Here is a 144,179-nt window from a genome sequence, read left to right as displayed (position 1 = left end):
ATAGAAAACCCTTAAGATGCCAGGAGTTCCGCTATCATCCAGAAGTGGTGAACCACTGACTTCCGTAAGCCTGCCTTGAGCAGTTGTCATGATACAGGAACACAGGTACCCCCAATCTTTAAAGATGGGCAGTGACCATGACTATTACTTTCATGTAGAGCCGAGGTAAAGCTGAAGGAGAACACAGCAAACTAAGTGCTTCAACCTCATTGTGAACTGTAGGTTGCACCTGTAGGACTGCAGAACAGGTATATGAAAATACGCATGCTGCAAGTCCAGGGACACCATCTGGACCCTTGGGTCCAGAGCACAGATAACCTGAGACAGGGGAAATATTTTGCATACCTTGAACTGCATCACAGTCGTAGGTGAATAAGGAAGCTTGCCTCTGATAGTATTGCTATCAATGCAGAGGCTGAGGATTTTAGTCTGGTTTTGCAATCTCGTAGCACATCCTTGCCCTGGAGTGGGCTACCAATGACTCGGAGTTAAAGTCTGGTCCAAGGCTGGCATCAGTGGATTTAGCATCAGCACTGCCAAGGAAAGGACTGGCATGTACCCAGGGGTTGGGGTGGAAGTCTGAATAGGCATTGTTACTTGTCACGGAGGGAGAGAAAGTGACACATACTGCACTCGAGGGAGTTGACAGCATCAGAAAATGCAGCATAATTTGCCTTCTTCAGGTGCACCCTAATTTTTGTCCTAATGTAAAATCTCTGGTGTGAAGTGAGCTTTCTGCCCCCGGGGGCAGATGGGGGCAAACTCCCTATCTGCCCCACAAGGTGGGCGGCAGAAGGCCTGTGTAGCCTATACTGGGCTGGATGTATGGCCCTATGCCATACATCTACATTTGTTTTTGCCCCCCACAACGATCCCTGGTCTCTAGTGGGCTTTCTGTCCCATGGGGAAAATTTGGGGGCAGAAAGAGTGCTTTGTCTCATTTGGGGTGGGAGAAGTGTTCAATGCCAGGATGGGCCTTCCCCAAACCCATGTTGTTTCCGTCATGCGGAAATTCATTGGCTCTAGTGAGTTTTCTTTCCTTCCCGGGGGCCAGAATTGGTGTATACTGGGCAGGCCGCCCCTACTGCTTCTTTGTTTACAGTCTATTTCCTTAGTATCTAGTGAGGCATCTGCACCCCAGGAAGGCAGTTTGGGGCTAAACACCCAAACTGCCACTGGGGGGGGGGGGGGGCCTCGCAAAAAAAGTTTGCGCAATTCAGGGATGGGGATTACGGCCCAGTGCCTCAATGACCTATCCCCACCCTTCTTTGGCCAGGAACATTCCCTGGTGTGTAGGAGGCTTTCTGCCTCCCTGTAGTGGGCAATTGGGGGGTAAACATCCCCAATCGCCTCCCAGGGGGAGAGAAAGACTGATTTATCATTTTTGTTTTTCTTCGGGACAACTTGCCAATGCTTGGAATGGCTTCTCCTCCCCACCCCAGCCATGGAGTCTAAAGGGTGGATCTCTGCTCGGGGATAGCCCTCCTGTTCCCTAGCAGCACGTCCTGAAATGCTAACTAGAGAATCTGTATGGCACCAGCACCAAAGGGACTCCCTGCCCTGGGTGTTTGGACGCGATGACAACCATCATTAGTAGCAGCCGGCTGAGGCTGTTGTTGACCTGGAGATCACATCAATAGCACCTAAGCAGTTAAATGGCAACAGGTTGCAAAATCTCTGTAAGATTTGCCTGAGTCTCCTTAAAGAGGGCGGGACAATTCTAGTGCTTCTGCCACTGTCCTAACCACAAAGCGGGACAATTCTAGCGCTTCTGCCACTGTCCTAACCACAAAAGCAAAATGTCTCCAAGGGGAGCAAAGGACAGACCCTGGAGAGGCATATATGCTACTGGCATTCTGTAAATCGAGATATGTGCTAGAATCAGTATAATAAAATAGTAACAAGTTATTTGCCCACCATTATCATACTGGGCAGGTAGAAGAGCTTGCATTGCATCACAGTTAACAACAAGCATTTACAATGCAACGGTTTCGCCTTTGCCAAAGTTAGAGCTATTGGCATTGTAAATGACAACATTTTTATTTATGTGTTGGTTTTGAAAACAGATAAATAAATGGCATTGTCATTTACATTGCCAACAGCTTAATCTCTTGCAAATGTAAGACCTATTGTACCCTACTGGATTTCACTGAAGAAATTCAGTCTGGTCTGCAGGTGTCACGTGACAGACGGCCAATTGACAGCTGAGGGGGTTAAACCGTGCTGGGGTGGCACATTAAGGCGACGCTTGCTGTCCGTGCTGTGAGGAGGTAGTGCACCTGTTGAGGGAGAGAGAGTGTGTTTGCATATGTGCGTGCATGCATGTGTGTGTGTGAATAAGCACTTCCAAGATTTAGTGGGACTAGAGTTTTTATCTACAAATCATTGTTTTCAGCTGTGTTCTAATGGAATCAAAACAACACTACACCCCCCATAATGCATAGTGTGATCACATAAAAGTACAGAACTGGAAAGAGTGTCCATAATGACCAGCTAGACGGTTGTCACCCTAAGAAGGATGTGCTTCAGTCTCCAGTGCCACGGGCGAGTGGAAACACACACTGTGCTGGTGGAGAAGTAGAAGAAGTACAAGTGTCCATAGAAGAGAAGTAGAGGGGATGCACTCTCCACTCTCTATCCACTCTGCACTCCCTATGCACTCTCCACTCTGCACTCCCTATCCACTCTGCACTCCCTATGCACTCTCCACTCTGCACTCCCTATGCACTCTCCACTCTGCACTCCCTATGCACTCTCCACTCTGCACTCCCTATGCACTCTCCACTCTGCACTCCCTATGCACTCTCCACTCTGCACTCCCTATGCACTCTCCACTCACTATGCACTCTCCACTCACTATGCACTCTCCACTCACTATGCACTCTGCACTCCCTATGCACTCTGCACTCCCTATGCACTCTGCACTCCCTATGCACTCTCCACTCCCTATGCACTCTCCACTCTGTACTCCCTATGCACTCTGCACTCCCTATGCACTCTGCACTCCCTATGCACTCTGCACTCCCTATGCACTCTGCACTCTCCACTCCCTATGCACTCTCCACTCTGCACTCCCTATGCACTCTGCACTCCCTATCCACTCTGCACTCCCTATCCACTCTGCACTCCCTATGCACTCTCCACTCTGCACTCCCTATGCACTCTCCACTCTGCACTCCCTATGCACTCTCCACTCTGCACTCCCTATGCACTCTCCACTCTGCACTCCCTATGCACTCTCCACTCCCTATGCACTCTCCACTCTGCACTCCCTATCCACTCTGCACTCCCTATCCACTCTGCACTCCCTATCCACTCTGCACTCCCTATGCACTCTCCACTCTGCACTCCCTATGCACTCTCCACTCTGCACTCCCTATGCACTCTCCACTCACTATGCACTCTCCACTCTCCACTCCCTATGCACTCTCCACTCCATATGCACTCTGCACTCCCTATGCACTCTGCACTCCCTATGCACTCTGCACTCCCTATGCACTCTGCACTCCCTATGCACTCTCCACTCTGCACTCCCTATGCACTCTGCACTCCCTATGCACTCTCCACTCTGCACTCCCTATGCACTCTGCACTCCCTATGCACTCTCCACTCCCTATGCACTCTCCACTCCCTATGCACTCTCCACTCTCCACTCCCTATGCACTCTCCACTCTGCACTCCCTATGCACTCTCCACTTTGCACTCCCTATGCACTCTCCACTCCCTATGCACTCTCCACTCCCTATGCACTCTCCACTCCCTATGCACTCTGCAGTCCCTATGCACTCTCCACTCTGCACTCCCTATGCACTCTCCACTCCCTATGCACTCTGCACTCCCTATGCACGCTCCACTCTGCACTCCCTATGCACGCTCCACTCTGCACTCCCTATGCACTCTCCACTCTGCACTCCCTATGCACTCTCCACTCTGCACTCCCTATGCACTCTGCACTCCCTATGCACTCTCCACTCTGCACTCCCTATGCACTCTGCACTCCCTATGCACTCTCCACTCTGCACTCCCTATGCACTCTGCACTCCCTATGCACTCTCCACTCTGCACTCCCTATGCACTCTCCACTCCCTATGCACTCTGCACTCTCCACTCCCTATGCACTCTGCACTCTCCACTCCCTATGCACTCTCCACTCTGCACTCCCTATGCACTCTGCACTCCCTATGCACTCTGCACTCCCTATGCACTCTGCACTCCCTATGCACTCTGCACTCCCTATGCACTCTGCACTCCCTATGCACTCTCCACTCCCTATGCACTCTCCACTCTCCACTCCCTATGCACTCTCCACTCTGCACTCCCTATGCACTCTCCACTCCCTATGCACTCTCCACTCTGCACTCCCTATGCACTCTCCACTCTGCACTCCCTATGCACTCTCCACTCCCTATGCACTCTCCACTCCCTATGCACTCTCCACTCCCTATGCACTCTCCACTCCCTATGCACTCTCCACTCCCTATGCACTCTGCAGTCCCTATGCACTCTCCACTCTGCACTCCCTATTCACTCTCCACTCCCTATGCACTCTGCACTCCCTATGCACTCTGCACTCTGCACTCCCTATGCACTCTCCACTCTGCACTCCCTATGCACTCTGCACTCCCTATGCACTCTCCACTCTGCACTCCCTATGCACTCTGCACTCCCTAAGCACTCTGCACTCCCTATGCACTCTGCACTCCCTATGCACTCTCCACTCCCTATGCACTCTCCACTCCCTATGCACTCTCCACTCCCTATGCACTCTCCACTCCCTATGCACTCCCTATGCACTCTCCACTCCCTATGCACTCTCCACTCCCTATGCACTCTGCACTCTGCACTCCCTATGCACTCTGCACTCCCTATGCACTCTCCACTCTGCACTCCCTATGCACTCTCCACTCCCTATGCACTCTGCACTCTCCACTCCCTATGCACTCTGCACTCTCCACTCCCTATGCACTCTCCACTCCCTATGCACTCTCCACTCTGCACTCCCTATGCACTCTGCACTCCCTATGCACTCTGCACTCCCTATGCACTCTGCACTCCCTATGCACTCTGCACTCCCTATGCACTCTGCACTCCCTATGCACTCTGCACTCCCTATGCACTCTCCACTCTGCACTCCCTATGCACTCTGCACTCCCTATGCACTCTCCACTCTGCACTCCCTATGCACTCTGCACTCCCTATGCACTCTGCACTCCCTATGCACTCTGCACTCCCTATGCACTCTCCACTCTCCACTCCCTATGCACTCTCCACTCTGCACTCCCTATGCACTCTCCACTCCCTATGCACTCTCCACTCCCTATGCACTCTCCACTCCCTATGCACTCTCCACTCCCCACTCCCTATGCACTCTGCAGTCCCTATGCACTCTCCACTCTGCAGTCCCTATGCACTCTCCACTCCCTATGCACTCTGCACTCCCTATGCACGCTCCACTCTGCACTCCCTATGCACGCTCCACTCTGCACTCCCTATGCACTCTCCACTCTGCACTCCCTATGCACTCTCCACTCTGCACTCCCTATGCACTCTCCACTCCCTATGCACTCTGCACTCTCCACTCCCTATGCACTCTGCACTCTCCACTCCCTATGCACTCTCCACTCCCTATGCACTCTCCACTCTGCACTCCCTATGCACTCTGCACTCCCTATGCACTCTGCACTCCCTATGCACTCTGCACTCCCTATGCACTCTGCACTCCATATGCACTCTGCACTCTCCACTCCCTATGCACTCTCCACTCTCCACTCCCTATGCACTCTCCACTCTGCACTCCCTATGCACTCTCCACTCCCTATGCACTCTGCACTCCCTATGCACTCTCCACTCTGCACTCCCTATGCACTCTCCACTCCCTATGCACTCTCCACTCCCTATGCACTCTCCACTCCCTATGCACTCTCCACTCCCTATGCACTCTCCACTCCCTATGCACTCTCTACACCCTATGCACTCTCCACTCCCTATGCACTCTGCAGTCCCTATGCACTCTCCACTCTGCACTCCCTATGCACTCTCCACTCCCTATGCACTCTGACTCCCTATGCACTCTCCACTCTGCACTCCCTATGCACTCTGCACTCCCTATGCACTCTCCACTCTGCACTCCCTATGCACTCTGCACTCCCTAAGCACTCTGCACTCCCTATGCACTCTGCACTCCCTATGCACTCTCCACTCCCTATGCACTCTCCACTCCCTATGCACTCCCTATGCACTCTCCACTCCCTATGCACTCTGCACTCTCCACTCCCTATGCACTCTCCACTCTGCACTCCCTATGCACTCTGCACTCCCTATGCACTCTCCACTCTGCACTCCCTATGCACTCTCCACTCCCTATGCACTCTGCACTCTCCACTCCCTATGCACTCTGCACTCTCCACTCCCTATGCACTCTCCACTCCCTATGCACTCTCCACTCCCTATGCACTCTCCACTCTACACTCCCTATGCACTCTGCACTCCCTATGCACTCTGCACTCCCTATGCACTCTGCACTCCCTATGCACTCTGCACTCCCTATGCACTCTCCACTCTGCACTCCCTATGCACTCTGCACTCCCTATGCACTCTCCACTCTGCACTCCCTATGCACTCTGCACTCCCTATGCACTCTGCACTCTCTATGCACTCTGCACTCTCCACTCCCTATGCACTCTCCACTCTGCACTCCCTATGCACTCTCCACTTTGCACTCCCTATGCACTCTCCACTCCCTATGCACTCTCCACTCCCCACTCCCTATGCACTCTGCAGTCCCTATGCACTCTCCACTCTGCACTCCCTATGCACTCTCCACTCCCTATGCACTCTCCACTCCCTATGCACGCTCCACTCTGCACTCCCTATGCACGCTCCACTCTGCACTCCCTATGCACTCTCCACTCTGCACTCCCTATGCACTCTCCACTCTGCACTCCCTATGCACTCTGCACTCCCTATGCACTCTCCACTCTGCACTCCCTTTGCACTCTCCACTCCCTATGCACTCTCCACTCCCTATGCACTCTCCACTCCCTATGCACTCTCCACTCCCTATGCACTCTCCACTCTGCACTCTCTATGCACTCTCCACTCTCTATGCACTCTCCACTCCCTATGCACTCTCCACTCTGCACTCCCTATGCACTCTCCACTCTCTATGCACTCTCCACTCCCTATGCACTCTCCATTCCCTATGCACTCTCCACTCCCTATGCACTCTCCACTCTCTATGCACTCTCCACTCCCTATGCACTCTCCACTCCCTATGCACTCTCCACTCTGCACTCCCTATGCACTCTCCACTCTGCACTCCCTATGCACTCTCCACTCCCTATGCACTCTCCACTCCCTGTGCACTCTCCACTCCCTGTGCACTCTCCACTCCCTGTGCACTCCCTATGCACTCTCCACTCTGCACTCTCTATGCACTCTCCACTCCCTATGCACTCTCCACTCCCTATGCACTCTCCACTCCCTATGCACTCTCCACTCCCTATGCACTCTCCGTGTACTCTCCACTCTCTATGATGCTCTTCAGCGCTTTGCAGTGCGGTTAGGATATGAAGCGCTATATAAATTCAACTGTAATGCATTACGAAAAATGCCAAACCATGAAAAAACTCCCTGTTGCAAATCTTATGAGCAGTTTTACAAGTGTCTCACGAGGGGCACGAGATGCTTAGCCCATACGAGGCCGTTTGGGTACTGAACACCCGCAATTTTAAGGACATTATTAAAACGGACTGTAAAGTCGAACTGAAAGAATGAAAAGTTATGCATGCTGCAACAAAGGGGATCAGCCGAGCAATTTCACATCAGACAAACCACTGCGTAGTCCTCACTACAAATAAAGGGGCAAAAATTAGTTTTAGCGCCCATGCACTTGATGAACAGCCAGATCGTGGCCTGTGTCTTCATCATGTATTTTTAACTAACGTACACTGAATTCACGTGCTCCACCACTAAAAAACAAGCACTCACCTGGGCTTCCTCGCATGGAATGACCAAAACAAACACAGAAGGAAAAAAAACGAAGCTCCGCCCACCGCCGCGATGACGACATCGCAGAGGCGGAGAGGGAAAAAATCGCGGGAACGCCCCCGAATCTGGTCCGGCCTTGACGGACAGATCCGGCTCCCAATGGCTAGCCTCCATTTATGGAGCTAGCCAATGGGAGGTGGGGGACGTTCCAATAGCCAATATGGTAAACAAAAGATTTCACCTGCGCGAACTGCTTGCGCAGATCGCCAGGTCGAAACCTAAAAAGGGAGGGCTTACTCTACATTTGGTTGTGCTTTGTTATGCTTTGGGGTGAGATGGGTGAGACTGCAGCCTAAGATTGGTCAGAATCCAGTGCTGAAACTGAGGAACTGGCGAGTTCTGTGGGACGGGGGTGGACTATCGGCTTTGTCAATGTCCATGTCTGTAAGCCCTGTTGTATAGCAGTGTCATAGCGCTTTTTTCCAAGACTCGCAGCCATGTTGCACAGCAGGCATGCTGCTATACAGCATGGCTAAAAGACATTAACTATAATAACTCTCACATTGCCGAGATCTATTTGCTTTGGCAAAGCTTATTTGTCTTATTGCAGGTGTGGGGCAGGGGCAATGCACACAACAGATGGGGAGGGGGATGGAAGGAAAGAAGAACATAGACAACAAGAGGGTGGGGGGCATAGGCCAAGTAAAAACACACTCACGTTAACATTGCACAATGGTGTGTAAAGTACTCAGGGGTAGATTTACAAACCTCTTGCGCCACTTTTGCGTCACTTTTCCCATTTTAAAAGTGACGCAAAAGTGGCGCAAGGGGCTTGTAAATCTGCCATCAATTTTTAAGGCATAAGTAAGTAGGATGCTCCCCTGACAGTTCATGTAGCTTGGTTTCCTGCTAATTTCATTGCTTATTTGCCCCATTTGACGCTCCTCTGCTTCTGGAACTGTTCTGTCAGATTAATAGAGGAAGGGCTGCAGCACAGATCTGCAAAGTTTCCCCTCTCTCTCTGTGGGGGTAGTTCATCCAGTGCAAGTTTTTTTTTTTTACTTTGAATTCTGGAACTTGTATTTCTTTCTTTATTCAGTTATAAAATGAGGACTACAAGCATCAGACTACAACGAAAAATAAAGCCGGCCTGTATTAACTACTCACGCATGGATCTGTTAAAGTTGAGAACTGTATGTGCAGACGGTGAGCCTGATCACGATTGATTACCAAACCTGAACCAGATGCTGAAGCAAATAAAGCCTGCGAAACAGAAGGAACACGAGTGAAAAAGAAAAAAAGCAATGACCTAGATAATGGGCTGTCAAATAAAAAAACAAATTTTTTTCCTGAGGTGTACCTGTTTAATCTGATTCGCCTCCTGTATTTACACTTTGCCCTTTCGTGTCTCAGGCCTTCAATGAAAGGCAGAAGTGCAAGGGGTCGCTGGTACCAAGTGTCGAAGCAGCTCCCCCTTAAATCCTCGGAGGATGCTGATTGTAGCACATCAACGCCCTATGAAGACTAGTAGGCTTGGCTACCTTAGTCTCAGCACAGCCCACACTCACATTAGTATGATCCCTTTCCATGCGTTGGACGGGTGGGAGCAGTCCGACGCCACGGCTCTCGGTCATCCGCGAACATGACACTCGAAATCTCTCTGGTGCGGGAACCACAGGGATCTAGGGCAGATTTACAAGCCCCTTGTGCCTCTTTTGTGCCTCTTTTGCGCCTCCGTTGCGTCACTTTTGTGACGCAGCTGCGGCGCAAAAGATGCACCATGCTGCGGGGTATTAACAACGTGACGCATCTGGGAGATGAGTCACGTTGTAAAGCCCTGCGCCATAAGGAGGCGTTCCGGCGCAGGGGGGGGGGGTGCGGGGGGGGGGCGTTCCTGTGCAGGAACGCCTCCTAAAAGTGGCTGAGGGAAATCTACAAGATTTCACTCAGTCACTTTTAGGCCAATGCTGCGTCAAAACCCTGCGCCTGCCTGAAGCAGGCGTAAGGCTTGATGCAGTATTGTCCAGATAGGGGCCCCCAAAGCATTGCTGGAGCTGCGTCGCACTTGCGACGCAACTCCAGCAATGCACCGCTTTTACGGCACAGATGCGTGACGCATCTGTGCCGTTTTTGCCCCATGGTGCGCCGCATTGTAAATGCGGTGCATCATGCGTGGCGGAGCTGGTGCGCACAATTACTGGCGCATCCCTGCTGATATGCAGGGCTGCGCCATTAATTGTAAATCGGCCCCTTAGTTTCTTCCAAAACAGCCTTAGGAGCTGGGTAGCTGCAGAGACTGTTCGGAGGTTTCAGGGAAATGAGTCAATCGGCTCATTTCACTTTCAATGCTTTTGGTGCTCGCGAGGCTATCTCAGCCACCTGATCACTGAGGCGAACGGGAGAGGCATCATTGGAAAGGATCCACTCACTAGATACCAGGGAGGGGGGATCGGCCCCATGGTCAAGGGCTTTTGCACCCCCCCCCCCCCCCAACGTTCTTGGATGAAGTCAGTCTCTCTGCTCCCTCTGGGGGGGCAGATGGGGGCAATAGCCACCAGTGCACCCTCTTGGGGGGGGGGGGGGGGCGGAGGCCCCAGTTGTTCTGTGTTTTTTGACTAGATAGGGTGGGGGCTGACCAAAATGGGCACGCTCATGCCCTCACTCCCCCAAAATACAAATGGGACAATCTTTCTGCCCACCTTGGGGGCCAGATGGGGGCTTTTACCCCTGATCTGCCCCACGGGGGCCCAGAAAGTCCATTAGACACCAGTGTTGCTTTTTTTTAATTATAACAGAGGAGTGGCAGAAATCACACTAGGCACAAGGTTTTTTTCATAAGTAGGGGTGGGGGCTGCCCTATGCCACCATTTCCCCCCTATAATAATGGGACAGCCTTTCTACCCTTCTTACGGGGTTATTATCCCCGATCTGCACTCCAGGGGAAGCCACTAGACACCAGGGATTTTCAGTAATAATTAAAAGTGGGGTGGGGCCGCCCACAATGGGCATGGCCATGCCTCTACCCCCACATACATAGGGACCAAGGTCTTTCTGCCTCCTTTGCGGGGCAAATGATGCTATATCCTCCGATCGACCCCATTGGGTGAGATGAAAGCCCACTTGGCACCAGGGACTATTATTTTCTTTGTGAAGGGTTGGGGGCTTTCCAGAATGGGTATGCCGCGCCCCCTCCCAAAAATGATACCTCACCTGTGTGGGTGCCCAAAGCAGCGTCAGCCTTAAAATATATAAAGAAACTGCCCTTTTGGACCCACTTTGGTTCCCCCTCAATCTCTACACATTTTTGGCCTTTCCCTGCCACAGGCACTTAGCCCACCCACACAAGTCAGGTATCATTTTCATCAGGAAACTGAGGGGAACGCTGAGTGGTAGGAAACTTAGACAAGCGCGGTGAACCTACAAACTTTCCCACACACAAATGTGAGGAAAATATGACTTTTTCTCAATTTGAGGTTTGCAGGGGATTCTGGGTAAGAAATCTTTGGGGGATCCATGCAAGCCACTCCCCCGGGTATAGAAATGGCTGAGTTTGGTAGGTTTCCCTAGATGTCTGCAAGCTTGGGACCTGCGTTTTTGGTCCCGGGCTTGGCGAGGTACTATTTTTATCGGGAGACTTGTGGGAATGATGGGTGAGTGGAAGTTTGAGGCTCCCCGCAGATTCCAGAACTTTCCAACACAGAAATGTGAGGAAAATGTGTTTTTTTGACATAGTTTGAGGTTTGCAAGAGATTCTGGGTAACAGAATCTGGTGAGAGCCACACAAGTCACCCCATCCTGGATTTCCTAGGGTGTCTAGTTTTAAAAAATGTACAGGTTTGCTAGGTTTCCATAGGTGCTGGCTGAGCGACGGTCACAAATCCACAGCTAGGCACATTGTAAAAAAAAAAAAAAGGGTTCGTTTTCTGTGGAAAAATACGAAGTCTCCACGGTATGTTTTGGGCCATTTCCTGGTGCGGGCACTAGGCCTACCCACACAAGTGAGATACCATTTATATTGGGAGACTTATGGGAACACAGAATAGTAGAACAAGTGTTACCATGAATGAACTTTCTATGCATCTCTGCCTTCCAAATGTGAAACAATGTGTAAAAAAGAAGTCATTTAAAAAATAGCCCTCTAATTTACATGCTAGTATGGCTACCCACAAATTCAGAGAAGTGCAAATAACGACGGCTTCTAAACTCCATATTTTGTTCCCATTTCGGAAATACATAAGTTTCCTTGATACCTATTTTTCACTCTTTATATTTTACCAAATTAATTGCTGTATACCCAGTATACAATGAAAAACCATTGCAAAGCGCTGCTCAGTTATTGGCTCTGGGTACTCCAAGACAGGATCTCCGCCCACACTCACAACAGCAAGGAACTCTTCGGCATCATCAAAGAGTTTGCCCACCCCAACAGCGAGACAACTGACATCCCCCTGCCAGGACCTTTGCGACAGACTCCGCGCCTTCTTCCATCACAAAATCAAGACCATCTATGATTATTTCGTCAACTACCTACATGCGGAACCTACACCCAACATTCCCTATGCCATGTAGCCTACTCTTGACAGCTGGACCGCTCTCACCATCGAAGACACCGTGGAGACTATGAAGTCAACCCACTCCGGGGCCCCCACGGACCCATGCCCCCACCACATCTGCCATAGAGCTGCTGACATCATCGCCTGAGCTTCGATAAATCCTCCGCCTCCTTTCCAGATGATTAGAAACATGCTGAGATCAACCAACTCCTGAAGAAACCCTCGGCGGACCTCACTGACCTCAAAAACTTCAGACCGATCTCCTTACTTCCGTACCCGGCGAAAGTCATCGAAAAAGCTTTCAACAGGCAGCTCGCGTCCTTCATAGAAGAAAACAACATCCTCGACTACTCCCAATCCGGTTTCAGGAAAAACCACAGCACCAAAACAGTTCTTCTTGCCACAACAGACGACATCTGCTCCCTCCTCGACAGAAGAGAAACTGTGGCCCTCAACCCCCATGGACCTCTCCGCAGCCTTCAACACAGTCTCTCACCGCACACTAGCAAGCAGACTTCACAACGCAGGAATCTGGAACAAGGCCCTCGACTGTATCCGCTCATTCCTATCAGGCAGAATGCAGCAGGTCAGACTCCCACCCTTCCTCTCGTATCCCACACCGACCACCGGCGGAGTCCCCAAAGGATCCTCCATCAGCCCCACCCTGTTTAACATCTGCATGGCCCCGCTTGCACCCATCGTCAGATCTCACAGACTCAAGATTGTATCCTACGCAGACCACATCCAACTCATCCTCTCCCTATCCAACAAACTCAACATCTCCAAAAACAACTAAACACGGACAAAACCAAAGTACTCATCATGGGCCCAGAGCCCGACGCCTGGAACAACACCTGGTGGCCCCCGCTCTTAGGAATCCACCCTCTCCCACGGACCACGCATGTAATCTTGGAATCATCCTGGACTCCGAACTCAAAATGGACCGCCAAATCAACGCTGTCTCTTCCACCTGTTTCAACATCCTGTCTCCTAAAAAAGAACTTCAACTGGATTCCCCTCAAACACAGGAAAACAGTCACCCATGCCCTCGTCAGCAGCAGACTGGATTTCAGCAACACACTCTACGTCGGAATCAACAACCTCACCCACAAACTCCAGAACGCCTCCGCCAAACTAGTCCTCAACCTACTGTGCCACTGCCACAGCACCTAACACCTACGGATACTACATTGGCTCCTTGTTGAGAAGAGAACCACCTTCAAGCTTCTCACCCAAGCCCACAAAGCCCTCCACATCACCGGATCTGCCTACCTGAACCACCGCCTCTCGTTCCAAGCACCCCAAAGATCCCTCCGCTCAGCACAGCTCTTCCTTGTCACGGTGCCGTGCATCAAGAAGACCAGAGTAGGAGGTAGTTCCTTCTCCTTCCTCACGGCCAACGCATGGAACTCCCTCCCTCTCCACCTCCAATAGATGCCAACACTCTTCAAGTTCATGAAGGGCCTCAAGACCCGGCTCTTCAACGAATCGCTGTGAACGTTCGGGAGCTGCAAGCAGCGCCTTGAGACCCTATCGGGTGAGTAGTTGCGCTTAACAAACCCATAAACCCCTGAACCTACTAGTCTCATATATCCCCGCACACACAAGGGTCCAGCAGATGTAACAATATATTGCATTAAAAAATCTGCCACACATAGACATTACAGGTGAAAACATTGGCTGTTTTTTTCAACTCAGTTCCAATATTGTTTTATTTCAAATGTCAATTCTATAGGAAAACCTTTAAGAATCTACACAAATTACCCCTTGCTGAATTCAGAAGTTGGTCTGCTTTTCAAGAAATGTAAAGCTGTCCGGGATCCATTATTGGCTTCACACCCTTTTGTACCACTAACTGGAAAGAGGTTGAAAGCACCAAAAATAGGAAAGTGCAGGGGAATGCTAAGTGAGGGGAGTAGGGTTAACATGAAACCCAAAAAAATAAAATAAAATAACGTGAGGGTGGGTGTGAGGGGGGAAATAATAAAGAAGAAACAGTCGGAGGCAGGGGGTGAGATTTAAAGAAATCAACAGGGATGAGGCTGGATGGGAGGAGAAAAGAAGCAACACGAATGGGGGCAGGTGGGAGTAGAAAGGAGCGACTTAAAACACAAGCACTCAAGGGAGGGCTTGAACACAAAAAACGTACTCTAAAAATGAGCGCAGTGGATAGACACCCCTACTTGGTCTATGCTCTAGGGGACGGCCAAACACAAGAAGATGCATGTCCCATGCACACCATGGCAAATTGCAACGAAGGATACAAGAGCAACATTGCAGCTAACAAATGGCAAGCCTGTGGGCTGTAGTCTACTAACTAAACACAGTGTTTCGAATAGACAGCTCATGTGCTGTTGAGCCAAGACCTAAACAAGCATTGGCAAAACCAATAGGTCTCGGCAATGCGAGGGCTATTGGCTTTATAAAGGTCCATGTCCTTTAGCCATGTGGTATAGCAGCATCATAGCACTTTTTTCTGACTCTCATCCATGTTGAACACCAGCCAAGCTGCTAAACAACATGGTTAAAAGATACTGACAAAGCCAATACCTCTCACATTGCAGAGACCTACTGGCTTTACCAATGCTTGCTATTCCTATTGTGGGTGGAGGGGCAGGAGCAATGCATACAAGAGGAGGGTGGGGGTATTGGCCAGGAAAACCAAACTCATAAAAGGCGGGTAAAGTGCAAAGTACTCAATGTTTAAAGTACACAAGAGTAGGACAATCCCCCGGCAGGTCATGTACCTTGGTTTCCTGCTAATTTCATTGTTTATTGGCCCCATTTGATGCTCCAGAGCTTCTGGAACTGTTCTGTCAGGTTAATAGAGGAAGGGGTGGAGCACAGCTCTCCCAAGGTTCCTCTGTCTCTGTGGGAGTAATTTATCCAGTTCAGGTTTTATTTTATTTTATTTGCATTCTTTCTTTATTTAGTTATAAAATGAGGACTACAAGCATCAAATGGCAAAGAAAGATAAAGCTGGCATCTCTTAACTACTCACGCATAGATCCGTGAAAGTTGAGAACTCTGTGTACAAATGATGAGCCTGGTCCCTATGGGTGAACCTGATCCAGATCCTCAAGCTAATAAATAGAGCCAGGGAAACAAAGTAAGAAAGAAGGAACATGAGTGGGTTAGGAAAAAGCAATGACCCGGAAAAGGGGACGTCAAAATAAAATATAGAATTTTTCCAGAGCTGTATATGCAACTCTTGTCGTCCCCATGCTCGGTGGCTCCTGTATTGACACTTTGCCCTTTGGTGTTTTGAGCCTTCCATGAAAGGCAGAAGTGCAAGTGGCTGCTGGGACCAAGTGTTGGAAGCAGCTCCCCCTTCAACCCTTGGCAGCTGGCTGGAGGAGGCTCCTGATTGTAGCATGATGTCACCGCCCTACTAAGTACGGGAGGCGAGGCTGCCTTAGGCTCAGCATAGCCCACACTCACATTAGATGCACACAAGTAGGACTTCGACTAAGAAGGCTGTGGTTTACTTGCAGATGCAAAGTGTAGGGGAGTAGGGACAACAAGAAACAACAATACGGACACAGGAGAGGTCGGATGAGGGGGATGGTAAAGACGAAACGGATGGAGGCAGGAGGTGAGCGGGAAAAGAAGCAACAGTGATGGGGTCTGGTGGAAGGCGAAAAGAAGCATCATGGATGAGGGGAGGGTAGGAGTGGGAACAACTAGAAACACAAGCCTTCATATGGAGTGGTTAAACAAATACAAACGTAGTTCCAAAAACGTGAGCAGTGGATGGACACAAGAACTTGGTCTATGCTTTAGGGGAGGACAAACAAAAAGAGGCATGATGCATGCACACCATGGCAAACTGCAATGAAGGATATAAGAGCAACATTGCAGCTAACAAATGGTAAACCTGTGCGCAGGCTGTAGTCCACTAACTGCAAACAAAATGTCTTGAATAGACAATGCATGCACTGTCTAGCAGAGACCAAAACAAGCACTGGAAAAGCAATAGGCCTCGTCAATGTGAGGGCCATTAGCTTTATAAATGTCCATGTCATTTAGCCATCTGGTATAACAGCATCGTAGCCCTCCCGCCCCCCCCCCCGACTCCCAGTCATGTTGAACAGCAGCCATGTTTCTATACAATTTGGCTAAAAGATATTGACAAAGTCAATAGTGCTCACAGTGCTAAGACCTACTGGCTTTGCCAATGCTTGTTTTTAGGTCTCACCTAGGCTGCGCGCATGCGCTGCTCTAGGAGGGCCTTTAGCCATCGGTCTTCACTTTTCAAGCACTGCACTCGTGCTTGGGGTGGCATCCACCTTGCGGGAGCGAGCAGCGGCACGGCCACGTTAATTACAAACATATGGCCGCTGCTCGCTCCCGCAAGGTGGATGCCACCACAAGCACGAGTGCAGTGCTTGAAAAGTGAAGACCACCGATCGCGATGCTGCTTGCGTGTGGCATCACTGAGTGTAAGGCTTTATAGTTAAATGCTACATATTGATCTGGCGTGTTTGTCCCAAAATCCCTTATTCCCCTCTTTCTATTTTCTCTAGTAATCTTCCAGCATGAACCCACTTGACCTTTTCCATTTACTGTTCCTCTCCCTCCATGTTGCGTAACTACCTGTTCTGCCGACGCTCCGTCACATAGTCCTTGCCGCTCTTTCTCTTCCCGCTGCGGAGCAGCACCAAACCCTGTCCTTTGGCCATGGCAAAAACAGTGATGCCTAAGGTACCTTACGAAATCCATCACAACACTCCCTGCGTCCGCTCATTGGCCGCACGATACTCACTAATTGGAAGCACGTCGGTTACACCACCTTCAGGCCGTCACCGGAGCACTTGCGATTGGTTCTCTAGCTGAGAGCTAAGCTTCCCCCACAGCATAGTACCCTCTGGCCAAGGGGTGTATGTAAATATAGGGCGCGGAAGCCGGCTTCCTAGGGCCGGTCGCTGTCGCTGCCATCTTGAAAGGGTGATGGTTTCAGAACCTTATTGAGAAGGTGTATATGAAGGTCAAATTCAAAAGTTCAGGAGATCATGTTTTTGAAATATTTCGATAAACATCAAGGACCAATTCAAAAGTGATTTTCTAAACGTTTTCTATTCTTAAACATTTAAGGGTATAATGTTTTTTTAAATGTTTCTAAAAATCTAGTAAATATTTGAGAATACTAAAAGATAAGCTTTTAAATTTGGCAGATCTAGATTTCTGAGTTTACAAACAATAGTACAATAAATTGTTAGCTACCACCAACCTGCAGAGGCGAAATTGCAGCTAAACAAACTTTGGCAAAACCAAGTGACCTCACTTTTTGGCTTTTTTTTGTTGCAGATTTATATAGCGCGATTTCGACCCGAAGGTATTTGAGGGCTTTACATGTGCACTGGTTATGTTACACAAGGGCACATTCAATCTGTAAGGCTAATATATATTGGTATCGTTCGTGCCGTCATTTTTTCTGCCTGTCAGAAGCATGGAATTATCGTCACCCGTCAATCAGCCGTTCCTGTTAATGGTCCTAGCCACTTAATTCCCCCACCACTAGTGCAACCCGGCCCACCAACCACTACCTGCCCTCTATCACTTGTAGGAAGACCTCAAGGAGGTTGTACAGAAGGATCCGTGGGAATACCGAGGTGTGCCATGAGCGCCTGTGTGCAACCACCATCCACTTCGCATCCTTCCCTGGTAGAGTGCTGCAACACAGCTAACAGTGGCAAGATGTATTTTACAAAAGTGAAATAGATTAAAACAGACTTTTTAGTTTGCCAGATTTCCAGTTAAAATGGACAATGCATTGCAACTGTGTATCCTTCAGTAAAAAAGAAACTACACGTCGTACACGTGTTGAGGGAAATCTTTTCTGCATTAGTAAACTTTTTAATAAAAAAAAAGCCAAAAAAAAAAGCCTATCATTTACGTCCAACGATACAAGCATTGGCACAGCCAATAGGTCTCGCCTTTGAAACCTTATAAGTATTTAGTTATGCAGTACAATATCCTTGGTGCAACAACATCACCTGTTGCATGTCTAAACACTTATAAGGTCCCAAAGGCGAAACCTTTTGTCTATGGCAATGCTTGTTCTTATTGTGGGGGGGGGGAATAGGGGCAACGCACACATCAGCAGGGTAGGAGATGGAAGAATCAACATAGACAACAGGTGGGTGGGGTATTGACCAAGAAAAACACTTGCATAACACCGCACAAAGGCTTGTAAGAAAAACACACTCACATAACACCGCACAAAGGCTTGTAAAGTGCAACGTACTCTATGTGTAAAAAACACAGGAGTAGGATGCTCCCCGGGCTGTTCATGTACCCTGGTTTTCTGCTAATTTCATTTCTTATTGGCCCCATTTGACGCTCCAGAGCTACTGGAACTGTTCTGTCAGGGTAATAAAGGAAGGGCTCGAGCACAGATCTCCCAAGTTTCCTCCGTCTCTCTGGAAGTAGTTCATCCAGTCCAGGTCTTTTTTTATTTACTTTGCATCCTGGGACTTTTATTTCTGTTTTTATCCATACTAATATTATAAAGAGAGAGCCCAAACCTTTGAGGCGGGTAATCTCAGTAACCACAGCACCAATCACAACACCCAATACAGCGTTGGAAAGGGCAGTTGCAGCAGAAGGACATAGGCTATGCAGATGGATAAAAAAATGTATTAAAAAAATTGCAAAAAACTGCATCATCCAGAAAGCAGAGAGCCAAAATAACATCACACAGGAAATTATGTAATAATGTGACTCACTATATTGAGACTGAGAGCCTGGAGCCAAATTGATCGTGAACAAGGGATATGCTATCCCGAAACGCATAGATTTGTGTCTGCCTGCTTGAGAAACTCCGTGCTGTGAGGATTAAATAAAAAAGCACATAAGTGGAGACAAACGCGAGTTCGTCCCGTTTTTCTCCCAGCTGGGGGAATTGTTTGTGGATTTAAATGCGGCGTGGTTCTGCCGCGGGGATTTACGAACCGGCGAGAGAGCGCTGCAAATTCTGGTGAAAAGGAACCTAGGGGTATCAATATATATATATATATATATATAGCCGAGAGTGAACAAAGAAGGGATAATAAACATACCCTAAATACTCTATGCTGCTTGGTGGTCCGTGATTTCTGTGGTGCCACACTGGAGAGACAGAAGTAGCTTGGATATATATACATACATATATATATATATATATGAGTAAACACATCCTGCTCCAACGAAGAAGAGGCACGCACTCAAGGTTTGTAGGGATAAGGCTCATTATTTTCTTTCTGGTCTCCCTCGACCCTGCATAAGTTAAGATACGCGTTTCGGCTGTGCAGCAGCCTATATATATATATATCTCCATACTAATATTATAAAGAGAGCGCCCAAACCTTTTAGGCGGCTAATCTCAGTAACCACAGCACCAATCACAACACCCAATACAGCGTTGAAAAAGTCGTAATTGCGCCGCATCAAGGGGCATGCTGGGGGCATGACACGCTGGGGCCGTGACAAACGCTGTGGGCGTGTGTCCGCGCTGTGGGCGTGTGTCTGCACTTCATGCCATGTGAAGTGCCAATTACGCAATTGCGCAGCATCAAGGGGCCCACTGGGGGCGTGACAAACGCTGGGGGCGTGTGCTACGTTCCGCACTTCATGCCATCTGGGTCATACATTAATCAGATCGTCTGCTGTGGTCGTGTGCTGGGGGCGTCACAAAGGCGTTCTCCTCGAAGCGTGGTAAGTAACCATTCGCAAGACTCCCTTGTGGAACTGCCCGTTGTCTCACACATCCTAGGGGTGCCGAATGCAGAGTGTGCCTTGGCCTGGGTGCGTCTGAAAGGGCCGAACGCAGTATGCGGCTTGGCCTGGGTGCGTCTAAAAAGCACTCGGGCCGAGGAGCGTCGGTGTGGGTCATAAAAAAATAAGAACAGCGGGAAACAATCATTCAAGACTCACACAATTCTAATTGTTAGACGGTCGCCGCTGGCCCTCAAGCGGGGGCACACGCAACTGAGCGTGTCTGCGGGGACAATTACTGCAACCTCTCATGCGCGCTGTTACTGAACTATCACATTAAACCAAATTACAAGCGCCTGCTAACATCAGCCAGGGCTGTAGCCGGGCTCAGGCGGCGGATCACTACACTAATTAAATGCGCCTGCTAACATGAACCAGGGCTGCAGCTGGGCCTCAAGCGGGGGGACACGCGCCTGCTAACATCAACCAGGGCTGCAGCTGGACCTCAAGCGGGGGAACACGCGAATGACCGTATCTGAATACACACATTACACACATTCTATTTCATACCTGGACAACGTCGGGACGGGCTGCTAGTTCAGTTATAAAATGAGGACTACAAGCAACAGACAGCAAAGAAAAATAAAGCTACCCTGTATGAACTACCCACACATGGATCCATGAAAGTTGAGTACCGTGTGCGCGAAATATCACTGATCACTATTGGTGAATCTGAACCAGGTGCTCATACAAATAAATAAAGCCAGAAATACTAAGTACGAAAAAAAGGAACACGAGTGGCAAAGAAAAAGCAAAATACTAGAAAAGGGGGCGTCAATATAAAACAAAGAATTTTTACAGAGCTGTATCTGTAACTCTTGTTCCCATGCTCGGTGGCTAATGTATTTACACTGCCATTTGGTGCCTCGGGCCTTCCATGAAAGGCAGAAGTGCTAGCGGCTGCAGGGACTTACCCCCAGATGCATCAAGCACCCACTGTGCGAGTTCTAAAGAGCGAAAAATACCGAATCGCTATCTAGAATTCGCAGAATGGGATGCATCATCAAAATCGCTAATCAACTGCAATTCGCAATTGCCCGCAATCGCCGTATGTGAATTACCCAAAATCGCTATTAAATCGCAGAATCGTCTGTTTCCCAACCCTAAATTGCGATTTCGCAAATATCAAAATCTCAAATAGCGATCTCGCAGCTTGTGAGATCGCAAAAACAGGAAGTCGCATTTTGAGCACAATGATGACATCACAACCAGGAAGTAGGCAGCTCCATGCCTCATTTGGAACACAGAGCTGGATAGAGGAGGAGGCACACCCTGCAGTCCCAAGACAGGACACACATTGATACCAGAATGTCCCAGGATGCAGCAGGATCCAGTGAAACAGGCAGGAAGCGGAAAATCAAGAACAAGAGCTAGAGTACTTGATAGAGGGAGTCAGCAGGGACCATGACAAGCTGTTTAGAAAGCTTTCCCGGAAGGTGCCTGAGGCTGACCAAAGGCGCATCTGGCTGCGCATCAGGGCAAAGGTCAGCACCGTTAGAGTGACACAGCGGTCAATCGATGACCTCAAGAAGAGGTGGTACGACCTCAGAGGCCGTGCCAAGGAGCGCATTCGGAGAGACTGGGGGAGAGACTGGCCACGGGAGGAGGAGACTCCACAGTTCCTGCAAACACACCACTGGAGGACTTGGTGGAGGACACCATCAACCCTGCAGCCTGCGTGTGGGTCACTCAGCTGGACACCTCCTGTGCCACACACCAATCACAAGGTAAGAGCCATGCAACTGCGACCCCCATCCCTAACAATGCCCATGCCCCTAGAGCAAGCCATATTGGTAACCCCAGTAATGCAGTCCCTGCCCATCCCAAACACCCAATTGCATTGTGGGAGCTGTAGTGTGACAATGTGCCCTGACTGATAGCCACACACAGCCAGAACAGTCAAGTGAAACATAACTCTAAAGCCAGTCAGGTAATGCAAGTGTGCATGCATGTTGCTACATCCCACGTGCCTGAATCATATCATTAATCATGCACTCATTCACATCACAGGTGTGTTGTGATATCTGAGACGTCTGATAGCGAGACACTCCATATCACGGAGACTCCAGATGAGACAGAGGGAGAGAGTCAAACAGCATCAGCACCTGGACTATCACATGCACCTGCACCTGCACCAGCACCTGGACAAGCACGTTCCTAAACGCACAGGGCCACCCCTGCAGCCATAGGAGGAGCTCAACCACCCCAGGCGTCACGCATGGCAGTGGAGCAGACCCCACCACCACCCAGGAGGCAGACACGCCGCACAGCCACTGTGCAGTCCCAGGCAAGCAGGTTGAGGCAGCAGCGCTCTGTGGCCACCCCACCACACATGGAGCAACAGGCACAAAATCTAGGGCTAGGAATTGAAACTCGGATGCTTGCTGTGCACCGCAAGCAGGCACAGCACATGGCAGCCATGCAGCTCCACAAAACTGCACACAATATAAACCAACTAACTGAAAGTGTGCAGGAGCTAACCGCTGCTGTGAAAGAGAGCAACCAACTGATGGTGGCGCAACAGGAAATAAAACGAAATGAAAAATTGCACTTGTATAGCGCGTAACTACCCGGAGGCCTCGCAGCGCTATGGACATCACACGCCGACGCCACCGCTAGCTGCTGACACGGCTATCTGCCTATACCCGGTCAAACCACCTCATTGGGAACGCCACTTCACAGTTGTCGCGCAGGTCACTGGCCATGCAGCTACAGATGGTACAATGCTGCCAAGATGTAGCAAGAGCCCTGGAGCAGGTCACCACCGCTGTGGAGAACCAACAGGTGTGCGGCCATGGCCATGCGAGGGGGTGATGATGATGCCAGTGAGGGTACATCGAGCCTGAGCAGCCTGTCTGTGCTGGTGCTACCTGAAAGGCGCCGCAGTTCCAGGCCCAATGCTGCCTCACGGCCGGACACTCCCAACGTGGTTGGAGAGGTGACAGGGTGCGTCCGGCAGGAGGCGCCAGTGACTGACTATACATTACCGGCAGTGCCATGGTGAGGTAACCACGCACGCCTGCTCTGGATACAAGAGCCTGTATGACTCAATACAGTTGCACACATTTTTGCTGATTTGATTTAAAGCACATCTAGAGCTTGTTGACCCAAAAAATAAGAATTTATTTTGAACACAAATCTTCCCCATGTCATTAATTCATGTGGCATGCATGAGTGCAGTGTTGTGTGAGGGGTATGGGTGCACTAGAAATAGTTCAGTGTGATGTTGTTGCGGCGCCTGTGTCCTTCAGCAGGATTCTCCCCGTGTGCATGATGCACATGTGCAGGTGGCAGGTTGTCCCTCTCCGACTCACTACCAGACACCTCCACAGGTATCCTCCGCTTGGTGACAATATTGTGGAGTATGGCACACACGGCCACGATGCGGCAGCAGACCTCAGGCTGGTATTTGAGGGCCCGCCAGTCTTGTAAAAGATGCGGAATCGACTCTTTAACATGCCAAATGTCCACTCAATAAAATTTCTGGTGTGTATGTTCGCAGCATTGTAACGCCGTTCCTGTGGTGTAGCAGGGTTGAGGTATGGGGTGAGGAGGTATTCACGGAGGCCGTAGGCACTGTCACCTGAAGGATAGGAGCAGAGGGTCAGTGCCTGTTATGCGCAGCAACATGGTCTTGACATACTGTATGTGGGCATGTGTACTTACCTAGGAGATGTCCTTCGCCAAATTCACCCCTTAACCAAGCGGGTGCGTATGCCGCTGTGCCGGAAGATGAACGAATTATGCGTGCTCCCCGGGTATTGGGCCACAATGTCTGTGATGATGGTCTTTGCATTGCAGACCATCTGGATGTTGAGTGAGTGGTATGACTTGCGGTTCCGGTACATGTATTCGGTCTCAGCGGGTGGACAGATGTGAATGTGGGTGCAGTCAATGCAGTCAATTACATGGGGGAAATGGGCGGTGTGATAGAAGTCCAGTTTAGTTTGCGTTAAGTCCTTTTGGGAAGGTGATGTAGTGGTGGATCCGGCTCAGCATGGCGTCCAGGAAACTCTGTAGGCAGCGTGACAGTGTACTCTGTGATATACCCCCTGCATATGCGACTATCCCCTGGAAGCTTCCGGAGGCCAGGAGGTGCAGGCAGCACAGGACCTGGACATGGGTGGGCACGGCATTGGTCCTCCGTGTTGGGTGCTGCATCAGGGGGTCAAGGTTTCTGATGAGCTTCTTTATCATTGCCCCATTGAGCCTGTATTTTGAGTAGATCTCCTCTTCAGTCTGTCCCAGGAGTGTAATCCGCAGCCGGACGATGCGCTCCTGGATCCTGCGTCGGTTCTGGGCTGCAGCCTGGAGCCTCAGCCGCCTTGCCACGATGTAGAGACCTGGCATTGTGACTTTCCTCATGCTCCTACTGAGTCTCCTTAAGTCTGTTTGATTTACCCTACACCTGTTTCTTGGTTGCATTTTATTTTTCCAATTGGACTTCATTGTTACCACCTGGTTTAGCTTCTCCTTAAATTGCGACTCGATTTTCGCAAATTGCGATTTATGATGAATTTAAAAAGCGATTTTTTTTTCTATATATTTGTGAATTCGCATTTTATTTCGCAGAAAATGTGGGGAATCGCTGTTAAGGAATCGCAATGGGGGTTACCAAATGGTTTTGAGATTCTTTGTTTTGCGAATTCGCTATTTGCTGCTTTTGTAGTTGATGAATTGCGGGAGCGGAAATTACAATCGCAATCGTTGTTTCGCAGCTATTGCGATCGCTATTTCGCTTGATGAGTCTTTGCCTAAGTGTCAGAAGCAGCTCCCCCTTCAATCTTCGGTAGCTGGCTGGAGGAGGCTGCTGATTGTAGCATGACGTCACCGCCCTACTAAGTACGGGAGGCGAGGGTGCCTTAGTCTCAGCATAGCCCACACGCACATTAGTGTTCAAGACATGCAAAACACTACTCTGAGTTTAAATCACACAAAAGAAGGACTCCGACTGAGACGTCTGTGGTTTCTTTACAGATGCGGTGTTATTTATTTTGCAGATTTATATAGAACGATCTATAGGATCAACAAGAAACAAAAACAAGCATTGGCATAGCCAAAAGGTCTCGCCTATGACCTTGGGCAAGTGCAAAATACAGGGCGTGAGGTTGAGAGGGCTCCGTAGGCAGCAAGCAGTTTCTGGGAGTGAGGGTCCTGCAGGCAGCAGGCTTTTAGCGTGAAGGCATCTTAGGCTCCGGGCTTGAGGGTTACGCAGGCAGCAGGCTATAGAAGAGGGGCAAATGCAGGAGGGTTGTTCAGGCGAGAAAAGTCACAATTCGAGCTAAGCAGGCGACAGTCACTGTGCGGTAGTCAGAGCCAGGATGCACTTGCACAGGGATCACGCTATGAGAGGGAAGAGGAGCACGCACAAGCAGGGAACAGGCACAGGCGTTCAGGGAACAATCAAAAGAAACAGCCACTGCCTGATAGGGAGCAGTCACTAACAGGGAGAACTTAGGGGCACAGGGAAGGGTCGCAGTCAGAGCAGTAACAGGGTAGGTGCGTTACAGACATACAGCTGCCACGGCTAGGGGGCAGCGTCTCGCAAGTAGGGAGCAGTCACAACTCGGGAGCAGTTACTAACAGGATGACACCGCGGGAGGGTATCAGGCACATTGAAGAATCACAGACAAGATTCAGTAGCATGTAGGGCCCAGGCACACACATGAAAGAATACCACACGGGGAGGGGGACCAGGCCCAGACAAGAAACAGTCTGATAGGAAGAATTCGCAGGCTCATGTGTGCAGCAGTTACAGAGCGCACACACAGCTGGAGACCAGTTACAGTCAACGTACAGTCGCAGCCAGGGGCAGTTATAGACTGGAAGCAGTTACAGGCAGAGAAACACAGAAGCGATGTCATCACTGACATGGAGCACTAACATGTATGGAACAGTCTGCCGGGAGCACCCTGGAGGATACGGGAGCCATGTCTGTGGCGCTCTCTCTGTCTATCTATCTCCTCCCCCTACAGTGTCTGCTCCCAAACTCCTCCTAGGCAAGGGGGAGAAGGGCTTCAGGAGACTGCAGCAGTGACCTAAAGAGGACATCTATAGTCATGCAATTGTTACTGCTGCCTGTCTGCACCATTAACACCACAGCCCCAGTGCTTAATTTGTAAAAAAAAAAAAAGAAGTGCAGGTGCTGAAAAGTTTGCAAAGGAGGCCACAGCTCACTTCTTCCACCGGTGAGCCCCACTTTCAACACTCTCACTGCCTCAGTCTCTATCTTCTAACCTTGATCTGTTGTCTGTCCCCTAAGTCTTTTCTCTAAGAGTCTATCCTCTCACCTTTCTAATTGTTTTCTATCATCTTTGTCACACCTGGTGTGTTACCTTATTTCCTGTATTTCTGATTTGACCTCCATTCATTCTAGCCCTGCCCTTTTTCCTCTTCACTTTTATCCATGCTCTGCTCTCTCCCCCCAATCTTGGCTCTTTACTATCACTCTTCTAGCACTGATTAGCTGTCTCCGTTTTATCGTTTGTCTGCTTTTTTCCCTCTGTCCTGTCCTCTACATCCTTTCATTCTATCTTCTCTCTTCTTAATGCTCTCTTCCTCACATAATGGCTGTTTTCTCTTTGTATCTGATTTGCTCTCCTTTTCTGCTACTTAGCTCCGTTTTATCTCTCTCCTCTCCTGTTTCTTTCTCCTCTTTACTCCTTCTCTCTCTCTCATCTAGTACACTGCTGCTGCTTGTGACCCCTGCCGTCAGACTGTACATGTCCCTGATATTTTGAACTCCGAGTTTTCCTGTTGTCATTCCTAAAGAAGTGAAAGATGGCGTGTTTTACTTCCTTACCTACACGGAGGGCAAAAACAAAATGTACACCAAATGAAAATGCTTATTTTTGCATATATTAATCAGTGCGGTATGACTGGGTTTATTGCGGAACAGACGGCTGCTCGAGCACAGCCGGTGATGTCACTGCTAGTGCTGCCTGTAATTAGTAGGTCCAGGGATGGCGATGGCATCGGCAGCCACTGCTCAGCTTGCTGTGATCCTGCCTGCTACAGCACAGGCATTGTCCCCAGCCATAATGTTGCCAATGCTGGTAAGTATGGCTGTGGTGCCTACTGGACTCACGCACACTCAGCAATTACCATGCTGTGGTGCAGCGCACAGATTCTACAGGTGACGCCATGGTGCACAAAAGTTGTGTTGGTCCACAGTCACATCAAGCACTGATGAGGATTAGCAACAATGCAGGGCTGCAGGATATGCTACTTTGGCTATGCAGCAAGTGGAAAGTCCACACTTACTTTTGTTTATTCTTCCTCAAGAGACCTCACTCCCAAGTTCCAAATGCGCTCTCACAGCTTCCTTGCCTCAACTCCCTCATGAGCCAGCCCCCAGCTACAATTATCCAATGGGAGGCTTAGGCTCAGGCAGTGGAAGGGTGCAGCAGACTTGGGGAATAGAATGTAAACCACAGTCTGTCAATGACTTCTTGGATTTGTGATCAGCTTGATGACATCATCACTAGCGTGGTGATACACAATCAAACCTGCCTGGACAGGAGTATGCTGGCCCGTCTATGTACATTTACCAGCCAGTCACCATGTAATGTATGTTATTCTTTTTATTATCAATTTGAACAATTAATATTGAGACCACCACCTGCAGGGTCAGAAATTGTAGCCCCGGCCCTGTGAAAGCAGTGCCGGTGCTGAGAACCTGAAAGCACCTGCTCAAATTAAGCACTGCACAGTCCTCCACCGCCAGTGACAACAGCCTGTTCGCATACTGTCTGTACCGATAACGGCATATCCGGTTTCCACGAGTGACAACATACCCTGCTGCAGTGCAGTCCATCTCGCTGCATTAGTGAAAGCGTAGCCAAAAGGTAACAGAGTCGGGGACTGCAGGTCCAGTCTGCACCAGTAACAACACACCTGCCGGCACTAGTTACATCACACTTTTTTTGTTGCAGTTTTTATATAGCGCGAAATCGACCCGAAGGTAAAGGAGCACTTTAAAAATAAAAATACCACAGCAGTACATCATCACGAGAAACACAAGAAGACCGCGAGCGGTGTGCGCGCACTGCACACCCTGCAAGGAATGCAGCTGCCACCCTGCGCGTCACTGCTCGCTCCCGCAAGCAAAACAATGTGGGAGTGAACATTTACTAAGGAGGTGGGACATGCGCCTGCCTTTAGCCATTTGCAGGCTACGAAAAATAAATGAAACTGGCAACAGCCAACCTAATGCATGGGGGAATTCTTAGATAGACGGAGAAGTTTGGAGTGCTCACATTTTGCCTCCTATAAAGCAGCGCGAATCGCTAGGCTCGACCTAAAGAAAGCCGGACACGAATGAGGGGAGATTGGCTGGGGAGGGGGTAGTGTAAGGAGAAAATAAGTAAAATGAATGAGGGCAGGGTAGGAGAGGAAAGGGGCGACTAGAAACACAGCACTCATATGGAGTGCTCAAACAGAAATATAAAAGTCGCTCCTAAAATAAGAGCAGTGGATGGACACACGTCCTTGGTCTATGCTCTAGGGGAGGACAAACACTTGGAGAGGCATAATGCATGCACGCTATGGCAAAAGGCAACGACTGATGTGAAAGCCACATTTTAGCTAACCAATGGTAGGTTTGTGGTCAGGCTGTAGCCCACTAACAGTAAACAAAATGTCTCGAAGACACAGTGCAGGCTTGGTCTAGCCGAGACCTAAAAAAGACCTAAAGAGAGGTCAATCTGCACAGAGTGCAATTAAGGGGAAGGCAAAGAGCAACCCTAGTGCTGTTTTCTCTTTACGGGAGAAAGCATGTCCGGGAAACATTTCCATTTCTTCTTTTAAGGATGACGTTTTAAGTTTATGAATAGCAATGCAGCATTATGGGTATTTAGACCTACTTCAAAATATACATAGGTTTTGAGATATTTTTCTCATATCAGTTTTTAAAGAATGTAAAATGTAAAGAAATTGCTGCTTTTGCATCAGTATTTTTGTTTTATTTGTAGAGTTGTTTCTCCCCGTTTCCAGATTGTTCTAACATGCTGCATGTGAAAGGAACTAAAAGGAATTTTAATTACAATTACCTTGAGAGACAAACGAGTGGTTTATTTTAAACTGTGAGAGCACTGTAGTGAGTAAAACCTATTCTCGTATTAAAAATAGTTTGGTAATATACCTGGAGTTATGGTCTCTTTAGAGATGTGCGTGCATCCCACCGGTGATATTTCTATGAGTAAGAGGCACATCATGCATGCCTTTTCGTCACGGACTGATTTCCAAAAAAAAAAAAAAAAAAATCCTATTAATTCTACTTGATCCAAATTAAAAACTTTTCACGTAGTCCGCATTCTTATATATATATAAAATCCTTAACACCTTCCCTTTTCCACAAGATAAATCTAGATCTACATTGTGCATTGCCCGTCATATCAAAGCAATGTGAAGACAGACAACTTTAAAACTTAGAAAAGACAACACAAGTAGATTTTTAAAATATATATTTATAATTATGTTCAGCCAAAAACTAAATCCTCCCAATCACTGTGTGTGCAAAAGTACGCTTAACAGTATCGATCGGAAATCATATTTTTATTACAGTTCGTACAATTTAAAGTTCAGTCAATAGACAGATTAGATAATAATAAGCTGAGAATAACAGAGAAATAGTATGGGATTCTGTAATTACTCATCACACAACTTCAAAAGCTGGCATCTGAAACCTGTATGATGTCACAGGTTTCCGCCTCAGGCATCATCTTCTGTGCACAGGCCAGATTGTGAAATAAACTTCTTATATGCGATTGCATATGGGCCGGCTTTGAAGTTAGAATGGGAGTTGCAAGAATTTGCTGAGGATTTAATTAATATACTGTTAAAAAGTATACCGGCAGAAAACAGAGTGCCACTCTTATCTGATGATATAGATGTAGACTTGAAGAACTTCAATTTTCTACAGTGGTGGATGAAGGGTTATAAAAACGCAGCATTTCCTTGTGTAAAACTACTAAAGAAAAGTGCATGCGTTTTCATCTTTTCTTAAGGGATATCACTGAAATATTTAAACATTTCCTGCACTCAGCAAAAGTTTGCTCCTAATAATATGCAAGGGTTATACAATTCTAAATGATGGCATTGTGGCCATAAGAATTCATTCTCATGACCTAGAGTCGACAATACAACTTTTGGAAAAAGTGAAATATGTTTCTTTTAATGATATAGTAGATCATTTAAAATTGTTGATACAGTTAACACTTGAGTTTAGAAACGTGCTTGGTATGTAGAACACCTTTGAAAGTCAGTCATGAACAGTGAGAACTCAAAGGTTACAGCTGTTTTGAAGATAAGAGTTCCCTGAGCTAGACAGTTACATTTATAGAGTGACCAACTGAATAATTCCCACTGCACCCTTTGATGGAGTCCTTGAGCAAACCGACCTTGGAGGATCATTTCAAAACTAGATTACATTCAAGACACGAGACCATGCTTAGGACAACTGACCAAAAACAACTGCACAAAGATATAAACATTACAACATAGAATATTTAAAAATATTTTCTAAAATAGATCATTTATTAATCTACCTGCTTGACTTTTGCAATCCTTTGGCTAGGTAATGCATTCATAATATTGGTTTAATTTACAAAGTACCACATGCCAAAAGGTATAGAAGGGCATTTATCGTGTCCTTTATATACAATAAATGTAACATAGTGAACATGATCAAGATGCAAAAACATGAAGAATACACATACTGGGAAAAATATTTCATTAAAAAAATACACAGCATCAAGATCAATGAACGCAAAAAATAACATTACATTATAATAACAGCTGGGACAAGTATTAGCTTGGCATAAGGAAACTGCCCTTCCAACACACTGTGATTGTCTAATCTTCTCAGTCAAAATTCCTTACAAAGTGACAAGTATTTACTGACTTACAGGAGTCACATCCTTGTGCAAGAACGTTGACCACACAAAAAGCCAAAGCTAAAAAGTAAAACCATACTAGGCCATCCTATACTGATTTAAAAAGGCCAATAAACCTAGGTTGATCACTTCAGAGGAGGCCTTAAATACTGCAGTAGTGATAACTTCTGCATTGTGGCAGAATTCTCATAGCAAACAATCATCTGGTTCCTATTTTATCTCTATAGTTTTAGTCATCCACTGCTTGTTCAGGTTGATCTGGTGATCAAGAAGTTTGGGTATATTAGTAAATTGTCAACCACCAACGCTCAGGATATATAAATGACAAAAAGTGATGTTTAATAGAAATAATGATTACAGTTGTGAGCAGAGCGTTTCAATAGACTCTGTGCTCTTTATGAACCACTGGACAATGGCAATTCAGCCAGTCCTAGAAATAAAGGGCAATGAGTAAACAAAACAGTTGTGTCTCAAAACACCTACTGTTAATGAAAGATGGTAGCCCGTGGGCAAAATCTAGTTAGTCAAGACCTGGCAATGTTTAATTATTCATTTTCGAATGTCATCTAAGACTCGGGCACTCAAATGTTCTGTACATATCACAAACACGGTTCAAACACTAATCAAGACTGTAACGAGAAGCAGAATCAAGATCAGCCACTTCAACCAACAAGTTACTAATATTAAAATTTCACAATTTTAATATCACATTTTGCACACATTAAGGATTATGTCCTACCACCAGTTTTGAAACTGGTCAGTGCAGTCATCTGCAACTAATCCCCACATTAGTATTGTGACTGGTCCTTGCAGAACACTAGCTGCAAAAGAACAAATAGGGACCTGTGCTTAGCTGTAGATATTCAGTTCACTACAAAGTAAGGTCCAATTACACAGGTGTAGTGTATCAAGAAGCACAGTTAACCAATAGTATCCATAGACCCTGAAATTCCACAAAATTCATATATCAATGGGTAAAAAACCAAAACAAATCAAGCACATTCCCTTGAATGCTAAGCTTATCCTGAGTGTTTCTAAAGTTGAGTTTGCAGATCAACTCTTTCATCCCTTTACAACTATATATAGGAGATTGCTTCAGGTGCATAACCACTTTACAAAGTTTTTTTTAAATCTCTTTCAGGGTTGTGCAAGCAATCTTTTTTTTATTTAACTATATATACATATATTTCATTGAAGTGAGATGCTCCTCTTAAAAATATGCTAACATTGGAGGAAATTAATGAACGTTTAGTGAAAATTGCTTGCTGTGACATAGCACAGTAGGAACATTATACTAATGTTTGACTAGTTGACATTTCACATGAGAATTATGCCAGTATGTAGGTTTACACATTTTGTGCTATAGTGACATCAATTTAAAATGTCATATTTTGCATTTACTCTTTTACAATAAAATACTATAAGAATCTCCATATAATTATTCATAAATATTTGCTTTTAAAATAAGTTTCTGAGACATATACAGCTAATGTAATTGGCCTATCTACTCTGCCCCAGTTAGATTAGTGGAAGTCCATGATGTCCCACTACTGTCTCCCTGAAAGCTAAGTGTGCTTGTAAATCAAGAAAATAAGTCAGCTGCGGCCCTATCGCTATCCGCAGCATGTGCATATAAAGCCATACATAATATAAATTTATAAAGCAATGAAAAGGCATCATGGATCTAGTTACATAGTAGAGCGTAAGCTAAACAGATCTAACACGTACACCTTTAATCAAGAAACATACTGTGCAGAAGGCTAAATGCAAGCCCTCTGAAAACAGGCATTTTGACACAAGATATTTGTTTACAAGACATGAAAAGGAACAGACAAAGAAACCTAAATGCTATGAAGAGTATTTTACTCCAGAAAACAAATGCACATGAGAAAAGCAGACTCTTTGAGCCTTTCTTCTATCCCCACAGCTCTTCCGTCCGTCCAAATTTGTAGATGAGAGTACTGTGTACAAATCAGATGGGGACACAAAATAAGAGGCATGTCAGTCAAATAAAGTACATACAAAAGTGCAAGTTATTTGAGTAAAATCACAATTGTGTGGTTTATCAGCTCTCATCCCTGGAAAAACAGATATAATACGAGAGTTTCCATCTAGGGTGAATGCAACCAGGACGGAGACTGTTCTGCAACCAAATTTAGAGGTGATAAACCACTCCCAGAATACCATTAAATTTGAGAATTGCAAGGATGTTTTCCTCAGCAGTACCCTTAAACATTGGACAATAGGTTGAGCAAGAGAAATAAAATATTTATAGGCTTCACTTGAGGATGTAGCATAAAGGCCAGAACAGCCGACTTTGGAACTGGGGAACCAGGTTCGAGGCTAGGGGACAGCTCAACAGATTGTGAATCTGGGCAAATCACTTAATCTCCCTGTGCCTAAGAAATGAGTGTGAGAAAGAGACTCTCTGATCCAGCCACTATGCTAGCAAACCCGGGCGTACCACCCAAGACTGGCCGAAGGCAAGGCGATCTTTTGAGTGAGAGTGCACAATTCTGTTCATCCGTCCAGTCACAAGATCAGTTAAAGAAAAAACTGAGGTACACCTTACCCTACTTTGTCACCTCCCCTTCCCAGTAATCCACAGGATGAGCTGCAGCACAAGGCCAACGGGCACCATCTGGTTTTCAGTGTATGAACAAAGGAGACGATATGGGTGTAGAGAAATCTAAAAGTAATGCATTTCTACCAAAGGGGACTCTTGCCGACACAAAGTACCACCAATACGGTAGAGGTATGTGCACATTTCTGAAACATTTCTGAATCAGTTCCGATTAATATTTCAAAGAGAAAATACACATTATCATTCTCCCCTTGCATAATGGTTCTGCAATGCCATTACCATGTTTTAAATGACAGCATGGTAAGCAGATGTCTAGTCAGGAGGTGAAGCTAGAATATGGTGTGAATCTATAAGTTTATAGGGTAGGTGCTGTTCGAGGCTTCATTCAGTATATTGTCCCTATTTATCTCATTCCTGTTGTTCTGCCTCTGAATCCCCAGGCAGGAGGGTTGCTAGTGAAGGTTGTAAATAGTCTGTCCACTGAGACAGTGTGGATTTCTGAGAATATAGACCACCTCAAAAGACAGTTTCCTACTATTCTTGCCCTGTTTTTGTAGTGTAGCCTTTGAAGCTGATTTAGACAAGAATGAGGCCTGCCTTGGGTTTTGAGTAAATTTCCACTTTGCAAGGTCAACTGATGTCTGACCCAGTATAGTGCTGTTCTCTTTCTGTGTGGGCACATGGTCTAAATTCAGTGGCGAGAAGAGCTCCATTTTGACCATTCACACTGTTCAGCTTATTCCACCTCTTGAAGCCATTCCTCTTTTCACTGTAGATTCTTAGTTGAAGGCGGGTGGTTCTTAAAAGTCTAATCTTGTTTTTATGGTGGCTCTTCTTTGCATAGTGCGATCCTGGGACCTTTGCTCTTGTATTAATTTTGTGGTGCCGACATGTGTTTGGCTCCAATCTCATGGCATTGATTAGGTCTACAATTTTCATTTCAAAGGCATGAGTACAGTGAGCTCAAGTCTGCACATTTTGCAGTCCTTTGGGTTCTGGACAAAAGTTGTTGAAGGTCCAGGTTTTTGGAGAAGGTTATCAGTAGATTGGGTTTAGTCTTCATCAGGTAGACTATAACCACAGAGGGCCAGCATACAACTCTTTTGCACCTTCCTTGTTATTTCCTTAACCTCTTCCTAGAAGGTTTCTCAGGGACACCCAGAATTCCTCCTGCATCAACATGGCATGATGAGCCCACCCTTTAACTCTTAAGCAGGCAAGTGGAGGGTATGCCACCATACGTCACCCCATACGATATCAATGTAATCACAAGAATGGGTAAGGTAGCGCAAGGAGAGGGGTTGGCCTAACGGCTAAGGCGCTCGACCTCGGAAACTTGGTTCGAGTCTCGGTAACAACGCCAAAAAACCCCTGTGATTCTGGGCAAATCACTTAATCTCCCCGTGCCTAAAAAAAAAAAAAAAAATGAAAGTGTGTCCTCATGTAACGTAACTGGTGCTATGTAAAGCGCTCTGATAACTGATTCAGTTCGGTTCAAGTTCGCGCTATATAAAACTCTCTAAAAAAATAAAAAAATAAAAAAACGTAAAGAGACTGATAGAAGACAGACTGCTTCGTAATCTTACAGAAACAATCCAAAAGTCCAGAGTTTGGATGTCACAGGACTTCTGCCAAGCTTACGAGGAAAGTCATCCTTTATGGAAGACAAAACCTCACACACAAAATAGTCTCATGCTTCATCATCGGCATCCTCTCCCCAGCCTGGTAGGAAAATGCCACCAAGGTGGACTAAACCTCGTCAAAGACTTTGGAGGCAGGACCCACCATCACATCCATCACTGGCAATCCATCATGTGTAGGACTGGTGGGTTCTGCAGCTAGAATGAGGCAGCATCACTCAATGTGGGTTGCCGTTTACCCCCACCCCCCATAGAGCCCTGGTATCCAAAGTCACGGATGTCACCTGGTATGTTAGAGAATCACATGAAAATCTGGACCCGCTCCTTAGGGAGTTTACCAAAATTTGGTGGCATTTCAGTCATAAATATCAACTGGGCTAAATCTATCATATTACCCCTAACAGCTGCAACCTGGTGTTTTGAGCCCGAGTTCCTCATTACATTGGTGCTGGACCCAGTCTGCTACCAGTGGATCCGGACCTCGACGAACCGGACGGCTGAATATATGGCTTGGGGATCACGTAGAGGGATGGATGAAGCTTCCGTTGGCCCTCACTGGGAGACTGGCCATTGCTAAAATGGTGGTCCATCCTAACTTCTTGTATGTGTTAATTAATTTGCTAAGCTCCTTCCATAGGCGGCTTAGGTCTCACCTCATAACACTGGTGTGGGCAGGTAGACTACCCTGAGTGGTGTGGGAAATATTGACACTCCCCTTTGAGCAGAGTTGGCTAGGAGTACCAGATATGGATCTGTATTTCTTTAGTGCGCAAGCGCAATTTGCCCACCGCTGGCTCTACCGTACACAATTTCCACTGCATACGGCGCCTGAACATGATCATGGCACCCCTGTTCACTGCAGCAGGCTGTATATCTCTCTCCTAGATGACCGCAGACTCAGATAGATACAGTGACATGCACGGTGTGGGCATAGAGCAAATTAAGAGTGAAGGCGCGACTGGATCATCTATTTGCCCCATCGGTGTGGATTACTAGCCACCCTTCAATATCATCTACTATGGACGCTGGCACTCACGGGTGGCTATAGCGGAAATCCTTTGGTGCAGCGTACTCAAAGGATACCTTTGCCACCCTCCCAACAGGTGCTCCAGGGGCCCGCAGTCTCGCTCCTAGACACTTTCCCCTACCAGCTGCATGTGGCCCCAAGAGCCATTCATGGCACCTTCACGGAGGCCCCTCCAATTCTTAAGGTGCTGGAAGCAGCCCTTATGAACCCGCTGGCTAGTCATTTATCTCTACGCATGAATCTGCACTAATCTGTATGCCCCACAGACTGTCACACATGGTCCACTGACCTTGCAATCCCCATTAGTGATGAGCAATAAAAGTATTGCTGCACTCAATCCAGAGCTCCCTCCCCATACTACAGGTTGCGCTTAGTCTTTTTAAATACCCGCATAGAATTTATTGCACATCTGTGAGAATGCACAAGATTGGTCTGGTAGCTGATGCAGGCTACGTGTGTTGTGCTGCACTTCGGTGCAGCAGTCTTTGACGTTGTTTCAAATATCACAGGGCATGCATCCGAGCGCTCACCGAGATTCGCGCTCCTCGGTTTGGCCAAAGAGGTCCTACCAGAGGTGCCCAAGCTGACCACGTTTCTGCTTCTACTGACCAAGTGCAGGGTGGAGATTCACTGGGGAGGAGCCCAGCACCCTGGAGGGATAGATGGCTTTGGGATGCTGTTTGCTGGCACGGAGTTAGGACCAAGGTTCCCCAAGGTCTAAATAGGCACTCGAATTGCACCACCAGCGGTACTGGGGCAGCCGGGTGCAGAGTGCAGGGGCCCAATGTTAGCCAATGGGGCTAAGGAGACCTTCCATTAGGGACTGCTGACAAGCAGGCTACTCGGTTGGAGGAGCAAAGCTCCTGGCGTTAAGGTCAGCACTGCAGGGGCCAACGACCAGCACAGGAGCTGCGGCACGTGGGCGGCTGGGTACAGGGGGCAAAACGGACATCGGGGACTCTATGCTTTCCAATAGAGATCTTTGGTTTCGAAAAGATGCTGCCTCCCTGCAGCCTGCAGGATACCTTCCTGCAGGCTGCAGGGAGGTATCCTGAAGGCGACCACCGGCTGGAAAGGGGATCTGAGGGGATGCCTGGACACCATCGGTTGTGCCACCCAAGGACGTGGGGCGTCTGGTGCAGGGGTGTCTTCTGCCGTTTGGGTTTTGTTACCAGCTCCGGTCATGGTCAGGGGAGCCCTTCAAGTTAAGGCTGCAGGAGTCGTCTGGAGACTTGAGGGAGGTCGGGGACCACCAGATCCATGGTTAACATCGCTGGGGAGACCTCCTTGGGGTGTTGGGCCACTTGAACTCGGGCAGTGGGTGTTGGGTGCAGAATCGTGGAGTTGCTGAAATCTGGGTTCTGGAGGAGAGTCTTTGTTTGAGCAAATCTAGTGCTCACAGGAGACAGTCTGTAGGTCCTCCAGGCTGTGGGGGTTGCTGGCTGCTGGACTCGCCAGGTTTCTTGCTGTAAGCAGGTCGTAGATGGAACAGGCAGGTAGGGCTGGGGCCAAGGCAGTTGGTGTCCTCTTCTCCTTCCTGGGTCAGCACAGCTCGTTGGTCCTTCTTTCTTCCTCGAATCTCAGGAGGCAAGGTTCAGGGTCGCCCCTAAATACTAAATTAAGGGGTGTGCAGGTCGGGAGCAATGGGTCCCTTCCTTGGGGTGGGTACACCCCCTGTTATGCCACCCTCCAGTGGAAGGGGGCATGAGCCTCTTCCTAATTGGATGGGTACCCTCATATTCAAGAGGAAGGGAACTGCGATGTGTGCTTCACCTTGCCTCCTCCACCCGAGGGGTGGGGTTGGCAAAAGTGGACACACCTTCCTTCCTAGTGTGGACAGCAAAAGGGAGGGACAGCGTCCAAAGGCAGCAGGCCTCTGAAGCTTCCCCTTTTGTGGACCCAGCCCATTCTGGGGGAGAAGGCATGACACCCCTGCCCAGGATGGGCTTTGTTTCTCGACCTAGAGAGAGGAGGCTTTATACCCATGGGTCCTCAAACCTGTCTGGTGGTGGCAAATGGCGGGTGGCAATTCAGGAACCACACCAGGGCAGGTCGATTTTCAGGGGGCCTTCTGAGTGCATTTTACATTAAATCCAACACTGGATTCAATGGGGGTCTAATATGCCCAGATGTTGGTTACCAAACTTCCCCAGTTTTAAGTAAAGTCCCTATGGAGCTGTGAAGTTCATTATGACCCACTCCCAGACTATATACTCAAAAGGCGCATTCCCTTCTGCTCCACCAGAGAGAGAATCCAAGAAGCTGGACCAGCTTGGGAAGAAAATGTTCTCTTCCTCCAGCTTGGCATTACAGTCGGTGAATACCGCATGCCTCTAGAGCCGCTACTCCCATACTATCTGGGATACAGATGTGCAGGTGCTGCCTCAGTGCCCGGAGGAGGTCTGAGGCAGACGCAGCCAAATTTACAATACGAAGTGGACTGAATACCACCGACTCACTGGGCAGAACGATTGCAGAGTCGGTAGCTGTTAGACGCTACGCCTGGTTGAGGACTTCTGGCTTCTCAGGGGATGTCCAGTCTTCTAGGATGGACATGCCCTTTGATGGCACTCGCCTTTTCGGCGACAAGGCAGACACAGTGCTTGAGCACTTCAAGGATTCCCGAGCTACGGCCAGGTCCTTGGGCCTCATGTCCATCTCAGTCTGCCTTTCGTGGCTATGGAAGTAAAGTAAAAGTAAAGGTCACATTTGTAAAGCGCACAATCACCCGTAAGGGTCTCTAGGCGCTGGGGGGGCCGTCGGGAAGATTAAGCGAGCTATTGCCCAGAGTTACATGGTGCTGGGCTAACCTGCCGCCGGAGCCGGGGATCGAACCGTGGTCCCCAGATTCCAGCGTCAGTCGCCCTGGCCGCGGCGCCACACCTCTCCCACAAGGAGTACCCAGCCACGTCCTGTCCAGCCACAGAGTCATGCACACTGTCCAGCTTCTGCGTGGCCATGGGACTCCGCGTCCTCGCGGGTCAGGGTGCCAGCAGTCGGGCCAGTCCACCCTTACCCCCCTGCTACAGCCTCTTAACCTTCCTAGTCCGATGTTTCAGGCCCATCAACAGCCAGCAGGAGGCAGGACCCGCCATCACCTCCTCCACTGGCAATCCATCATGTGTTGGACAGGTGGTTTCTGCAAATAGTCCAACAGGGCTACTCCCCCCCCCTTCAAGACTACCCCTTGCTACATGCCACCTTCTTACGATTGCATGACTGAGGATCATTTGGCACTTCTGTCAGGAAGTATTGGCTCTCTTGGCCAAGGGAGCTATAGAGAGGGCTCCTGTGCCAAAAGTAGGTTGTGGTTGTTATTCCTGCTACTTTCTTGTACGCAAGGAGGACAAAAGCCTGCATACTATTTAGACCTCCGGCCCCTCAACTTCTTCCTCTGGAAGAAGAAGTTCAAAATGCTCACCCTAGCCCAAGTTCTGTAAGCACTTGATCCAGGCGACTGGCTGGTGGCGTTGGACTTGCAGGACGCTTATCTTCATATACCCGTCCTACCAGCCCACAGACGTTACCTTTGTGGGCCACAAGCACTTTCAGTTCACTGGGCCTTACCAGTGCCCCTCGAGTGTTCCCAAAGTGATGGCAGTGGTCGCAGCACATCTGCACAGATCAGGGGTTCCAGTCTACCCATATCTCTACGACTGGTTGTTGAAGGTGGGCTCCCCCCAGGCTCTCTCGTCCACCCCCCTCCAGACTACGGCGGACCTCCTGCATTCGCTGGGGTTCACTTTCTACATACCGAAGTCACACCGGACTCCCTCTCAGACGCTTTGGGGCGGTTTTGGACACAGTGCAGTTTCGGGCCTATCCTCCAAAGCAACGAGTCCGAGATAGTCAGGCTATGATACCGCTGTTTCAGCCTCTATCCCGGATTTCGGTGAGAATCACTCTGAGGCTTCTGGGCCTCATGGCCTCCTGCATTCTGCTGGTAGATTATGCCAGATGGCATATGCGGGCTCTGCAGTAGTACCTGAAGTTCCTGTGGGCACAGCATCAGCAGAATCTTGCCGACTACCTCCAGCTATCGGTGGGAACTGCGCACCAACTGCAGTGGTGGCTCACAAACCAAGATTGGGTCCTAGGCAGACCCCTCTTCCTTCCCCAATCAGATTTATCAGTGGTGACGGATGCGTCACTTCTGGGATGGGGCAACCAACTGGGGGAGGCGTCTGGTCTCGCAGTGTTCATTGTCACTGTAGCTCTGAAGGGTTTCCACTGGCAGCAGGCTGCTCAGTGTGGGGTCCAGTTTGGAAGTAGGAGTGCAGTTGTACACAGGGTCAGGGACATCAGATTTTCAAGGACTTTTTTTTTTTTTGAAAGTATATTTTTATTGCAGAATTACGTACAAAACATTGAAAAAAAATCAACCATCAGCACCCCCTCCATACAAGGTACCACATGTTTCTCGGAGTGTACACAGCCCATATCCCGGAGGCCGGGCGGCGAAAGTTCAATGTTCAATAAGGTCTCCTAGTATATCACACTGGGGTGTCTGGTCAAAAATATAATCCTGTTTCCGCATTTTATGTCCCCTCAACAACAACTTCCCCCCCTTTAACGAACCCCTGGAGAGATCGTGCTTCCCGTAATAGTCCCACCTGAGCACACTGAGTCTACAGAGCATAGTCCCGCCGACACATCAGCGTGACGCCTCACCCGATCCATACTCTGTACTACCTACTTTCCAGCTCTAACGGGGCAGTCTACGAACTCCTCAATCCCCCCCCTCCCCCTAACTGCTGCTGATGTGGGTGGTGATGATGTGTGTTGGACAGAGTGGCGCGCCGTCAATAATGATTAAATGTTCGTGCTTCTAGTCTCCTGGAACTCAGTCTCCGGAGGTCTCTCCTCAGTATCGTCCGTCAAATAGTCACACAAGGCCTGCACAATCGTCTCCCAAGCCTTAGCTGCCTCTATGCCTCTTTCATTCCCCAATCTGGCGGCCTGCCGCATGCTCACTACACTCTCGCATCTCGCCCACTTCAGCAACTCATTCGTCCATCTCCCCACCACAGGGCCTTCCTTGGTTTTCCATCGCCACGTGATCTCCCTCTGTGCCAACATAAGCCCCAAATCAATGAACTTGCTCGTGACTTTCGTTTTCGCTGTGTGGGGAAACCATAGTAATAGGCACGCCGCCATGTCAAATTCCACTTCCCGATCCGTGACCGCGTTCAGAAGGGCGCCCACCTCGGACCAATGCGTATCCAGCTTCGGGCAACCCCACATCATGTGGTCCAGTTCAACCTCCGGTGCCAAGCACCTCGGGCATGCCGCGTCTTGCACGTGAAAATGCCGGCGGAGCTTCCCTGGGGTCAGATACGCTCTGTGTAGAAGAAAGAAATGTATTTGTTGGAACCTAGCGTTCCTGCTACCCTTCCATGTCCGTGTCAGAATGTGGCCCCACTCTGCATCCGGAATAGGCTTGCCTATACTGTCCTTCAGATTTTCAAGGACTTTATGTCAGGTTTTAGATCCCTCTTCTTGCACCTGCCACAAGAACAATCTCATTTAACTGTGACGTTGAGTGTGCTTGGAGTTATATCAATCCTAACTAAGATGGTCATCGTCCCAGTCTCTTTTGGCAGAGCTTCCCTGTCCAGATGGTATTCAACCACTTTTATGTGAATTAATTTCCTGTTTGACTCCTATATAAGGGAGCTTAGATGTGTGAAGTAGGTGTTGCAACACTTATGATTCTCTTTTCTTTTGTAATGTGTAGTGCCCTCCTTAGATTCTTGTGTTCCTTGATTTTACTCAATTTTTCTGCAGCTGTTTTCTTGCTTGGATTTGCAAGCCTCAAAGACCATGCTAAACTCATTCTCTATATGATATCTTGCTTCCTAACCAATGTAAAGCTCTTCATCTTCAATGAAAAACTATCCATATTGTCAAAGAGATTTGTTTCTGCCTTTTGTGACTTTTTCCACCTAAATGGGACCCTCTGAAGGAGATGTGTAACTTCTTTTAATATGTATGGTATGCACCCACGGCACCACAGCTACTGGGAGGAGTCACCCATTATTTGGGCAATCATGAAAGAAACCAAGCCATCAGTGTTCCGCCATTGACAATTGCTCTTCGCCTAATGGGCAAGCGCTCTAGTGTCTGCAAGGCCCTCATGTGTAATTTTGTATGTTAACTGAGATATTTTATTTCCACACTTCTAGCTGTCTTTCTTTCTTCAATGGTCTCTCAGTCGCAGGCTACATGTTTTCTTCCCAGCCTCTCTGCTACTTGCACATTTTGTGCTTACAACGTCTTAACCATTCTTTTATCCACTTTTATTTTAAACTGTAAAGACACTCTATAATTGCTTTTCATACCATGTTGTACCAAGCTTTGAAGTCTAAAACACCACTTTTTTAAACTTACAAAAAAAGAAATTGTCTGGTTACAGGCAGCTATGTTCGGTGCCCCAGTGCAATCAATCAGGGATTTGTGAAGCGCGCTACTCACCCCGAAGGGTCTCAATCACATATGGAATAGTGGTTATGGAAAATCTGAAATATGAGTCTGGTTTCTATAACAGAACGGGATTCATACATTCAATCTACTTTTATTTATATAAAAACAATTATCCCCTGATCTACTTAGGTAAATTCTACGTTTAAAATTGTGTTTATTCCTATTTTGAAAACACGAACTCCCAAGCTTTGCTTGAAACAAGTTCACATGAAGTGGGGGCGACTGAAGTGCATTAAGCAGATGTAGTAATTGACATTTTAGTTCCATACCGACCCAAAAAACATCACAGTTTAAACATTATAAAATTAGAATAATACAGCCAATTAAAAAAAAAAGTAGCAGAAACAAGTAGGAAGTTCGGTATCTCACAAAGTATGCATAACATCTTACAAACGTTTTATTTTTACTTTATGCTTGCTTGCATGGCCATTCTAGTCATTAGATTAAAGTGTTACTCACCTGAAAAATATTAAAGCATTTTGAAAGAATATGGCTAGACCAGGGTAAACTGGGACACCTAAAATGAATATTTAACAACTTGATTAAATTAATTTTTCTTTTGCATTTTCACTTTAAACAATTAAGCTGATGATGGTACTGAAACAGATGTACAAGCAAACCATGACAAAGAAATCATGAACACATACAAAGCTCAACATTTCCAAAATTACATGAAATCTTACAATGTAGGAATAAAAAATATGAGAAATGGCATAAATTCTTTACGAAACAAAATACTACGAGTTAAATTGCTCACTTTAACTGTGTTTCGTAATTTGGAAATACGCAAGATATTTGAGCTGCAAAACAGTAGTCATTATGTCAACCTATTATATTTACAATTAGTAGAAAACCTGTGCGATCATCGATGCACTCAATTTATAAATAATTCATCAAAATTCCACTGGCTAGTGTGCTCGTGGATATCAGCCTCCGCTCATTGGTGATGCAAATATATTTACCCATCAATGACATTACCATTTTTAAAGGCCCCAAACACAAGTAATCTGTTACTAGTGAACTGACAACAGTACATACATATTTACAAGATTGAAGCACTAAAAGCAAACTATTGAGATTAGTAAAAATCAAGAGATTCATATCACGCAGCACAAATATTACCAATATTTTTCCCTAATCAACAGCATTACTTTATTTGTTGAAACAGGACTCCACCACTTTGATGTAATAGCATTACCTTGTGATCATTAGGCTTTTTGAGACCAATCTCTTGTCACATATGATAGCTTCCAAATCGCCTTGAATTCCGAGGTAAGTAAACTTGGATTCTGGTTTATATGCCGACCCATCTCTCAAAAGTCTGAATTACAGCACAGACCTGCATAAATTGCAAAAAGTTCACAATCCTTTTCCCACATATTGGGCATTTCCATGCCATTTTCACATCTTAAGTGATCCCTTTAGTAACCGTAAACCTCATTAAAATAAGAAATTTGCCACTAATTAATACTTCATTGGAGCACATCCTGACCATTGGTCATGTCGTTCCTGGAAGAGTTTACATGTGAACTAGATGGATGAATCTGACAAAGAGGGTGCAGACACATCTTTAGCATAATCTGGGTGCAGGGAAATTTAACAGTCACATTAGTGCAACAAATGTAGCCTTTACTTCACCATAATGGACCAGGACAACTTTTGGCATTAAGACCCATTACTTTCTTCATCCTTGTCCATGCAAGATGATAACATCTCACTGTAGTTTCTTCCAGCATATCAATGTCCTGATTTCCCAGCAGGTGTGCCTGTGTCTGGAAAGGCAAAGCCAAAAGGGCCTTTGCTAGCACAGACTGTTTTACTTGAGGCCTATTCATTGGCCTCAATGACATTGTACAGGGGCATTGTCCAGGTCCTCATAATGGAACTGTGCGTACAGTGGGGTCTTCACATTCAAACAAGTGGAATCTCACACATTTAAATGGTCCTGCTGAGTTATCCAGTAAGGAGCTGGAAGGATGAATGCGGCTAACAATGGTGCCTGGAGCTGGGGAGGAACATGGTGTTAGCCTGGCACTTATAACACCATGGAACAGAACAGAACAGATGAGACATATCAGAACGTTGGAGATTCCGGAGCTTGGTTCCAAGGGAGCAGAATCAGATAACTCAAAATCCATCTGTTTCTGGGTCACAAGTGCCAGACAAGTGGAACTCTGAAACAATGAGGTCCTGAGGAGATACAAAGCCAGCACCTAATGTAGCCCTGAAACACATGATGCCAGGGACTGTATGAGAGACTGAGACAAGCTCCTGTCCTCACAAGATTTGGAACGGGAGCAAGGAAGGCGGTGTCTAACTACTCGGTTTTGGTGCTGCTCTAGTATCAGAGCAACCTCTTAGCAAGTCGTCACTTGAAGAAAGACTGGTGGAACACGGTGAGATAGTGGTTTTCTACTTGACCTTTGATGGTAGGGCCAGAGAAGTGGCAGCCAAAAATCACTATTGCAGCAAGGCATTTGACTCACCACATCAACAGCCTCTGCCTTCCCTGTATCCTGCATCAAGCATAAGCAATATTTAGCCACGGGGAGTTAATGTCAGAATTTAGATGGGTCATATCAAACTGAGTGTGCAAAGGAGCATACCTACTGGTACAGACTGAGAACGGTCCCCTAGCTTATACAGAGGGACTTAAACATTCATAACCTTTCAGTGCAGTAAGTCAGTGGCTCACACCCAAAAGGAAAGACAGGCCCAAATCCAGAGTACACTGGTAACTTGGGGTCTCAATGCCCAAGCAGGAGTGAATGGTCCCTTTCATGAAGAAGAGGGTTTAGTCACAATGGGCCAATGTAAACTGGCTGTTTTACCTGGATGTTCACAACCAGATCTGGCTAGAAAAGGTTTAAGAACCAGGAACAATGTCTGTTTAAAACCAGGCACTTTCACCCACCCTGGGTTACAAGCACCACTTGGTTCAGGCCATTGAGGGTGGCTGTCACACAGGAGGTGGCGTTGGTGGTCCTTTGTTGGAATTGCTCTCTATTTTACCGACAAAAACAGTTCTTTGAAGGGGGCTCTATGCCTCATACTCCCCACTGGTCTGCTATTCCGAATGAGGAAATACACTTCTAACTATATTTACATTTGCCCTTTCTCTGCTTGCATGCCATATTGTTCTGAGGGTCCTAGTATCAATAGTAGTTCACACCCCAAAGGTGCAAATAACTCAGATAACTCTTCCTCAAACAGACCCTGAAGAACTGCAAAGTGAAAAACATTCAGAAGCTATTTTACTCCACTTTTTTGGCCATTTAGGAAAAACGTTTTGAGCTGCAGACTATGCTCCTTCACAAGGCTGGAGTACAAAGATATGTTTGGCATACGTAATGGAATACACTGCAGTTTTTATCAAAAAATGTCTTTCCTTTCTGCTGAGTAGACCTGCTGTCTAGTGACCTCCCTACACTCCTGAACATTGTCTGTCAGCCTATGATTTTGTTCCGAGAAGTACATTATACCACATGTGTGAAACTGTTTACCATATGGGACGCTAGTTAGCACACACGCGCGGATTGTTAGTACAGCGGAAAGCAAAAGCCTGCAGAGTATCAACAATTTAAGACTTTTACAGCTGAACACTTACAAGCTTTCTCTCATGCATTAAGCAAAATCTCACAGACTTACTCAGAAAGCTGCATACATCCTTTAAAAATCTAAACAAGGTTTTTACGAAGTGTGGTGCCAGCTAGAGGATTGGTGGATGCAAAGAGAGATGGGTTGAATGCTTGAATTAATTTCAGCAACTAGTAATTACTAGAGCTGCATCGCAGTCCATTATTGTTTTGCCCAGTATGCACCTCAGATAAGAAGCAACCAGCACACACGTAACAGTAACACAAGAAACCTCAGACCAGTTTAGCCATATTCAGGCCTTGTCAGTATGGTGCAGCCTGAGTCCTAAGGTACAGTGAGCAGGGGGCCTATGTCTGGGCATGTCTGTTATCCTTTGGGCATCACATCGAGGAATATTAAAAGGTGATGGGTGGTATGCTTGAACTAATCTATGCCACTTGTACTTACTCAGGGCTGCATTCCAGTCCATAATTCTCTTTTTGCCCCCCATGCCACCATCATTTTTCTATTTTTCCCCGCTAAGGCAACTGTAGCAGCAGGACTCTTAGATCAAGTAAATGTAATCGCCCATCTGACAGGAACAGGTAAGAACTGCACCATTTAATTACAGGAGGTTATGGTTACTCTACTTTGACAAAGACCTCTGATCATTAGCCCTTCAAGTGAACTTGTACAAAATATAGTGGTCATCAGCCTCTATATTCCATAAGGTTGAAATGACAATTACATATAATTGCTAAGTTAAAAAAAATTGAAAGAAGAACATCTGGCACTCCTCATAAACAGGCAAGAGTATTATACCTTGCAACTGATAGCAACATATTTCTGTAATTAATACACATGCAAAGCAAATCTACAGGCCTCAAACTGAACAATACGTCCTTAAATTGGTCTTCTCAGACCACGTGTGGTTCAAACTGGGGATCCATGGCACGAACTAAGTCTAACAGCTAATGGACCAATTTGCCTTTTAAAGATCTTATTGGCAAAGTATCCTTATTTGTCCTGAGACTGAGCAACCTTTGATTCTTTGGACCGATGATTCTGCAGGGTGACACTCAAATTTCATAATACTGGAGAGTTTCTTAGTTTCAATGACATACTCACTCACCCGTGACTTGTAAGTCAACAAATACAGAGGCAGTCTGCTCGCTCTCTCTCTCATACTATGCATTTGCCAGCACTACTTTTGTTCACAAATGTTTCTCTTGAGTTGAGAACAATTGTGACGTTCCAAATGTTCTACCACATCTATCTCTTGAGCCAGAAACACCAAGAGACAACATTTTCCTGCATGATCAGAGAATTCACTCTTGCTACTCTTTTGAGGTACTGACTGAATATGGCTAGGTTTGAGCGGAACACATTTGTCCAAATGTCTAGTCATGCACTGAGCACACACATATAAAAGAGAATGCTTAGAGGGCAGAAAGTCTGTTTAACAAAAAAAAGAAAGAAAACAACCAATCTTTACATCATAGTGCAACCCCTTCCCCCGGACTCTCAAACTGTATACACTGGTCAGCCAGTGGCCACGCCATTTCACAATTGGGGTTAAAGCCTTGCTTCAAGCGTGCCTCAGACTATGCCCTTTATCAACCTTTCATGCCCCAAAACCCTGCCAACCCTCCTGAAGCACTTCGAAATGGACACCATCAGCATAACCACATACATAAGTAAAACCACTGCTCTTACTGGCGTGGTCAAACACCCATGCCATATGGTTAAACAAGCATCTTTCCCACTGATACACAGTTTACAATTTAGCAGGTGCGTGCAAGTAGGATGTGGCAGCAGCTCTCAATGTAACCTGTGTAAGTAAAAGGCCCTCACCAGCAGTAATCGCCATAGACAGTAGAAAAGCAGATAAAAGAACATACTGTCGCTCATACGTGTTAAGCTTGATAGTTTGTACTTAAAATCTTTGCAGGTGTAAGTGATTCACTGATGCGACCTATCATTTAATTCATCTCCACTCCAACACCCATTCCAATTTCCAAACTCATTTACTCGCCTTCACAAAGGGACACAGCATGAGTAGATTCTGATAAAACGCAATTTCATAAATTAGGGTAGCATTCGTTACAGCTGTATAGAAGAAATCTTGAATTGTTTCTTACCTTGCGTGACGTAGGCTCCAAACAAGATCCACATAGAAGCAATCAGTGATCCAAACATCATCATGAAGCCAATAAAAAGCCAGATCCGTGCACCTGTTGAATAGATGTCCAGAGATGGCTATCACAAACTATATAAGGCAATGACGAGAGCATGGTATTGTTTATCAAACTTCATTCAACTGATAAAGGGGCCCAGTGTACTCATCTCCACCTCTTTGAGCAGCCACTGCTCTATGGATTTCTGGTTTTGAAATACTTATTTCACCATGCCCACACTAGGAATGCACTTCCCTCATCATGGGCACGCTAGAAATGTACTAAGTCGAGCATGCTCTTTTACAGCACTGCTCAAACTGTAAAAAGGTATAATAATCCAAATCACGGCATACATTCTGTGGTGCATCAACACTGCTACGTGGAAAATGGTTTTACGCTTCAGTGACAAGGTGAACTTACTACACAATGTATACCGAGCCCTCACATTAGAATCAGAAGGTAGGTGGTGATTACATAGAAAAAATTTGCTTAAAATATTAAAAACTGAAGTGGCCATATTACTTGGAACAGCCAAAAGAATAGTTGGATTTGTGAGGAAGAATTCAGATTTCTTAGAAACAATAACCCTATTATACTAGCATTCTATGGGCCCCCAACTATCCATAACAATGATAGGGATCCCCCCGGTTAGACCTATTTTAAGCTATTTGGGGTTTTTGATGGAATCCTCTGGTTTCAAAACAAAAGTCTTATATTAAATGCTCTGCGCATATCTCTATAATCTCCTTCAACGTAAAGGAACCAGCATATCTGAACTACTGCCTCGCATTCCACGTACCCACCAGACAACTTTGCTCTGCCCAACTTGCCCTGGCCACAGTCCCATGGAGTCACAAGAGCAGAACCGGAGGAAGATCCTTCTCCTACCTCGCCGCCAAGATATGGACCACCCTACCCCTCCACCTCAGGCATTCCCCTACGCTGGCCCAATGCAGGAAGTATCTGAAAACCTGGCTCTTCAACACAACCTCCACTTCCAGACGAATCAGCAGCCCCCCTCCCCCACCCAATCGGCTTGAGACCCTCCCGAGTGAGTGAGTAGCCGCGCTTTACAAACCCCTGATTTACTGATTGACAATCATGGGGGCTACCTGTGTCCGAAGTCTGCCCCTGCCCCTGTCTTTACGTTGGGGATTTTGAAGAGAGACCTATTTTAAATGACATGGATCTGTTTTCAGAAAATATTTTCAAGTGGTATCGCTTTATTGATGATATCCTGTTCATCTGGAATGCTCCTTGTGAACAATTGGATGAGTTCCTGGACAGGCTGAATTTGGGGGACCACCAATCTTAAATTTATTGTGCACCAAAGTAACAGTATGGTCACCTTTCTGGACATTTTGATTAAAAATGTTCTGGGCCATTTAGAGGTAGAACTTTTTAACCAAACCTACCGATAAAAACGTCCTCTTACATTATACTAGTTACCATCCTAAGGCTCAAAAAGACAACACCCCTTTTGGGCAATTCCTCGTCCATAGAAAATTTCTTCAGACATTCTGACACCCTTAAAAGGAAGTTGAAGGATCACGTTTATCCTAAAGAATTGGTCAACCATGCCTTTAAGAGAGTTTTTATAACTGAGGCAGTATGTTTAATAAAAAAGATAACAAAAACATGATTGAGAGAATAGTATTTGTTAATACTGTTAATTCCAATTGCAAAATTCTGAATGCTGAGGACATACATTTGGAATAAACTCTCTTTGCTTTTAAGCACAATAACAGTCTATGTAATTCACTGGTGCCCACTTACAGGGAACTAAAGCCTTCACAACAACAAAGTACGCTTCAGATGACTAGACCAACTGGGAATCATAGGTTTTGGGAACTGCACCGTATGTGTACTGTATAGTGTGTAAAATGTCTGAATAGAACGGCTGCAAAGTGACAGAAAACAGTTTAAATAATTGTAGAAGCAGCAAAGTTGTATATTTGAAAGGTGTCCCTGAGGGTTGGGGTATGTGGGGGGGTAACCGGTGGAGAGTTGGGGTTAAAAATGTTGGAAAAAAATCAGCTTTGAAAACCAATAAGACTAATGCCCCTCTTGTTCAACACTACATAATGGTTAAACATAGCCATTCACTGGTTAACCTTGAAAAGATCACAGGTAATAGAAGAGACTGTAACCTCGAACTGAAGCAAATAAAATAGAGAACAGTAGTAAAGTTCCAGGTTTGACACTGTCAGATAGGGCTTGAATTCGAGAGAGGATTGGATGAAACTTTTGAATTAAATTGGAAATTCAATAACATAATGGATACATGTTGGCAGTTTGAGCATATAACATTATGCATTTATGCATAGTTTATGGGTGAGGAAGGCCATTTTTCCAAAACTTTTTTTTTCAAAATTAGGATTTTTTTTATTATTTGTATTATTTTAGTTGACCATGGTAAAATACCATTATTATATTCTGGGGATATGTTTGCATATATTATGAGACTACAATAGAGATTCGAAATGGAGTAATCATTTAATTTTTGACAGCAATAATAGGGGTAGTTTATAATAGATTACCCCTCTCATCAAATGTATTCCATCAATTAGTCTAACCACAGCACTTTGCCATTCCAATATGGTGCTGTGAGGACGTAGAAATGTTCCTCTGATATCGGAGACGCGGCATACGTGTAATGCGTGATTGCTTCATCAGATTGGGCCGGTTTAAACCGTGGGACGGCAGCGAGGCAAAATACGTACTTTGAACTAGAGACCGAGCACCCGTGTTGATTATTGCAGAAATCTGAGATCCTTCAGGGCTTCCAGGTAAGCGATTAGTGGATCCCCACCCGGAAGAATTCAGAGGTCACAGGAAAATTAAACTGACATAGATTTCTCTATGCCGTAAATAGGGTGATTCGGCAACAGACCGGGTTATAATGGGACCTTCTTTTCTGTGCTACAATAACAGCACGGGGGACCTAATTGGGCTAATATTTTGTTAAGACAAATCATGTCTCATTTTAGACAGAATTTGCCCCATCTCAAAATTTAGAAAGCATCCTCACAACCTTTTGGGTGGACATGCGGGAAGTTTTTTATAACTTGGGGGTATGTAGAGTGTGGGGCGGCCTCTTTATTGATGTCAAATTTCTGACAATCTGCTTTGATAAAACTTGTACATAAAATGTGTGAACAATTGCAAGTCAATGGCTTGATGTTTTATGATGATTTTTTTATGTGGTTATGTGGTTTTGTGCATTTATGCATATTATGTTTTTATTACATAGGACTTTTAGCTAGTGATATTCTTAGGAGGAGATTATCCTTGTTGTGTTGAAGAAGGTGGTTTCATATTTTATGAACAACCGAAACGCGTCGATGCATAGACTGTGCTAAATTTGAGGAACAGATGATCATATTAGAAAAGAAATTGGTTACTACTACGTGGTGTTTTTATTGATTCCTACAAATTAGCCTGAATCAATGATAGATGTGATTGTCTTGTATGTTACCTCTCCTTCACATCCATGTAGTCTATGTGTATATATCTTTTATGTTTCGTTTTTTTTACAGTAATAACATTTTAACCTATGAAATAATTGTGACAATTATTGATATATGATGAAAAAAGTTTTTTAAATTAAATTTGGAGCTATAAACGGCACCTTTGATTACTGTGCAGCTTTCGAGTCATTGAAGACTGGAGCTATGAATGTGTGGTGATTGGGTGTCTGTATGTTCAGTTGACAGAATACAAGTGGTTTCCATAGGGGGTTATTTACGATTGAAAAGCATTTAGAGAGCTGCCACGTAAGCAATAATAAGACTAGAGAGTTATGTGGAGAAGATTAACATGGCCGGAGCCTTGAAACGGAGGATCCTAGTGGTGATTCCTTTGCCCGAACCTGAGAACGTCAAACACCTAACTCCAGCAGTTCCTACCAACTGAGGTGCTGGGATTGGAGGCCCAAATATAATTATAGGTTCCCAAAGTGTTTCATCTATCAAAAAGAGGAGCAAATTAATAGATACCTGAAGCAGGGACTATTCCACATGGAAGGGGATCCCCTATACACCAAGAGGCTGTTACCACTACAACCTCTAAAATCAGAGAGTTAAAACTCTGAGGCAATAAGATACTGGTGTTCCCTGATCTCAGCAGAATCACCCCCCCCCCCCCCAAACCCCCCCCAAAAAAAGACACAGGCTTGAGCCTCAATCGATAAAAAAGAAGAGCTGACAGCGGGGCATTAGCCTGCTGTGTGGTAGCCAACCAAACTCTACATCAAGTATGGAGGGTAGGAATTCTCTTTCAGAGATCCACAAGCAACACAGGTCTTTGTGGCTGACAGGAATCTTGAGATCAATACATGTAATATTTAAGCAGAATTGGTTGCTCGATGAACTGACCAGTTACTTTTAGTATTCAAGGAGCAATGCAAGGCCAAAGTTGTTGAAGTAGTTCTGATTGACATACCTCTGTTTCCTCTCAACTCACCTCCAAGCTCCACGGTTCGCACAGAGTTGTACTTTGCTCTACTTACCATTAGAACCAAGTAAATCCTGCTTACTGTTAAAAACTAGCAACCGTGTGCTTTTTAATTCATGTTTTCTTAGTGATGTAAGAAAAGGTAAATAGACAATTATTTTGGGAGCTATGTTAAATTTTTGCTTATCTGTGATTATTGAAGCAATACACATGCTAAGGGGCAAAGGGACATCTTACAATTCTTGGTGATTTCCTGAATCCACTAAACTCTAAATAAACCTTGTTTTGTTCAAAGATAAAATACTAGCCCATATTTCCCCTACAATAAAATATCATTACATTCAAACCACATATCTTGAAGTTAAACTGTGAGAAAAGAGGACTCATCACTAATTATATTGAAGGATAACAGTTCAGTATTAAAGAATTGCTCTAGCCAAAAACAAACCTACCAGTCCTTCCTAAGCAACCATCACTGTAGCTATCTCCTCTCACTTGTGCATTTGATACAGCATTGATCCTGTAAAGCAAGACACAACATATTTAATAAGCCTTTTAGAAGGAAACAAAAAAACATCCAAATAAGATCTTGAGCCTAGCTAGGTCCTTGCTCGACACATAGTCACAGGGCATGAGGCGGTATACTGTTTATGACATTAAATAGCACCCTCGGGCATTGCTGATATCCTGTGGTGTAACAGCAAAATTCATGCTTTCTTTTTCATTGTAGTAAGAATTCTTCCATAATCCAGAAGTTTTTGGGCAACCACATTTTAAAATATAGTGCTTTAATAATTTGAATTTTAATACTTTGTCTTACAATGAGATGACCTCATACAGGGGCGTTCTGTCCTCAATGGATGTAATGAACACTTCAAACTAATATCGTTTTAGTACAAAACTTCGGCACTGTTTTAAGACAAATCACTAGATTTGGAGAATACTTGAGACTGATACACTACTAAAATTAAGTATGTAGACATTCACAGAATGAGGAAATTAATCCAGACGATACAAGATATATATAAATGAGTTATTGCAGTCATAAAAGATTCACCTGCTGAGTAACAGATTAAAGGAACCAAAAGACTGGCTAAAGTACATCTGGATGCGTATAAGATGTGCTGAGGACAATACAGGACAACAGGCACGGTCAAACAGAGCTGCTTTGCACCCCAGTGACTTCTGATAGGTAGGTGGCTTTGATTCCACGATGCCAAACTGCTGAAGGATGCAGAAAGAACAACAGAATGTTGAACAATGTCAAACATTCACCCCAGCACAGAGATCTGGGGCTAAATTCATAGTTTTCTTGCTCCCCATGCCATTCCAGTTTAAATCCACCCATATCCAAATCAGTCTTGACCCTGTTCCCCATGGGAACAGTCCAGCCCGAATTGCCAGGCCAGGTTCTCGCGGACTGGAAAACAAGCATACTAGGACCGGTTTCGGGGTTTCACCCCTCATCAGCCATGCTAGCTTGACTCCAGTGGCATGGAGAACACTGGACCCTCGTCTGGTGGAGGAGTCACCCAAACCAATTACTAATTTATTGATGTTGACTAGGCTCTCTATAGCACGCTCTTAGAAACAAGAGGCTATGCAAACCTTGACTTGTACTGAATAAATTAAGTCATGGCTCTAGATTCTTTAGTGACCAGGCTGCAGAAAGGTTTGTTATTAATAGTAGTTAAAATGCTTGTAAAAAATGAGAAGGGACAGATAACCTAATTACTACATAAACATATGTTGCTACTGCTGTTGATTCTTATCCTGGAGAACAGAGATTCACCAATAACAATTGGAAGAGAAGCATGAATGAAGCAAGTTAGTAATGAAATTGTGAAAGAGAAGCAGCTAAAAACTGCAGCTTTCTTTTAAGGCACAGATATAGGTCACTAACAATGACATCAGAAACAATGTCAACAACTTGCATGTAAAACACAGTAACAGGAACCGTAAAAACTACATTTTCCATTATGCGGGAGTGCCATCATTCCAAGACACCAACACCAATTGTCTGTTGAGCTTCCTATAACCCGCTTCGCTCCCCTGGTTCTTCCTCTTGTTCTCCTACTCCGCTGGAGAGGTAAGTACATGTGGGAAATTTGTGGAGAGACTGCATTCAAGGGTCTCAGTCATGAAATTTTTTTATGTGAAATGCATTACTTTACATTGTTTAAATAGCCGCAGCATGCCCAAGTTAACTCACCAGCAGCAGACAGTAATAATCAACATGAGGACCTGAAGCAGTTGCCCCTTCAACACGGACCACGGGTAGGGGCCACAGATGTTCTGCTCTTCCGAAGCACTAGTAGTGCCAGGGAGAGGGGCGAGGGGAATCGTGAATGCAGCTTCAGGGCTGAATTACTGCACAGGCTTCAGCCACCTTGCAGCTCTTTGGCAGCAACAGAGCGAGACAGTGTGAGCATAGTTACTAATTCTTCTTCCGCGCAGTCTACATTTTGGAATAAAAGACATATGCAAGCAGGGACACTTGACCAGTCCTCGCATCTCTGCCCAGCATCAAACCCCTCTAACTCCTTAGAACCGAGGTTGTCAAACCTTTTTTTCTGAGCCCCCCTAAACAAAATGTTTTGAAGTTGTGCCCCCCTCCAAATCGTTATGGCAAGGATTGGGGAAGTGGGACGGATAGGGTTGCCTGGAGAGGAAGGGATGTATGAGATCATTTCAGGGGTACCTTTTCGGTTGCTCATAATCCAGGCTAAATGCATTAAACAATACCAGCAATGGGCAAAAACATATTTCTCTCCATAATTGGGCAGCTGATTCCCTTCCACTCCTGGGTACAAATTCAACTGCTGGATTAATAATAACAGCTGTCGTGATTAGCAGGCTATCACCTCTACCGCTTTCAGCACTTCCCCATCATTCCTGAAAATCACACCAATTTTGAAACAGGGTTCCTGTTCCTTTCAAGAACACAACAAGCATTGGTAATGCATTAGTCCCACCTATGTGATAAATAAAGAGCCGTTTTCATCAATCATCGTCCGGAAAAAGGAAAGAGCTCCCTGACAAATAATATAGCAGTGGAGAGGATGTGGCGCAGTGACAGGAGCTGCTGCCTCGATTACTGGGGATATCGGTTCGAGTTTTGGCGGTGCAACATCCTGTGATTCTATGCAAAACACTTAGGGCCATATGTAGGTGGCTAAATACCGGTTGGTAACACCGAAAAAGTCCACTTTTCGGCGTTACCGACCGGTATTTAGCCATGTGAGATGTACGTAATACCGAATTGAATCGATAATAACGAATCGGTAAAAAATTACCGATTCCTTATTTACCGATTTAAATTTACCGAAACAAAGAATACCGAATCTGAAATAACGAATCGGAATAATCCCCAAAAAAGCGATGTAGCAAACCTCGTTAATACCGAATATGACCAGATTCGGTAATAACGATTCGGTATATACCACTTTTCAGGAGCATGTGGTAATCAGGTGCAGTGCATAAAAACAGGCCCAAAATGCATCTGTGTGAACACAATGGCGGGCCTCTACCTCATAGCAAGGCGGCTACGCTTGAGAGCAGCAGGAGTGAGGATCTGGAGACAGGAAGAGCAGGTGTACAGATTGCGCATCACATTGTTCCAATTGACAGAAGCAGAAATCCATGAAAGATACAGACTGCACCCTGATACCATCCTGGACCTAATACGGGACCTAAAACCCTATCTGGAGCATCAGACACCAAGGGCCCACGCTGTCCCCACCCATGTCCAGGTACTCTGCTGCCTGCACCTCCTTACATCAGGAAGTTTCCAGGGTGTGATAGCTGCAGTGGGTGGAGTGTCACAGAGCTGTCTATCCCGTTTCTTCAACACCTTCCTAGATGCCATGATGGACAGAATGGAACATTACATTTCCTTCCCCAGTACACAGGCGGAGCTGCAGAGGACCAAGCTGGAGTTTTACCAAATTGCACACTTCCCACACGTCATCGGCTGCATCGATGGGACCCATATACCCATCTGCAGCAAGTGAATACATATACAGGAACCGCAAATCCACCCACTCCATCAATGTACAGGTGACATGTAATGCCAAGTACATAATTACTGACATCGTGGCCAAATTCCCCGGGAGTAGCCACGACGCGTACATCTTCCGGAACAGTGGCATCCATACACGTCTGCTTGCAGGTGAATTTGGAGATGGATACATACTAGGTAAGTAAATGTGACACACCCTGATGTACACCCTGGCTAAAGCTGTTGGTCACACAAATTAATGCCACTTACATCTGTACATAGGTGACAGCGCATATGCCCTCCGGCCTTATCTACTCACACCATATCTCAACCCAGCAACCCCAAGGGAGAGGAGATACAATGTGGCACATAGGAGCACACGCAACGTGGTGGAGCGCACATTTGGATTGCTCAAAAGCAGATTCCGTTGCCTCCACAAAACTGGAGGTGCACGTCTGTACAGCCCCATCAAATGTTGCAAGATAATTGCTACATGTGCAATGCTACACAATCTGGCCACAAAAAAAGGAACAGCAGTGGAACTGACTGACTCAGAGGACGAGGACGAGGACAACCCTCAGCCAGAGCCCTGCGCAGCAGGTGTTGCTATTGAACATGATGGGAGACAGAGACGGGCAGAGATTACGGCAAACTATTTCTGAGTGAGTAACGACACAGAGCCAGTTACAGTTACATGTTAAGGTGTTTATTAGGCACACCCCCAGTATTGTGAGCAATGTCCAATTGGACATGGGTTACATCACCCATCTCATGCATGGTAATAGCCATAGGTCCTTACTTCCTGCGGCCACGCGCTGCCCGTGATCGTTCCCTATCAACACTGTCCGGTGTGTTGGACTGTTCCTGTGAAGGCACGTTACGTTCACTACGCCTTCTGCACTCGGTGGGTGAGGGCGTGATGCTACCAAGGCTGGTGGCCTCCTCACTGTCCCCCCCCTCCATTGTGGCCGCCTTAGCATTCTGCATTTGCTCTAGCACTGAGGTCATGGACACCATCCCCCTGGCCACATCCCTGCTGCAATGCGCCATCTCCTCCTGCATGGCGATGGACCTGCGACACATCAGTGATGTTGCAGTGGCCAGCCGGTTCACCGACTTGGTATATGCCTGGAGCCTCTGTCTCTCCCTGCGCCTCGCTAGACGGTCCTGCTCAAGCTGGCTGCAGAGGTTGTCGACCGAAGTAGCTACTCTCTCCATTCCTGCACACAAGTTCTCCCCCATAGCACTGATGCCCTTCTCCATCCTGTGCATATGCTTGTTTATGTGTGCCACCTCCCTGTGCATTGACTTCATCTCTCTCCATTGCAGGCGCTGGACCTTCAGCATGTTGCCTTCCAGTCCAGCAAACACACTGTCACCCTGCTCGGCTGCTTCTGGACTGTCCGGCCTTGCCCTGCGGCGTCTGGATGAGATGTGGGCACCCTCGGATACAGAACCAGACCTCTCCCTGTTGGATCTATCTCTTATGGGACTTTGTTCGCCCCCTCTGCCCTCCTTCTCTGACTCCTCCATCTGCTGGAGGGTGGCCACGGCATGCCTCCTGCCTGACTGTGGTGGTGCGGGGGTTGGTGATCTTCACAGTGGGGACTGTGTGAGAGGGGATTGCGGACTTCCCTGGAGCTGTGGTGATGGCTGTGGTGGAGGAATAGATGGCTGTGATGACGCAGAGCTTGTGGTTCCTGCAAGCATGCTGACGTCTTCATTTTGCCTCCCCTGTGGCCTGGCTGACTTAGCTCGGCTGCTCTCTGCTGCACTGCGAGATGACTCGCCTGTAATGACACAAATGTAGATATACTCACTGCTCTGTCTGCTATGGAATTACATTAAACAACATGCCTACAGAGCACAGTGGTTGTCCTGACGTAGCCTATTACTTTACCATGCTATTGTGTTTGCTAGCCTGACTGTCCTATTCATGAGTTCCCTCTGACTACATCATCCATAATGCATTGCAGGTAACCAGTAAGACATGGGGTGGGGTGGGAGCCCCTTTGCCGTTATGGGGATTGGGGTTGGGGAGGGGGTAGCACAGCATGCTGGGCATGCTTCTTACCTTGTTTTCTAGCTGCTCTGGCGGAGCTGTCTGCGTCTCCCACGCCACTCACACTCTCCGGCTGGATGGTGGACTCAAACATCAGTTCTAGTGGTGTTGGTGCTGGGGCTCGATTTTTCCCTCCACCAGTTTAGCCAGCCTGCCTCTGTCTCTCTTCCATTCTCAGTTTTGCTGTCTTCCTGAGGTCGTAACACCTCTTCCTAATGTCCTCTATGGTGCGCTGGGTCACACCCATGGCAGTGATTTTGTCCCGGATGCCACTCCAGATTTGCCTCTTCTGTGACTCTGGCACTTGGTGGGACTGGGCTCCAAATAGCTTGTGGTGCTCTTGGTGGACATCCTGGATCAGGACCTCCAGCTCCTTGTCACTGAACTTGAGTTTTCTCTTTCTGTCGCCTCCCTCCTTCTCCCTGTCCTGGCTTGCCATTTCAATGCTTGTTGTAGTATTTCAGTCCTGCTTGTGGCTGTGTGGCTGTGTTGCTGCTGGCTCCTCAGCTCACCTGCCTGCCTGCCTGCCTCACTGTGAGCTCCAAGTCCTGTGCACCTGGCTGGGTGCACAGGACTTGGACGCACCGCGCACACTCCCCGTGAGTGAGCCCAGGCTGCCCCGATCCCGCCGCTGCCCGCAGCTGTGCTCCTGACCACTGGTGTGGTATCCGCCTCTGTAGCGCAGCGCTGCTTTTCACCTGCTGACTGTTGTTCCCTCCCCTGTTGGCCGTATCGTGACCAGCCACTGTCTCCTGTGATTTCCAGTTTGTTTCCCCGCTGACTGTTGTTTTATCCTCTGTTGCCCGTATCGTGCCCAGCCACTGTCTCCTGTTATATTTAGTTTGTTCCCTTGTTGCCCTCACTGTGCCCAGCCATTGTCCTCTGGTTATTTGTTGTTCGCTGTTTTTCCCTCTTGCTGTGCCCCCGCCGCGTTTCCCGCCCCCTCCCCTCTCCCCGCCGCTGCTCCCCTGCGGCCCCGCCCCCTTCCACCTGGGAACCTTCCCATTCGCCGCCCCGCTCCCACCTCCCAGCTGCTCCTCCCTCGCTCCGCCCCCCCCACTCTCCACATATGGCAGAGTGGCAAACGCGCAGGGTTGACGCGCAGCGGGCGCGCCCTAAGCACACCGAAGGCGCGCCAAAGGTAAGCCCGTCTGCGCCCGTCCGCGCCTGGACCACGCCCAGTGCCAGGACCCCTGGACCCCGCAGACACCAGCCCACCCGCCGGATCTACGACGCCACCGAGCTCAACGCACTCAACACCGGCCGATCCCCGGGATGCTACCGAGCCACTCGGAGACGCACCCACGGACCCTTCAGCTGCCAGTTCACCTGCCACCGGACCTGCACTACAGAAGCACCCAACAAACCGAACTCCAGCAGCAACCACCTGAAGTGCATCCTACTCAACACCCGCTCCGTCCACAGACACACCATCGAACTCTGGAACATCCTCGACACCACATCGCCAGACGTTGCCTTCCTCACGGAAACCTGGATGAACGCCTCTTCAGGGCCCGACATCGCCATCGCCATCCCGGACGGATACAAGATCTCCCGGAGGGACCGCACCAACCAGGCGGGAGGAGGCATCGCCATCATCCACAGGAACACCATCCACATCACGACCAACACCGACGACACCCTCACAACCGCCGAACACCTGCACTTCCAGATCCACACCGACCCCAAGACCACCCTCAGGGCACCCTCATCTACATGTAAATGTTGTTGAGCTTATATAGCGCACAGCTACCCGCAGTGGGTTTCCCGGCGCTTGCTTAGGGAACCCTTCCTGGTATTCCCCTGTGAGATAGCAGGGTATCCACAAGGTGAAAGTCAGGCATCCCGCCGCGAGGGGCCGTTGTGGAGATTAAGCAAGCTATTGCCCAGAGTCGCAGAGTGTGAACCCGTGAGTCGAGGAGGCACCGGGGCAAGAATTATCGAGTCCGTGGAATTTTTAGCCCAAGACCCCGCCGAGGCGGGGAATTGAACCCTGGTCCAGGACCGATCTCAGCTTCCGGGTCTGCTGCCTCTAACCCCTGAGCCACACTTCTCCACCAGGGTTCTTCTACAGACCCCCGGGACCTCGCACACAATTCAGCGAAGACATCGCCGACTTCATCAGCCTGCACGCCCTCCCCTCCGCCGACTACATCCTCCTCAGGGACCTCAACTTACACCTGGAGAACAACAACGACCGCAACACCACCACCCTGCTGGACAACCTCGCCAACCTCGGCCTCAAGCAGCTGGTGACCACCCCCACCCACTACGCCGGACACACACTCGACGCCATCTTCTCATCCAGCAAGGACATCGTCTTCAGCCACGCCACCGGACTCCACTGGACGGACGACAGCTGCGTCCACATCAGCTTCAGAAGAACCACGATCCACCACCACCAGAAACAGGTTGCACGCAGAAGCTGGAACAAGATCACAGCCGACCAGCTCACCGCATCCCTGAGCCAGCACCCACCCACCGGCTCAGCTAACCCCAGCCAAGCCGCCAACAACCTCACGAAGTGGATCAGCAACTGAGCAGACGACCTCGCCCCACTGAGGACCCCTCCTAGCAGACCCGGCAGCAAGAAAGCACCCTGGTTCACCAACGAACTCAAGAGCTCCAAGAAGAACTGCCGAGCCCTCGAGAAAGCATGGCGCAAAGACCCGACACCAGACAACATGACCACCCTCAAGCTCGCCACCCGAAAACACCACCAACTGATCCACGCCACCAAGAAAACCGCATTCAAGGCACGACTGGACAACAACGCACACAACAGCAAGGAACTCTTCAACATCGTCAAAGATCTCTCCAACTCCAATGCCGGAAACAACGACATCACCCCATCTCAAGACCTCTGCAACTCCCTCGCCTCCTACTTCCACAACAAGATCGCAGACATACACAACAGCTTCAGCACACAACCGACGCACCCCACGACCGCACCAACGCCCTCCACCACCACCGTCTGCGCCTGGACCCTGATCAGCACCGAAGACACCATCCGTACGATGAACTCCATCCACTCCGGATTTCCAACCGACCCCTGCCCGCACCACGTCTTCAACAAAGCCGACGCCATCATCGCACCCCATCTGCGGGACATCATCAACACCTCCTTTGACACCGCCACCTTCCCAGAAAGCTGGAAGCACGCCGAACTCAGCGCTCTACTGAAGAAACCATCAGCGGATCCCACCGAACTCAAAAACTATCGCCCATCTCGCTCCTCCCGTTTCCGGCCAAAGTCATCGAGAAGACCGTCAACAAGCAGCTGGCCGCCTTTCTCGAGACGAACGGATCCCTCGACCTCTCGCAGTCTGGCTTCCGGGCCAACCACAGCACCGAAACCGCCCTCATCGCAGCCACGGACGACATCCGAGCCCTGCTGGACAACGGGGAAACAGCGGCCCTCATCCTCCTGGACCTCTCCGCGGCGTTCGACACTGTCTGCCACCGCACCCTAGTGCAGCGCCTCAGCAACGTCGGAATCCAAGAGAAAGCACTAGAATGGATCATCTCCTTCCTCGCCGGAAGGACACAGAGAGTCCGCCTACCCCCGTTCAGATCAGAAGCCACCGAAGTCATCTGCGGCGTTCCTCAAGGCTCCTCCTCAAGGCTCCTCGCTCAGCCCCACCCTCTTCAATGTCTACATGAGCCCCCTGGCGGCCATCGCACGCCAACGCAACCTCAACATCATCTCCTATGCCGACGACACCCAGCTGATCCTCTCCCTCACCAACGACCCCGCCACCGCCAGAACCAACCTACACGAAGGTATGAAAGACGTCGCCGAGTGGATGATGAACAGCCGCCTGAAACTGAACTCAGACAAGACGGAAGTTCTCATCCTGGGCTCCTCGCCCTCCGCCTGGGACGACTCCTGGTGTCCGCCCGCACTGGGCAGCGCACCCAAACCAACAGACCACGCACGCAACCTGGGCTTCATCCTGGACTCCTCCCTCTCCATGACCAGACAAGTCAACGCCGTCTCCTCGTCTTGGTTCAACATCCTACGCATGCTACGCAAGATCTTCCGGTGGATCCCCACCGAGACCAGGAAGACCCAGGCCCTCGTCACCAGCCGACTGGACTACGGCAACGCCCTCTACGCCGGAACCACCACCAAGCTCCAGAAGAGACTCCAGCGGATCCAGAACGCCTCAGCAAGACTCATCCTCGACATCCCCCGACACAGCCACATCTCCGGACACCTAAGAGACCTGCACTGGCTCCCGGTCAACAAGAGAATCACCTTCCGTCCCCTCGCCCACGCACACAAAGCCCTACACAACCAAGGCCCAGGATACCTCAACAGCCGCCTCAACTTCTACACTCCCACTCGCCAGCTTCGATCGACCAGCCACGCCCTCGCCGCCGTCCCCCGCATCCTAAGAGCCACCACAGGAGGAAGGTCCTTCTCCTTCCTGGCCGCCAAGACCTGGAACTCCCTCCCGACCCACCTCCGCCTGACCCAAGACCACCTCGCCTTCAGGAAGCAGCTCAAGACCTGGCTGTTCGAGCAGTAGCGGACCCCCCGCTCCCAAGCGCCTTGAGACCCTCCGGGTGAGTAGTGCGCTATATAAATGTTTTTGATTGATTGATTGATTGATTGGCCACTTCCTGTTTGGGAGGTAATTGGGTGATTCAGGATTGGCTGATTCAACAAATTACGATTTTTGGAATTATCGATTCGGTATTTCCGAATCGGTAATGGATTTTGTAACACCGATTCGGTATTTGCCTTTCTTTAAATTATATTTTTTACCGATTCGTTCTTATTCGGTATTTAATACCGAATTTTAACAAATCGGTAAACTTTAACAAAATTTTATGTACATCGCGTTTACCGATTCCTTAATACCGATTCGGTAAAATTCGGTATTAAGGATTCGGTATTCTCCATTTACCTACATATGGCCCTTAATCTCTCAGGCGGATAAATTGTTATATAACTATGCTGCAAGAGTAAGAAGCGGCAAAACTTTATAAATAAATTGTTCCACCAAAGTACATGTTAACAGTATTTCGGCTACGGTAAACTGATAAAGAGAAGCAGACGAGTAACAAGCATTGGTAAATGCAGGAAAAATATGCTGCAGCCAATAGAAATGAAGGAAAAGTATGTAGCACGCAAATGAACCAACGAGAAACTAGGAAAGGAGGAGACATGATGTAAGTCCCTTTTAAGTTTATATTATAAACCATAGATTTCTCAAGCATGGCGCAAGCGCTGCGCAGGCGAAACCTAAAAATGGGCTCCCACATGTGTTCCCGCTGTATCTGCAAGGATAGCCTCTGCCCGAATGCTAGACAGGAAAATAAGCCCCAATATATATATATTTTTTTATGAGACCGTCATAATTGTGATGCAGTTGGCCCCTCAGACCCAATGGCCCCAGTGCTGTTACACCTGCTTCACTAAGGATAGTTACTGCCTTACAAAGCGGGAGGCTCTTCAGCCTTTTGACAAAAACAGGGCTCCCATCTTGCCACATTCCCCTTCTTGCCATCTCTCAAAGTTCAAACTAAGGTGTCTCCACTGCTTAGATTTTCTCCTCCCTAAGCCACAGCTCCAAGGCCCAAAGCAACACTGGCCTGTGTGCCCAGGGCCCTAGTAAAACCGCCATGATTGGGGTTTAGTCATCTCTTCAGATCGCTGGGCTGTGGTGCCACTGTACCTGCAGCACCAAATTATATTTTCTGCCCTTTTGTGTTAAAACAAAAAAGCAGCAGGGGTGACCTAGGGCTCTAATGCTAGCAAGGGACAGTGGGCTCCCACTTTTTTTGTAGTCAGGCAGCCATAATTGGTGTGCAGTGGTCACTTACACCCTTGGGCCCTGTGCCGTGGGCAATAATGGTAGTGATAACCCTTTAAAAAAAGGCCCCATATATCGCCCCTTCCTTGGGGGTATCTCTCTAAGGAAGCTGTCTCTGTCCACCTGTTAACAAAATAATGAGCCACCACATAGTGCTCCCTCTTCTGGGCCATGTCTGGCTCCCTCTTCTGGGCCATGTCTGACACTATCCAAGGATCTAACACTTTCCACTTTTTCCTAGGCCAGTACTCTGAGGGTCCTGGGGACCACAGGATTAGGGATCTGCATCTGAATGCAACCCTATTGGCCTCAAGACTGCCACCTCAACTTTTACAAAAACAGCTGTCCCTGAATAGTTAATGCTGACCTCTGCCTGAAGGGAAAACAGGGAATGGGTGCAGAGTTAAAGAAGTAAAAGGCCTTCTCACAAGCCCTTAATTAACGGAGTTCCTTGATGGTGACAAAGATGTATTCTTTTTAAGAGGTAAAGTAAGGGTGTTATCAGATGAGTTCTGGAACAATGGATAAACTTGCAAACATTTTTGCACAAGGTACAGTCTGATTACTTTGAGCTAAAATATATATATTGAATGCACTTATGTTGTCTCAAACACTACATCATTTTGAGACAGCCTAGTGTATACTGTGTGTAATACGTTTAAAAAAAATGACTTACATATTCACCAAGTTTTCTGTTACAGGCTATAACTTTATAAATACACAAGTCACTATTCTACACTATGCAAACTAGGATTAAGCTCTGTGCCTCTCTGTCTCACACACATAGACATATGCAGGGACTGCATTTACCAACTGAGGTTTCAGAATTTAAAGAGTACATTTCTCACTGATTAGTTTATCTTAAAATTACTTTCATTTAAGCTTGTTAAGCGTGATATTTTATATGCAGTTATTTGAAGGCAAAAAAACAACAAATACTTACAGAATCTCAGTACTCTCTAACTCACCCTCTCTACCTCAATAATAGCCTTACCTTCTCTTTCTCATGTCTCTCTACCTTACCCTGGTCTCTCGACTTCACCTCTTTTCTCATCCCACCATATCTCTTTCTATCTTTCACCCTGTCTCTAAATGTTTCTCTGCCTGAGTAATCCGCATCTAGTTTTGTCCCTCTCCACCTCACAGCAATGTTTACCTCATTCGTATTATATGCGATTGTATGTATAACTTGTGATAATTATGTACTGTAAAGCGCTTTGATACCCCCGTGGGTCATGTCCGCGCTATATAAAACTTTATAAATAAATATTTAATTTGCTTCACTGCTACCTCTCATTCTCACTGCACCTCATGTTAAAACCTTCCCTATTTCTATCATTCTATCTATATTTTCCTCTTATTATCTCTCCATCAATCTTTCGCGCCACCACACCTTTATCCTTTTACCTTAGTCTCTCCCAATCTCTCTACCTCATCTCCATCTCTATCTCGTCTCTCTGTACTTCACATTTTTTGCTATCAAGTTGTCTTTACCTCTCTCCTCTCCCATTTCTCTCACTCAGCAGTCAGTGGTCACCAAAATGCCAGAGAGGTATAAACGAAGATAGAGGGATAAGAGACAAGGTAGGCAAAGAGAATGAAGTCGAAAATTAACAGGTTTCATCCACTAGAATTATGAAAATCTAGAATTATGAAAATCCTCAGAGCAGTGCTTTGGTTTTCACTGTTACTACCTTTCCCCTACCCCTCCCCGATCTACTCCTCTCCACTTTCCTGCTACTGACCTCTGCCTTCACCTGTCCTGGCCCTTAGTCCCCACCCTGTTTATCTGTGAATTTCCCCTTGTCATTTGAGATCTAGCTATTTTGTCTGATGTCCGATGGAGCTACCTGGTTTAGCTATAGGGGAGACAGGTCGGGGAGTCCCTCCTTGGACGTCACCTACCCAGTCGGTCTTTAGCCAGACTTCCTTTCGTCTCTCCTGTCGTCTCTTCCCGCATCCCCCCTCTATTTATGTCTCTCCTTCTCTCCTCTCTCAATGTATTGAGACTGAACTATTTTGTCGAATACCCGATGGAGCTACCTGGTTTAGCTTTAGGGGAGATGGGCCGTGGACTCCCTCCTTGATCGTCACCTACCCAGTCGGCCTTTAGACAAGATTTCATTTCGTCTCTCCTTGTTGTCTCTTCCCCTATCCCCTATTTCTCTCCTTCTCTGCCCCCTCTCCTCTACGCTCCATTTATTTTTCCCTCCATGTTTCTTTAAATGTTTTTCCCATTGACACCTAGCTATTTGGCCAATGCCCGGTGGAGCTACCTGATAGCTATAGAGGAGATGGGTTTTGGGACTTCCCCCTCGACCGTCACCTACCCAGCCGGACTTTGGACAGGCTTTCCTTTCGTCTTTCTGCCGTATCTTCCACCTACCGCTTTACCCGTACTCCCTTCCCCTCTACACTTCAATTATCTCATCTTCTATGCTCTTGTATTTGTTTTTCTAGCAACTGATGTAAATTGGAACTGATGTAATCTTGTAATGTAATTTTTGTGGAACCTCATGTAAGCGCTCTAATACCTCCGTGTCTAGCCAGCGCTATATAAAACTCTTAAAATAATAAAAATAAAATAACATTTATTTGTGATTACCGATAGCTGGCAAACAAGGTTACAATTCAAGCACTATGTGCAAGTCTTATTTTAAAAGAATACTCTCGTCACTAATCATCCACTAAGCCAACCTTGCTGTCACCTTCCTATATTGAGAGGAGCAGTCTGCTTTATTTATTGCATTTCATGTCAAATATTACTGGAAGACAAAACAAATCTAGCTCCAAGCGCAAACATGAATTGGCAGACCCAAAGGTCCGGCCATGGCAAGCATGTCTTTTTCAGTTGCCATTTTTTTAGTAAAAAAAATAAAAAAGTTTAAAACAAAATTAACTGTCAAAAGGTTGTGTGCATACATTTGCAAACAAGTGATTACAATTGCACACCTTTTCAGCTGTCTGTGAACATGCGATCCAGCAAAATGCCATCCCTCACAGTACCAGATAGCCAAGGGATGAGGTAGGATAACCTATTACCAAAAGCTATATGCTCTGGTAGGGAGGGGTAGAAAAATATGAATAAGCCTTGAACAGATCACTGGACTGAGGGGGCGGACCAAATGCCCCACAAAGTATGTATAGATGCTTTTTTTTAAATAAAACATGAGACTGGCGAGAAAACTAAGACAGTGTTTAGGCCACACCTAAATGATAGCATCTTTATCAATGTCTATTAAAGCTTTCTTTTAGGACTGTTTGGCTAGGGACACCCTGCAGTGTGAACTTTTGGCTGTTTTCCTGCTCCTGTTTCTTAAATTGCAATGCATAATTCAATATTGTTCGTTATCACAGTTAAAAATGGATAATAACTTCAAAGGAGTTGTTCTGAGAATGGGGGTCCACAATTTATCATATACCTTATACTTTACCCTATACAGCCACAGCCTACTGCAACTTGGAAGGCAACATCTGATCTGGGCCACTAGTTACCTAGAAAACCTAGGAACCCTCCTTGTGGGGGAAGACTTGTGTATCATCCCTAGGGCCAAGTTAAGTGAGAACACGTGCCTCTTAATGGTAAAATGCTTTCGAGCACATTAAGAGCAACTGTTTCATCATGCACAGTGTGTCCACTTATTCCACAACAGGAAGTGGTGCATAACGTTAATACCTGTAGCATGGTTGGCATGGACGAAGAAGGATCTTCGCCAGCCTATAATACCTCTAATGAGGATCTCATCCCTAAAGGCCTTGTGCACCACCCCCTAAACATTCCATGCCCGAACAAGATTATGGGAACCAGTATATCTGTGCCACCGCAGTTCGTCATATATTATTGATGCAGCAGACAAGGTTGTTAAGTATGTTGCAGGGAGAATCCACAAACCTTTAACAGAGATAAGCAGCTGCTTGTGGGTAGGGGGTCCTCGCCCAGCCTTGCTAGGTAAGGTGCCCCTGAGATAGATGGAAAGATCGCCATGTCTCCTTCTATGTTCATCAAGGAGCTTAGGAAAGGTGTCAACAGATCCTAAAGTACTGCCAGGACAAACTGTTTGATGTAGTGGGCCCCTAAAAAGGATCCATGATAGGGCTAAAGAGGCCAAAGAATCATGTTTCCTGATTCACCCAGAACCAGGCTGGTAGCATCAGGCCTGTTTTTTAGGCAGCACCAATTGTACAATAGTCACAGAGTGGAGATGCTCCCTTTTGATTGAAGTTGACCAAAAGTTACGGGAACTGAAAGAGTCCATTAAATTTGCCAAATTCTTCAGCTCCCTCAACAAAGCAGCCTTCCTTCTGAAAGATCTTAGACACAAAAACCTTTGCCAGGTCAAGGGGAGGCAAGGGGCACTCGACTGGCCATCCCTTCTGCAAAAGCTCCCTGAAGAATTAGCTGTTCAAGCATTGTGGACAATAGCAAGACAACAAGAGATCTGTAGGGAAGCTTGCAGAGCTACTGCTGCCTTTGCCATATCTGTTCTGTGTGCGACGAAAACGTTCACTGCTACTCGCTATTTTGTGCCTGTCCTGTGTGCCACAGAAACGTGATATAATAGAACTATGCAAAAGTTAAACCGACTGCCAATGGTTGTGATAAGTTAGTTTGGCTGTTTGTTTGAGATATGAGAGGATGTAAAATTAAGGGCTTTGCTATATACTGATTGATCTTCCGGTTACAGGCGAATTTGTGTTAACTGTAGATGTAACTGGTATTGGCATTTCTTCCAATTGGCCCGATGAGGGCCCAAGAAGCTCATAATAATACTTAACCAGTGCAGTTTAGTAAGTTACGACTGAATTATATAATATACCTGGCGATGCACTGAATGTTATCAAACAAAAATATTTAGACAACAGTAGAAATTCAATTCATAAATTTTTTAAACATGACCCTTACTGCACTGCAATTTCTTGTGCACGTAAATAAATTAAAATAAATTCTTAGAGCATTAAAGTTTTAAAATCGTTATTAATTGATAAACAACTCTGTTACTCACATAAAGAAAGCTACTGTAGAAAAAACCCCACAAGTGTGAAAGGCATGGTTCAGCTCCTTTGGATCTGAGTGGACAACGGCTGCATCTATTAAAATCCACCAACCTGTAAAAAACTAAGACAATAGCTACATTAGACAACTGAGCACAATAAAGGCACAACACACCAGCAATCACACAATTCTCCATCTGTAGTATTTACTTTGTTGTTAAAAGATAAAAAATAATAATCTGAAAATTTTTCCAATGATGTCCTGGTAAAACAGTAATCACGAACACTTTTCGAGTATGCAACGGATAAAACACGGAAACACCAACATATTAGGACACATTCAAAATATCAGCTCTCAATGAAACACTACACATACAAAATGGTAATGGCGTACCCCCTGCCTTTTCTACCATCAATAAAAAGAGAGGATGGGACTAAATAGAGAAGGGAGAGAAGAGTGAGAAAAGAAACTGAAAACTTACAGCAGTACATGCACGGTAGGTAAAAAAAAAACGTTCCCCATACCGCCAGGTATACATGGGAGAAAATAAAACAAGTTTACTATAGTATGAATGAGGGAGTAGTCCAGTCAGGTGTTGCTAACGCCATGATCCAGATATTTGTGTTTTCTTTGTTTTAACTCTAGAAAGCCTTGAGCTGACGCGCACTTGCAAAATGCGGGTTTTATCACCCTCCACAACTTACAATTTCGCTGGGCTCTGTGGTGTAGCTTACCTCTGAAAATACAACAATCTTGTTTGTCCTGAAACATGTTTACTCTGCAATGCAAGTTATCACATTTTTATAGTCCGCATTATGCACGTCAGCAATGAGGGCACCAGCCCCTTTGTGGGAATTCTTATTACTCTGCAAATTTTCATCAACGGTCTACTAATACTTGAAGCTTTGCTTTCTGAGGAATACCAGCAACAGAGCGGTCCATGTTCTTCAGCTCTGCAAACAATGGCAAGTACAAACCCCTAATTCAGTTGGCCCAACATCAAAGTTCGAGACACTGGTTTCTAGATATGACGTTTGTCTCTAAATGCTTTATTTTGAAACAAGGTTTTTTAACAAGCTTGCTCTAAAGCCTCCACCAACACCGTATGCTTCTCCATGGTAATGACAGAGATTTTCGAAGCAAGGTCTCCATTTTGACCATCCATTGGTCAACACTGGTTACAGAGACACTCAAGTTCTTTACTGAGTCCATAATGAGAGCCTCACCTTGAGTCAATGCACTGCTAGGCTCTGTCACTTTATTCTACGTATTGGGTAGTGCCCTAGTTGAGACCATCACTGGCAGATAAAGTCTTGATTTGCCTGAAGTCTTTTGGATTTTGCTCTTTTGAGGGCATTCTGTGGTCCACGTGGAGGATTCCAATTGAATATAGTTGCAAGAACAATCCCGACCTCTATTTCTTTACCAGTGGCTTACTAAAGCTCTAAACCTGGGGCATGCTAAAATACTACTTTCCGCACACCAACTTTCATAGTTATTATTTCATATTTTATTAAATTTTATCTTTTTTTATCTTTTAAATATTTTGAAAACACATTTGTCAAAATTTGAAAATTGACTTCAGCGACATTTCATTTTGTACAAAAATCACAATACAATTTCACATTTGTGTTCAGAATATACAAACTGTTACTATACAGAAAAATAAAAACGAGAAAAAGGAAAAACTACAACAATCCCCTGCACTCGTACCTCGTTCAAATGATCCACAACCATATCACTAGCATACTAACACTACCATACTACTCCCCAGACCAACGCTGCATGCACAGATGGATACAGAGCGGGGTGGTATCATCCACCCTCGATTGCAGTGCTGAAGTCTGGGGTGTCACACTCTCTGCCCGACGTACGTTTCAGTGGACAATATCAATGGTCTCCATCTTCATCAGGACCTGTAGAATTGTTTGTGACGGGTAAAGAGTTTGGGGGATCTACAAGGGGAAGGAGTAATAAGGAGTAATAAGAGAAACAAAAAACAAAACAGATATTTATTTATTTGTCCATTTTGTTTTTCTTATATCTTTGTCAATTCCATATTACTTTATCAAATATTGCTATATCAGCCCCAAGGAGTTTTTGGTTACATTACTCCTTCTACAATATCTTTAAAAACAAATGAGTGCACCAACAACCTGGGCATCCACGAACTTTGGTAGACGCTTGGCGCCGCTGGGCTCACTGTACCTCCTTCTTCACTCTGCTGCGGAGCAAGCTCCCGAACCCAGGGACTGGAGAGAGGGCCTGGGAGCTGAGGGCCCTTACTCATAGCCCCGCTGGCAGTGGATCCGCAGGTGGGACCACGCTGCATGCAGCTGCCTACTGACCTGTGGGGGAAGAAGGTCCCTCGCTACTGGATACCGTGAGCACCTCTACAGATTCTATGGGGCAGTCCTAGAGAGCCATATCAGAGGGGTAGTATCACCGAGTGCCGCCTCATCACTTGAAGCCACAGACGGGTGTGCGAAGACGAACCTCCCCTGCTCATCCTAGTATAGGGGTGCCGGCGCCACAGACTTACTTGACCTGGTCCTTATTGCTCTAACGGACCCCCCTGCTGGTGCCCTGCACGTCCTCACCCAGCCAGTGGAGCACCTGGGATTCTCGGGAGATGCTCTCCTGGACCACCCCTGTGCCACACAATCCTCGTTGGCCTTCCCCATGACGATCTTTGGGCCCTATTGGCAGGAACATTTGCTGTAGCAGAACCGGGCAGCAATCTGATCTTGTACCATGCTCCACCATACAGGACCCCTGCAAGCGGCACACCGCGCTGGTGGACCATGACTCGATCTCGGAATGGGAGAGATACTGCTGCACCCCCCAAAGATAACCCGCTGGCATCCCTCTGGAACAAATCGGGATCCACTCCTGCAATGGACATGCCATCGTCGGCCGGGGGACCCTCTGAACCTATCACACAGTCCTTCATGACCACCTTCATGCATGAATTAAATCTGAAATTGGTTTACTTCGCACGGAGGTCCAGGTTTGTGTTAAGGAACTCCGGAAAGACGTGGGGGAACTCGGGGGGAGAGTGGACGATCTTGAAAGGACAGTTAATGCCCGCTCAGAAGATCAGGAACGCCTCCGGCAACGACTAACCACCCTGGAAGAGCAACATATCGAGGTGCAGATTAAACAAGAGGACTTGGAAAATAGGGGGCGTCGCAACAGCCTACGCCTAAGAGGGATTCCGATCGGGGCCGAAGGTTCAGATATCATGACTTTAGTAGCAGACCTGTTCCAAGACATCAGGGGGGGATGCCGGCCTTAGATCGCGCCCACCGAGTATCTGCTCCGCCGGGATGACCTGGTCTCATTCCTGACATCCTGGCCCGGGTCCATTTCTTTACAGAGAAAGAAGCCACCCTCAAGGCGGCGCGAGCCAAAACAGAACTCAGATATCGGGGTGCTCCAGTTCAGCTTTTCTAGGACCTTGTGCCCACAACACTCCGCCGCCGCAGAGACTTTCGCTCCATACCAGCCAAACTGCAGGAGCTGGGAATCCGCTATCAATAGGGTCACCCGTTTGCACTTATTTTCCAGTGGGAATCAAAACGCTGAGTGCTGCGATCCTTCCGTGAGGCGGCTCAGCTGCTGAAGATCTCAGGCACACCGCCAGGAAGCCCTTCGCGCATGCCTCCCTCTACACCGCGAACCTGCAAAGACCCAATGAACCACGATACACCATCCCAAGCGCCCCTTCCCCCGGGGAATAAGCACCTCCTACCAGGAGGAACTGGACATTATACAGCACATCCGCTCTCTAGAGGCTGATCACTCATCCCCAGGTTCCCAGTCCTCCGTCAAATAGCAATGCGCCTGACAGCCAACCATCTGCCTTATCCTCACCCCAAACTTTTGCCTCCCTGAGGAGATGTGGCTGGCGCCTCGTGCCCTGGTCTCCTTCTTGCCGACAGGACTATGCCGTGCCAGAACTGCAATCCGTCGGCGGTACCACGCTGTGCTCCTGATGGGCAAAGCAGATCTCCAATGACCCGCCTCCGCTGCTATTCCTGGGAGAGTGACTTCTCCAGGATGGCCTGTGCCTCAGAACCTGGCTGCTCCCCGGACTGGAATAGACCCTGTTGACCATGTTGGCTGTTGTTCTCTTCGGAGTATTTCATCTTTTTTTTCCCGCTTCTCTTCTCCCTCCTTCCTCCCCTTCATCTTGGGCGGGGGGGGGGGGGGGTGCCCTCGACTGTGGTGGGAGTTCCCTTTGCAGGGACCAGCACTTCTTTTCCAAACACTACACCAGATCTTATGGAGACCATCAGGACCCCTGCCTGCTTTGCCTGCCTCGGTGAGGCACTCGGGAGAGGGGAGATACCCTGTACACTGCCCCAACTTTTTTGCTTGGATCAGCGCTCGCACATAACGCATCGAAATCATGACTTCAGTACCCTGTCTGAAACTTCTCTCCTTGAACGTGAAGGGACTGAACTCCCCCAACAAGTGGCGCCAGATCTGGAGATATCTTTTACAGCAAAACCCAGACATGATATTCTTGCAGGAAACCCACCTTCTGCGTGAAGATGTCTCCCGTACGGCTCATCCACGCTACCCGCTCCAGCTCTTGGTATCTGCGCACACTAAAGCAGCGGGGTGGCAAACCTCTGTCGAGCAGGCATACAGCAGGGAGGCTCCACGGATGTCCGTAGTAAGGATGGCAGATTCCTCAAGGTGGTGGTCAAGATTGGGAACTGAATCCTAACTTTATGTAACACTTACACACCGATCCAAGCTCAGGACTCCTCCTTGCGGGGTTTGCTACAGGAGCACATAACTCAAGACAATCTGGGCCTCGTCCTGGGGTGAGTCTTTAATCTGGTGTGAGAGACGGGCCTCGATCTTAGCGAAGGCTCTTTCCATGGGAAGGGGGTCATGTCCTCGGCCTTAAAGAAGCAACTAACTGCTCTCGGCCCCATAGATATTTGGAGATACCACTCTCCAGACATCTGCAACTACTCTTACTACTCCCACGTCCATCGCTCCTATTCGCGTATCGACTACCTTTTCGTCTCACACTCTCTCGTTAAAGACACCCTTTCGGCATCCATGTTGGACATCGCTGTTTCTGGTCTACATACTCGCACACTGGATTTACATGGCGCACAGGGAGTCGCACAGGAAATATATAACATTACATCAGTTGAATGACATTTACATCGCATTTTAAATCTCTTTCGGGTCATGCCTCTAGTTGCGAACTTCGAGCCTGGGGCGGTTCACAGATGTCTCCCTGTATTCGTTCCCTTTATCCCATACCTCCCCCCATTTTTTGGGGCACCCCTGGGCAGTGTACACAGTCTTCTCTTGAATCATGCACCAGTCCATGTCTCGTTTCCACTCAGTAAGTTTTGGAGGCGCCACCGCTCCCCAGTACCTTGCAATGTTGCTCTTAGCCACCATCTGGCCAAGTGTCACCCAGAGCTTCCCTCTCTCCGATAGATCTGTTGGCTCCCATGTGTTCAATATGCAACGTTTCGCCTCTGGACGCAGTTCCATTCCCCAAACGTCTTTCATACATCGGACCACTTTCACCCAGTATGACTGTAGTATCGGACATTCCCATATCATGTGGAAGAAGGAGCCAGCCATACCGCAGCCCCTCCGGCACCCATCATCCTCGCTCCTACCCATCCTCTTTAACCTGGTGCTGAAAATGTATGCCCTATGCAGAATTTTAAGTTGGATGAGCCTCAGTCTGGACGAGATTGCTACCTCTTTTGGGGAGGTGAGTGCACACCTCCACTCCTCCTCGTCGATCTCCAGACCATCAGCCTGCCACCTCCCTTTCAAGCCCAGAAGTAAGTCAGGTAGGTTATTAATAAGCTTCTTGTATGTGAGTGAAATTGTGTGTTCCTGTATGTGGCCGTCTAGTAGTCTGTCCTCCATGGGGGAGGCCGGAGGGGGCACCGTACCATGCGGAATGTTCTTTTGGAGTGAGTGTCGAACTTGTAGATATCTAAAGTACTCCGTGGTCGTGAGTTTAAATGCATTTTGTAGGTTTTCGAAGGTTTTCACCCCCATGGCATCCCAGAGGTCCTTTACCTGAGAGATACCAATGAGGTCCCAGTTACGGAACCCCTTGGTGTGGCCTAGCAGGCCCAGAAGCTCAGAGACCCAGAGCGGGGTGGCCATGGTGAGATTGTTGTGCCAACCCATGTTGCGTTGAACTGCATGCCATAGTTGTACCGAGTGAAGGGTCGGCCCTGTAAGTGCATGTCTGGAAGGCCTGGAATAGAGTGCCGCTTCGTAATTCCCCCCCGGCAAGAGCCACCTGTCCATGCCATAGCCCGGGTCGTTACCGTCACATTAGGTACCTTGATTAATAGCCGAGAGATGTGCAGCCCAGTAGTATCTACGGATATCTGGGAAGGCTATCCCCCCATCATACCATCCTAGCGTCAATTTCTGCAGTGCGATGCGGGGCGCACCGGACCAAAGAAGGTCCCTCTGTGCCGCCTCAATAGCCGCGAAGTAGGAAGACGGCACCAGATCCGGGTAGTTCTGTAAGGCGTAAAGGAACCGGGGTAACGCCATCATTTTAAACAGGGCCGCCCGGCCCAACAGGGAGACCAGGAGCTTCTTCCAGGTGCCGGCATCCCGCGTAAGTCGTTGTCCTATCGTACATCACTGTCTATGCTCCGTATTTTTAATTCCTACACTGAGGTAGTAGGTTCCTCTACAGATATGGCCATGGCTGAAATTGCTGTATTACCCAAACCAGGGAAAGATCCAACACTCTACTCCTCCTTTCGTCCAATCGTTCTCCTAAACACGGACCTCAAACTCTATACTAAAATTCTGGCTAAGCGCCTCGCCCTGCACCTCCCTGGACTCATTGAACAGGATCAGATTGGCTTTATCCACTAACGAAAGGGGGCAGACAATGTGCGGCGAGTCATCCACCTAATTGGGAAGGCACATCACTGGAAGATTCTTGCCTGCTTACTATCGCTCGATGCTGAGAAAGCATTCGATCGAGTAGACTGGGACTTCCTTCGTGCTGTCTTCCGGAAAGTAGGATAGGGTCCGCAGATGATTGCGAGGATTATGGCTCCCTATCTTTCCCCCTGAGCTCGGGTGCGAGTAAACGGGCATCTTACACTGCCCTTCTCTATCCACAGCGACACCCGACAGGGGTGTCCCTTATCTCCCCTCTTATTTGCTCTTGTAGTGGAGCCGCTGGCTATTATGATCCGCCAGTCCCCTGACATACATGGCATTCTATTAGGGGTGCTAAACCACAAAATAGCTCTGTTCGCCGATGATTTACTTCTTACTCTACCACGCTCACGAACCTCCTTACTGGCCCTTCATAAGGTGCTCCAATCTTTTGAACAGGTCTCAGGGGTCAAAATCAACTATGAAAAATCATGGGCTCTCAACCTCACGATCCCAGCAGAGAAGGTCGCCATACTCCAATCTCTGGTCCCCTATCAATGGGCGTCTTGCTCTATTCGGTACATAGGGCTTAACATAACTCCCAATCTCGCCGCATGGTCCCAAGCAAACTGGCAGGAGTGTAAAAACGCTGTTGTAGAAGACTTGAGATCGTGGAAATCCTTTCCGCTAGCCTGACTGGGGCGCCTAAACGCAATCAAAATTTTGATCCTCCCAAAGATACTTTACCTCTTTCAGACCCTCCCTACAACCATCCCCGAGCATCAAATACAGGGCATACAGTGCGAGCTTACCACATTTGTATGGAGAGGGAGTAAACCACGTTTTTCTAATATAATACGCATGCTCCCACGCGTTAGGGGAGGATTGGCTTCTTCCAAATTGTTGGAATACTAATGGGCTTCACACCTACGCTTCATATCAGACTGGATGGCATGGGAAAGTGAAAAAGTCTGGTTCCACATGGATAAGGCAGTGACCTGCCGCCCTATCTGGGACCTAGCATGGCTTTCGCGAGCCGCTCGCTCGCGCAGTGGCTATATTACGGTTCCCATTAAGACGGTGCTCGAGATTTGGGACAAACTAGCAGTAAGCAGAGGCGTCACATCCTTCCCCTCACACTCCCATCGCCCACAACACTCACTTCCTGTCCGCTCTTCACCCACCCTACTTCGCAGACTAGACGGAGAGGGGGTGCTGGACGATTCGGGACCTCTTCATGGGCAACACCTTTAAAACCTTTGAGCAGTGTAAACAAGATTGTCTGCTACCAGAGGGGGCTAGATTCCAATAAATCCAGCTGAGTACATGCGTTGTCTTTGGCAGAAGCGGCCACCCGCCCCTTCACTGCGTTTGAGCGGCTAGTGCGCTCCTTCGACAACACCAGGGGCCTAATCTCCCGCACATACCAGGTTCCCCAACACTCACAGCACATCACCCCTCACCCCTACCAACAGCGGTGGCAATCATCCACAGACACCGTCATTACAAGCTCCCAATGGGAACATTTGTGGCGCGACATCCCGAAGGTCTTCCATAGCATCCCCCTCCAAGAGTCAGCATATAAGGTTATGACACAATGGTATTATACCCCTCACAGGTTGCATAAAATGTTTAGAGTAACCAAAATGGAGAGCAAGGGTTATGAGGGGCGAGTCCCTACCCCTGAGGTATATTCAGATAAACAACGAGGACTGGCCACTCCATCATTCCATCACTCCAACACAGTGGGCCAGTCCTCGTTGTTTATCTGCATAAAATGTTCCCACCTCCTCCTCTCTATGCTGGCGTTGCACTAGTGCACAGGGGGATTTCTTACATATTTGGTGGACATGCCCACTCTTGACCATCTACTGGAAGGAAGTCCTCAGTCATATCATACTGGTTCTAGGCTATCCACTGCCCGAAAATCCGCTTGCAATTATCCTGGGCCTTTGGCCGGTAAACCTACGTGCCATGACCCACCAAGACTGGCATCTCAGCCTTCACATGCTTGGGGCTGCCAAGCAAATCATTGCTCTATATTGGAAAAAAGCTGAAACACCCCCGATTAACGTCTGGTTTACCCGCCTGTGGCACATGATAAGCATGGAATTACTCACGGCGCGCTTGCAGCTACAGGATGCTAAATTCACTAAACTATGGCAGCCGCTTTTGTACTATCTTTGCAGACTGGAAAACGCTACTCCAACCCCCAAGATTGCGGGCGCTGCACCTTTTCGAGGACATGATATACCCGCAAGATGTGGATAGCCTCTGGAAAGCCACAGATAGGCGCACCTGACACCCCCCCGGACAGCACCTACACACCAGAACCAGACACTCCCGCCCCTTCTCTAAAGTACGAGATCTAGACCCCTACAGGACTGATCCCAGTGCGCAGCAATGATTCTGAATGCCACAGTGCAGAAGGTGACAGCGTCCTTCCCCCGCCGCACCACTCCCTTGAATCTCACCTCCCCTCCGTCCCCACCTGCTCGTGCTCTGCTATCTCTCTCTCGACCTTCTCATTCTCTATAGTGAATTCACTGTTTTAAGTTAAGATTATGATTTACAGGAGCAGACTGGAAAGGTTTACCCCACAGGTCACATCACTTTGAGTTTGAAGTTCGCTTGGAATTAAGGCAATTCAGCGGACGCTGCATGATCTACTAAAACACTGTGAATATAACTGTGGGAGGCCCGACCTTGCTACTGTGTCCCCCCTTCTACTCGTCACCCTGCATTCTTTGAAATTAGCAATGTTGCATTAGGTAGAGGACACTATTGGACACAGTATGAGGGCGTTAGTCTTATAACTGAAATACAGCGACGTAATATGGTGGAGATACTTGTTGACAAGCATAATGTGATCTGCTCCTGTATGTTTACTATAAATGCCAATAAAAACAAGTTTCAACAAATAAAAATGGCAAAGAACCAAACAGGGAGAAAGTGTTTCAAAGATATTACAAGGCCTCAAAGTGTGTGTAAAAAAGGGCAACCATGTCTGGGATGGAAACAGGGCTTTTCTCCTATTGGCCCTCAAAAAGGTCTAAAAAATAAGTATTGGAACACTCTCCTTAACACAAATAATTGACTACTATACAGCCCTCTGGAGGATATAAAGTCTGAACTTAAAGAGGGGAATTCAAGTAAATGTTGGGAACTAGTTAATAGGGCATCTGCTGTTTCACTGTTATTTCTAAGCCTGCCATCCCAGAAAACAAGCATTGAAAATGCAATAGGTCTCGCAATAGAAGAGTTTAACATTTTTCGTTTTGCAAATGGATGAGTGGCGTTGCGTGGATGAGTGGCGTTGCGTGGATGAGTGGCGTTGCGTGGATGAGTGGCGTTGCGTGGATGAGTGGCGTTGTTTGTGTGAGTGGCGTTGTTTGTGTGAGTGGCGTTGCGTGTGTGAGTGGCGTTGCGTGTGTGAGTGGCGTTGCGTGTGTGAGTGGCGCTGTTGTTTGAGTGGCGCTGTTGTTTCAGTGGCGTTGCGTGTGTGAGTGGCGTTGCATGTGTGAGTGGCGTTGCGTGGTTGAGTGGTGTTGCGTTGTTGAGTGGCGTTGCATGTGTGAGTGGTGTTGCGTGGATGAGTGGTGTTGCCTGTGTGAGTGGCGTTGCGTGTGTGAGTGGCGTTGCGTGTGTGAGTGGCGTTGCGTGTGTGAGTGGCGTTGCGTGTGTGAGTGGCGTTGCGTGTGTGAGTGGCGTTGCGTGGGTGAGTGGCGTTGCGTGGGTGAGTGGTGTTGCGTGGGTGAGTGGCATTGCGTGGGTGAGTGGCGTTGCATGGTTGAGTGGCATTGCGTGGGTGAGTGGCGTTGCGTGGTTGAGTGGCGTTGCGTGTGTGAGTGGCGTTGCGTGTGTGAGTGGCGTTGCGTGTGTGAGTGGCGTTGCGTGGTTGAGTGGCGTTGCGTGGTTGAGTGGCGTTGCGTGGTTGAGTGGCGTTGCGTGGTTGAGTGGCGTTGCGTGTGTGAGTGGCGTTGCGTGGTTGAGTGGCGTTGCGTGGTTGAGTGGCGTTGCGTGGTTGAGTGGCGTTGCGTGGTTGAGTGGCGTTGCGTGTGTGAGTGGCGTTGCGTGTGTGAGTGGCGTTGCGTGGCTGAGTGGCGTTGCGTGGCTGAGTGGCGTTGCGTGGCTGAGTGGCGTTGCGTGGCTGAGTGGCGTTGCGTGGCTGAGTGGCGTTGCGTGGGTGAGTGGCGTTGCGTGGGTGAGTGGCGTTGCGTGGGTGAGTGGCGTTGCGTGGGTGAGTGGCGTTGCGTGTGTGAGTGGCGTTGTGTGTGTGAGTGGCGTTGTGTGTGTGAGTGGCATTGCGTGGTTGAGTGTCTCGTCTTCATAAACGTTGGACAGAGTAGCGGATTGCCTCGTTGACAAAGGCCACATAAATTAGACAAACGGAAATCCAGGTAAGCACACACTGACACGGGAACTGAACAGAAAAAGACAAGCATGCACATGCATTAAAGGACATACACACAAGCCTATGAAAACACATACAATGCTAAACTAAAGCACTAGTTAGTCAGATGAGACGTTATGCAAACCTTCTTTACACAGTAATCCCGCACCAAAATTAAATAGCAGGGCTAGATTTTCCTAGAGGTTAGAGAAGCTATGTGGCCTTTAATTGAGATAGATGGCCGCGTATGACAACTCCATGTTTGTTCTGGAGTGGTTTATTGTCCCAGGAGAGCCGCAGAGTCTCATGTGAAGCAGAGGGTTGAGGAGTGTCCGCATTTTGGCAGCCCCTTTATAACAAGCATGAGATGGGACCCGAAAACACTGGAATGAGAAGGGGCTGAAAGGAGCTAGTGACAGAGTTCAACTGGAGGAGAGGTGGGCAAAAACAATGAAAAGGTGGACAAGGGAGGAGAGAAGGAAAGGTGACAGAGAACTGCTGGAGGAGCAAAGAGGAGAAAAGAAATTCGACACGGCGGGCAGGGGAGGGGGCGGAGCGGGTAAAAAAAAAAACAAGACGGAGGGAAAGGCAGATAAGGGGAGGGGGAGGAGAAATGCGACACGGCGGGCAGGGGAGGGGGCGGAGCGGGGAGAGGGTGTGAAAGCAGCAGGGGACTGGAGTGCGGCTGAGGGAACTGATGTGCACGCGCTTTTAAGCTCAATGAGCATGCGCATTGAGCTTAAAAGTCACGGGCACTGCAAGGAATCGCCACGATTCCTTGCAAGTTAGTTAAAGAGTGGTTAAGCCCCAATAGTCTCGCAAGCTCGATGCGCATGCGCATCGACAGGCGAGACCTAAAAACTAGAAAAATTACATACTGGACCAATACAAATGAAACCCTGAATTAAGGCCATACCTGGCAGAAGGACCTTACCAGCCCGGCGTCAGGCTTTTGGAAATATTGGAAGCCAGCCCTATATCAAAAATAGTTGAAGACTTAAAGGCATCCTGTGCAGGTGGCCCAGATTGCCTTCCTTCAACGATCTATAAAGATAACTATCTGGTGGGATTCATTGTTAAAGGAGTGATTCCCGCCTCATGGAGTGGTGAGTTATTAAATCTGATCCTACAGAAGGGAGATAACTTGTTAATATCCAATTACAGATTGATCTTCGTGCTCAGCATTGTATCTAAATTCTATGGAAAAGTCATTTTAAAATGTTTAACACGTTGGGCTACTAAAGAAACTGTAATACATTTGGAACAGTGAAGTTATCATCCAAATCCTTCCATAGTTGATCTGTGTTTGTCCCCCGTGTTCATTAGCAAAAACAGTCTTCGGGTAAGCTTTGTTGTGGTTTTGTGGACTTCAGCTCCGCTTTAGACCTCATAAACGTTAGGCCCTAAATATATCTACCAGCCTTTTGTACATGATCAAACAGTTACGCTGCCACAATTGGGGGCAGACCGATGTGAAAGGGAAAAGGATTTTGACCAGGAGGTTCCCTACGAAAAAGGGTTTATGGCAAGGCTGTGCCCTTGCACCTCTTCTGTTCAGTCTAGTTTTGTCTGACTTTCCAGAAAGAATCAAAACTAGTCATTCCTATTCACCGAAAATTATCAATTATGTTACATGCCTGATGAATGTGAGGGAGTTAGTAATGCTGGATTGTACTCCAGTTTGACTGCAAAGAAAGATCATATGATGTGATACCATTTTCTAAAGTGCTCGTCACCCTCAGGCACCTTGGTACTAGCAAAGCCTGCCCAGCACCAAGACCTGGATTCTCTCATATACCATGAGGAAAAAGTCAGGTTTTATTCAGCTTTCTAAGCGTGCATGGCTATCCTTGCCCTTCATTTCCCTAGGGGGAGAGTTCCAGTACTTAGCTGTCAGCAAATAGAAGGATCTACCTCCCTATCTGCTGCTTTTCATTCTAGGCCCCTTAACAACTTTACTCTCTGCTGACCTAAGAGGTTTCATAGAGACATACCAATTTAACTTTGATTGAACTGAAGCAATCTAGTCACATGTAATGCACAGTGCTCCATGCATAGGCCTTAAACAGTATTTGAATATAGACTGGCAAGCATTGTAAGCCCATTAATACCTTTGAGATAGGTTGATGCTTAGGGATTCCTAACACTAATCTCAGAGATGCATTTTACGCTAACTGCAGTCTAGAGCACAATGCCTGGTTAATTCCCAAACACAGGGAGGTACAATATTCCAGGCAAGAAACTGTTAATACTTGTGTGACCCTTTGATACAAGAGCTGAATAAAGCAAGGAAAAAGTTTAATGAACACCCTAATGGTGTAGCAACATGTAGCTGTCACTTGGTTGGTATGGGCTCTAAAAGACAGCTAGTATTGGGGGATTATTGTTGTTGTAATACTTTATTCGAAAAATATTTCATAAAAGTACAGACATACAAAAATACATAGAACAATTTATCAAGTATTACAATTTCATTTAAAAAGTCACCACTAAAAAAAGGTTTAAGAGAAAAAGGAAGGACATTATTAAAAAGATACTCCTTATGGTGGGTCTAGACAGGCATTAGATAGCAGCTTTGACCGGATAAAACAGGCTCTTGCCAAATATTTAGCGACCCCACAAACAATGTACATGGAGGAAGTGTTGGTTAAAATAATGCGCAGAGCTGATCTATGGTCCCTGACTCCTAGCTCCCGGCACACAGGTTTCAACCATTTTGCTCTAGCCTGCTTATAGGCTTTACATGCAAACATAAAGTGGCCAAGAGATTCTTCCGGGCATGAACAACCTGGGCATTTTAAGTCGTGCTCCCTCCTGACCTTCCTTGAATTTTTTTAGGGGGAGGGTGCCGTATCTTAATTTCAGGAACAAGGTTCTATCATGAATGAAGTCCAAAAATGGCTCTAACTTTCTGAAAGGCTTGTGTTCAAGAAAGTTATTCGTCAGGGGACCCCAGTTTGAATTCTTTAAATCCTTGGCCTCTACCCAATCCCAGTATAGTTTTTTAACAATTTGTTTGGGTGGGGGGGATTGTGAAGCCCAAAACTCAGCCAAACCTATAGACTCCACCAACTTCTTTAGATTGTTAAGCCACTTTATTTTGTTGGATACATTCAAACTAATTAACTCATCCAACACTAGAGCATAATTTGCTAGTTCAGGGGTCCTTCTGAGACGCACCCAAAATAGCAAGGGGCGAAGTTGGACTATTTCAGAAATCGATCTTTTGCCCATGTCAAAAAATAGTGGTTTCAAAGGGGTCGAGGGGGGAAGCGACACTATGTCTCTCATAAACGTATTTTCTGCAACTACCAATGCCTTAGTGTTCTCAGCACCCCACAATTCAGAGCCATAAACTGCCGAAGCTAAAGCTTTCCCCTCATAAACTGCCAGGGCGGGGGCTATTGGTCTGGTGGTGGAGAGGCGCTGATTCTTTAGTATCGCTCCAGAGACCCTTTTAAGATTTAGAACCATTTTAGACAAGTGGGAGTCCCATCTCATGTTGTTGCAGAGCCTGACCCCAAGGTAGTCGAATTCATCCACTACCTCTAAAGGGGTCCCATTCAGAGTGAGATAAGCCTTCCTGAGCTTTCTTTTGGCAGATAATACTATCAGCTTCGTTTTCATGGTATTAACCGTTAATCCACGGTCTTTACAGAAAACACTGAAGCGGTCGAGCAGTTTTTGCAAACCCATAGGGGTTTTGGACATCAGGAGGGTATCATCCGCAAAGAGGAGTGTAGGGGTTTTCTCATCGGCAATGACAGGGGCATCCGCAGGGTCCTCCCTCAAATGGTCCACCACCCCATTTATAAAGAGGGAGAACAGTGTCGGTGCCATCACGCATCCCTGCCGCTCCCCTCCTAACTGGTACCCTCCCTGTTAATTGGCCTTGACTCCCCCAGCGAATCCTTGCATAATTGTCTTCGTGGAGTTTGATGATAAACTGCAACAAGTAACTAGGGAATCCCATATCAAGTAAGACCTCCCAGAGTTTGGCACGTGGGATAACATCTAATGCTGTTTTCAAGTCTATGAAAGCCAGGTACAAACTACCCTTGGTGACAGACACTGACTTCCAATAGACTGCACAGAACCGGAAAACATGGTCCATCGCGCCGACATTACGCCTAAACCCCGCCTGAAAGTGGCTCAGAATGTCATTATCTGTAAGCCATGACTCTGTTCAGTTTATGATGACCCTGCCAACTACCTTTGGATGGTATCGATTAAACTTATTGGTCTGTAGTTGGCAGGGTCCTCTCTATCACCTTTCTTGTATATAGTGATAACTTCCGCGCCCTTCCAGGATTCAGGGACAGGGTGGCCGTGCTGAATTAAATTAATTAAACAGGCTATAAAGTCTGCCCATAGTTTGGGGTCGTGCAGTAGCAAATCCCCCGGCAGGCCATCTGGGCCAGCCGCTTTCCCTGGTAATATTTTTAAAATAGCATCCTGGACTTCTCGCTGGGAGAAAGACTCTTCCTTGATACCTATCTTCATGCAGAGCGCGTTTTGGAGTTCCATAGCTGGAGATGTGGTTTGACCTTCAACGCTATCCTCGCAATAGAGTTTTAAAAAATGGGAGTACCATTGATGTTCGTTTATATGATTTAAAATTGGCCCTACCCCCCTTCTATCAAGAGCATTAATCGATTTCCAAAAAATAATAGAATTTTTCCCATAGGCTGCGGCCTTAAGCTGCTGCCAATGCTCCTCCTCCCAATCTTTCTTAGCTGATGTTATACAACTGTGATACTCCTTTCTCGCTAGACGGACTGCTATGGGATCCTTACTTTTTATAGCTAGCGTGATGGCTTTCCTCTTTTTCCTACAGTTTGCCGTATACCAGGGGTTACTCTTAAGGGATTTTTGGTTTAACGTGGGTGTCCCCTGTAACCTCTTGGAGAAAGATTCTCCTATTTTATCGGTTATATTTTTATACAAAATTGGCAAGTTTGATCCCGGGGAGTTAGGTGCTACTAGAGCGATGGCTGCAAGGCTACAAGTTTCGACTAAAACTAGCTCTTTAATGCTATTAAGTTTCTCCTCTTCACACCTAACCACATTCCATTTTCATTTCCGGTTACAATTAGTAGGAAAGACCTCTTTAGTAATCATCTCTGGATTTCCACTTTTGCCGATCCCATTTGCCCAGTGGATTTCCATACATAATGGATTATGATCACTATCTGTTGATTGCCTAACCTCCATGTCAACTAGGCTTGACCATGATTGTGTGTCCAAAAAGATATAATCAATTCGAGATGGGCAGCTTATCCTATTATAAGTCATTGCTCCATTACGGTCTGAAATGGTCCGCCCGTTGAGAGCCCGTAGATTATGTTCTAAAGCCAGAGTATTCAACTGGATTGCTCTGGCTGTCCATTTCTTAATGGGTGCAAGGACTAGGGGAGGTATAGTCTGCCTCCAATCCTCCGAGTTAAACCCCAATACCTCTTCATCATCCAGGGGTTCAAAAGTGCAATTAAAATCCCCCCCACTAGTATTTTGGATCTAGGTGGAAGATCTCATAACCTCATATCTAATAACTCTATTGTTGGCGAAATTAAACCACCCTGAAGACCTCTTGCATAAATACAAAAGAGTTCAAAGATAATACCCCCAGACGGGCTCTTTAGGGAGATGTGTAAAATATCATTAGAGTCAACTTTATGGGTGGTAACAACACAATTCAAGTTCACCTTTACCCAAATATGCAGGCCACCAGACGGGCGACCTTTCCCCACCGTGACTACAGGAATAAAATAGTTTGAGTACCCATTTTTATATTGCGGGGACAGACACCAGGTTTCTTGGAACATGCATATGTGGAAAGTGTTAATAAAATCGTTCCAATCGGGATTAATGAGATTTTTTTTTAACCCTGCTATGTTCCAAGACAGAACATTAATGGAGATAGGGGCTACAGATGGTTCCTTGATTATAACTGGAGTACTGGATTCCTTTTCTCCTAAACCAGGACTAGTAGTTCCCAAACTGGCTATACCATCCCTGGCAATTTTAGATCCTTCCCCAAGGGTAACTGACACCTCCCTCTTTCTAGTTTGTCCAGAGAGCTGGGTTGGAAGTCAGTCAACTCCCTCCAGTCCACTGTAACGATTGTAACAGGGGATTAGGGGATAATTGAGCTGTGGACCAAGCCATTCCCCATTAAACTGATTACCACCTGGGATGGACCTCCCACCTCCTCTTCGTACTGTGTTCCAGTCTCCGTCGTCACCCACACCCCAATTAAAAGTATTCTGATCCCTTAAGGGCTCGGACCTCATCCCTCCCCTCCCATAATTGGAAGCCCTCAACCAGCTCCACCTATTGTCATGATGTTCCGTAGACATATAGAAATATGACAGGGGTTTAACCATGATCGAGGAATTGTTGTAACATGGGGGCCCAGAGCAAATATGCTCCACCAATCACGGGTCCTCGAATGTTACCACAACACAGTCTCCCTGTAGATTTTTCTTGTTCTCTCCTACCCATGGAGCTCTCTCCACCATAAGCATTTTATTGTTAATATTAGGAGGAGGAGGAATATTCCTGTCTAACCAATGGCAAACTTTATTTTTGAGGGCCCAGAAGGGTTCAGAAATGGCAGGGGCAAGCTCAGGGACGCCTGTTAGAACTATCACATAGGGACAGGCGTCGGGTGGTAAACTGATGTTCCGACGTAACTTCGGTTTCTCGAAGTGGGATAAAGAGGGTTTGGGGGCAGAAATGGTAGGGCCAACTACAGTCTGAGGTTTAGTAGGTACGTTGGTTGCTGGGTGATTGGAACTAACTTTATTGCCCTTGGGGGTTGGGGTTATAGGGGGGTGGGTCTTGAGGGTGGGGTTATCCCCTACAGATTGATTCTTAGCCAAGTGCGGAAGACTACGGGTGGGGGCCGGTACATTAGAAACCCTTTGGACGGGGTTATTTTCCCAGGGTTTTAGTTCCTGGAGGAGAGCCTGGAGCTGATGTTCTATGCCCTGGAGTCTAGTCTCCAAGGGCGAAAGTAGAGACCTGATAAGCTCTGTTAGAGAACTTATAAGTGGAGCATTCTTATCCTCCGAGTCTTCTTCAAGGCTACTATCGTCAAGGATACTGACCAAACTACTATTCGAGACTGTATCATCCGGAATACCCAAAGGTAGAGGGTGGGATATATACTGTACACTTTCTCTCCTTTTGTTGGGACCCGACGAAACCCTCCCCACATTGGTGCTGCCACTGGCACTGGCCACATCACCGGGGCATCCCAACATATCTAAATTGACTATATTGTCACCATTATCCTTGGGGGTTGTTTGATTTGATTTGGGAATTGCACCCTCCAATATACCCCTTTCAGTGAGGGTATTCTCACGGTGAACAATAGCTGGAATGGATATTAAATTATTAACCAAAGTGGTCGATGTTGAGGAGGACACGGGAGGTGGGTCCAAAAAAGTTAAATGGGTACTAATAGAGGAGTGAGTCATAGTGTCAACCTGCGTGGATTGGGGATCAGAATTGCTTAAAGCTTTATTTGGGGTACGCGCAGAGGCTATGTTACCTAGTGACGACCTTTTAGCATGCGCGAGATCCTGAGAAACCCTTCTTTCCATAAGAACTATTCCCTGGTCGATTAGAGAGTTGGTGCGGAGGATAAAATTGTCCAGTGTACCTGTCAATTTTTTGTTTTTGTTTTTTGCACCTGCCGCAGCCTGGCTGCGGGTTTCACGGGTGGACATAGCCTTTAGCAATAACAGCAGCTGGCAATAAGATACACAATCAGGCTGCTAACCAAATAAGAAACAAGTAAACAGGATACTCGACGTTACCAGGACCCACAATAACTGTCAACTAGCACAAATAAGAAAAGAAAAGATAAAAAAACTATAAAAGTACCAGTACAAAAATAATAACGATATACTTGCTATATGGCAGTGTTTAAATAATGGGTCAATCGAGGGTCCTGGCCCAGTCCAGTCCCTTCAGGCCTCGGAGGGCCTCAGAGGGCCCGCCCTTTGCCCGGGCTTAGCCCCGGGCTGAGTCCCGCGCGCGTCCTGCGATGCGCGTTGGGGATTCAATTAAGAACTAAGAGGGGATTCCCCCGTAGAATGTCAGCCTCACCGTGACCAAAGATAGATATTTAAAAGGAGTTCAAAGTATCGCGAGGCAAGGAAACAAAATCCAGGAATCCGTCAACTGCTGCGAGCGGCGCCCGCGAAGCGGGGGCTGCGAGCAGTAATGAGGCGGTGGGTTGGGGCGGGGCACGCCCGGGAAGAGGCACCCGCTCTGGATGACAGAGAGAATGCTGGTCCTCGCAGTCCCGGGTGCCCGCACTGGCTCCTCGCTGTCAGGACCTTCCCCCGTAGAATGTCAGCCTCACCGTGACCAAAGATAGATATTTAAAAGGAGTTCAGAGTATCGTGAGGCAAGGAAACAAAATCCAGTAATCCGTCAACTGCTGCGAGCGGCACCCTGGGGGATTATTACCAACCGAATTTCCTTGAATACCGACTTCGATAAAACCAAAAACGCTGCTCTTTAGACATAGTCTAAGTTCTGACAGAATCAAAACAATCAGAAGTTAGAGCAGATGAACTCTTATAAATAATTGGGTCTCAGCTTGACCTCTAAGCTGAATTGGTCAACTCAATTGTCCCTAAGAAGATTTTACTTATTGGGTACTGTTGATGTCTTGAGAAAATTTGGGGTCAGCTGTGGGATTTATTCTCTCAAACTGCTGTGGAAAATTAATACCACCAATCCCAGTGCGATTGGGGCCCTCTTGAAGTTTTGTGCGTTAAAATACTTCATGCAGTTACCTCAAATACCATGATTAAGGCTATCTGTTTAGAAGGCCACACTGACACATGGAATCAATTTGCTAATGCTGAAGTTTTATCTCTTTTATCAATTTGAGCACTCAATGCCCAAGGACAACATATTGTACCCCGCTTGGCACTCCCTTGCAAGTAAAAATATTATATTAATAGTCACTTAGACTCACTGGCCTCCAGCCTTAATCTTGATCCTCTAATTGCTGAGTAGCCCATTAAGTTTATTTAAATTGAAACACTTATTAAAAGGGAAGCTGCAACAAGCAAGTTGTAACCACAAAGCTACTTATCTAGCTACCAAGAACTCCATAAACAAATGTGTACAATGGATAGGGTCAAAAGTAATCTACCCCTCTCGGTTTGAGGTCTTACATAAACATATTGGAGATCTGATTTTCAGATTGCGTACTGGAGTGGACTTTTCCTTGTAATTTGGAAATGTACACCTAATAATTGCAAAAGACGGTGGCTTATGCCTATGTAACGTAAACCCCAAACACACCATGATACACTTTTTACAAGACTGTCTTTTTCTCTTGGAAGAGAGGACGACGTTCCTGTGCACTCTTATATTTAAAAAAATGGGTACCAGTATAGGGCCACAGCCTTAAATTATATTTTGGCTCTTCCTTCAGCCGAAATAAGATTTGCTATTAGGCAATTTTTAAAGTTGTCCCTTATTATCATAAGTTGATTTTTATTTTTTTGGATCCTCGTTGCCATCTATCTTACATTAATAGGACTTTCTTTTTTAAATCCTCTTGTAGAGTTTTTTGCTGTGCTTATTGCTGTGTTTTCTGGAAAATTCACTGTATTTATATTTAAGAATCATGCTGCTACTAACCAACCAGTTACTTTATTGTAAACCACCAATGTACTTTATTGCCCTTTGTCTTGAGTCTTGTGTACTTATGGGTGAGTCTTGTGTACTGTTGATGGACTTGACTTTTTTGGTCTTTATATAACAGCAATTCTGTCCATTTCAATAACAATACACAGAGCGTGTTATTTTAATTTTTTTAAATATTTTAATTTTGTGTTTTGTCATTGTAACCAACATGAAGTACAAACAACAAGAGCAGTGATATGAAGGATAAGTACATGACATGCTGAGAATCAGACAGCAGTACATCCATATACATGGTGAGATTTTTAACATTATACAAAATTTAGGAAATCTGACTCAGGTTGTAGATATTCTGTTTTTAAATGTGATATTGGGATGTTCGCACAGTATATTTCTATGACCTGTTTATCTTTACTAATTTAAATACATATAGGTGCATAAAGGGACCGACTGCTACAGTGATGCAATACCTTTACAAAATATGACCCAGACAAAGATGTTTCTGCTTCAGGAATTTATGAAATCTTGGGATGCTGCTTCTAGACAATCAATGCCAACGTATTCTTTGTCCACATATATGTCAAGATTAATTCCAATATAGAAAGTTAATAGCAGGTATTTCTGCTTTGTTTATATCAGTTGTATAGCGTTCCTGGACCGGAAAGCTATAGGGCTACATACAACATATCATTTTACAAAGAAACATGAATATGAATCATCAGGAAATAGAGAGGGGGGTGAGAGAGAACACTGGAACAATTCAATACAGTGTCATATAATTTTAATGATGAAACAGTTTATAGCAGAATCAGGGAGAGAGTTCCATGGAGCACCTGAAACATTACTTCTGAGCTCTGCAAGATTTGAAGTTGGGTACTTCCAAAAGTAATTCCTACCTTCTTCTCAGTGCTTTTTTCCTACCGAAGAGGTTTAATATGTCAACTAGGTTAGGCTGTTTTCTTGGCTGGCCTTGTGGGTGAGGCCATAATAATTGAAAATTATCCTGGCATTTAGAAGTAGTCAGTGTAAACCTTATAGCAAAAGAAGTGATTTGGTCCAAATTCTTTGCTAAACAGGCAAGCCTGACCCCTAGGTGAAGAACGACGTCTTTGTTCCTTCTGCTTGCTTTGCCATGGTAACCTTGCTACATAGTGTTGCAGGTGTGGTTTCTTTGGACTGAACCAAGTGTGTCTAAGTGTGCGAAAGTGTGTATGTTTGAGTGACTGCATGTGTGTGAGACAGTATGAGAGTGTGTGCATGAGTACGAGATCGTGTGAAAGCGAGACTAAAATACTGCAAGAGAAAGTCAATGAGAAAGAATAAAAGTGTGTGAGTGACAGTAATAGCTGGCGAGAGAGTAATAGCTGGTGAGAGAGTAATAGTGGGTGAGTGAGACGAATAGCAGATGAGTGAGAGTAATAGCAGATGAGTGATAGTAATAGCAGATGAGTGAGAGTAAGACTGGGTGAGTGAGAGTAAGACTGGGTGAGTGAGAGTAAGACTGGGTGAGTGAGAGTAAGACTGGGTGTGAGACTAAGACTAGGTGAGTGAGACTAAGACTAGGTGAGTGAGAGTAAGAGTGGGTGAGTGAGAGTAAGAGTGGGTGAGTGAAAGTAAGAATGGGTGAGTGAAAGTAAGAATGGGTGAGTTAGAGTAAGAATGGGTGAGTGAGAGTAAGACTGGGTGAGTGAGAGTAAGACTGGGTGAGTGAGACTAAGACTAGGTGAGTGATACTAAGATTAGGTGAGTGAGAGTAAGAGTGGGTGAGTGAAAGTAGGAATGGGTGAGTTAGAGTAAGAATGGGTGAGAGTAAGTGTGTGCGTGTTGTAAGCCTACACTCTGATATTCCTGTTACCTCAGGTGGGTGTTTCTGTAGTGAGGTTCCCACTACCAAGCATTTTCTTCACCTTTTTCCTCTGAATAACAGTGGTCCATTAGACAGGCTGCTCCTCTTTCATCACTACTGCCCTCTGGATTTTGTTACAGTTCCCTAGCAGACGTATTTGGAACTCAAAATGTCCTTTTGTCTCCTCAAATGGACATATTGGCAAGGTACTACAGCAACTAACCATGAAATTCATCTCAAAGTTGCAATGTGCTCCAATAGGCCTCCCCATCATAGAACACTTCAAGATGACCACCAGCATTTCAGACCTCTGCTGCTGGCTCTAAAAATGGAGACAAAAGATCATCATAGAGCAGAGTTCTTCAAACAGGGGGGCAGGCCCCCCTAAGGTGGCTTCAAGTGATCCCAGGGGGGAAAGGGAGCCAGGCTCTGGCCAAAAGAAGCGTTACGCTGATAACAGTGCTTTGCTTTCAGTGGAAAGAAAACGAGCGGCAGTTAGCAGCTTGGTAATCAGCCATCACTAACATCTTTTGTCATTTCCTGGCTGAGAGAAGGTGACAAAAGGGAAGAGACTCCAAATATTCTTCAAACCCCCCATCCCCATTTTTAATAGTCATTCTGTAAATACTTTTACACATTAGAAAGGTCTACCTGACCAGAACATTATGGTTGGCAATCTGTATTTAAAACAGTAACAGAACTTAACTACAATGTTTAAATAAGTCTAGGCATACTTAAATAATGCCAGTTTAATAGAATAATTGTGAAATGTTTTGATTTTCCATTGGGGATGCGTGGAGTTAAAAAGTTTGATGACCACTGCCATAGAGTTAAGTGTAACCACAGATCAAGGACACAGGTTTATAACCAGCAGGGTGATCTTGTGTGGTTGCTACTTATTGCCAAAAGCCCTCTAATGCGTCAGTGCTTTCATGGAGGTTATTCTTCTGGGTTACACCTCAACTGCTCTTGTTTTGACATGGCTCTTAAAAAGAGAGAACCAAATATGGTGTTCTCTCTGCATCAAAGGTAGACTCTCGTTGTTGCCATTCCCTTCCACATGTGTCCTTCAAATAGAACTGGGAGGATTTGGGAGCATTGTTTACTGTGTAACAGCTCGCTCCAACATAATATTGCTCAGTAAGTTAGCCTTAGTGACCTCATTTAGTAAGCTGGGCCACAGATGGTCTAGGAAACAGTCAGATGGTATAGGTTGCCCAATCAGTGCTCAACTGGAAGAGTGCTAATCTTAAAAGGCTAAAATGAATCGGGGAACTGCTGGTACATGGTTTTGTGTGTAATCATCATGACAGCCCAGTACTCTAAGGGTAGAGGAAAATGATGCCTTTTTGTAAACAGTGGCAATGAGAAAGGCAGCCACAACTTGCACAAACTGTAATAATATTAGAGCTGCTCCGAGACAGACAGCATTTCCATAGTCGTTAAAGCACTGCAGTGATTTTGGCAAATAAGCAGTGAAGCTCAAGCAAATGTAAAAGTCTGTTCATCACTGCAATCTGGAAGGAAAAAAAGGAACAGAATATCGAGCCCCTTAGTTCTCAAATTAAAGTCCATGTGAAGTTACAAATTCTATACGGGCTATAACAGAAGGCCAGATACTGATTAGAGAAGGAGGGAGGTCACTAAAACGTCGATCTTGCTAGGTTTTAATTTTAGGACATTTAGCAACATGCTCCTTGAATTAGACTGGTAGTTTGTTATAGATGCAGTGGAAACATAAGTAGGATTTGAGCTTAATTCTGAGGAAGACTTAAATCGAGTAAGTGAAGAATCAGATCATGGCTTAATGGACCAATGTGTCAGGAGCCGCAGATATTTGTTAAACATAAAAGGTGACAAGACTGGACCATGGGGACATAACAGCCACGTTTTTGAAATGCAAGTTCTAAAAAAGAAACAGGGACAGATTAAGTCCTGTCTGTTAAAAATACCATGGTCCACAGTGTTGAACGCTGCAGACAGGTTTAATATTAAGCCCAAATATCTCTGCTACTGAACATTTTCTACAGAACAGACAACAACTGGACTACCAGTTCTATACTTCTTAATTGGCAAAGCTTACTTAAAAAAAAAGGAATCATTCTGCAAATTCCTGAATTTGAAGGAAAACAGATTCTTCCAGAGGTTTCCCAAATAAAGGAGGAAGCAAAATGGGTCCAGAGTGATGGCAATTAGAACAAGCATTTAGAACAAGCATTTGCAATACAATAGGTCTCACGTTTGTGAACGTTAGAGCTGTTGGCGTTAATAATGACAATGTTTTTTAATTTGGTTTCATTGCATGCTCTGTTTTGTTGCTTGCAGAGAGTCAGGCGGCCATGGAGGTGTTGTCAGGAAGAGTAAGGGAGGATAGCAGAGATCCTAGGATGTGAGAGCTGTGCTTTAAGTGAGATGAGAAAAGCTGGGGTGGGCTCTAAAATTAATCCTTTTAAAGAGACACAGTGTAGGCGATCAAAGGGTATGGCTTAAAATATGTACTATAAGGTCACATGTTCTGAACACTGTGCCACATGACTAGTAATTGGGTTTTGTTAATGCATGCAGCCATTGAGCTACCCTGACAGAGAGAAGAATACCACTTAGACCTGAATGAACAGTTTACTTTAGATTTACTGAGAGTCATTTCACACTAGTCCGGGGCATTATAATGGGACAAAAGCTCTCTTTGACCCCGGTGACGTTTCACATCCGAACAAATGAAGAGATGTCTGAACCGTTTCAGGAGTGGTGCGGAGCTTCTTTAGAGAACACCTGAGTAGATCGCCTGTATGTTGAAGTCACTAGAGCATGTGCAGACTGCTGCAGGTATCTCCAGGGTGCACCAGCGAAGTGTTTGAGAGTTTTTATTGATAAACCTCTCAGAAAAGCTGCGCTTCGCTGGGTCTTGTTAGGTAGGGCGGGCCAAATTAAGAATAAGTCCAAACACAGAGATTGTTTTAAATTTGGCGTATGACTGTCAGACATTCTGATACGTGAGTTAGCGTTTAACAAGTTTTGAAGAAAACACATTAATAAAGCCACAACAGAAACTTCAAAACATTACTTTAACCCACTGATTATTTTTTTTTAAAGGACGATAATGCATGTACAATTCATTGCCCGTCCTCCTGAGATAGAGGCTTCATGTTTTGAAACTCACTTTGATAACTGCAAACCTTAAGCTACAGCTAAGATTAGCTAATATAACTTAATTCACAAGTAGAGCTAAGCTCTTCAAGATTCGGTAAAAAGTACATGTACATGGTCAGTGGAGTCAATAACATACCCCGATGTGCGGTACACTGAAATTCAGTTATGAGAGTAATCGTTTTCGTAACATCCAAATTAGTCAGTGACCACCCGCTTCTTAGTAGAGTGCACATTCTGCTTGTTATAATGCAGCAAGGCAACTGAGCTGCTAGAGTGCTGTGGCGTGCCATGGCAATCACCCGAAACTAGGAAAGGTCAGTCAAGCAGCGATTAGGGTGGTGGTGGGGGCAGGGATCAAGCTGCAAAGCAGGAAGGTGTTGGGAGACGGAGGATGGAACAGGCACCCTCAGAAAACAATGTTGTGCCTATTAAAATACACAAAAAAGACGAGCGAAATCGAAGAAGAGGAGTCAATAGAGCACATCTTCAACACAATAAAATGTATATAATTGAGCAAACCAAAAAACATGCCAAATAACACTGATGACAGAATGTGGCGCGATTCATTTGGAATAAGATGTATATATAAAACGATTTTGCAGAAGTTCTTAAGAAAGGGTTCTGCTCCGTTTCGAGAATATCCGAGCTTTATTGGCTTTCAAAAACGTGGATAAAATATGCATTCAGGCGTCATAACACCAATAATTACAGACCTGTTTACAGAAGGTAACCTTCCACAAAGATGGCGCTGTTTACAACAGCCTTGGAGCGAGGAAGAGTACACCGACTTCAAAGAATTTTTTGTGTGTCCTCAGTGTTAGCTGTACTGTGAAAGCCTCCATTCTCCCACTCAAGAGAGAGAAGGAGACAACAGCTGTAGCCAAGGAGGAAGAGCGAGTGTTAGCAAATATAAAAAGCAGCTAACAGGAGAACAAGGAGAGGGAGCAAGTGTGGGCGTGAGTGAGCTCAAGAGCCCAAAAAAGCAACAAAACCAAAAAAGAAGAGTGGCTGGGGACAAGTAACCATATTAACTTATTAATAGCAGTCATTTACAAAGGATAGTAAAAGGAGTCAATTTGAAAGATGGATGTTGCTTAACGCCTTTGGTATCGCCATATCCTGAATACAGCACGTCTCAAAGAGACAGCGCAAGCCCTGCGTAGGCGAGACCTAAAAATGATTCATAAGAGCAGTCAATAATCAAATGGAAGCTGTCCTTACACACATGAATCATGATATTAGTGAATTTGTTGGGGCTTTCATGCGGTGGGGACGGCATTCTTGTTCAACATAGTGTTTAATCTAAGCAATTTTATCTTTGAAAAGATAGTCAAGACCTCTTACACAGTTTCTTGGAGGGAAAGAAATGTAGATTAAAGTACAGATGGAGCATCTAATTTAGTTTTCATTCTGAAGAGCTTCCTGGGTTATGATAAAATTATGTTTGTGAAATAGAATGCTTCAGCAGCTTTAATTTGTATTTTGTACAGTGCTAGTTAAAAAACATGGACATCTTGGGAAGCTGCCAGGTAGCCTTTTATCTACCTTCTTTCCAATTGTATTTTTCTCAAATCTCTTCAAAATCAGTTTGTTCTTCTTTTGTAGGGATAAAAATTACTCTGAGCTTCAGTGTTTGAAAACGAAGCAGCATATGTGAGGCCTGCACAAATAACATGACTACATTTGTCCTTCACTGGGAACCAAACACCCAATTGTAATAGCTACTCTCAGAAGGTAGCGTTGCAGAGCAGTCTGAGGCTTACTCAGGGGAGATGGTATGGGCTAGTAATCGCCATTTACATGTGCGCAGAAATAACGCTCAATAATTGATTGTCCAGTCTGTACTTTATAAAAGTAAGGGTACATTTATTAAACACACACACTACTCAATACTATGCACCAATTTACAAATATACATTAGCTGTTGGAATTACTTTGTAACATTGCATAACATCTCCACCCCTCCCGCAAAGGGGGTGGGGTCTAGTACCACCACTCCCATGTATGCACATCATCTTGCCCCCAATGCAGTTAGTTGAACATAACCTGGAGCGAGGGCCCTGCGCACTGGCACCATCCCAGCGGCGACCCAACCCAGTACCTCAACAAGCATTTAAAAGGGGTACACCTGCCTTGGTGACACATGACCCTGACTGAGCATCTCCTACTGACCTTAAAGTATGCACCTTTATATCTTAAGGTGCTAGCAGTCGGAGGTCTTCACCTAAGCGCAGCAGCAAGAATACATGTTGACGCACACTTTAGAATGAATGTACTCAGCACATTTGGGTATCATTAGAATGCTTTGCAAATACAGCCCCTAAAGGCATCACAGATGAGATCACAGGATTACACATACACAGCCAGACACCCTAGCAGGAATGTCTGACAACATAACCCCACTTTGCTTAAGACCTCGTCTTACACCAGTGCTCACATTAAACACGGAAATTCAGTTCCTCTAAAAGAAATAACCATTAGTAAATGCATTTCAATGCAATTCCACCATTTCACCTCCAGGGGATGCCCTTCTCAACACATCCCCAACTCAGCCCTTCACTCCATGACTGCGCTTCTCCAGCAGCTCCCCTCAGCACGTTTTCACCATTGAGGGTGACCCCCCTCCTCTGGGGGGTCACCATGCACCAACCTGAGTTTCCCCATGCCTTGCAAGGCATTATGGGGCCCTTCAGGCTCCTCTCTGTGAATATTGTATGAGCGGCTCTCCCGCTGTGCTGGGGAGAGCCGAGCTGATGCAGCCGGCGGTCTTCTGCCGTGTTCCAGCCTCGTTGGGGGGCCCGGTCCCACCCGGACCCCAGGTACTGTCCTGCGGCCCAGGGAGCCAACCCCCGGCCGCTCGCGCTGATTTTTCTGGGGCCTGGTCCCACACGGGCCCCGAGCACCATGCCTCTTCTTGGAGGCTCTTCTGGGGGTCCCAGACCCCTGCATGCCTTCTCTATGGAGGGCAGCTTGGGGAGCCCCCCCCCCCGGCTTTCCTCCTCGCAGGGGGCAGAGGGGGGGCGACGGCGCTTCCCCGCCTCCATCTTCAGTGGGGGCCAGGGTGGGCTCCTGGCCCCCCTGCAGGGCACCTTCACAGGTAGCGCAACAGCACTCTCCGGCTTTACTTCTCTTTGGGGGCAGCCCCCAGGACCTGACCCACCCCGGGGGCATCTCTGAGACCGGCGGCGGAGCCCAACGCACTTCGTCATCGGACTTCTTAGGGGTCAAATGTTGCATACCTACCGGGTGGCCATATCTCAGCCCCTGGGGTCCGATCTGCCCCATTTTCAAGTCTTCTTGTTCCTGATCGCGTCCCCAGCCACTGGGAGCACTCACCTTCGCCCTCTGGGTCTCCAAGAGGGTGCATTCTGCAGGGAGCGGTCTTCACTGGCTCCCTGCACCTCTCTTCTCCTTGCTTCTGCGCACCGGTCCTGGGCGCTTCTTCTGGTGCTGTTAGGGGCCTGGGTGACAGTCAGGGGGTCTCTCCTTCCAACTGCCCATTGCCAGGCTCCAACACCTTCCGCCTCAGCAGACCACACCCCAGAGAGAGCTTCTCTTCCTGTGCAAGTACTGGCACGGGCTGGCATGAAGTCTCTGTGTGTCCTATCAAACAGTGACCTCACTTCCCTGCCGAGCTCCCTCCTTCTTGTCCAGCCTCTGGGTTGTTCAAAATGGAGTCGCCCAGTGTCTCTGGCCACATGGCCCCCCTTCTCCCAGTGCTGCCTTCACCTTGGTGCCTGGCACCCAGCGACAGCGGTTGATGGATTGGCGTGTAGCTCCACATATCTCCCTTCCTTGGAGGGAAGATTTTCGCTCAGGGAAGAAAGGGCATTAATCTAACCTGCCAGGGCCAGACCCCAGCCAGGGACTCAGAGAAATATGACATTTCTGGACGACCCAAAAGCAGTACAAACATTACTTTGGACTCTGCAGAATACTTCTTTTCACCTCCACTACAATGGACTTTAGTGCATGTCTGAAATCTGTAGGCCTTGTGGAAGTCATTCTTGCCATGGGCCCCACATCCCTATGGGGGAATAATGAAGTGAAAACACAGTAAAACACACGGATTTGTTTCTTTCCAGCGTATAAAGCCTATTCCATGTCACCACCCAATTCTGCGTAAGTCCTGCCACACCATTCAATATGTACCTGCTCCTGGACTGCCCACGCTAGGAATCTCCCCTGTGCACCCCCTACACATGTAACCAGCCCGGTGCCCCATACTCCAGCTGCTGCACAGAGGCCTAGTCAAGCCAGAGGGGACACCAGTAAAATCTCCATGCAGTCTCCTTCATTATGAGTTCACTGTGGGCGAGTCCCAGATTATGAGGCTCCCCAAAGTAAAAGCTCAACAATTAGGTGCTCAAAAAGCAAAAAATCCGGGCGGCCCCTGGTGTCAGACCACCTTCTAACATTTAGTGATGCCAGCTTTACACTTGTGTAGGAGACAACTGAGGTCTACATCCTTACTAAGAGGGCATGCCTGAAGAAGGTGACAAGACATAAAAAGAACATTCTGGTTCAGTAAAATCATATGGGTTGATTTAATGATGAAGTCAAATTACAGGGATAAAAACTTTAGCTTAAGGATAGCTAAATCAATTTCACATCCACCGTTAGGGGATGTAAACCATACACTTACTTGCTTAAAAGGGTGACTTTTTTATATTAAGAGCTATTTGGCCGAGAATATCAGCGTGGTAGTGGAATTATACAGAAGATGCATCCCCACTTGGCCAGTCTGCAAAATATTTTAAATACTTTTGTAACCAAATCCACGCGTAATGGGAAGCGGACTTTAGTGAGCCAAGTTTCCCTTGTGAAAAAAACCTACCAAATGGAAACTAAGCATACCTGCAATCAAGTCCCTCATTTTAAAAACTTATCATAAAATGACTTTAAAATGTAAACAACTGTGCTTCTGACATGCTTTATATTTCAGTAAATAACATGTTTTAAAAAATGGATAATACAAGAAGACGGAGGACGGAGCCATAACCACTGTACCAGGTGAATCAAACCTTGATGGAATGTCAGACACTATATGTACAAGCTGAACAAGTTATTTCCCACATTTAGGATGCCACGTTTCTCAATAGCAGGTATCATGCTTTTTGCACTGCTGGGAATACATCACTGGTCCCCTGTTGGTCTAGGTTTTACATTTGCTTAATGTCACACAGAGGAGATAGTACCAAAACTGAAGTCTAAAAAGAAAATAGAAATTACTGGAACACTTACCAAAACACCTGCTATCACAGAAGCAATTGTGTTTCTTTTTTCACCCCAATCAACACATTCACATTCTGGCCACCGAAAGTTATCTAGGAATCCTGCCATTTCACTTTCTGCTCAGTTTTCTTTTCTTCACCTGTACATGTAGGGATCATTAATCCTAGAACCTTAAACATAAAATAAAAGGGTAGAAAGTAAAGGTACGTAGATAAACGTCGAAAAAGTCTGTTCTTCGATAATAGTGACAGGTAAGTACTGATGTTTAAGAGCTCCCTGCTGGGCTCGTTAGGACAGTGACGTAGCTAACACGTGGTAATATGCACGCAATGCAAATAATACATAATGAGTCATAGGTGTTCAGGAAATATGTACATCTTTGACCAGGCAGAAAAGTGTCTGCCAGACACTAGTCCAAATACATTAATGAGGATACTTGAAAACCAGAGTGCCAAATTCCACATAGGTTACTCTACTTACAGCTACAAGATATAAGACAGCAACAGCAACCGCGGAGTACAGTAGAATCACAGAGAGCCAGGCTGAAGCAAGAGAGGAACATTTACAGTCATCATACAGGATAAGAGACGCCCACCCAAACATAATTGTACATATTATTTATACTGTGTTAAAATGTGGGAAGAAGCTACACAATAGTTTCAGAATCGACATTAATCACTATTTCATATTCTTTAATCCTTTCTAAAGTACATTAAAAAAAGATACAGATCGAGGAACGCACACACAAATAAGAGTGCATTTCATAGTGAGCACCTGGCTCATTGAATGCTGGTCTCTAAAACAAAGGCTAAGAGCAACTCTTTTAAAGAATATGTACTTAGTATCCTGAACTGTCTTTTTCATAGTTAATCATTCACTGTATAGTATCCAATACTATGGCCAGGCTACATGAATTCCACGATATATTACAATGTGTATATTTTTTAATGTTCATCCATCAAATATGTGTATATTAGTTTTCGTAATGTTTGTTACTCTGCATGAGGGTATCGGAAAATGATTCTGCATAGCTGCATCTTTTTATTTTATGCTGGTCAGTTCTATCAACAATAACGTTTGCTTATATCAGTGTAGAATGATTTAGCAAAAGCAGTTATTCCCAAGTAGGACTTACTAATGACTGGAGTTACTAGATTAATGAAAGGTACAAATTCAACACAAAAGAACAGTAAATGTTAGACTTTTAAGAGTGTCCGCATCCTTTAAAAAGACAGCAATACTTTCATTCATGTGCACAGACAAATTAAGAATTAAAGCTAGGTTGGAATAGATCTTGACTACAACTATATATATCCCTCTAGTTACATATGTACTTGTTAAAGAACCAAACACCAATAATTATTTTAGGGAATTATTTAGCGCTTTACAGATGCTGGACAAAAACTAATTTGCAATGTACTGTCCGCTCTATTTAGAGTATATAGCCAGGTATACAGTACTGAGGCAAACAAGACATATAGCAATTATTTGCAGATATCCTACTTCCAACAAGCTCTTAATAATCCCCATATACTTTTTCTATTTCAGCATAACAAACATTTAGAAAATGTATGCTGTTTTGTGAAGATAGGTATCACATATTTATGGCCATTTGTTTATTATACAGTCTGTGTATGGTTTCATTTGAAATTGCGCGCATGTGTTTCTGTCCTAATTTTAGCACTGCAGTACTAATTGGGAAATAACATGTCTGTAGTAACTTATGTACAGCAAAAGGATTGCCACCATTCAAGAAAATTCTTGACAATGACAAAGATTTTAATCAATATTGCAGGACAAGGCACAATGATAAATGCAAACAGAACAGATACAATAGTCAAAGTAGATAGTATTAGTTAATATTGGAAGGTGTCATTAAGTGGACAATAAACAACTGTTTTAGGGCGAAGACACTCCTAAGGGTGAACAATCACTTTACAAATACTTGTTATGTTACTTTTAAAGTTTTACTCCCACCCAAACTATAAAAATCTGTGATAAATAAATTTCAGCATTTATAAATTACTGCTGACCATACGGTAACAGGATGCTTTACGTGTAACTTGGAAATAAATTTCACATGGCAATAAGGAACTGAGTGTCAGGAAGTAAGATGGTGGCAACAGTTATGGGTATTTCATTTATTCAGGGATTTGCAAAATGACGCTACTACAATAAACTGTAGATCGTCTCCTAAGTTTACATTTGCACATTAAACATTTAAAAACACTTTCCTGCATGAAGTATTTTTAAACACAATCTAATTTGCTCTGTGAGGCAGATTTTCAATTATAAAAATCTGCATCATCATAGTTATTTTGACAATAACACATGCTCTACATTGTTGTTTTTAATTCACATAGAAAGTACAAATTGTTACTATAATAATAGCAGTGCATTCCATTATCCTATTTAAAAAGGTAGGGTGAGGTACCAAAAATACCCATGGATACTCTTAATCACGTTTGCTTTATAGAATTAGCACTGAAAGAATGCCAGATTAAACTAGTTTTAGATCAATCCTCAAACATACAGTAGACACACTCGCAGCTTTTAACCATCCCCTTTTCGATCCATTCCGATTTTATAAGGTTACATACCAGTTAAATCCCAACTGTTGCAGTTTAATAGTTGTAGGTACAGAAAAACATTTCATTTGCCCAATTTATAGAACAGATCCATATTTACCAGATGTATTCGCTTAATTCAAACAGGGTGGCAAATTTTTGATCGAGCAGAGATTTATCCAAATTTACAATAAGATGAATTGCCATAATTTCAATAAGGAACTATCTGTTTGAGCTGAATCGATGCAATACATTAATTTCTCTAGGCAAGATCATTTTATACTGAATCACCCCCATAGACAGACATGAGATAATTTTCTAATATTTAACCATTTTTGCACATCTTTAAAACATATTAAGCAAAAGGTTCCATACATCATGACGTTGGTCAATGCTTCGATTCAGATGTGTAAAATGTATTTAACTTATCTGGGAAGAGATGAAAGTGATGTGTGTTTTCACAACATTAATTACGATCATTGAAATTATATTACTGGTAGACAGACATTCTCCCAAAAAAAACAGACAGCTACATGTTAAATTCTCTCTTAATTCAATCCAACATATTTTTCATTTTAATTAAATCATGCTCTTAAAGCAAAGGATTGATATGGTGTTGATGTAATTCAGAATGAGTAAAACAAGGTCTGAAAACATCTTCAATAAAGTAAATAGGTGTGTGTTACATGGTTTAAATGTTTATTCCCTTTTTATTCCCCTGTTCCTTTAAATTTCTTTTGTATATTTTCAAATGAGCGCATGCCCTGCTGTTAGTTATTACTTCATTTGGAATGATTCTTTATCTCATTCTGCTTTGGATTTCTGAGCAAGCAGTACTATGCCCTGTTCATTAAACTACTTTAACCTATCCTGGATTTATTGGACTTATTTACCTGAGAACTTTAAATTGGCGACTCGGGACCTGTACCTGCTGCTTCTTTGGGGCACAGGAGCGGTACAATTACTTTGGGATTTTCTCCAATTTTACCTGGAATCTACAAAGATTTACCTTGCTGCGTTACTTGTGGAGAGTATTGTTTGTACTTATCACCAACTTTCCATGGACTTTTTCTCATATGCCTACATCAAGAAAAACAATTTTTACAAATTTGGAGATTTTTACAGATTCGCATCCTGTGAATCTCACTGTTACCTTCCTGTCCGTGCTGTTGCTGTAGTAATGGAGTTCTTAACGCATGTCTCAGCGCGTGCTCCCTGCTGACCGGCATTACTGTGTGGATTTCGTTGTCTTGGAGAAATCGCGTTCAACGCGCATTCCTGTGTGTGTTGGAGTCATTGAAGCTATGATGGATTTGACCTTAACGCGATCGAGTCATTGCGCAACGTAATCCTTACGCGGTCTTGTCACACGCAACGCCGCCATCTTGTGTTTACCTGTTCTTCCTTCAATTCGTCAATGCGCTTGACCGCGCATATTTCTTGTTAACGGCTGTTTATTTGGATGATTAAATTGTGCTTTATGAACATATTTACACTGATGAATCGTCGCAAAAGCACACGGGTGATTTAAGTGGCTTGGTAAGCTTGGTGCATATTACTCGATCTCCTGCAAGAAGAATTCTGTCAATTTACAAGACTAGATTTGAATTTTAAGCAACGCTACAAGGAGATACTGAGAGAATACTTCAGTGGAACTATATTTTTTTCTTTTCTCTTCTTATTATTTCTCCTTCATACCTTTTATATTGTTAAGTATATTTTTTTGTGCAAGACTCTCATATTTAAGCCAAAAGGAAAATTGTGATTCTATTATTTCATTGTGTTAGTAATCTTTTATACTAATATTTTACCATGCAATTTGAACCCCCTACAAAATTCCTACAATCCAAAGGCGATCCTCCTATGCCGTGGTCTAGGTGGAAGGAGGAATTCTTGACTTATATGAAAGCTATTGATGGGGACAGTATGGGAAATGAGAGGAAGAAAAATATACTGCTTAATTGTTTAGGGTCCGAGGGCCAAGCTGTTTTCAGGACTCTACCTGTAGTACCGGGGGAAATGAGTACTTTTGATGAAGCTTTGTTGCGTATGGAGACACGTTTCAAACCCACCACCAGCATAGCATTGAACAGATACAAGTTTTACACAAGATCTCAAGGGCTTCTGAATCGTTTGATGACTTTTCAACTGTGCTCAGAACACTTGTAGTTTCTTGTAATTTTGGTGTCATGGGTGACGAAATGATGATCAAATAATTGTGAATGTTAAAAGTAATAAAAAAACAAGAACAGTTGTGGATTATAGAAAATCACAGTTTACATGATACTATAGCCACTGCAAAAGCATTTGAACAATCCGATAAATGAATGAAAACTATTGAAGAGGTTAATGCTAAAGGTGATAGGAGCACTAAGTGTGTTGATGAAGTCTGTGCTGTGAATAATCTTCCTAAAATTACTTATCAAGGTACTAAGAATGACAAGTCTATTGTATGTTTTAGGTGTGGTAGTACCAGCCCTGTAGTATTGTTTAAGTTTTGTCCTGCCACAGGTAAGGAGTGTATTAAGTGTGGGAGAGTGGGGCATTTTGCCAGAACTTGCAAAGATGACCTCAAAAGGATGATTATTAAAGGGAAAAGTGTTTCTAATAGTTCCAGTAGAATATCCTCCATTAGGGATGTTCAGTCAATGGAAGATGTTCCAGTGAATGAAAGAGGAATTGTTGTGTCAGTAATTGATGTTTGTTCTCTCGGAGAAACTTTAAGTTCACCTAAGTGTGTTATTAACTTTCTTAAGGTGGATTTGGAGTTGATGGCTGACTGAGTCTCCTTGGTCCTTTATTATGGAAGGTTACTTTTGTGAGAAGCTCTCTAAGATTGTATCCGTGGAGGACTTATCTCCTCCAGACATCATAGCTGAAAGTTTTGATGGTTCCGCCATTGAGATGTTAGGATACATGGCGTCTGAGGTTCATTTCAAAGGAAGATCTGCATTCATCAAGGTGTATGTAGCAAAAAAAGGGGTTAATGTTTTAGGTTGGAGGTACCAGTGGAGGTTGGGGATCATACTTAATCCGCGTTGTAAGGAACCAGAGATGGTAGTGGAAGAAGTTCAAATTAGTAATATTGAAAGAGAGTTCCCTGAAGTGTTTTCAGATAACCTAGGAAAACGTAAAGGTTTTACACTGCTATTAAACTTAAACAAGGAGCGATTCCCGTCAGACAGAAGCTCAGGAATGTGCCAACTAATGTAAGAGAAGAACTGAGTGAAGTTTTAAGAGGAATGTTGGATGAGGGAGTCATTGAGGAAGTAGAATCGTCTGAATGGGTATCTCCGGTTGTGTTGCACAAAAACCTGACAAGTCTTTGAGGTTATCCATTGACCTCAGGGCTCTAAATGCTAATATTTTAATTGATTGCCATTCCTTGCCAAATATAAATGAAGTTGTGAGCATGTGAGGTGGTGCCACTGTTTTCTCCACCTTAGACTTTAGGTCGGCTTATCACCAAATTGAGTTAGCTGAAGAGTCACGCCACATGACTGTATTTATCACGCCACAAGGTCTGTTCCAATTCAAAAGGATGCCTTTTGGATTGGCATCAGCGGCTTCCGTTTTTCAGAGATCTATGCGCCATATTTTCAAGAACATGCAGTTGTGGGTAAAATGTTTTCAGGATGATATCCTTATTTATTCTCCTGACAAAGGAAGTCATGCTAAGCATTTAAATGAAGTTTGTTCCATTCTGAAGGAGTATGGGCTAACTCTTAAAAAAAACAAGTGTAAACTCTTTCAAGATGCAGTTGAGTATCTTTGACACACTCTTAACAAAGAGGGTGGTGTTCCAAAAAAATCCTTGGTTGATGCAATTCTTAAAGCTCCAGCACCTGATTTTAAGGATAAGTTGCTATCATTCTCAGGTCTCTGTGAGTATTATAGCAAATTCATTATGAATTTTGCTTCAAAGATGGAACCGTTGAGAGAGTTACTGAGGAAAAATGTTGAGTTTGTCTGGGGTATAAAACAACAAGAAGCATTTGATAAGATCAAATCAGAGATGTTGGCTGCTCCTACATTTAAAACTTTTTGCATGAATTTCTTTGGAACTTACATATAATCTGCATGTTTGTGTAATTATGTAAATTGTATTGTTTAATGTTCCTTTTATGGTTTTCCTTGTGAAATTCCGAATAAAGAAAGAAATAATAATAATATAGGAAAAACTTGTGTGCTCACTGTGGATGCCAGTCTATATGGTCTGGAATGTGTGTGGTCTCAGTGTGCAGGGAAGGACGAATGGAATGTGGTGTTTGCCTCCCGGATGCTTAATCTAACTGAGAGACGGTATGCTGTGATAGAGAGAGAGTTATTGGCATGTGTATGGGGGGTTGAACATTTTAGAAACTATATCTGGGGAGCGAGATTTGTTTTGAGAAAGGATCACAAGCCTTTAGTTTCAATTTTATTTCAATTGTATCTCCTGGTGGTGGTTTCAATGCCATATCCCGTATTGCGAGATTAATGTCTTGTCTGCAAGAATATACTTTCACTGTTGAGTATGTCCCAGGAAAGTGCAATGTTACAGCAGACTGTTTGTCCAGACTTCCATGTGAAGCTGATGTGGTATATGATGATGTGCCAGAAATTGATGCTGACATTTCCGAAGTTATGTCAGAGAAGTTCAGTTCCATTTCTCAGGAAGAGTGGAAAAAAGGGATGGATGATGATGTACTTTTAGGTCAATTGCTTGGCCCCCTAAAAATTAGATTTGTGTGGAACTATTTCTTTTTTGGAACATTTCTGATAAACTGGTTATAGAAGGTGATTTTATATTCAGGAAAGGAAAATGTATTCCACCTTTTCGTTTCGCAATCAAATGTTATCCATGAGTCATGAAAGTTATTTGGGAATGTCCTCCATGTAGAGACTCATAAGATCAATATTTTGGTGGCCAGGTTTAGATAGGTTTGTTGACAGAATAGTCTGAGAATGCCCTGAGTGTGTGAGTAGTGAAAAAATGCTCAATTGTGATCATGCTCCACTTATTCCTGTCACATGGCCAGATTTTCCATGGCAGAAGGTGGGCTTAGACATTGCAGGGCCCTTTAATTTTTTACCTCAAGGTTGCAGGTTTGCTATAGTATTGGAAGATTACCATTCTAAATGGCCTGTGGTAAAAATTGGTTCCACACGCCACCACCGAAAGTGTGATAACATTTTTTAAAAGAAGTCTTTGCCAGAGAGGGGTTCCCAGATGTACTAATTTCTGATAATGGGGTACAATTGAAATCTCATGACATGACAGATTTTCTTAAGTTTTGAATATTAGACATGTCACCACAGCATTATATGAGTCACAAGGAAACGGTCAAGTTGAAAGGTACAACAGAGTGCTTAAACAAGATATTTTATGGGCACGGAATTTTGGTTCAACTTGGAAGGATAAATTGAGAGAAAAATGATGGTTATACTGTATAACTCCCCACTCAACTACAGGAGTTTCTCCCTTCCGTTTACTCAAAGGTAGAGAACCTGTATCAAATTTCTGTCCATGGTAGTTCGGAAAAGTCATGAAAACGTATCCTGAAGAAATTAAACAAGAGGATGTTGCTCATACTGTGAAACAAAAACAAGATAGAGGTAAATTATTTTATGATTTACGCATGAAAGTAAAAGTACCACACTTTGAAGTTGGAGAGTTGAGGTTTAGGAGACCTGGTTTGGTTCCGAAAGGTAAGATGAAATTTGGTAAACAGATTAAGGTTGTGAAGGTGAATCGCAACAGTGTGGTTACCCAAGATGGAAAAGTATGGAATGTAAAAACAAGTTTCTAATTGTGTTAAATTGTCTGTGTAATTTTCCTAAGGGGAAAGATATGTTCCAGTGTTTAAATGTTTATTTCCTTTTTATTCCCCTGTTCCGTTAAATTTCTTTTGTATATTTTCAAATGAGCGCATGCACTGCTGTTAGTTATTACTTAATTTAGAATGATTCTTTATCTCATTCTGCTTTGGATTTCTGAGCAAGCAGTACTGTACTCTGTTCATTAAACTGCTTTATCCCATCCTGGATTTATTGGACTTATTTACCAGAGAAATTTTCAGTGGTCCATTGAGTAATTGATATTATAAGGAAAACGTAGCCAATAATCTGCTTACCATGTGATCCAATTCTCCTTTGCAGCCCACTCAATTGATTAGCCAATCTCTCCATTGCAACAGCAAGTATCAGTGGTGACAAAGAACATTTGTTATATGTGCCACATTCAAGTTAAATTAGCTTGCAGTTAATACCATTAGTATAAATAGGTATAGAGGAAGATTAAATATTTGGCAAATCTCTTCTCAAATCCTACATTTTATAGTAATATCCGTATGTACTCCCATTAGGCCCATATCCCTTTACAGGATGGTTATCGCCACCAAGCTACCACATATAGCTGCCCTATTTATGTCAAGCATGATACCTAGCACTTTATAAGGCTATTTGGTTTTTTGGAATGCATCTATTTTGGCTTTTATGTACCTAACAAAATAGTTTTGTTGCAATCATTTTGCAACATTTTACTTTATATATTCAAGGTAAACTAAGGTTAAGAGCGGTAAGACATCCATGCTTTATTTTTTTTCCAGATACATTATATTTAAACATTCACAAAATTTGATGTAAACAGCATCAGAGCAATATAGTTTTTGAGAAGTTAGTAAATTCCTTGAAGGGACGATCCGGATTCGGAGATTTATCTTTTTGGGGAAATCTGTGGCCCTCTTTATTTCTTGTATCTTAATTTAAATAACATGACAGTTACGTATACTGTTAACACTTGTTTATACATTAGATTTGGGCAAGTCACTGAAGTCTCAAGCCAGCGGCCTGTCTCACGTAAAAGTCCACTTAAACCCTCGAGTCGGGTAAGCCATGCTATCATGTGGTATCTGCATGCCACCCATGTTCTAACCTGAAGTGCCAAGAATAAGACAAAGCATTATTTGTTCATGTAAAGCAAGCAGGAGTAGGTGGTACCCACCTATTGGCGGATTTGGACAATGTGAAGCCCAAAAACCTAGTCAGGGTTCTCTGATGCACCAACCTGTTAGGTCCTAGGCAAATACTTTATTTCACTATGCCTCCTTTCTCTTCATTATAACATGAGAGTGCATAGAAATATTTGAGTTCAGGACGTGTGTCGTACAAAAACCTCTCATGTTTGATTTAATAGACAATAATGTTGCTCCATGCATAATAAGAATCTAGGCCACATGTAGGATGTGCATGACCACTGACCTGACCCTTAGTTCACTAATGGCATTGTTGTCAAGGTAGGGGGCTTGAATGTTTCTAAATTCCTGTTTAAAAACTAGGGGGCCTATTAGGATGGCGGAGGTGGAGGGAACTTCCGCAGGGGTTGCGGCGTTCTCTCCATGCAGATTAGGATGTGACCGCCACCCTGGCGGTCACATACCCTATGTTTAACATTGCGGCGGGTGCTGCTTGGAGCAGCGCCCGCCGCAAGGTTAAAAGTGCATGCTTTGCATATGCATGCACAAAGCGGCAGGCACCGCGCGGTGCCTGCCGCTTTGTGCATGCATATGCAGGTACCCCCCCCATGTGCACCCCCCACCCCCAACACCCTGGGGGCTCACAATGAGCCCCCAAAAACGAAAGACCACATGCTTTTCCACGGCGGAAAAGCCGCCACGGAAAAGCATGTCTTCTGCCCCATCCTAATATGGCTGGCGTGTCTGATAAACACCGCCACCATATCAGAGCTTTTCCGCCGCGGTCGGAATGCGACCGCGGCGGAAAAGCGGCGGACGGTCTTCCTGACCCACCAGCCATCCTAATCTGGCGGTGGGTCTTTGGAGCCTCCGCAGCGGTGAATCCGCATCCTCCGGGCCGGCGGTGGCTTCCGCCGGCCCGGAGGATGCGGATTCACCGCGATCCTAATCGGCCCCTAAATGTCTATAAATGCCTCATAATTATGTGATGTAATATGTACTAAGGTGAAATGTTAAAGGTTATTTTCATTTTGAACAAATGTTAGCATGATGTTTGTTTCACGATTTACATGGCAAGCATTTCCTAGCTGGCTTTGTGCACAAACTCTTAGGGCCTATCCAGATCCGTGGGTCGTCTTCCCCAGATATGTGTTGGCTTGCCCATCTCTGTTACACTTTTGGGCCTAGTATTAGAGGTTTGGGCATATGTTGGAGCATAAAAATTGTTCATTTTTTTAAATGTTTATTAGTATATTTAATTTTGAATGGCAATTAATGTACTTGTATTCTGGGACTTCTACACTGGTAAAGAATAAATGCAGTATGTAAACAGATGATACAAGAGGATAAACCTAGGATAACCTAGATTTCACAAAACTTGACTGTCCACATGGAACCAAGCAACATATCTTTAAAAAATATTTGTTTCAATGATGCTTATGTTATTAATTAGTCCACATTCATGGTCCCTTCAGTGTTTTCTTGTTATTTTTTTTTGCATATTTATATAGCGCAAACTTGACCCGAAGGTATTGGAGCGCTTTACATGAGCACCGGTTACTTACACATTCAGGCACGGGGAGATTAAGTGATTTGCCCAGAATCACAGGATTGACCCCGAGGCTCGAACCCTGGTTTCCTGCCATAAAGTTGGCAGTCTAGCCGACGGACTAGACTATATAAAAGTGTGTGTCACTCGGAAATATATATTTGAGCTTTAGTCAGTCTGTTCTAACTTTTCTGAGCACATATATATTTTGGTGTGAGTCACAAGAATTTTGTCACCCTTTTTTTATTGTGCATAACAATAAAAGACCAGTTGTACTGGATTTCGAGGTTTGCATACGACAGGAAAAACCAGTTGTATTGGATTTCGAGTCTTTTCTATACAAAATAAATTTTTTCTTTGCTAGCACTCCTTTACATCATGGATGTACACAAATTCTCCTTGGTTTTAAAGTCGCCTTATTTGACTTATTGTATGTTAACTTCGATTTTTTACTTCATCATCTTACCAACATTTTCGTGGTAAGATCAATCATAACAATGTGCACAAGATGTTAATGTAGCCAATAAGAAAGCTGAATGGCATCTATCAATTATAAAATCTAAAAGTCAAAAGTATCCATATTTTAACCTGAATATTAAGCAGCAAATATATGAGGAGGAGATTCTTAAATCTGGGCACTTGCTGTGTCAAACATTTGTTCGTTGCTCACCAAATTCATATATCCAGCTCCACTTGCAATATTTTTATATTGTTTTATCATTTGTGCTTTTTGCTACATCGCTCTCCATTTCCTTTGGCAATTTTTTTCTATTGTATTCTAATGTGAGAGACACATTTGAATAACTCTGTATCCAAAGTTTAAAGAAACTTCACCTTCTTCTCGGACTGCTGACAGCAGTCTGCCTCACTACAAAGGATAAGTGAAGACCCATTGGAAAGGGCTTGCATTAATCCTATTTGAACTCCTCTTTCAATGCATTAAAACTGACTTGGAAAAAAATTAGATAGGCCAAATATTTGCTTCAGTGAAATGACTACAACAGACCCCCTTCACTCTCAGGCGTCCACGGAATCCATCCCTTCCAAATACCTAAAATCTGGAAAATTGCTTTGTTAGCAAAGACATTTTAGCTTACCTTAAAACCAAGTTTGTGTGCTTTATGTTCCCTGATAAAGAAACAGGATAGGATGTCCTTGTACTGATAAATGCAACCAAGGAACACCAGAAAATATAGTGCCACCTTCTTTAAGATAACAAACTGTGAGACACAACAATTATAGTAGATCTTGTGGCAAAAGTAGAAATTGCCTACCTGCTACCACTTGTGCAGAAAGGCCCCTCAAACTGACTATTGCCACCAAAGAAGCTACAGGATGCATAGGATATATCGCACCCCTGCTCAGCTCCACAAGCTAAGGCTCATACCCAACGACGCCTGTATGCGCTGCGGCGCCCCTGTTGCAGATTTCGCGCATCTGGTATGGCTGTGCCCCAGGGTCGCAGAGTTCTGGCAAGGCGTGTGCTCCACAGTCTCGGCAATTACTAGCACCACAGTATCCCCTGATCCCACCATGTGCCTACTTGGCTTTGTAAAATTCTGTCCAGATGCTTCCTGCCGTCTAATCGATATGCTGCTTGTCTTGGCCCGGCGCATGGTGGCCATGTGCTGGGGTCGTAGGCCTGCTCCCAGGGTTAACAGTTGGCTAGAGGACGCCTCTCGATATCAAACTTTGCTATCGGAGTTTGGGGATTTAATGCCCGCTAGGTCCCGACCAGTTGATATTTGGGGTCCTCTGTTGACTTACCTTCATTCCCGCTCCCCCCCCAAGCGGCGCCGCCTCTCCCGTGCTCCCCGCAGGCTCCTTGCCGGCGGCAGCCGCCGGTGCTATCCGTATCCGTCCTCCCGTCCCCCCTCCATCTTAGGCCCTGTCACATGTCTCATCTTCAACAAAGGAGTGGCGGTGGTGCTCCCCCTGCGAGAAGGGCCCCTCTTATATTTTTATGATGTCTGTGTAACATGCCTTTGCACCTCAGGGGCCCGCGTGAGGGACTGCTGATTTCATTTTCTTTGCTTGAACTGGCTTCCAATGTGTCGCGTTGCATTTTTTTGTTGCACAGTGTACTGTACCTGACTTGTAATTCCTCAATAAAGGTTTTGGAAAAATAAAAAATTTAAATAAAAAAAGAAGCCATAGGAGAAATATACCAAGAAACCCCTTCTGGGAATAGTCCTTCATTAGTCACAACAAAGGTATAGCGAAGTACAAATTGCAAGCAAAAAGAGCCCATCTTGCAATCAATGTGATAAAAAAACTTCCAAAAGAAACAAACACAAGCAAAGGAAATCCAAAAGCCATAAATTAAGACATCCCCCAGAGACTTGTCAATTGCAAGAGAGCGCCACCCACAACACTGCTGTAGATGGAACTCAAACCTAGCAGATATAGCAACTAAATTACAAAGACAATAAAAGTTTCATGGAAATTGTAGTACTCATTCTTATAGTCACAAGACAATACGTCACATACCTACACTGTTCATAAAGCTCGTCTCAAGATCTTTTCCCAAAAACCAATATCCAACACATACTCACCTCAAACATAAATGTAGAAACCCATGTGAAATTTTCATGATTTGCCTCAACGTAACTCTAACAGCAGCTGTCATTTTCTTGCTAATCTTAATAATAATACCAGGCTGTGCCACAAATTACTTGTTCAGTTTCATACATCTGCCATTGAATGCGAGAAATTCTCAATCCAATTACTTGCTCCAACGGTTTACATTTCTGCACCTTTTCGAAGGTTGAATGTGCGCTATCTCACATTATGCCCCTACATTATGCTAATGTGATTTTGTTTGGTTGGAACCATGTAATCTCCACAAAAGCTCTGTTTATGAAAACATATAAATATATCCAATGAAGTAGTGCATTCTAGGGTTATGCTGACCATGATATGGATGTATCCTCTTGTTGCCTGTGTCAGTGATTAAATTTTATTTTTGTCTTTACATTTTTCATACTTTGTGTAGCGTTTTTTTTCCAACACCCACACATCCTTTTCTGCTGATTTTCCAAGACAAAAGTATTCAACAGTTATACAACCACCTCAAACATTAACATCAGAAAAGGACAGCTTTTAAAGGCCGCGCCCACAACGTACACAGGTAGATTAGTCTGACAGTGCCTTCATTCTTTTCACACCATCAGTATCATATCACATTCTCAAGATCCTGAACTTAATCACTTAAGTGCTAAGGACTTTCTGGACACATGCGCTGAGAACATGACCAGTACGCCCTAGATGAAGAAGCAAGAAATCCCTCTGGAGCTTCAACTGTAGCCCATGGCTATTTTTTTTATTTATAAAGTCATTGCATTAAAAGTGAAATCAGCCGAATGGCTGATTTCACTTTATTGGTGCTCGGTCGGAATATTTCAGCCCCTTCATCCTTCCCCACAGTACCTTCCAGGATCGATTTTGGGTAAACACCCTAGTCCCCCTAGGACTCCTATAGATTTGATATGTGCCTGTCCCAGGCACTAAGCCAGCCACACAAGTGGGGTAGCGTTTTTACCAAGACAAGTGGGGGAACGCTGGATGGTAGGAATTTTGCTGCTCCCTGTGGAATCTGGTAGTTTACTTCAACGAAATACAAGGAAAATGCACTACATTAGGTAAAGTTTGAAGTTTTCAGAGCATTCTGGGTATGAAAACGTTGTGGGATCCACACGAGCACACCACCCTGGTCTCCCGCAGGCGTCTAGTTTTTTTAAATGTCTGGGGTTGGTAGGTTTCCCTGGGCTGTCGAGCCCAAACCCAGGCCCAAATACAACAGCTGACCCAATTGCCAATCAGGTAATTTTTTTTTTTATAGGAAATATTGATGTCTCCAGATTGTGCTTTAGGCCCCTTTCCTGACACAGGCGCTAGTCCCACCCACACAAGTGAGGTACCATTTTTATTGGGAGATATTGGAGAATGCTGGGTGGTATGAAATTTGTGTCTCCCCGCAGAACCCAGAAATTTCCTCGACATCCCCCGCCACAGCCACATCGCAACCCACCTGAAGGACCTGCACTGGCTCCCCATCAACAAGAGGATAACCTTCAAGCTCCTCACCCACGCACGTACACAAGGCACTCCACGACACCAAACCAGCGTACCTCAAAAGTTGACTCAGCGATACACCCCCACCCGCCAGCTCCGCTCCTCAGACCGCGCCCTCGCCACCATCCCCCGCATCCGAAGAATGACCGCCGATGGCAGATCAATCTCCCACCTCGCCGCCAAGACGTGGAACACCCTTCCCATCCACCTACGGCAGACCGTAGACCTCCTGACCTTCAGGAGACTCCTCAAGACCTGGCTATTCGAACAGTAGCAGCGTACCCCCACCCCCCCCTTTAGCGCCTTGAGACCCTCACGGGTATGTAGTGCGCTTTACAAATGCTATGATTGATTGAATGAGTGACTGATTGATAGGTTGCCCTGGGTGCCAGCAGAGATGCGGCTCAAAATCCACAGCTATTCATATTGGATTGTATGACATATTTATATATATATATATATTTTTTTTTTTTATTAATCAATTTTTATTGGTGGGAACCCCCTCAAACCTCCCTTTATTGATCACCCTTACTACCCTATTGCCCCTACCTATTGCTTCTAAACCCTAAAAAAAAGTTACCACTCTATGCCCTTACCCAGCCAAACCCCAAAAAATACCCTTATCACCCAATACCTCTACCCACCCCAAACCCTAAAAATCCCCTTAGAGCCCAATACCCTTACCCAACCCTAACAATACCCTTACCAATACCCTTATCCATCCCAAAACCCTAAAAACACCCTTCCGACACAATACCCTTACCCACCCCAAAACCCTAAAATGCCCTTACCACCCTATACCCTTAGCCTTACCCACCCTAAACCCTAATAAAATCCCTTATTACTCTATGCCTGTACCTACCCCTAAAATACCCTTACCACCAGATGCCCCTACCCACCTATTAACCCTAAAAAAATCCCTTATTACCCTATGCACCTGCAACCCTTAACCCTAAAGAACCCTAACAACCCAATATATATATACACACACACACTTACCTTAATTATACTTACCATGCGTGGTAAGGGAATATGTGTGGTAAAGATTTGCATTGTAAAGGTTGCGTAGTAAAGGCACTGCATGGTTAAAACATTGTTGTAAAGTATGTTTCCCTTCACAGTGTAAAAAAAGAGTGGATTCTACTGGGTGAAACATGAAGTTTCCAGGTTGCATTTTGGGGCATTTTGTGTCGCAGGTGCTAGGCCTAAACACACAAGTGGGATACTGTTATAAATTGAAAGATGTACGGGTCACAGAATAGAAGAACATTTGTTATTACCAAATGCATTTGTGGCTTCCAAACGTAAGTCAGTGTGGAAGAAAGAAGACATTTTTGCAAGATGCCCTCTGGATCACTTCATAGTATGGTTAACCACAAATTTGGAGTTGTACAATAACCAATGTTCCTAAACTCTGTATCTTGTCAACATTTTCAGAAAAACATAGGTTTCCTTCATATTAATTTTTTATATTTTACCATAGGAAATATTCTAGTAAGTAAGCAATGAAAAATCATTGTACGGTGCAGCTCAGTTGTTGGCTCTGGGTATTGTGGGTTTTTGGGAAACCTACAAATCCTATATATTGGCGCAACCAGAAGGGTCTGTTGGAAGTAACAGTATATAGCTTTCGTAAATTGGCCATCATGTCAAGAATTTACAGACGAAAATGTTGCCTCAAATGGTTGATTTTTCCTACTCATTTCCGTTATTTCAACAGTTGGTTTATTTGTGCAAACCTTGAGGAGCTATAAAAATGAGGCTGCCTGTGGTGCACCGATGTATGGGGGCGGCCACCTTCGTGCCACATTCCGACACATCCCCCCGCCCAGTCATAGTGCTCCAGCCCCTGGTCAACAGGAAGTAATACCCGGTAAAGTTGGTCTCAAACTACTTGGCCCACGGAGCCAACACAGAGGGCTACCTATTTTTACATCTGGACCTCATGCTCCTCACAAGATATCAAGTGATGAGGTCAGGTTTAGAGTTGTCAGGAAACTTTGGGATGAGCAAACGATAGTCCAGTCATTCTTTTCATATTGGAGCGGCAATCGCAGCCTTTAAGGTGGGCCTCACCCCGATCGCATCAAGAAGGTGGGGCGGTGGGACTGTCAGTGTTATAAGCGTTATATTTGCCCATAAGGGGTGAGAAGGCTCAAGGGTGGCAGACAGTGTAAATTAGTGTGGTTTGAAGAGGCGTGTCATCAGCTTGCTGTGTGCATTCGTTAAGCTTTTCTCATTGTGGTTTGTCATATTTGTGTATTATGTGTGCAACAATTAAAGTGTGTGATCAAATTAGCATTTCTTTATTTCGTCAGGGGTGTGGTGATTGGACACTCATTCATCACTAGGGTGGTGCAATGAGCAATGACCAGAACCTGGAGGAACAGGTTCAACCACACACAGATAGCATGGTTAGGGTTCCCGGCCATGTGATGGCAAAGTTCCTCAATATACTGCAGCGGAGATTGGCGGGGGGGACAACAGTCATCCACCTTGGTGGCAATGACCTTACGTCTATGGGGCGCTGTGCGCTAAGACAGGCAATGAAATCCACAATGGGCGAGATCAGAAAATGCATGGCGCACTGCAAGTTATGGTGGTCTGAGATTACCCTACGGAGAGTCTGGCACGGGGACATCAAACATTCTTGCAGAAGGGTAAACAGCACCATGCGTAAGTAAACAGAGCAGAGGGGTTTTGGCTTCATAAGACATGGACTGATACATGCCAGCGCGCCATTGGGTACTTTGAGGAAGCCGGAGAACACCTGTCAGAGGTTGGCATGGACTTGTTCCTGTTGGACCTGGGTAAAGTCCTTGTAACTGCGGGTTGCAAGTGAAGCAAATGCCTACCTTGGTGGGGGAGCCCTGGATGTGACCACTGTCACATCCAGAGCGATGGCAGATTTATAGGGTGATCTGGAGGCTGATTGGTACATAGGGGTACCATTTCTAGGAGCACAGCAGGGGTGTCCTATGCCAAACCCCAGGAGTCATTACAGCAGAACACTGGGCGAAACGTAGGCCCCCAGCTAGTCCTTTGGGAAGTTGTACACCTGAACAACCGGGGGCTTGCCTGGCAACGCTCCGCCCCTTAAAAGGCACGAGTTAAGTCATGGACTTGGGATCCACAGTAATTAACGTGGGAAATCCCCCAGATAAATGGAAGCACCAGTAGGGTTGGCCAAGGTGTAGTTTGGCTCATCAGGCAGGCAGGGCAGCTTAGTTCATTCACCGATGCCTGCACTTGGATCACCCATAACTTAACCCACCACATTGGCATACTTCTTGTATGATATAAACCTGCAGCAACTGTTTTCCAACAAACCGTGTGTGGAGTGATTATGTATTGCAGTGCATGCTGATAACTCATCATGTTTGGGGAGGGCTGCCGATATTGGCACTATGGCTCTTTGCTGAACTGCAAATTCTCTCTAACTTTCAAAAGTGTGTAGCTTTCTTGGATCACCCATATGTTTCACACCAGCTCCCTCCTCAAACTACATGTAGGTTGAAACTACACAAATCAGGAAAAATGATTACCTCTTAGAAAAAAGAAAAACTGTGGTAAAAAACGATTGTTTGAGACAATTGTGCTTTTTACTGAAATATGGTGATCCTAGCACAGGAAACATGTTGTTGATGCCCGTAAAAAAATATGCTTTTTTACACAGCACTGTTTCCCCATTATCCCCCCCCCCCCCCAAAAAATAAGAATTTTCTACATGAGTCCGATTCCCTCCAACAGAATCCACAAACACTGGGTACCTTTGAAATCCCAAAGATGTTGGGGGGAAAAAAATTACACATTTTGGTGGGAATAATTTATATGAGTAAACAAGTTAAGAAGACTACGTGCAAAGAACACCAAATAGCAAAAGATTATTCGGCCTAGCAATTAAGGGAAATCATAAAGTTTTTGAGAAGTTAGTAATATTCAGCATCCAGTTAGACAACAAAAGCAAAACTACTGAAGATATCTTGAAAGTTGGCAACGTTGTAAATGAACCTAAAACTTGACAGCTTAAATGTAACAAACATCCTGACAAGGTAACTTCCCCCCAAAAAATTAGGACAACAATTTAAGAGGGCAAAGCCCTGATTCTCATGTGTGAACACAAAAAGAAGAGTGCCCACATTTTCCCAAAGATTGCGGAGGACTCCTGCCACATCTCACAGACTACACCTCAAGTCCAAGAGATGATACCATAAGAGCTCAAAACCAAGAAAACACTTTACACACAATGATTTGTAAAGTGATTCTGATGACATATCGAGTCAGCTGATAACTCCCAGACAAGTGACTCAGATGAATGTGTAGGCTGCAGCGTAGTCCACAGCCCATATCATTAAGACAGGTAATAAGTGACGTGGGTGAAGCACCTGGGTGTCACACTCACCCGTCCCCTGGCAGCGTCACAGCCGGAGGTCGGTTACTGTAGGAACGGTAGAGGGCCAAGGAAGTCAGGAGCTACCAAGCTCTACCTGGTCCTGGGGGCAACCAAAGTGTCACTCGGAGAGGAACCAGGACGGAGTCTGGGCTGGCGCAGAGCCGCGGTGCTCGCACAGGATAGGACAAGAGACGGCTGCAGGCGGTGACAAGCACGTCACATACGTGCACGCCGGATGGCTCTCGTCGACGGATAGCGTCTCAAAATTCTTTTTAGCTGCTGAAGAAGACCCGAAGAAGTATGAGGTCAACTAGCACTACGTTAGTGTGTGTCCCTCTTTGACATTAGATGTGGAGGCCCAACAAAGGTGTTTAGAGGATGCAGTGCACGTGCATCCTTCAGTGCACGACTTCAGCCAATAAACAATGTGCGAAGGGGGATATCCCAAGCCAATCAGTTTCAGAAGTCACCTAACCAATGAAAAACGGACAGGGGCCTACTGTAGCCCATAAATGGCAACATTTTAGAACAGGAAAGTGTGAGACTTTAAAAACAAATCGTTGGAATGTATTTCCCCAATTGACTTCCATTCAAGTGGAGGCAATTATTATCAAAACGCTTATAGTAGGAGGTCAACCATGCATTTAGCAATCATGTCCAAATTTTTATCAAGTAACTATTCATTTTAAAGATCAGTTCCCACTGTGGCCTTTTTACTAGTTTTTCTGTCGCACAAATTCAAACCTGACTCTGGTATTGATGAATGAACTATGTGAGAGTAAACTATAATCCACCTTTCGCTACAAGAAGCCAAAACTCGCGGGGATAATTTATTTTGATCATTTCTTCCAATAACTACTATAGCCTCGCTGTATGCAAAGGCTTTTTGTTCCTTAACACTTCCTATTGTTTTTTTTGGTGTATCTAGTGTACCCCCCCCCCCACCCCACACCCCCAAGTGTCTCTGCATGCTGTATGTATTGTGTTGTGCCTGCCTAGGCTCTCAACTTGTCACCGTCACCAAGGCTGTTGGTCTAACATCTTCTCTGTGGCTCAGCCTGCCACTTCTTCTTCAGTGTCTTTCACTGTCCCTTGTACCCTGCCAGTTTCTAAGAATAGCTAATGGTCATGCGTCCCCACCACTTTGTCTCCTAGTGTGCCCCCTGGTGAGTCTTCAGTTTCACAGTGTGTCATATGGTACTTCCTGACTCCACGCTTTTCCGATGGTACCTTCTTAAATTAGCCCCCTGTGCCTCCCCCGTTCACTCCTAGGCCCCGTGTCCCCTCACTCTTTGTAAATCTCACTTTCAGATAAAGAGCTCTTCTTCAATAGCCCCACTCACTCCAGCCAATCCAAACGTCTCCCAACACTGGACCAGAGTTCCTGAACAGCCGCATACACTTTCACCAACCCACTAGACACCTATGCTCCGCCTCACTATTACTCACACACATTCCTGCATCCGCAAAGGCAAAACTGGAGATTGCTCCTTCTCCTACATTGCACCGAAGACACTGAACGACCTTCCTCAAAACATCAGAGCCTACTCCTCACTCCCTGAGTTCCGCAAGAAGCTCTTCGTATAAACACCTTGGGGACCAAAACCTACACACCTGCCCAAGGGCCTGGATACCCTCTTGGGTGATTAGTGTGCTAAACAAATCAATACCACATAATATAACAAAGGTGAGCAGGCACAAGATTAAAGTTATTTTTCTACTTTAGCCTTTGTCACAGATGGAGGACGCTGCCAGTGGAGGTTTGAAAACACCTTAATTACACTTTTCCAAAATGCGAGTAGATGAAGCAGTGAGACACAAAGTGACACTACAAACACCTCTCAGCCTCCCTTGACCCCAAGATAAGAGGGATGAAGTTTCCCTTCTTAAAATAGTTTGGGGGACTCCATAAATCCACGTGCATGCCCTGTTGCCAAATTTCCATAATCACTGTTATCCCCCACAGCTTATCAGAATCAGAATCACTGTTCATGCTTATCAGACAGCCATTGCGGGAACCTGTCACACCAACACGGGGCTCAACAGGGCTTAATTTCTGTGACCACTATCTGTGCCCCTTCCCATAGCACCCAATGACTATTGGTTTCTAGAACACAATCACTTTGCCCCAGTGGCGTAAAAAAGCTCCAGGGGGCTCCCTCAGCACAGCACCCTGGCCCGAGAGCTCCTGAGTGAGTACAGAGACCCTTCCTTGGAGTTTACAGAAGGGGGGCTCGTTTTGTTACGCTACTGGACTTCCAGCACACAATGACTGTGGAGCACCAGCACAGCATTCTGGCACTATAAGACATCAGCACCCCTGCAGGCGAATCAATTCACTGACAGCTCCAGCACCTTACTGCTGTGGGTAAACGTAAGACGTTTTTGTACAACACACATCCTGAAGTCACGCATTTGAAGGCATTTGCATATGTAGTAATGAATAAAAGAGGCTCAGTGGGAAAAAATGATTGGCCTACAATACCACAATTTGGTCAAGCATGGAAATCGGAATTGATAATACTTTGGCCTGGCGTACAATATAGAGCATAGGTAACAGGCAGAACCACAATTTTTCTTTTGCACTTTTACATTGTGCAAACCTTGCCCAAGCCATATAAACACTTAAAAACAAATACTGATAGCATTTTGCTGTATCTTCCTGCATTGCTTAATGAAGTATGCTAAAAATTACTTGCATTAAATTGATCCATGACCACCACTATTCACATTTATTGTTACTGCTACTGACTGACGGATGCTGGTTATTAGGACGTCTTGGTCTGTCGAATGATAGGATGTAACAGTAGGCTAGGGTGGTTGAAGGGCAGAAACAGTGGTCTGCACAAGTCCAATTCAGAATATGTGACGGAGAATTCAAAAGCAAAGAAGGGACAAGCAAATACCTTGAAAAGCCAACAATGATTGCGCTTTTGTGCTATCAGTGGTTGACTGCCTTGTTACAATAGGGCCTGCCATGGAGCTGAGCAGTGTCGAGCCTGGAGATTATACTAGGTAATGCTAGTTAAGCCGTGGGTGGCACCGAATTTCAAAAAGTTCACGCACACATTGCCCATTATAGCCCAAATTTAGCCCCCCTGCCAGGAAAGTTTTTTCCCGCACAAATGGGAAAACATCACCAATTTGTGTGGGAAATAGCCCAATCTGGCAACACTGATTGTACGTTTACCAAGAATATACAGGGGCATACGCCCATTGCTTACCATTGGTTGGCTTCACTGCCACTCTCATTTATTTCCCTGCTTATTATTCGTGCCCCTGCATGTCGATAGGGTCTTTGTCTCATGGAGCATAGTAACTTTGCCATCTCTTTGACTGGCTGTCTTCTATTCTTTCACTGCTTGATTTTAGGGATCTACTATTTTCTTTTTGTTGTAGCAACAATAAAGGTGGATGTTTTTTTCAGCGAACTCCTCTTTGTTTTTCCCCCTTCACGTTAATCTCTCTCACCCATGTCCTTCTTTCCCCCAACCTGCACTGTTGCACTCTCTTGCCTCTGTGTGTTTCTCCACACGTGCATCTCTCTGGTCTTCGAGTTAACTACAACAAGTCCCATGCATTCTCCGTCCAGGAGCACATGCTGGGGGATACTATATCACTGGGCGCAAGTGACATTGCAGTAGCCCCACATACATTCTGTTATCTTGGCAGACAGATATATAAGTCCACCACGGATCTGTTAGTTGGCAACGTCAATAAGACAATCACTTCCCACCGATCACAGATTCGATTCTGGATCACTCTACCCCTCTCAGTGGGGGGACTACTAGCACTCTCTAAGATAGTAATGCTACCCCGTCTGTTAATCTTTTTTGTTACATTTCCAGTGGTGGTTCCTGCGGCCTATTTTGATCAACTTAACACCCTACTTATAGATTTGATATGGGGCTACAACTCCCTCCAGAAGAGGATGGAATGGGTTTCTCAGACTTCCGGGTATATTGCTACGCAAGCCAACTGCAGTGGCTATCATACTGGCTGGCGGGCTTCCATTAAACCAAAATAAATTATACCTCATGACAGTTGCGACTGGGTAAACTACACATGCTAATATTACTTGGTGTGTCGCCCTCCGCTTACCACTACTCCTAAGTTACACACTTACATACTGGAGACAGGTGCTAAAATACACAGCAGCTCCTCCACATTATGCACCTAACATACCGTTGCGTGGACTGCCGACACAGATGGGCCAGATCATGTCCCTTAGACTGGAGCCCTGAGAGGCTGCAGGTATACTTACATTGGGGGATTTGTTCGTGAATGTAGAACTCTTGTCATACCAGGACTTCATCCAGGCTCACAGATTGCCAAATTCTGTCTTTTTAACATATGCTAACATTTCTTGATATGTCCGTGTGCACTGGACACCAACTGTAACAAATAAAATGACACACTCCTTTATCCAGGCAGTAAACAAAATGGGTACCGGCAGACACTTGGTCAAATGGCTGTACAAAAGCCTACGTACACATCTGCAAATCTGATTAACACCCCTCAGGAATCGATGGGAAGAGGGCATAGGTCATGCCCTGCATGACAAAGAATGTCACTTCCTCATCAAATACGCCAGCACTATATCCCATAACTCCTGATTCAAATTCATTCAGTTCACCCTTCTACATAGGGCTTATTTCACACCTCAAAAACTGCACAGAATATTTCCCACAGTACCTCCTGATTGCCCCAGATGCCATGCAGACCCAGCAGATTTCTTATGCATTATTTGGGCATTTCCCACACTGTGAAGGCTTATTGGGTTGAAGGCCACTTTGCGTTGGTGGGGGTTCCACACTGGAATATGGTGGAGCACTGTTGGTTGGGCCTGTACCCACAACCCAAGCATTCAAAAACCCAATCACGTTTCATAGACCTGGCTCACTTACTGGCCTGTACCCACAACCCAAGCATTCAAAAACCCAATCACGCTTCATAGACCTGGCTCACTTACTGGCCTGTACCCACAACCCAAGCATTCAAAAACCCAATCACGTTTCATAGACCTGGCTCACTTACTGGCCAAATGGCAGATTACTAGGTGCTGGAAATCCCCTTGAGGCCCACAAGCGAGTAGTTGGCAGGAGGATGTCATACACTGGTGAACTGCCAAGAGCCATGCACTACAAAGGGTTGATGAATAGGGGTCTAGCGATAAGGAATGGAACTTCCCTTCTGGACACTCCGAATACCCCCTATGGCATTCCCCACAACTGTTTTCTTGAAGCAGAGACAGCTTCCTACTTTCATGCAGGCACGAATTCCAGGCTAACCCTCCCCAAGGGGTTTTGCCCCACTCCCCGCACCTCCTCCCCGGACTCTCCTACTTACACTGTTTCCTATCGCATTACACACAGCAGAAGACTAGTCGGGGTTAGGGTGGGGCTCATGGTATTAATATTTAATTGAGAATGCAAACCATTATCAATAATGTCCTTCACAGGTTATGTTAATCCCCTGAAGCAAAATTATAATCTTTGATATACGATGACATTCGGGTGTGGATCAGTTTGGAGCTGCAAAAAGAACAATTGATGGACAGAATGCAGAACAATGTCATACATTCACCCCAGTACAGAGATCTGGGCCTAAATCCATCGTTTTTTTGCTCACCATGCCATTCCAGTTTGGACCCAGCCATATGCAAATCAGTCTTGACCCTGTGCCCAATGGGAACAGTCCAGTCCGAACTGCCAGGCCAGGTCCTCCCTGGACTGGAAACAAGCATCCTAGGACCGGTTTCGGGCTTTCAGCCCTCTTCAGCCAGGATAGCTTGACTCCAGTGGCATGGAGAGCACGGGACTCACGTCTGAGCATACCCGTCCCACTCGGGGTGACAAATGCAAAAAGAACAATTAATGGACAGAATGCGGAACAATGTCATACATTCACCCCAGTACAGAGATCTGGGCCTAAATCCATCGTTTTTGATGAGCAAAAAAATGATGGATTAAACCCAGATCTGTGACTGGGGGTGAATGCTTTGCCATTGTTCAACATTCCGTCCATCATCTTGTGTGTTTAGCTGTTCACCCTATGTGGGAAGGGTATGCCCAGACATGGATCCCCAGCTCACTACGCCACTGGAGTCAAGCTATCCTGGCTGAAGACGGCTGATATCCAGAAACCGGTCCTAGGATGCTTGATTCTGGTCCAGGGAAGACATGGCTTGGCAGTTCGGGCTGAACTGCTTCCATGAGGCACAGGATCAAGACTGATTTGCATATGGCCATGTCTGAACTGGGGTGGCTTGGTGAGCAAAATAACGATGGATTATACCCAGATCTGTGACTGGTGGTGAATGTTTTGCCATTGTGCAACATTCCGTCCATCATCTTGCGCGTTTTTCAGTTTGGAGCTGGCCGCTAATCTAACTGTGCCTCCGAGTGTCTCTATGTTTACTGCCCCAGGCCCAGGCCATAATACGACATCACCCTTGTGTGTTCCTCCCCACACACCCCTGTGTTGCTGTCTCCCTCGTGATCCGCCCATGGAAGTCAACTGCTTTCATAGAAAGTTTAGTTCTTCTTTTATGAACGCTTTTTATCTTGTGGTACCGGGCTTCATGCCAGAACAGCCACAATACATAATACAGAGTAAAATAGCAACCACATTTTGATGGATCCATAATGAAAACAATTTCATATTACCACAGTAACCCAGATTAACCATAAAAATGAAGCGCAGCTGGACCTAAGCCTAATTGCAGCCCTTAAAATGCTAAGAGTATATGATACTGAGTTGCTTGAAAGCAGTTGTAAAAAGATAAAAGCCAGTCTAACCTACCTGAAACTGACTTTTTTAAGAATAGGAATAATAAAAGACTTTCTTGGGACCTCATAAAAACTACAAAACATTAAAACTGGAATCATATCCTGTGGAGACACTGCCGCCTATATGCACCACAGGGATGAGCTAAGAGATAATGAAAAAGATGAAATCGATTCAGTAAAAAGCAGTTGTGGGCTCTTTTGAACCATGAGAGAAAGGGCTCATTGAATGGGGCCGTCTTCAACAGGGAATAACTACGAACACTGGGCTTCCTCAACTCCTCTTCTTCCCTGGCCCATCTGCGCATTTAGAAGAAGTTCTCCTTTATCCAGTACATATCCTTTCTACATATTCCCTCTGGATTTTAAATTAGATCAGCCCTCCGATGCTGGAAAGACTTTCTCTGACCTTAACCAGCAAATACGGTTAGAATAATCAAGCTAAAGACAATCCCTCCGAATTTCTTTGCTGACATCGGCTCCCTACTTCAACCAGATTTTCATCCATAATGACAATGGCCGATAGGCTAGCACATATGAGAGGAAGGCCATCTAAAGTTCTTCGTAGGATATAAATGATGAGAATACACTGGAGTAAGCAGAGAATCCGTCTCAGAAAAGTGTTTTCAACAGATTGCAATATGTTGTGCTCGATATAACCCCAAATCTCACTCCCATAAGTGACCTTCGATATATATTTAGCTTTGCAAATCTGCAAAAGTGCTCCGATTTACATCCTAGTCTGGAGGCAAAATTAAGGACGGACACAATAGCCCATGCAAACTCCCCTTTCTTTCAACTTGTCAAGGGGCGCCAATTCAGGGCTGCATCAAACACCACACCTAAATATTAAAAGATGTTGGTCTTCGGGACCGGCGTAGCCCCCACCAAAAAAGAGCAGGGCTTAGCTGCACGCTGGCCCACCTGCATGATAAATGATTTGCTATTATTGACCAGCAAGTCCAATTCCTCCATGAAGTGTACAAAGGAGTTCAGTAAGCATTGTAAACCCCTTGCTGTCCTCACCATGAGGACAGCATCATCAGCATACAGAAGGACAGGCACACTTTGCTTGCCCACCTGATGGTGAGGGGATTCAGTATTTAATTTTAAAAGGGCCTGGTCCAAGTTATTTATATACAAATTAAAAAGAAAATGGCCAGGATACACCCTTGTCGGACCCCTCTCTGTATATAAAACTCACAGGATAATTTTAGATCCTTAGAATAGTGTGCTGCAACTTTGATGTCTCTATGAAGATCCCTTAAAAACAGAACAGTGTCTCTATCGATGCCAATAGAAAGCATTAATTGGCAGAGCTTGGATCTGTTAACGTGACCAAACGCGGATGACAGATCCATGAAAGCTAAGTAGATGGTGCCAGTACGGGTGACTGTGTACTTATTCCAGAGCATTTGCAATTTTAAACTCTGGTCCACCGTTGAAAAAACCCAGTTGAAAACCATATTGGACCTTGGTCAGGATATTATTGTCATCTACCCAGCTAGCGAGCCTATCAAGGACCATGCGGCCCACTACCTTTACAACAGAGTCCAAAAGGGAGATGGGCCTATAACAATGAGTGCTGTCCCAATCTCCCTTTTTACTAACCGGGACTATGGTAGATAATGCCCAAGTGTCTGGGCCGCCAATTATGATGGCAGCATTAATGGTTGCAGTGAGTACGGGTACCCAGATGTCCAGGTTAGAAATATAGAGGTCTGGTGGAATACCAGCAGGGCCTGGGGCCTTAGTTTTAATTCGACCCATTAGACCCGCTTTAACCTCCTGTGCATTAAATAGGATCCCAGATTTACCCTCACCGACATCCATGACAACTCTCGAAGCAGGTTCAGGCTGGAACATGTCCTCAAAATGACTTATCCAATCATCCTCGGAAATATTGGTGTCCAGTGTATTAGCTCTATCTACTGCTAAAAACGGGCTATTGGTGATGCTCCAGAACCTATAGGTGTTGCGCACAATGCTGGCCTCTACCAGTTCTGACAAGGTCTCCTCTTTCAGGGCTGATTTACGCTTTGCCAAGGTGGCCTTATATTGTCTGCGAACATATTGACAGCCAGGGAATCTCTTGTTGTGGAGTTTAAAGCTTCCTTCAATCTTCTGGAGGCGCAGGAGCACTAGGAATCAAACCATCTCGGACCTGTATAAGAGGGGAACCTGCCTGGGGCCCGCAATAGGTTGGCTATGGCTCCTGACATACTTCCCAAGGCCTCCAGGATGTCTGAAGCTTTTGCTGCCCTTTCTGAGCAAATGGCAAACTTCTTGGAGCACTAGGTAAGCAGGGATTCATAAAACCAATCCGATATAATCTGTACCCACTTCAATCTCCTCCCCCGTCCACGGCTGTCAGTGTGCCCGTGCTCCTTTATTGGCTAATTTTCATCCAAGCAAGCCTGCAGCCTTTCTCATATGCAAATACTAACAATACATTTAGCAGCAACAGCGCTATGTAAGGAACAAACTCAACCATGTCAGTAAAGAGAAGGTTCACAGCAACAGAGCTGTGACCTTGGTGCCAGTGACCAGAATGCGTGTTTTAAAAAAAAAAGGTTTTATATAGCGCAAATTGAAGTACTGGGTTTTTCGGAACCCAGCGGTGCCAGGGGTACACCCTAAGACTTCGGGTCCTTCCTGTTTCAGACTACAGAAACTCAGAGTCTTCTAGGTGAAGTCAAAGATTGTGTTTATTGGCTGCAACCAAGTAACAGGCGTCCTAGAAGTACAACACGGTGTATATTCTCTGGAGACTGCTCAATCTTACAAAGCCAGCCTTCTCTTTTTATACAAAATATTATGCTTCAGGCAAACATTCCTTCTTTTACAGTTGGTCATTCACATATTTTCAATACAAAGAAAAAGCAGAGTCATGATGACAAGCCCATATTTCAATTTGTTCAGCCCACAACCAATTACCCGGCAAGGCCTAGTATTTTCATCAGATATCGACGAAACCCCAATAAAAACGGGCGCCTCCTCCTCATAAAGTAAGTCATAAAGAAAGAAGCAGAGGCAGGTGTGTGTAAGATTAGGAAGGGTTTGTGTGTGATGAAAGGTTTATGGCATGTTGTGCCTTGATACTATCTCGCTCGGCCACTGGGAGTGGAACTGACCGAACAGGTTTGGCCTTGGGCAGTGGCCTCAGCTTGCCCAGGTCGTGCAGGAGTCAGCAAAGGTGTACGTGTCCTTCAGACCCGGTTTTTGCCTTAGTCTCCGGCCTATGTGAGGGCAATCACAAAATGGCTGCCGTTCACAAAATGGAACCCGAGGGTTCAGGACGAAAACTACGGTTTCAGGGTAAAATCGTCACTCGAATTTGACGAAAATGCTTGTGCATAGTATACTAGTCATTCTCGGTCTGCTGATATCAAATTCATCATGATACGACGATGCTAAAGACACAGGTCCAAAATTTTCAGTACCACAGACCCTCCTTTTGCCCTTACATAGGAAATAACCTATACTCATGCTAATCTGAGTCCAGGTCTATATTCATAAAGTCATTGAGATGTTGCGGTAGCATCATCCTATTACTTAGCTCGTCCCTTGATACAGGTTTCCTTATACACGATGTATCACAGAGGCCACATATTGCAGGAGCACACTGTACGCACAGACAGAACAGGAAAAGAATGGCTAAGATCATCCCAATGACCATCAAAATCTTCCATCCCCAGGCGGATAACAGTTCCCAGAACCACCCCATCAACGACCAATCTCCTTAATCTACATGAATAGATTCAGAGATCTTATGTAGTTTGGAGATGGCCTGGTACACTGTTGGAGCGTTATCTGGAATGAAAACACAGCAACTCGATTGGATCACTCTACATACCCCACCTCGGTCTGCAAGTATGACGTCTAACGCGACCCTGTTCTGAAGGGTCATAAGGCGATCCGACTGGAGCTCAGCAGTCAAGTTACTAAGGGCACCGGCAGTTTCATCTACGGTGGATTCAACCACCCTCGTCAATTGCCTTACGTTCCTGCTGTTAACCATGGGTCCCCAAAATGGCAGAAAACCCCTAAAGAAGTCTCCCAATTCTTGTCCTGCAGTGTCTTCTTTACTGAAGACACCTCTAACTATCCTTGTCTTGTGGTAATCTGCCGCAGCGGTATAGGTGGGAGGCAACAGGAACAAAACAAAACATGTGCCCGAAAAGTCGGGGGGCAACCATGTATAGGCTCTATCATGGCAGATGAAATAGGTACCCTTAGCTGCTAAGAATGAAGGGGAAGTCTGAGACGCAAAAACATATGTTTCAGTGCAGGTACTCTTCCCTAACTGAGCTCTGGGACTCTTGCCATTACCTTGCAGACATAGGTGACCCTGATGGGGTACAATCCAAATCGGGGAAGATCTCTTAGCTTGCTGTTTCTCACTCAGAGTCACTCCATATCCGGTCACGTTCCATCCTATATATACTAGTGTCTCATCTCTCGGGATAGTCTCATAGGAAATATCTTCCCTAATCATATCTACTATACCCTTAACTAGAGCACTATTCTTAGGATTATCCTTTTCAGAACGTAAGGGGTAGACTTCATGTGCGGAGATGAACATTGTTCTGTATGCCCACACAGAACCATTGTGGCTGAATGGCAGGACCAGATAAGGGATACCTCTATCCGTTGTGTGAGGCATAAGACCACACACCCAACAGTTAGTCGTGTTCATTACTAGTTGGTGTTGGTGTAGAAGCTGACCGAAAGAGTTATTAATAAACTCTAATCTCCGAGCGGATTCAAGTTCAGGAAGAGGTTGAAAAGAATGTGAGGAAATAGTAGTAGGAGGAGGTATGGACGATGAAGTGGGTGCAAATGTCACTCGAAAAGAGAATAAAACATATCCTATAAAAAACATTATTACACTGAACAATATGAAAATACATAATATCAAAAAACGTTTCTTGGTCATCATTCTGCAAATTGTAGTCTTAAAGTTCATTTGTTTGGCAGGTCTCTCCATCTCGAAAAACTCCATCCTCTCTAAAATGCTGCTCGCGATGGTAGGGTGTTCTATGCTAAGGAATGCTTCCGTCAGTCCAGGGCAACTCCCTTAGACCAACCAGAACTGTCGACCTAACGTCTTCAGCTGCACTCCAAAGACTTGGGCAACCGCGACCCTACAGCGGAACCCAGATGGTGGTTCGAAAAACAAAAATAAAAAGTTTCCCAGATGAGAGAGCTGCTCTTTTCAAAAATAGCAAAGGAAAGAAAAACTTTATTAGTTCATAGTTCTCGGCCTCAGATTATAGCGTTTCTTCCCAGGTACTGTCTGGTCCTGAAACAGGAGTTCAGGCTCCGTAGTGTCCAATCGAATTGACGGTGGCACAGCTTCTTGCAAAAGATTGTCACTTTCTTGTTCAGAAATTGCAGTGTACGCCGTGGATCCAGTTCTTCTTCCCTTCCACTCGAACGGCTGATCTTGTTGAGAGAAGAACTAGGTGGGGGCCGGTCCAACGGGGCTGGTCATTCTTTGTTCGCTGGAAATTCTTGACCAGCACCCAGGATCCAGGAGTAATAGGAAGTCCTGGAGCTTCAGAGACCTGAGGCAGAGTATCGTGAACCTGTTGGTGTAAAACACGCAATTTAGCCGTCAATTCATACAAATAGTCAAGCAGTACAGGGTGTTTGATCTCACTGAATTTTGTCGGCCTTGGCACTCCCCATATGTTGGCCGGACGGCCGAACACTATCTCATAAGGACTAAGTCCCACTCGCGAATGCACAGTCATTCTTGTTGATAGGAGTGCTAAAGGCAGAGCGTCAGGCCATTTAAGACCAGAGCTCGCTTGATTTTGGCCAATTTCAGTTTTAGCGTGCCATTATAGCATTCTACTAGTCGAGCTGATTGGGGGTGATTTGCAGCGTGGAATTTCTGTTGGATGCCTAGCCCTTCACATACTTTCTTCATCACTCGTCCTACAAATTCACTCCCATTGTCACTCCAGACCATTCTCGGCATTCCAAATCTAGGGAAAAATTCTTTGACAAGGGCTTTAGCTGTGGATAAGGCAGTGTTGTCCTTCAGGGGGTATGCTTCTACCCATCTTGAAAAGGCACAAACAACAACGAGTACGTATTTAAAATTGTTGCACCTTTCCATGTGGATGAAATCTAGCTGCAAAACCTCGAACGGATACATAGGAGGCGCAAAGTGACCAGCTGGAGTTGGGGTTCCCCTACCAGGATTGTATTTCAGACACACCATGCAATTCCTGACCACATTCTCTGCACACCTAGGAATTCCAGCATTTTGCCATACTGGAGCTAGCAACTTACAAATCCCTTTCACACTGATGTGAGCCATTCCATGAGCCATTGTAACAACTGCAAGCACATACGCATCGGGTAACAACCATCTCTGATGCTCTGACAATACAACCCAACAACCATTCACATCCAATTTCCCCTTACTCTCTCTCCATGTACTCAACTCTTTCTCTGTAGCTTTAGCTTGAATAGACTTTACACTCTCTATCGTGTCTTCACACATTCCCACGTCACCAATCCATCTTGCAGGGCCTGCAACATACATTCGACTCATCCCATCCCTCGCTGTTTCTTTTGCGACTTCGTCAGCAAATGCATTTCCACGACCAACATCATCAGTCACTTTCTTGTGTGCACTGCATTTTACAATCGCAACTTGCAATGGCAAAGTAAGTGATTCAAGGAGCTCATTCACCAATTGACCATGCTGTATCTTGGCTCCATGCGAAGTCAGAAATCCACGTTCTTTCCACAATCGCCCAAAACTGTGAGCCACACCAAATGCATACTGGCTGTCGGTATATATGTTCACTTTCATTCCTTTTGATAACACACATGCTCTTGTAAGTGCAATCAACTCTGCTGCTTGAGCTGAATTATGTGAGATGCGTGCAGCTTCAACAATCGTATGCAAAGTCGTAACAGCATATGCCGCAGTCGTATCACCATTCGGAAGCTTGAAGCATGAACCATCCACCCATAAGGTACCATCACACTTCACAAGAGGAGTGTCCTGAAGGTCTATTCTCCCTTTCGTTTCTTCTTCTGTTCTGAGAAAACAATCATGCTGTTCAGAAGCATCTGTCTCTGTTACAATCGGCAACAACGTAGCTGGATTCAACGAGTTGCATCTCTTTATGTGTACATGACTTGCTAAAAGTGTCAACTCATAACCTGACAATCAGCACTAGTTAAGTGCTGTGTCTTGGTTCTGTTTAACAACGTGTCCACTGCATGTGGAACCATCACAACCAATGTATTATTCATCACTAAACCAGCAGACTGCCTTATAGAAACAGCTGCTGCCGCCGTGGCTCTTAAGCAACTTGGCAATGCTTTAGCTACCGGGTCCAAAGTTGACGAAAAATACGCATATGGACGCTGCTTGTCTCCGAACAACTGTGTCAACACTGACAATGCACAACCTTCTTTCTCGTGGACATACAATGTAAAGGGCTTACTGCAGTCGGGGGTACCCAACTCAGGAGCCGAACATAATGCATCGCGCAATTTGGAAAAACTTTTCTGACACTCTTCAGACCATGGGAGGGGATTCGGTGTATCTTTACAAGTTAATGCCACCAAGGGATTGGCCAACAAAGAAAAATTCGGTATCCATTGTCTGCAGTAAGATGTAATACCCAAGAAAGCACGCACTTCTCTCTGTGTCTTTTGCACACTCAATTTTGCAATTGCCTGAATTCTTTCTGGGGTCAGTTTCCTTCCCTCCTTCGATAAGAGATGACCTAAGTAGGTCACTTCTTGTCGACAATATTGTAATTTCGAAAGGGACACTTTGTGATGGTGATCAGACAAGTGATGCAACAACGGCAACGTGGCTTCTTTACAAATTTCCTCAGTATCTGCAGCAACAAGCAGATCATCAACGTACTGAATAAGGGTAGTGCCATTAGGTAAAACAATTGTGTCAAGCTGTGCTTTTAACGCTTGACTATATATCGATGGACTTTCACAGTAGCCCTGGGGAGCGCGTTTGAAGCGAAAGCTTCGACCTCCTAAACTGAAGCCGAAAATATCCCTACTCTCCTCCGCAATCGGGATGCTGAAGAACGCATTCTTCAAGTCAATCACCGAGAACCAAGTCGCGAAAGCTGGAATCATAGTCAATAGGGCAGTGATATCAGGAACAACTGGAAATTGTGGCACATCTATTTTGTTCACCTCTCTGAGATCAATCACAAACCGATAAACAGGTGGCTGAGAAGGATCAGTACGCTTCAAAACAGGCAGAACAGGACTATTGCAAATGTTGCCTCTTGTCTCTTCAATTACATCTTTTTCAATCAAATCATAAATGATCGCTAGCAACGCTTTTTCACCTTCACTAGAGATTTTATATTGGGGAATTCGTGGCATTTTAACATTGGCTTTCAATGTCACAACATATGGCGGTATTTCCAAAAGACCCACATCATTAGGACCAGTAGCCCAAAGAATATCAGGACGAGATGACAACTCTGTTGGAAGTTTATCCTTTGACAAGTACATTGGGGAGACTACTTCCTTCCCTAGTGTAAGTTGTACTCCCGAAGGAGAACAATACAATGTCGCATACAACCTTTTCAACAAATCCAATCCTAACAAATTCTCGCCCCAACCTGTTGTCAGAATAAGGGGTGCTTCTGGTGCATAATGGAACTCTTTGTAGCACCAGTATCCAACAGAAAAGGTTCTGACACACCTGATGTAATCACCTCAACGTAAGGTCCACTCTGATCTACTGGAACTGAAACAACTCCCTCTCTTTGTCTATGGCTGTCCTAGCAATCATTACCTTCCATATTCTCATCTTCTGCATAGTAGTCATCAGCATAGTACTGAGCTGTCCTACTAGACGCGTTATTCTGCTGATCAAACCTATTCATTGAATTCTGAGGTGGAAATGGGCGCGCGTTCTGGGGGAAATTTCCACGTCCTCTACCTCTAGGCGCTTGTGGAACACCTCGACCTCTTGCACCAGAAGCACCATTCATATGCTGTAACAAAATAGGACAACTATACTTGAAATGACCCTCTTCTTTACAATATGAACACTGATTGGGGCCTACAGGAACACACTGTTGAGGATACTCGAACCTTTGCGAGTTCCTCTGAAACTGTTGAGGTTGCTGATAGTTACTCTGACCACCACGTGGCGGATACGCTTGCTGTAAAAGAACCTTTGTTTTGAATTCTTTCGTTTTCTTGTCTGCTCTATATTTTTCATCTTTGTCCCTATTTTCGTAGTACTGCGCAGTAGCCAATATCTGTGCTGAAGAGGAAACGGCCCACGAACTCTCCGAATCTTTTAATTTCTTACACAACTCGGGAAGCAAATTGTGCACGATCTTGTCAACGAACAACCGTTGACCACCTTCTGTACTCATATCCTGACCACTGTGGTCGATAAACGTCTCTTCAAACCTGGTGAAGAAATCAGACACGGTGTCATCTTTCTTCTGCTTACACGCAGACAATTTGTCCCAATTCACTCGCATTGCAGGCATTAAAGTCTTCATGTAAGTAATTATCCTACCAGGGAGGTCTGCCACTAAAGGTTCGGGTTTAGCACCACCAACTTGTCTGCCATCAGCAGCAGCAATATTAACCCATGTATCACCTAACTCCATATCATGGTCTGCATGACGAATCTTTCCCTATAAAGGCTGTGGAACAACATTTCCAAACAACATGTCTATATCTGTTAAATTCATAATGCAAGAGCTTGCGGTCTGTGTCAATTCCTTGTAATACCCTGCAGGATTTTTACGGGGATCAGGCAATGTCTGTTTAAGGGCCAATACTTCAGCGCGCTTCCATGGAACATGTACCCAAACACACTGAAAATGTGCTGGCACAGCTGGGGGGTTATTATTTGCACCAGCAGGTATTTCTTCCTTCCATACCGGAGGAACCTCTCTCATGGGATATTGTCGCGCCTTCCTTCTAACAGAGGAATCATGCTCAAACAATGACCGAGAAACACCCTCACTCCTAAACGACAATAATGTCGCAACTGCTTTTTCAACATCAGAACCCACAATTGCGCCTTTTCCAAACTTGTACCGTACATGACATAACCCAGGCGGATTGGGCTCCAAATCATTCTCCTCTAAATCTTCACAAAGGAAAGTACACATTTTATCAAAAACGTACCTCTGCTTTGGTGCTTCCCACTGATGGAAGACATCCATAACAGACTCTAGCTCATATCTTGTCGGGTCGGTAACCCATTTATGTGCCAAATAATCCAATGTTTCCCGTTCTCTAGAGTCGGACAGTTGGCTGCGCAACTGTTTGTGCATTGAAACAGGGGTCATACTAGATGCCCCAAATAGAGGATATAGAAGATTAGCGACAGTATCAGTCATTCTCTGTCGAACGGAAGGAGAAGTCGACGAGAGAACAGGAGGAAAAACAGGGTGAGGCAGGGTAGATGCAGATGCAGACGCAGAGGCAGTATCAGGAAGAATACCAGAAAGGGTAGTCGATGCAGTAGGCAAGATTGTAGGAAGTACAGATAGAGCAGGTAGCAAAGTCGGCGGCCCTTGAGGAGGCTGCGCCATAGGAGTAGGAGCCAACTGAAGAGCAGCTGGCGGCTGTGGAAGAACTTGAGGCACAACAACGGGAGGTTGCACAACTAAAGGCTGCGGAAGTGCGGTAGCACTCTGCGCATAGGGGGGTGGCGAACTCAATAAGTGTGACATTAGGTGGTCTTTTTCAAGTTCTTTTGCTGCATCTTGCTGAAGAGGCGGCAAAACCGGATAGCATTTATCAATCGCCATTTTACGTTGCCTGTGCAACTGCTCACTTGCCTGTTCTTCTTCATCATCTTTATACTGCATAGCAGCTTGCATTATCGAAATACCCTTTTCTCTTTTATTCTTTTTAGCTAATTTAATTTCTTTCTGTGTGGCTTCCTTTCGCCATAGGCGGAAAGAGTCAAACATCGCCGGCCGGGCTTTCTTCTTAAAAAGTTTCACCTCGAGGTTATCTAAAACCTCCGTGTCAAAGCTACCATATTGGGGCCATTTTAAAACACCATCCTTTCTGGTGTATCGGATCCATACTTCATTATATGTGATTGGGCCTACGCCATGTTTCACATAGAGCTCATAGGTTGGAGTTCCAATCGGAGGAACCGGACACGAGTCCTCCAATCGGGAATCCCTATTACAACCAAGACAAAACAAGTTTCCAAGTCTGCTAAGACCAGGCATCTTCGCTCTCTAGTCTAGCTTCAAACTTCAAAGGATTATCGAATACGATAGTCTCGTGAATACACGAGTCCCTCGGCTTTGGTACTTGCAAGTTACAAATCAAAGATCCCAAGGGGATACCCAAACTAAGAACCCAAACTAAGGACTGGGAGGCGCTCCACTTATACTTAACTGAGGTATCGATGACGTCACCAGAAGACTCGTCTATCGTTTCGCTCTACCAATCATCAAGGGTCCAAAACAGGGCGATAGTCAGGGCAGCAGTCCTTCGTAGCCGTCGGGAAGCGGGGAACCTCGCAGCAAAGACTTTCGGACCACGTCGACATGCAGGGTTCGATGAAGTGGCGGCCTTCCTCCAGAATTTTCACATGAAGCTCCTCACGAACCTCTGGCTTGGACCTGTACCGCTGAAATCGCCCCCCGTTGGGCGCCAACTGAAGTACTGGGTTTTTCGGAACCCAGCGGTGCCAGGGGTACACCCTAAGACTTCGGGTCCTTCCTGTTTCAGACTACAGAAACTCAGAGTCTTCTAGGTGAAGTCAAAGATTGTGTTTATTGGCTGCAACCAAGTAACAGGCGTCCTAGAAGTACAACAGGAGACTGCTCAATCTTACAAAGCCAGCCTTCTCTTTTTATAAAAAATATTATGCTTCAGGCAAACATTCCTTCTTTTACAGTTGGTCATTCACATATTTTCAATACAAAGAAAAAGCAGAGTCATGATGACAAGCCCATATTTCAATTTGTTCAGCCCACAACCAATTACCCGGCAAGGTCTAGTATTTTCATCAGATATCGATGAAACCCCAATAAAAACGGGCGCCTCCTCTTCATAAAGTAAGTCATAAAGAAAGAAGCAGAGGCAGGTGTGTGTAAGATTAGGAAGGGTTTGTGTGTGATGAAAGGTTTATGGCATGTTGTGCCTTGATACTATCTCGCTCGGCCACTGGGAGTGGAACTGACCGAACAGGTTTGGCCTTGGGCAGTGGCCTCAGCTTGCCCAGGTCGTGCAGGAGTCAGCAAAGGTGTACGTGTCCTTCAGACCCGGTTTTTGCCTTAGTCTCCGGCCTATGTGAGGGCAATCACAAAATGGCTGCCGTTCACAAAATGGAACCCGAGGGTTCAGGACGAAAACTACGGTTTCAGGGTAAAATCCTCACTCGAATTTGACGAAAATGCTTGTGCATAGTATACTAGTCATTCTCGGTCTGCTGATATCAAATTCATCATGATACGACGATGCTAAAGACACAGGTCCAAAATTTTCAGTACCACAGACCCTCCTTTTGCCCTTACATAGGAAATAACCTATACTCATGCTAATCTGAGTCCAGGTCTATATTCATAAAGTCATTGAGATGTTGCGGTAGCATCATCCTATTACTTAGCTCGTCCCTTGATACAGGTTTCCTTATACACGATGTATCACAGAGGCCACATATTGCAGGAGCACACTGTACGCACAGACAGAACAGGAAAAGAATGGCTAAGATCATCCCAATGACCATCAAAATCTTCCATCCCCAGGCGGATAACAGTTCCCAGAACCACCCCATCAACGACCAATCTCCTTAATCTACATGAATAGATTCAGAGATCTTATGTAGTTTGGAGATGGCCTGGTACACTGTTGGAGCGTTATCTGGAATGAAAACACAGCAACTCGATTGGATCACTCTACATACCCCACCTCGGTCTGCAAGTATGACGTCTAACGCGACCCTGTTCTGAAGGGTCATAAGGCGATCCGACTGGAGCTCAGCAGTCAAGTTACTAAGGGCACCGGCAGTTTCATCTACGGTGGATTCAACCACCCTCGTCAATTGCCTTACGTTCCTGCTGTTAACCATGGGTCCCCAAAATGGCAGAAAACCCCTAAAGAAGTCTCCCAATTCTTGTCCTGCAGTGTCTTCTTTACTGAAGACACCTCTAACTATCCTTGTCTTGTGGTAATCTGCCGCAGCGGTATAGGTGGGAGGCAACAGGAACAAAACAAAACATGTGCCCGAAAAGTCGGGGGGCAACCATGTATAGGCTCTATCATGGCAGATGAAATAGGTACCCTTAGCTGCTAAGAATGAAGGGGAAGTCTGAGACGCAAAAACATATGTTTCAGTGCAGGTACTCTTCCCTAACTGAGCTCGGGGACTCTTGCCATTACCTTGCAGACATAGGTGACCCTGATGGGGTACAATCCAAATCGGGGAAGATCTCTTAGCTTGCTGTTTCTCACTCAGAGTCACTCCATATCCGGTCACGTTCCATCCTATATATACTAGTGTCTCATCTCTCGGGATAGTCTCATAGGAAATATCTTCCCTAATCATATCTACTATACCCTTAACTAGAGCACTATTCTTAGGATTATCCTTTTCAGAACGTAAGGTGTAGACTTCATGTGCGTAGATGAACATTGTTCTGTATGCCCACACAGAACCATTGTGGCTGAATGGCAGGACCAGATAAGGGATACCTCTATCCGTTGTGTGAGGCATAAGACCACACACCCAACAGTTAGTCGTGTTCATTACTAGTTGGTGTTGGTGTAGAAGCTGAACGAAAGAGTTATTAATAAACTCTAATCTCCTAGCGGATTCAAGTTCAGGAAGAGGTTGAAAAGAATGTGAGGAAATAGTAGTAGGAGGAGGTATGGACGATGAAGTGGGTGCAAATGTCACTCGAAAAGAGAATAAAACATATCCCATAAAAAACATTATTACACTGAACAATATGAAAATACATAATATCAAAAAACGTTTCTTGGTCATCATTCTGCAAATTGTAGTCTTAAAGTTCATTTGTTTGGCAGGTCTCTCCATCTCCAAAAACTCCATCCTCTCTAAAATGCTGCTCGCGATGGTAGGGTGTTCTATGCTAAGGAATGCTTCCGTCAGTCCAGGGCAACTCCCTTAGACCAACCAGAACTGTCGACCTAACGTCTTCAGCTGCACTCCAAAGACTTGGGCAACCGCGACCCTACAGCGGAACCCGGATGGTGGTTCGAAAACCAAAAATAAAAAGTTTCCCAGATGAGAGAGCTGCACTTTTCAAAAATAGCAAAGGAAAGAAAAACTTTATTAGTTCATAGTTCTCGGCCTCAGATTATAGCGTTTCTTCCCAGGTACTGTCTGGTCCTGAAACAGGAGTTCAGGCTCCGTAGTGTCCAATCGAATTGACGGTGGCACAGCTTCTTGCAAAAGATTGTCACTTTCTTGTTCAGAAATTGCAGTGTACGCCGTGGATCCAGTTCTTCTTCCCTTCCCCTCGAACGGCTGATCTTGTTGAGAGAAGAACTAGGTGGGGGCCGGTCCAACGGGGCTGGTCATTCTTTGTTCGCTGGAAATTCTTGACCAGCACCCAGGATCCAGGAGTAATAGGAAGTCCTGGAGCTTCAGAGACCTGAGGCAGAGTATCGTGAACCTGTTGGTGTAAAACACGCAATTTAGCCGTCAATTCATACAAATAGTCAAGCAGTACAGGGTGTTCGATCTCACTGAATTTTGTCGGCCTTGGCACTCCCCATATGTTGGCCGGACGGCCGAACACTATCTCATAAGGACTAAGTCCCACTCGCGAATGCACAGTCATTCTTGTTGATAGGAGTGCTAAAGGCAGAGCGTCAGGCCATTTAAGACCAGAGCTCGCTTGATTTTGGCCAATTTCAGTTTTAGCGTGCCATTATAGCATTCTACTAGTCCAGCTGATTGGGGGTGATTTGCAGCGTGGAATTTCTGTTGGATGCCTAGCCCTTCACATACTTTCTTCATCACTCGTCCTACAAATTCACTCCCATTGTCACTCCAGACCATTCTCGGCATTCCAAATCTAGGGAAAAATTCTTTGACAAGGGCTTTAGCTGTGGATAAGGCAGTGTTGTCCTTCAGGGGGTATGCTTCTACCCATCTTGAAAAGGCACAAACAACAACGAGTACGTATTTAAAATTGTTGCACCTTTCCATGTGGATGAAATCTAGCTGCAAAACCTCGAACGGATACATAGGAGGCGCAAAGTGACCAGCTGGAGTTGGGGTTCCCCTACCAGGATTGTATTTCAGACACACCATGCAATTCCTGACCACATTCTCTGCACACCTAGGAATTCCAGCATTTTGCCATACTGGAGCTAGCAACTTACAAATCCCTTTCACACTGATGTGAGCCATTCCATGAGCCATTGTAACAACTGCAAGCACATACGCATCGGGTAACAACCATCTCTGATGCTCTGACAATACAACCCAACAACCATTCACATCCAATTTCCCCTTACTCTCTCTCCATGTACTCAACTCTTTCTCTGTAGCTTTAGCTTGAATAGACTTTACACTCTCTATCGTGTCTTCACACATTCCCACGTCACCAATCCATCTTGCAGGGCCTGCAACATACATTCGACTCATCCCATCCCTCGCTGTTTCTTTTGCGACTTCGTCAGCAAATGCATTTCCACGACCAACATCATCAGTCACTTTCTTGTGTGCACTGCATTTTACAATCGCAACTTGCAATGGCAAAGTAAGTGATTCAAGGAGCTCATTCACCAATTGACCATGCTGTATCTTGGCTCCATGCGAAGTCAGAAATCCACGTTCTTTCCACAATCGCCCAAAACTGTGAGCCACACCAAATGCATACTGGCTGTCGGTATATATGTTCACTTTCATTCCTTTTGATAACACACATGCTCTTGTAAGTGCAATCAACTCTGCTGCTTGAGCTGAATTATGTGAGATGCGTGCAGCTTCAACAATCGTATGCAAAGTCGTAACAGCATATGCCGCAGTCGTATCACCATTCGGAAGCTTGAAGCATGAACCATCCACCCATAATGTACCATCACACTTCACAAGAGGAGTGTCCTGAAGGTCTATTCTCCCTTTCGTTTCTTCTTCTGTTCTGAGAAAACAATCATGCTGTTCAGAAGCATCTGTCTCTGTTACAATCGGCAACAACGTAGCTGGATTCAACGAGTTGCATCTCTTTATGTGTACATGACTTGCTAAAAGTGTCAACTCATAACCTGACAATCGAGCACTAGTTAAGTGCTGTGTCTTGGTTCTGTTTAACAACGTGTCCACTGCATGTGGAACCATCACAACCAATGTATTATTCATCACTAAACCAGCAGACTGCCTTATAGAAACAGCTGCTGCCGCCGTGGCTCTTAAGCAACTTTGGCAATGCTTTAGCTACCGGGTCCAAAGTTGACGAAAAATACGCATATGGACGCTGCTTGTCTCCGAACAACTGTGTCAACACTGACAATGCACAACCTTCTTTCTCGTGGACATACAATGTAAAGGGCTTACTGCAGTCGGGGGTACCCAACTCAGGAGCCGAACATAATGCATCGCGCAATTTGGAAAAACTTTTCTGACACTCTT

The 144,179-nt window shown here is 45.6% G+C and overlaps 1 protein-coding gene across 1 annotated transcript; it reads right to left on the bottom strand.

Annotated features, from left to right (window-relative positions):
• Window positions 1-29,744: 29,744 nt before the first annotated feature.
• TMEM50B (transmembrane protein 50B) lies at window positions 29,745-120,979 on the bottom strand. Its single transcript, XM_078656951.1, has 7 exons — window positions 120,780-120,979; window positions 101,241-101,401; window positions 70,025-70,137; window positions 53,587-53,654; window positions 48,644-48,736; window positions 43,386-43,443; window positions 29,745-33,153 (listed from the first exon to the last, which is right to left on the bottom strand). The coding sequence occupies exons 2-7, from the start codon at window positions 101,337-101,339 to the stop codon at window positions 33,108-33,110; spliced, it is 477 nt and encodes a 158-aa protein (XP_078513077.1). The 5' UTR covers window positions 101,340-101,401; window positions 120,780-120,979; the 3' UTR covers window positions 29,745-33,107.
• Window positions 120,980-144,179: the final 23,200 nt, after the last annotated feature.

Source organism: Lissotriton helveticus, chromosome 8 (genome assembly GCF_964261635.1).
Source record: "Lissotriton helveticus chromosome 8, aLisHel1.1, whole genome shotgun sequence".
NCBI lineage: Eukaryota > Metazoa > Chordata > Amphibia > Caudata > Salamandridae > Lissotriton > Lissotriton helveticus.
Note: the sequence above shows the minus strand (reverse complement) of the source record. Positions and strands in the feature narration are given on the sequence as shown.

What these genes read in the sequence shown, in the direction of transcription:
- TMEM50B (XM_078656951.1), bottom strand. Translation starts at nt 101,339, where the DNA reads ATGGCAGGATTCCTAGATAACTTTCGGTGGCCAGAATGTGAATGTGTT. An exon ending in TGGAGCCTACGTCACGCAAG is followed by an intron (nt 43,444 to 48,643) that starts GTAAGAAACAAT and finishes TATTCATTTTAG; the next exon opens with GTGTCCCAGTTTACCCTGGT. An exon ending in AATGCTTTAATATTTTTCAG is followed by an intron (nt 33,154 to 43,385) that starts GTGAGTAACACT and finishes ATTTGTACACAG; the next exon opens with TACTCTCATCTACAAATTTG.